General features: G+C 40.0%; 8 protein-coding genes and 1 long non-coding RNA gene across 14 annotated transcripts in view; 5 read left to right on the top strand and 4 right to left on the bottom strand.

The window, feature by feature from the left end:
• The window catches only part of LOC124276352 (neurofascin-like), a 12,351-nt gene extending 1,228 nt beyond the window's left edge, over positions 1-11,123 (top strand). Inside the window, exons 2-11 of the mRNA XM_046711994.1 lie at positions 2,242-2,350; positions 4,939-5,114; positions 5,804-5,992; positions 6,959-7,081; positions 7,397-7,493; positions 7,757-7,950; positions 8,169-8,324; positions 9,296-9,439; positions 9,697-9,831; positions 10,067-11,123. Coding sequence (XP_046567950.1) covers positions 2,242-2,350; positions 4,939-5,114; positions 5,804-5,992; positions 6,959-7,081; positions 7,397-7,493; positions 7,757-7,950; positions 8,169-8,324; positions 9,296-9,439; positions 9,697-9,831; positions 10,067-10,338 — 1,595 coding nt within the window. The 3' untranslated portion in view covers positions 10,339-11,123. The remainder of the gene's footprint in view (positions 1-2,241; positions 2,351-4,938; positions 5,115-5,803; positions 5,993-6,958; positions 7,082-7,396; positions 7,494-7,756; positions 7,951-8,168; positions 8,325-9,295; positions 9,440-9,696; positions 9,832-10,066) is intronic.
• A 10,228-nt stretch (positions 11,124-21,351) lies between these two features.
• On the top strand, positions 21,352-29,758 carry LOC124276321 (cytochrome P450 2C7-like). Its single transcript, XM_046711937.1, has 8 exons — positions 21,352-21,447; positions 24,511-25,091; positions 25,854-26,066; positions 26,341-26,455; positions 26,995-27,260; positions 28,547-28,674; positions 29,150-29,371; positions 29,643-29,758. Exons 2-8 carry the CDS (start codon positions 24,543-24,545, stop codon positions 29,647-29,649), a joined length of 1,500 nt encoding a protein of 499 aa, XP_046567893.1. The 5' UTR covers positions 21,352-21,447; positions 24,511-24,542; the 3' UTR covers positions 29,650-29,758.
• A 4,324-nt stretch (positions 29,759-34,082) lies between these two features.
• LOC124276326 (tyrosine-protein kinase FRK-like) lies at positions 34,083-37,381 on the bottom strand. The gene is made up of 5 exons (XM_046711942.1): positions 37,222-37,381; positions 36,592-36,842; positions 35,802-35,958; positions 35,266-35,397; positions 34,083-34,472 (listed from the first exon to the last, which is right to left on the bottom strand). The coding sequence occupies exons 1-5, from the start codon at positions 37,379-37,381 to the stop codon at positions 34,282-34,284; spliced, it is 891 nt and encodes a 296-aa protein (XP_046567898.1). The 3' UTR covers positions 34,083-34,281.
• Positions 37,382-37,440: 59 nt separating this feature from the next.
• On the bottom strand, positions 37,441-41,990 carry LOC124276325 (tyrosine-protein kinase Yes-like). Its single transcript, XM_046711941.1, has 5 exons — positions 41,823-41,990; positions 41,163-41,270; positions 38,964-39,061; positions 38,484-38,640; positions 37,441-37,450 (listed from the first exon to the last, which is right to left on the bottom strand). The coding sequence occupies exons 1-5, from the start codon at positions 41,879-41,881 to the stop codon at positions 37,441-37,443; spliced, it is 432 nt and encodes a 143-aa protein (XP_046567897.1). The 5' UTR covers positions 41,882-41,990.
• A 6,610-nt stretch (positions 41,991-48,600) lies between these two features.
• LOC124276351 lies at positions 48,601-54,106 on the bottom strand. Its single transcript, XM_046711993.1, has 3 exons — positions 54,009-54,106; positions 52,904-53,004; positions 48,601-51,718 (listed from the first exon to the last, which is right to left on the bottom strand). The coding sequence occupies exons 2-3, from the start codon at positions 53,002-53,004 to the stop codon at positions 50,512-50,514; spliced, it is 1,308 nt and encodes a 435-aa protein (XP_046567949.1). The 5' UTR covers positions 54,009-54,106; the 3' UTR covers positions 48,601-50,511.
• Positions 54,107-56,051: 1,945 nt separating this feature from the next.
• Positions 56,052-65,577, bottom strand: LOC124276320. 3 transcript variants are annotated; one of them, XM_046711934.1, is made up of 4 exons: positions 65,477-65,494; positions 62,022-62,116; positions 57,505-57,604; positions 56,052-57,117 (listed from the first exon to the last, which is right to left on the bottom strand). In XM_046711934.1, exon 4 carries the CDS (start codon positions 57,110-57,112, stop codon positions 56,300-56,302), a length of 813 nt encoding a protein of 270 aa, XP_046567890.1. In that variant the 5' UTR covers positions 57,113-57,117; positions 57,505-57,604; positions 62,022-62,116; positions 65,477-65,494; the 3' UTR covers positions 56,052-56,299. The 3 variants fall into 3 exon arrangements, with proteins under 3 accessions (XP_046567890.1, XP_046567892.1, XP_046567889.1); XM_046711936.1 differs by lacking the exon at positions 62,022-62,116 and having other exon boundaries at positions 57,479-57,604; positions 65,477-65,577; XM_046711933.1 differs by lacking the exon at positions 62,022-62,116 and having other exon boundaries at positions 65,477-65,577.
• A 1,890-nt stretch (positions 65,578-67,467) lies between these two features.
• LOC124276350 (peptidylprolyl isomerase domain and WD repeat-containing protein 1-like) lies at positions 67,468-88,252 on the top strand. Its single transcript, XM_046711991.1, has 17 exons — positions 67,468-67,583; positions 68,271-68,373; positions 68,914-69,017; positions 69,410-69,505; positions 69,832-69,919; positions 70,467-70,572; positions 71,693-71,836; positions 72,398-72,472; positions 73,055-73,135; positions 74,206-74,299; positions 75,446-75,499; positions 75,899-76,142; positions 76,700-76,766; positions 77,648-77,730; positions 85,868-85,980; positions 86,567-86,718; positions 87,300-88,252. Exons 1-17 carry the CDS (start codon positions 67,475-67,477, stop codon positions 87,441-87,443), a joined length of 1,857 nt encoding a protein of 618 aa, XP_046567947.1. The 5' UTR covers positions 67,468-67,474; the 3' UTR covers positions 87,444-88,252.
• Positions 88,253-98,598: 10,346 nt separating this feature from the next.
• Positions 98,599-103,533, top strand: LOC124276319 (transmembrane protein 234 homolog). 2 transcript variants are annotated; one of them, XM_046711931.1, is made up of 5 exons: positions 98,599-98,714; positions 101,629-101,780; positions 102,348-102,414; positions 102,716-102,808; positions 103,148-103,533. In XM_046711931.1, the coding sequence occupies exons 1-5, from the start codon at positions 98,651-98,653 to the stop codon at positions 103,210-103,212; spliced, it is 441 nt and encodes a 146-aa protein (XP_046567887.1). In that variant the 5' UTR covers positions 98,599-98,650; the 3' UTR covers positions 103,213-103,533. The 2 variants fall into 2 exon arrangements, with proteins under 2 accessions (XP_046567887.1, XP_046567888.1); XM_046711932.1 differs by lacking the exon at positions 98,599-98,714 and adding an exon at positions 98,732-98,914.
• Positions 103,534-123,374: 19,841 nt separating this feature from the next.
• On the top strand, positions 123,375-137,119 carry LOC124276349. 3 transcript variants are annotated; one of them, XR_006898524.1, is made up of 3 exons: positions 124,192-124,201; positions 133,956-133,961; positions 137,002-137,119. It is a non-coding gene; the product is annotated as an uncharacterized LOC124276349 (long non-coding RNA). The 3 variants fall into 3 exon arrangements; XR_006898523.1 differs by lacking the exons at positions 124,192-124,201; positions 133,956-133,961 and adding exons at positions 133,436-133,446; positions 134,881-134,884; XR_006898525.1 differs by lacking the exons at positions 124,192-124,201; positions 133,956-133,961 and adding an exon at positions 123,375-123,385.
• The last annotated feature ends 7,060 nt before the right edge of the window (positions 137,120-144,179 follow it).

Genomic DNA, 144,179 nt, shown 5'->3' with positions numbered 1-144,179 from the left:
TTTAGAACATCCTCGCTGTAGTAAGATTTATGCAGGTTGTGTTTGATGACTGGATCACCGATCCAATCACATAGTATTTTCATGCGGAGAAATCCTTCCTTGAGAGGCTAACCGACAGAAACCTTCGCGTACATGTGCATACCCACACTATAGTATCTGGTTCATCCTTCACGCTCCCCGATCTGTTTCACTCGGTCAGTCGGGGTTATGGGGAGAGGACTGAAAATCTGCAGCTGTTTTCAGCCATAGTCGTATTTATGTACCCAGTTGTGTCACCTTTACGTGATAATCATACTTCCAGTTGCATCCCTGACAATACCATCTCCGTCACTGGTCATTCATACTTAACGCCGGTATGATGACATGTAGTGATGACTTATGCCATGGATAGCTATTGTATGAAGAAATGTGACTGGTTGAGCAAATTTGGCTCATGGACGCATCGGTAGTCCTGCAAATATCCCGTCAACTTAGGTTTGAGACATATAGATCTATACTAGCCATGTCGATTCCTACACCCTTACGTGTGACTGAGTATGGTTTCAATCTGCTTTAGCCATATTCCAGCAATATCACCAGAAATTGGCTTCAGATATCGTAACCAGGGGAATCGAAACTGGACTTTTGGCCTTGTGAGCAAATTTTTAAAACTAAGGCTACCCCAACCCCCCCCCCCCTTATGAAATATGGTCAACGAATGATATTTATCAGTTTGCAATCGACGCGAATAGCAGCAAACTTACTGATGCGGCGTTAAAGGTCACATGCAACCAAAAAATCAAACATAATTAAAACACAATTATCACTTCTTCATGACATATAACATGCATTGCTGATTATGAAAAAACAAATAAACATAATTATAAGCGCATAATCGCAAATCAAAAGTGCAATATTTTGTACTTGGGTTTACCTCCCTCGAAACGAAGCAGCCGGGATACCGAACCCAGTCAGAGCGGGTGGGTGTGCACTCAAGTGTAACGGCTGGTTCATTTGCAGATGCCTTCACGGCTAATTGTGTGTATATATATAGAGACATGTTGGGTTTTGTAAATACATGCTCATTTTTTGTGTATAACATTTTGCAATCAACAGACATCATAACATGTCATGTGTTCAAGTATCACACCTGCCTGTCTGTGTAATTACATAATGTGACAGAGACCGAACTCGGGCCATAAATCAATGCGTTTTGTTTATGGTGTATAGCCTGATTGGTGTTAAGTTCAAATTGCATGTGGTCAGTGATCGCAGCTGTGTATTGAATATTGTCATTAGCAGACAGGCAGGCAGACACACAGGTGTCAATAAAACAAGACATTGAGTTTTGTCTGTGACAGCGACATATCTATATCACAGTTAGAAATTGTGTCAATGCTAAATAATGACATTGCTTTTAGTATCGAACTGAGAAAGTGACTCGGTAAGAAGAACGTGTGGTGAAATAGGCAAATGGAATTATATAAACAGTTTATTTACTGTCATAACATATAAAAAGCTCGCGCCTGTGAGATATCAACAAAACATTATGAAAATAGCTCAAACCAAAGCCTTCACCGAGTATTCACCAGACAGCCCGCTTCCAAGTTGCGCGAACCTATTTCACTGCGCACGTGCTATGAGCGCAGCCTAGCTGTTGAAACCTGTATTCCCCAGAAAAGTCTGGGAAAATTAGTGAAACGTTTGAACTCCGATTCGCGCGGGTTTTTCATCGCGTTATTTTTCAACTTTATAAGTTGAATTTGCATTTTTTAAGCCAAATCTGCTCACTCACCATATAGCTTGGTTTTGCTCAAGTAATGACCAAAACCGGTTCGTTCATGTTTAAACAGTTAAAGGACAGTTAAAGTAAGGCAAATGCTGTGTGACTTGTATTTAACCGTATCTCAATATTCGGCAGGGCGGTGGGTAGCCTAGTCGTTAAAGCGTTCGCTCGTCACGCCGAAGACCCAGGTTCGATTCCTACATGGGTACAATGTATGAAGCCCATTTCTGGTGTCCCCCACCGCGATATTGCTGGTATATTGCTAAAAGCGGCGTAAAACCATACTAACTCACTCACTCACTGTCATATGACCATACCGGTAGTCCTCAGCACTACAAAATGAGATAAACTACCAGTTGTATGATAATGACGTTTGTTGACCAAACAGGCTGGTTTCATAATTGTTTCTTAATGATGTAAACTGTTTGTGGTTTTTGTCAGGTTACTGACATGAGATATGTGTTTGTTCCTTACAGATGGTGCACCCCCGGCGTTCCTGGAACCTGTGGAAAGTAAAACACTTTCTGTGGCAGAAAACAGCGACGTGACGCTGAAGTGCCGAGCCACGGGGCATCCCACACCAGGGTAGGTGACAAGTGTTGTTTTGACAGAAAACGAACTGTATACCTTCAACAAACAGTAAATTCGCACACCAAGTATTGGGAATCGCCTTGACTGAAGTGGCTTGGAATCAAGACCTGTGAAGAATGTACACCTCTCGGGAACTATATAATAATATATGTGTGTACGAGTACATTGCATGTACTTTTCGCAATGAGACTCGGATGTCATTGCCCCGACCATGCAAGCCGCTGGTCATGCGATTAGCCACTTGCCCAGCAGGACCTGATTATTTAGAAGATGAAGTGGCATAGCTGGAATAAGGATCACTCACTGACTCACTCACTAACTCACTGACTCAACCTTTGTACACTGCCCCACTTAAATAAATAAATAAATATAATTTACTTACATCAACCGTGTTAAACAAATGGATATATCTGATCGAAAACCAAACATTTTGTCCAAAAGTATGCACTAAATCTTCAAACTTGAGGGGTGGTGGGGTAGCCTAGTGGTTAAAGCATCACGCCGAAGACCCGGGTTCGATTCCCCACATCGGCACAATGTGTGAAGCCCTTTTCTGGTGCCCCCCGCCGCGATATTGCTGGAATATTGCTAAAAGCGGCGTAAGACCATACTCACTCACTCAAAATTGGATTTGACCAAAACATTACAAACGTTATGCAAAAAAGTATTTGGCTAAAACAGTCTTCTAAACACTGTAGATTTCCGGCCCTATGACACCTGTATCTTATAATTCAACATCTAATAACCAAATCTTGTTTTGTTTCATTTTGGCCGCCATCAATCATATATGGATACCTTCTCTTGCCCGTCAGTCTTAAATGTATTAGATAGAGGAGGGTGGGATTCAGGGGGTTTTGTTGCACAAGGTAGGACGGCATTCACTCACCCGCACAGTTAAAACGGGCTGAGCTTTATATTCTGTCTCATTCTGTTTAACCAGAGGCCATATAATAGACCATATAATTATAGATAACCATGGCATTACCACTGATGAGCATAACCATGGCTACCGACATAAATAACCATGGCCTTCCGTGGATTACAAGTCTTCACGCGTATTCAGTTATTGCGTGTTTTGTAAAACCAAGAAGAATGGTTGTCAGTTGAGATGACCTCTACCAAGGTGAACACGGGAGTCTGAATAGGGAGGTTGCTGAATACAGCACCAAGCACTGTCAATACGTGGGTCAAGTCCCAGGCAGAATTGTACGTCTTTAAATTCGCTTTTTTGTAGTCGAAGAAAAACGTTTTTATTTCTATTTGCATGTTGTTTATGACAGGTTATTACTGAACGTTATTTCCGTTTTGGCATGATCCCTACTAGATCGTAGACATAACATTCTATATTTTATTTCTGTCTCGTCTTATCAACAGGGGCGGTGGGGTAGCCTAGTGGTTAAAGCGTTGGCTCGTCACGCCGAAGACCCGGGTTCGAATCCCCACAAGGGTACAATGTGTGAAGCCCATTTCTGGTGTTCCCCGCCGTGATGTTGCTGGAATATTGCTAAAAGCGGCGTAAAACCAAACTCAGTCAGTCAGTCAGTCTTATCAACACATCACCAAGAGGGTAATTTGCAGCTAAATGTAATGTTTGCGCTAAAAGGAAACCTCTTTAATATGTAACATAAATGTACTTAATAATGAGAGAGTAAACGGTGCGTTAGACTTCAGGGCACTTGACACATCAAGCGTTGTATAGTACCAAATACATGTGCATTAAAGTGAGAAGTGAGTGAGTGAGTTAAACGTTTACGTCGCATCAGTAATATTACAGTTATATAGCAATGAAAACAAGTTATTCATTGTAAAATATCAACCATCAAAGGATAGTAAAACACTGGCATAATATGAAACAAACCTGATTAAAATGAAGAACACATAGATCTACAACAGATTCAGTACTGTCAATTAAACCAGGTCATAGACCACCAGCGATAACCAAAGTGAAACTACCTGACTGAGGATCATAGGGACTTACAGTTCCTTTGCTTCCTGCAAGATTTACGCCATTACTTTGGTCACAAGTGCCCATACCTCTAGTTAGGGCAGCATTTTTATTTTTTGTGTTTCTCATCACCCGACCGACCCTCCTAATTTTATTGCCGAGCCCCTCCAAGAAACTTTTTTATTCATTCCATCCAACACTCGAACCTAAAACGTACCGCCTCGTCATATAAAATGTTTATCTTTTAATCAGTCGCTGCCACAAGTCCAAAGAACGCGAGAAATTGTAATAAGAATTACAATATATGGGAATCAAGAACATTATTCAGATAATTTTGTCTTTATTAAGGGTTTTTTTTCCGACCGACCGACCCATGTTCAGAATTTGGTGGCTAGGTGAAACACATAAACAAATTATGCCCTTATCCTAATAAGAGACTGCCTCCACAGAGGTAGTGCACAGTGCATCTACCAGCGGCTGGAGAACCATGTTTGGAAACCCAGGCCGCACTATACCAAAGTTAGTACTTGTACTGCCAGCCGCCCGACATTAATAGGATACAACAATGGCTAGTTTCAGTCAGTAGATCTGAGTGGGGTATCCGTGTTAAACTGCGACGCTTTCTGTTATGTCACAGTTACCGGTGGAAGCATAATGGAAGAAGAATACCCGAGTGTTCCAGTAGTGGCGACCTGACTCTGACCAACGTGTCAGCCCAACACAAGGGAGACTACCAGTGTATGGCTGAAAATGAAGATACCTATGGAGCTACTGCAGTTGCCGCATCCCAGCCCATCACCTTGAACATCTACAGTAAGTGGTAAGAGGCAGTGAGTGAGTGAGTAACTATATATATCCCAGTAATATGACTGCGGGGAACACCAGACAAAGGCATCACAAACTGTACCCATGTAGGGAACCGAACCCGGGTCGCAGGCGTGACGAGCGAACACTTTAACCACAAGGCTGCTCCTCTTAGCCTAAGTATAGACCTAGCCTATCGCATGTATTTGGTATCAGTTCTAAGGTAAACATTTGGTGTATTAGATCTAGACGTAACATGTCATGTCATGTCATAGTTTAGGCGAAACATGTTTTGTAATTTTTATTGGCAAAACACATCACCACTTAGGTGTATGTTTAACTTAACGTATGTTTCCGCATTAGCGCAAGGTATATAGCATTTTCTTTTCCTTTTTATACGTGTAATTGTCTACCGTCGCCGTGAATAGTATTGTATTTACATTACGTCGTATCACCTCGTTCTATGTAATGCAAATTGTACTCTCTCACGCACGAAACGGTATATTTATTTATGTTCTGCGATGTGCAAATTACTCGTTCCAATTTCAAGTGCACCCAGCTGATATGTCTGGAATAGTGTTAAAAGCGTCGTATAAACATACTCTCTCACTGCCTCTGTAAGCATGGATTTCTTTTTACTCTTTAATGTATAAACTTAAATTATTTAGACGGATTAATGACAAATCTTCCTTTTCCAGGCCAGTGCAAGACATGGAGGAAATCTAACAACTCTCGGTTTGTGCGTCAGGAATTCCAGTATCTGGCTTTAGAATGTGATTGTCCTCCAGAGTGCTTGAAGTCGAAGATAACCTGGTATAGAAGCGAACCTGCTCTCACACAGATAAACATTTCCAGATACGAAGGAAGACTGCATATTGACAAAAAAGGTGTTATTATATATAATTTCTCACAATTTGTAAAATTCATGTAATGGAGAAAGTATTATACGATCCTGTACTGTCAGATACACATTGTAAGTGTAGATTCTTTTCTGTGAACCAACTGGATATAATAAGCACCGCCTGAGATGGAGAACATCTGGCATCAACAACACAAACTCATGTATAGAAACAATAAGATCAATTTGATAAATTCATGTTAAATAGTACGGCATATCACAGTGGGGATCAGTTATATTACATACAGAACATTTGTGTATGGGACTTGCACAAACCATTGCACAATTTCAACTTTCGACAATCACACGCGTCAGGTCTCGAAGGCAAGTACATTTATCCAGTCTGAGATGTCTTTACCCAAGGAATCTCCCCTGCGTAAGAATATGTCACAATGTAGTACGTTCCAAACAATAGTCTACGTTTCTCCTCTATATTCTACCATTTTACCTAGAGGTCTACGTTCATAATTTGTGCAATGTTCCCAAATAGTCTTCGTTTCTTCACGTCTAACTGCATTTCTCTATTTGTTTCCTCTCAGCGTTTTCTGTTGCTATACCTCCAACGTTTCCTCTCTGTGTTACACATCTCCGTTTCCTCCACGTTCTACGTTTATCGCTAAATCGTTCAATATTTCTTCTCTGTGTTTCCAGTTCCTTGTGGTCAGTGTTATTTATGTAGATATACACATTTGAAGGAGGCTGTGACCAACAAGGGCATTTCTACTGATAGTTGGATATGAGACAGATAACTTTAAATTTGATCCACAAATTATTAAATGACAAAATCTGTTACTGAATTTGTTTCACAACAAGCAACATTGATCTTTCACCCCCATCTTTCAATAACAGATATCTTTAAATTTGATCTACAAATAAGTAAGGAACAAAATCTGTAACTGAATTATTCCATTACAAGCAACATGTATCTTTCAACTTCATCTTTCAATTACAAAAGGTACCTTGCACTTCATATACACAACCGCCTCGGATGGCGGCACGATCTACCAGTGCGGGGTGACCTCTCCAGACCACTTCCTGCTTGGGAGGAAGTATGAGGTAGCCATCACGAAAATCACCAGTAAGTGTACTAGCTGCTGTGTGTGTAATTAGATCGCCGACTTAAAAGAACACAAGGAAGCTTGTTACTATATTCTAAAACAAGTTTGGATCGGTTTTAGCTATATTATCAAACCATTCTTTTAGAGTGAACAAGGGAAAGTGTATTTACGCCGCCGTTAGCATTATTGCAGCCTTATTAAGATGATATCGGAAATAACTGCTCCGTTGACTGGGTAATAATGTACCACCATGGATATACAAGTTATTGTTGTTATTGTTAAATACCATTACTGCAGATTATATTTAAATGCTTTGTTCATGGTTTGATCCACAGGTCCACCAACACACCCTTCCCGTATCAGGTCCCAGACAGTACAGCCCAGGTTTCTCGTGCGCCAAACAGCAGATCTGGAGTGTGTATTCAGTGGACAGTACGTAAAAACGGAGCATCACATGGGCGCTCCAAGCATGCATTTGTGATGATTGGTGTGACAGATATATCTGTATCTTTGAGTGTGACAGATACCTATATGCTTTGTGTGTGACAGATATCACTTTAACAATAATGTAACAGATACAATTCTGGCAATGTATGTGGCAGATACCTTTGTTCAATACTATGTTAAGGGTGTAAAATAAATGTGTAGTGTGTTTTATGTTTTATATTAACCCGTTTAACTATTCTCGTTCCCAGTCCAACGCCAGTAACGACGTGGAAGTACATAAACGGTACAACTCTTCCCCACACTAGGAAGTTTGAACTCGTCCCTGGTTCCTTCGGCCGGAGACTCAGAATCCGGAACCTGGCCATAGACGACGGGGGACGCTACTCGTGTAGCGGTAGTAACGGCGTTACCGACGAGGCACACGTCGACGTCACGGTCACATGTAGGAGACATTTTCTATCTCTTCTTTATTCAATATTATTTTCACAAAAGGCTGTATAGTCACAACGTTTAGGACTGGGCCCAAAACACACCGTGAAACACATTCACTATCCAGGAAAACGCCATCATTTTGCTAGACTTAAGATTGAGAGGTTTAACTCCGTTTTTCAAGACATAGTGTTCTGGAAGTGGTCTAAGGTTATTTTATTTTGATTACAGCCAAACCTGTTTGGATGAAGCCGCTCACAGATATTACAGTTCCTGAAGGAAGAGTAGCTCACTTGAGTTGCAAAACAGGATCAGTTGGGAGAGAATCTCAGCCAGGGTTCCCTGTCTGGTACAACAATGGTAATGAAATCAACCCTGCAAGCACAGGTATGTAATTCACTTTGTCATACATATATTACTGGATGACTCTCTGTGAAGATCCCGTTTTAGAATTGGTCTTCTGGTTGTGAGGCGATAAACGGGATGGGAGGTTAGGCTCGCTGACTAGGCTGATACATGTCATTGTGTCGGTAATGCAAAGATCGATGTTCATCATTTCAATCACTTGTTTGTTCGGTCCTAACTATTATTTACATTTCATTGTCATAATTATTGGATGATATCGTGTGCGGTGTGATGCATCAAAGACTTGATCTGATGACTGATCCGTTCCCTTTGCCATTTCATATTCGGTGAACCGGAAACCTATTGTATATATAGTTATTATAGCTTTTTAGCTCACTGTCTAATCAAAATACAAGCTGTATGAGTGACTTCTTCCCCCATAATGCTGACACGCCTACGCCTGATTTACACGATTTGTTTGTTTGTTTTGTTGTTAAACGCCGCACTATATGGCGACGGTCTGTAAATATTCGAATCTGGACTAGACAATCCAGTGATCAACATGAGCATCGATCAACGCAATTGGGATCCGATGACATGCTTCAACCAGGTCAGAGAGCTTGACCACCCGATCCCGTTGGTCGCCTCTTACGACAAGCATGGGTTACTGAAGATCAATTCTAACCCGGATCTTCACGGGTATTGATATACATGAGCGCATAGTAGAACGCTGCTAGTGGTGGGGTCATTCAGAAACTTTGGTGATTGAACTACTTCCATTTTACAATCACATTTCCCAAGAAACCTGGACATGAACCTTTTTTCTTTACCTGTATTTTGAAATGTTTATGATTTTGGGTCCAGGAATCTTTTTTCGGATCTAATCTAGACTTGGACCCCCCATCTTGGACGACTCTGGGACGCAGCTCTCCAATGTGATTATGTCTGTGACTGGTCAGTCGTGTCTACACTGTGTGGTAAGCTTGTGATACATGTGTGTTGTTATGTTACAGGAGATAGACGGTTCCAGTTCAGCAAGGACAGGAGTGTATTGACCATCGTGAAGGTTAAACGAAGTGTCGATGCTGTTTGCTTTCAATGCAATGTTAGCAACGGTGCCGGATACGTTTTTGGAAATGGATGTCTAAAGGTTACAAGTACGTATAAGTATTACTTACTTTAATTACTCAAGACTTACTTTTTTTACACATAAACACATTCTTATGATATTGTTGGAATCGTGCAATGAACTCTGGTTCAGATGCCATATGGTTATGGAAAGAGCTTTTACCGCTTTAAATTTTAGATAAAATGAACGCAGGTCATTTGCATAGTGATTGCATAGATGATTTTAAAAAACCAGAATGAAATCAAGACTGTTAAAGGACAAGGCCTTGTGATTGTTTGTTTTCAGAAGGCAACAGAGGTCCAAGGACTGTATCCAAGACTACTATCCTGATCGCGGCAGTGTGTAGCGCATCTCTCGTTTTCCTGGCTGTCATCTTCACCACATTCATCCGCAGGATGTGGAAGAAATCTTGGAAATCAGGTAACTATGAAACTGCAACATCAGAGAGAGAGCAGGCTTGCCGTCAAGGTTGAACATTTCACAACACAGACGGCGTAAAACGATATTCATCACTGGATGGTCTGGCATGCTTTCGAATACATATATCGTCATATTGCTGGAAATATACTTGCTATTTTGCCGCAAGATTACTTGCGTTTTGTGTTCACTCAAATTATTCACTCTTTCTCTATCCTTTCTTTCTTTACCATTCCAGAACATCCTCCAAGAAGAAGCTCTCTCCCAGCCTACACGGACATCGAGTACAGACAAGGAACGCCTCCACCGCCATACGACCAAATACATCTTCAGTGCCTGCCAAGAGAAGGGGAAATGTTAGATGAAGACAGAGATAATACAAGTGTATATGACTATACTGAACCAGGAAGTGACGTCAGGAATCGCCCTTCTGTGGTGAGTCAGGGGGGCATGTATCTGACACCATCTGAAGGAGAGGATGACCCACCATCATACTTGTCCCTCATCTGAACCAGAAGGGAGTTCATACAAAATCTTTCATATTTCTCACCCATCTAAACTAAACGGGTCCCTGACGCCAAATGAACAATGGGATGGTCCAACATCATATCTGGCACTCTTCTGACACAGACAAGGAGTATATAAAATCATATTGGGGATAACCCACGTTCATAATTGCCATGACGCCAAAATCATCTCCCATCATATTTGCTACTCATCTGAACCAGATGGGTACTTGACATCAAATCATCTACCATCATATTTGCGGCTCTTCCTAACACCAGGACACCTAACACCAACCTATCCAGAGGATAACCCAACATCATAATTCTCACTGAACTAGACGGGAGGCTTGCAGCGAATCATTCAGGCGATAATCTGACACGTGTGTGAACCAGACGGGCACCTGAGACCAACGTACCCCTCGGAAAACCGCCCTGCGTATTCGTTACTCATTTGAACTGGACGGGAAGCTTTCATCATCGGATCACGCACCTTCACATTTGTTGTTTATCTGAACTTCGCGGGTGCCTGACTCTGAATCACGTTCCACACTTCACTCGTCAGAGCTGGCAGCCATGAAGTAGAATCAGCTATGTGGAACCTTTGTGCAGACATTCTGATATGCTCTAGCTCAGTATTAGAACCTTTAGATATGTGTGTGTATAACTGTATTGTACCTGTGAAGACCCCGGTTAGAATCGATCTTCAGTAACCCATGCTGGTCCTAAGAGGCGACTAACGGGATCGGGTGGTCATGCTCGCTGACTTGGTTGACTCAGGTCATCGTATCCCAATTGCGTAGATCGACGGTCATGCTGTTGATCACTGGATTGCCTGGACCAGACTCAATTATTTACAGACCTCTGCCATATAGCTGGAATATTGCTGAGTGCAATTATACTTGTGCATCTGTATGACAGCGGTGTGTATGTGTGTGGAGTTTATATGTGACAGGTGCCCGTGAGGTGCACTTTTCCACGAGGTATGTGATAGATGTGTCTTTCAGTGTATGTATGTGGCAGGTGCCCGTATTAGGTGTCTTAGAGGTGGACTGTTCCATGAGGTATGTGATAGATGAGTGTTTCAGTGTTTATAAGTGACAGGTGCCCGTATTAGGTGTCTTGGAGGTGGACTGTTCCATGAGGTATGTGATAGATGAGTGTTTCAGTGTTTATAAGTGACAGGTGCACGTATTAGGTGTCTGGGAGGTGCACTGTTCCATGAGGTATGTGATAGATGAGTGTTTCAGTGTTTATAAGTGACAGGTGCCCGTATTAGGTGTTTGGGACGTGCACGTTTCCATGAGGTATCTGATGAGTGTTACCCACGAGTAAAGTGGTTGATAGATGCATGTTTCAATGTGTAAAGTGCTTGACAAGTGCATGTCTCCAGTGGTTTTAGTTCAGATTTGAATTTTAGTAGACTGACCTAATAAAAAGAGGTTGACAGATTTGTTCTTCGACAATTTATTTCCAGAGAGGTGCAAGCTGTAACAAAAGAAACGTTACAAGATTAACAAAACGGATCACCATTTAACAACATAAACATTGATTACAAAACTGCTAGCTATTATTTCCATGTTATTGCTTATATATATTTTAGGCCCTCTAAACTATACACAATGAAAGTGTAGCTTGAGTTAACACCATGTGCTTTTGCACAAAAACAACTGCGATGGCTGACGAGGACTGACAGAAACATTACAACGAACATAAGAAGCACTCATAAAAGAACAAAAATGACATGCACATTTAACACAATGAGTTCAAGTAACAGTCATGACAAGAGTTAGCTTTCACTGTTCAACTTCATTTTTCTTCTTTTATCTTCGCACTATAGGCTTCTGCTTCGTTGCCTTAAGCACACAATTTGCTGTTTGGCCACATTAGCTATCACTTTCAGTGATGGGAGGGGACCATCGTTGCACAGACATACATTTCCTAGAAGCATCATACAGTCACGGATCATTCACAGTTGACGTTTGATGGAGCTGTAAGTCAGGCAATTATTCCTTATAGTCTGTTTGCGGTGAAAACGTACCGATGAATTTCACTTTAAACAGAAAAGTAAATCAGATAAAGTGAAATTAAGATTGCGAATCCTCATAATTTTACCTTTCAATTTGAAAATTTAAATCTCAGAATTTTATTCAACTTGGGATGAACAAAAAGTTTGATCATAGTTTCAAATCGGTATTATTGGTTTGTATTACACGGGGGTATGCACATAAATGAAACACCGAGATCAAGTTGGTCTAAGTTAACGCTCATCACGTACCGAACGTGCATTTGTTTCACTGTTCCAACTACTGCGCTTACCCCCTTGTAATACAAACCAATATAAGCGATTTGAAACTATGATCGTTTGTAAAAACAACTTTTTTCATAAGTTGAATAAAAATCTAAGATTTCAATGTTCAATTGGCAAGGTAGAATTATGAGGATTCGCAATCTTAATTTCACTACATTCGATTTATATTTTTGTTTAAAGTGCAATTCACCGGTACGTTTTCACTGCAAACAGACCATAGATTAATGTGGTATTTGGGTCAACATATCTCAACTGGCCCCGGATTTTTTCCACCTGCATCCAGTTTTTCCTTTACAAGGCGGTCATCTGTATTACATAGATTGAGAGATGAATCCAGCTATGTGTGGCGAAGATCCTCCATGATTCTTGTCCCTATGTCTTATATTCGCGAGTCACACGTCATCCTGTCCCCCTCATCATCATCACCATCATCACAAAATGAACATTTACCCACTGTCATTCACAGTTTCTTGAGCACTGTTTTACCATGTCTCAAGTCAACACCAGCAAGAATTCAAGTCTTGATACTGTAAATATAAAATTGGCCCTTATCTCTACTGGTCTCCCCGAGAAAGTACAATAGATTCTTAGACTAAGTATTTAATATCTTATTCTGACATACGATTCAACGTCAGCTGTCGGGAAATGATGCAAGTCAGAAGAGGAAGGTTTTACAAGCACGTATGCAGATAAACATTAAAGGAAGCTGACACCTGGTAACATCACGTCAACAAATTCTATCTGGTGTGAGTTCAAGGTTATTGTGCCATATCACATTCACCACTTCTGTGCCAGGTTGGAGGTGTGCGGGAGTGTTGGGATCTGCATAGGCAATGAGTCGAGACCTTAACACTGAGCCATGAAGGGCATCATGTGTGGTGGGAGCCGCGCCATTGGTTGTTTGGTCGGATGTATTTATGCCTGAATAAACCAGATTTTAGGTGAGGTGCTTGCAATATTGTCACGTTTTTAAAGACATCTGATCTGATTCTTGGCAATGGTGACCAGTAGGGTTGGATTCACCAGGTAACAGTCTGTTGGTCGGACATTGTAGACCTTGAATCTAAACTGTGATTGTGTGAATTGTTTTAATTTGGACACCTTGAATGGAAACCGATCTAACCTTGTACTTATCTCGTACACGAGTCTTGTCCTTGTCAACCTTAAGTGGACCAAATCTCCCAAGGACACACCACAAGAGTCGACAAGATGACTGCCATGAGCTTTTGATCTCCTGCTAAAAGAATGGTTATGTTGTCGATGAAGCAGCTGCAGGAGATTGCATACCGCAGATTTACACCTGTAACCTGATCGATTTGGGGTAAACCTTCTCTCTCAGAAAGTCCGCCTTTTCGGATCTTGAAATTCAAATTAGCTGTTGCAAGACTGAAGCTTACTGTAGAATCTGTATCTTCCTTTGGATTTAGACGAAACTCTTTCATTGCCTTTTAAGCAAAATGATTTTTGGCGAAGACTAGTTCCCATGGTACACCATGCTTCGATAAGACTCTGATAATACAGCAATTAGAGCCTAGCTGTTTGAGGTCAGCTGTACACATAAGAATGCCACTTCGTAAGTCCTCATATTTTTCACTGGATATGAGGCAGGACCGGGTGGAGGAAGTAACTGTCTCTCAGAGCACCGAGACTAACTGTCCTTAGGGTTTCATAACCTTTGCAGCAAGAATTACAGAGCATATGTTGTCTGTTGCACTGTTGGTTGACTGTGGGTACCATATCACTGTACGTCGCTTAACTTGTGTCCCCAGGGATACCAGGGGCGGTGGGGTAGCCTAGTTGTTAAAGCGCTCGCTCCTCGCACTGAAGTTCGATTCCCACATGGGTACAACGTCCCATGGGTGTCTCCCCCAACGTAATATTGCTGAAAATAGCTAAAACGGCGTAGAAAATTCTCTCATTCACCCTTCATCATCACCACAGGCCCCCACTGTGGGTCAGAAAATCGTTAAACTAGGCCCCGAGTTTAGTATCAACACCCCTACTATGGGTGTTGATACTAAACCGGGGCCTAGTTTATCGATTGTTGATACTAAACCGGGGCCTAGTTTATCGATTTTCTGACCCGCAGTGGGGGCCTGTGAAGTCAACGGCCCTTAACAACAAGCAATGTGGTGCGATAGATATTCTATTTTGCTAAGGAACCTTCAGATATTCATAAATCTGTGATGTAAGGCAACATATAAAAATAATCTTGTTTCTCATCACTTTTTCAAAAAATATTCTCTCGGATTATATTTTTACATTTTATTTTATTTTATGTCCGAAATCCCTTGATTTCTACCGAAATCTAGACCTTTTCTCCGAAAATCAAGAGTGAAAATGAAGACAAAGTTGCATTTTGTAAGTCAAAGCTCTCATGTAAATTTAAAAAATAAAAAATATCTTTGGGTCGGGTCGAATTTCAGGGTCGGGAAACAAGAATATTTGTATATATGGCCTAAGTAATCAGAACATTCTGACCATCTTCCTGTTGTTATTTGCCCTTTTTTCCATCTGAAACAAGACGATTACACAGAAATGACCACGCCTCAAGTACTGTTGTTGAGCGTGATTCAGTCCTTGCGTCACGCAGGACGGAAAGTTTAACAGATTCATTTGAATTTACCAAATCGTAATGTGTCTATTTTCCTTAATTCTTGCCACGGTAATCTTCCGAAGCATATTCTAAAAACAAAATTGAGCTAATATATGCAACGAATACACGGTAGGACGTTTCATTCTGAAGTTCTGTTTACACAAGACCAGTAAAGATAATGGTTATAATCGATCCGACTTACATAACACTGGGTAATATCAAGAGGCAGGGGATTTCACACAAAATTTTAAACTGTGAAGTGCATTTATGTGCTTTTATGCGACGTCAAATGTAGGATTGGCGAGGAGGGACATAACAAAAGTACAATGTAAAGTACATCAACCTGGCTACAGGTGGTCTCATCTGACACAATATCACGCGTCGACAGAGTAAAGTCAGTATTCCTTACATGCAGTAGGTTACATGTCTTATTCAAATATAACCCTTAAGATAAAAAGCGCTCGGTCATTTCAGGCTCACACGGGTGTCGGCACGTACAAACACAGTAAGGAATGCGAATTTAACAAGTGCTTGAGTTCGTCCGAGTTGTCACAGCACGAACAGTGAGTTGCAAAAAATAAATGATCGATATCTATGGTCTCTTTCAATAATATATACTGTTAAGAATCTTTGTAGTGAGGTTTTGGTTTCCAGATGTTGATGAAAGTACACCGAGTTATGCTCATGGTGACACTATAATCTTCTTCGCTTACAGGCTCCGTGGCAGTTACACTACATAGAACAAGTTACGATATCGAATTTGGACTCCATGCTCAAGGCCATTATGAAATATATCCTTGAGCGTTAACCACTTTTTTAAGATAGGTACGAAAACACATGCTGGGGTGGAAAAAGTGTTGAGTGCGAAATTCAAAAAGGCAAAGAATTTTCATTATAGTTAATTATAAGGATACGTACACATAGATTGCCACCGATATTCTAAGACACGTCACGCATAATGGTAAAGTGTAACAAAGTGCAACATATAACAGTGAACTAACTGCAACGCGTAATAGTATAGCAAACTGAACCCAAGGCAGTAAAGTATAACAGTCGGTCCAACATAGTAATGTGCAACAATTATAACACATGACCCTAATAGTGAAGGAAACGGTAGACTCCAATATAGTCCAGGAGGAGGCAGCTGAAAAATTTCAAATCGTAGCCTCCCCAGTACTGATTTTGTTTGATACTATTTTCAGTTAGTATGATGTCTTGGGTTATGAAAAGGCCTGTAATACTCTCAGATTGTGGTATCAGGTTTTTTTTACAGGTCATTATATGTGGTGGGGGTCTGCGAGCCATTTCGTCACATTTGGTTTGCTCCCCGACAACACCTCAAAGTTAATCATTAATAGTCTTACTACTATCAATCTGATCACTTTCATTTTGACTTTTGTGTACTGCTAAAGGATGTAGAAATTATTTGACATAATTTTGTTTTGAAAACAAAATCAAAATGGCCGCCTTTTTGGCCGCCATTTTGTTTTGTCGTGTTTTGCCTTCTCAGCACTTCAATCTACATAAAAATGAACACTGAATGTTTCCATTTACATCCAAAGTTGATATTTTTTATGTGTTTTGACACTTGTTTCTCCTAGAGTGATGGCTTGGGCACAAAACAAGTCATTTGGTTTGTCATATCGTGGTAATTTAATGTTTTACAGCTTATTCTTTGAGTCAGGGGTATTTTTGCAATTCTCCGACTTTTCATGGAAATGTGTGAGAGTGATTTATTTAATGGCAGTTAACATTATTTTTGTTACTAAAACAAGTTCTGTTTGTTTTCTCTTTCCTTTTAGAGTGACGGCATGTTATTAGGAATGTTTATATATTACCCAGAATTCAAAATGGCCGCTTTTGTAGTTTAACTACATATACTTATTGGAGGACTAAATTTGTACTGATATGAAATCCAAACAACTCATATGGTGTCTAATGTTTAATACATTATAGGAATAGAGCTAAATTTCAATGATGGGGTCAATCAAAGCTTCACACTCCTAAAATATTTGATGAAATAACATTATCCAAAAGTGTTTGAAAACTATGCTTCATGGCTGATAACTACGTCTAAGCTTTGGTTTTAGGTATTCAAATTGTTCTATCAGATAACTCCTCATCACTTTTGATACATCCATAAGCTTGCAATTAATCCTCCTTTTCACTTTCTTTCATTTCATATGTTACTTCATGTCAGAATTGGACCTGTAGAGATCCGGGTTAGAATTGACCTTCAGTAACCCATGCGTGTCGTAAGAGGTGACTAACGGGATCTAGTTTTCTGGCTCGCTGACTGGGTTGACACGTCATCGTATCCCAATTGCACAGATTGATGTTCATGCTGTTGATCCCCGGGTTGTCTGGTCCAGACACGATTATTTACAGAAGACCGCCATATAGCTGGAATATTGCTGAGTGCGGTGTAAAACTACTCTCACTCACTCATGTCAGAATCGGAGTCATCTACTTGCAACAAGTCAAAGGTGTTCAGGCAACAATCATCTGCCATACAAATAGACATGCCTATGTGCACACTATATCATTCTTTCTGCTGGCATGCTGACTTTTTGCTTTTACACGATGTCAGTTCAATTAATCCATGGGGAGCAGGATCTCTCGACATCAGAATAGGGATAAGCTGACCATCACATATGCTCCAACCATGGTCAACTGGTGAAAGAATGTTCATGATTGGTTGCAGAGACTGTTTCCAAACATGGACTTTGTAAATAGTAAATGAAACACATAACTGTAGACTCTAACAGTGAATGAAACGAATGACTGTAGACGCTAACAGTGACTGAAACAGGAGATTGTGTGCGTGTCTGGGGATTTAAGTCGACCATTTCAGATTAATGCATATAAACGTAGGAGATATATTAAGCCCTGCGTAAGAGATACTATGTCCTACGTAGGAGAAACCCACTTAGGAGATATTAAGTCCTACGTAGGAGATATATTAAGCCCTACGTAAGAGATACGATGTCCTATGTAGGAGATACCTACTTAGGAGATACTAAGTCCTACGTAGGAGATACCCACTACTACGTAGGAGATACTAAGTCCTACGTAGGAGATAGTAAGTCCTACGTAGGAGACAGTAAGTCCTACGTAGGAGTTATAAAGTACTACGTAGGAGAAAAGAATGGTATTACAGAAAAACGTGAACATCAACAATGCTGGAAAGTATGGTCACCATGACTACCAAACAAATCGGATTGTCGCACTTTAAACACTGGTTTGTTGTGATTGTATGAACCACTACAGCATCAGGTGTAGCAGCATCTTATAGCATCTGCCAGTCTGCCCCTCGTACTGGCAATCAAGCATCATGTTAATAGCAGCGGCGGTGGGGTAGTTTACGCCGAAGAGTGAGTGAGTGAGTGAGTATGGTTTTACGCCGCTTTTAGCAATATTCCAGCAATATCACGGCGGGAGACATCAGAAATGGGCTTGCACATTGCACCCATGTTGGGAATCGAACCCGGGTCTTCGGCGTGACGAGCCAACGCTTTAACCACTAGGCTACCCCACCGCCCCTTTACGGCGAAGACGCTGGTTTGATTCCCTCATGTCTGTGTTCCCCGCCGTGATATTGCTAAAGCGACGCAAAACTAAACCCACTCACTATTAATAGCATCTGATTCCTCTGCCATTCCTGATATAGTGTATGCCTCAATCCTTCACTTTGAACAGGGGTTTGCACCACACCAGATGTTTCTGCCGGTTCCACTCTGTGAGGAAGGGGCGTGTGATCGGACGGCGTACCCTCAGACGTCGCAGCCTTCTTCTGATGATAATGGTGGCGAGACCCCTACTCCCCATTGCAGTTCTTCGGCATGGTTTATCATACTGATGTCTTGCCAGACGAATTTGGACCATCATGGTCATTGATGTTCCTCAGTGGGTTAATGTACAAGTTAGCACCAATGTTGCTACAGGACATCACTGCATCATGCAAGCCATCGTGTATTTTCTGAACGTCAAAAAAGTTACTTTTTAGTACTGCCGTGGCTTAAATCATTGAAGCGTACATACTGCAATTTTGAAATTTATACTCCACATTGCCCGGGACCATAGCATCATGTGAAAATGAGACCGAGGAAAAGAACAGTTTGAGACCTTCACAAAGGAAAGAACAAAACGTATTGTCTTACACGTATTATTTCAACTTTGATTGATTAAAAAAGGGAAGAAGAGTATGTGTCTTTCACAAAGCACTAAGGTGATTATCACCAACTTAGTGCACTGTTAAAGAATGGGAGTTAAGGTTAACCTTAGTAAAGGTTGCTTCGTGAAAGGAGCCCCTGGAAACAATGAAGGGTGACGAAGAACTCTTTTCAGAGTGTACATTAGGCGTCAGTCACGTGGGGAAATGAAGATGATTCTGATCAGCATGAAAAGCAGATACCATCCCTATCAGAAAATGGATGCTTTCGCACTGGTACAAAACGTGACATGTTTGCACATATAGAAACATTTGTTACAGCAATATCAGAAGAGTCAACTGTTACCACTTTAATTATTGACGGAGCTGTCACTGTTCAAAAGTGGAAACCTGGTACTGTCAAAACATTTAATGAATATATCCTCACCTGTCCCTTGCAGTCATCAAGAAACCGATACTGACGCCATACTTCATGTTGCTCACGCTGCCAAACATTTCCATGAAAAGATTTTGTTTCGAGCAGTAGCTGCAGATGTTGCAGTGCTTGCAGTAACGCTCAAAACATGCCACCCATCCAGGCAGGACATTGATTAAGTCACTTCTTCCACAGCCTTAACTCTGGATACAGCAGGAAAGTGGTAAATATGTTCCCTAATGGACGACACTTCACCATGCATCAACGTCTTGTCAGGAGATGGTCCCTTGTGGCTGCAGAAAGGGGTGTAATAACATATGCAAATACAAACAGCCTATGTTCATAAAAGTGACTCTCCATTATTTTCAAGACATTTAACCTGAATATGTGGGTAATTATTATTTTGGTTAAAATTACCCCGTAATGCATTGATGGCCTTTCCAAAGCTAAAACAGTAGCGACAAAAGACAAAGTACTATTCACCTTCTGCAAACGCCTGTAAAGATGTGAGTTTGAATTGGCCTACTGTAATCCATGCTTGTCGTAAGAGGCGACTAATGGGATCGGGTGGTCATCCTCGCTGACATTCTTCAAGCACTACACAGCAATACACACTCTCTTACAGCACATTTCCTTATGTTGAGTCTAACATTCTACCTGTAGGCTTGCCATGGGTGTATGTGTGAAGGCTCGTTTGTGCAACTCGCGGGTGTTTGGGAGGCTGATATCAAATTTTAGACCCATGAAGAGGCAGGCCAGGGATCCGTATAAAGTCTCCCTTTTAGGTGTGTAAATCCTGAATTCTTTATAGCATTTTAGTTTAGGTTGTTTCGTTTTTGGTGTTTTAATGTATACTACCAATCAAAAGTTTAGACTCACTAGTGTAAATTTAGCCACTTACTTGAGTCAACTGTTCGAAACTTTATTTTTCAAAATATTCATTCAGTTTAAAGGTACTGTTTACACATGAACTACAGTATTGTAAAACAAATTCGTAACGTTGAAGGATTATTGTCATGAGTTCAGTAAATGATGAAAATCAGTAAAAATTGGCGAATTCTTAACAAAACATTACACCAAAACGCAGCTGTTCACATGAACTATATTTATAGATCCGGGTTAGAACTGGTCTTCAGTAACCAATACTTGTCGTAAGAGTCGAATAACGGGATTGGGTGGTCAGGCTCGCTGACTTGGTTGACACATGTCATCGTATCCAGATTGCTTAGATCGATGCTCATATTGTTGATCACTGGATTATCTGGTCCAGACTCGATTATTTACAGACAGCCGCCATATAGCTGGAATATTGCTCACTACACCATACCACACCACACCACACCACACCACACCACACCACACCACACCACACCCCTCCCCACTCCACTCCACTCCACTAACTCACTCACTCACCACTTCCACCGTGATTTGGGTAGGGCAGGGTTATATTACCGACATGTGACTAATAGTATGAAAACGTACACAACCAATGACCAAGCTCCTTACATCCCGGCATCTAACATAACAGCCGCCTACCGAGCATGCAAGAAGCCTGACATACTCACGTCTTTCCAACCACTACGCCCGAGAAGGCATAGGCTTCTACAATAAATGGCTGCAAAGGTAGGTGCTGGATCAGCCGCCCACCCAGATATCCTTAAATTAACCCACCCGTTACGTTTTAATCATGTTAAATTACCCGTAAATCCTGAGTCGATGCTATCTTCTTAATTAATATTAACACTGTTAAGTACCACTCCGTATGGGCTGCAGAATTCTCTTCATATTGTTTCAGAATATGCTTCCAGATGGCGCCTAACATACAATGCATCGAAAAGCACTGTTGTAGTTTTTCGGAAAGGGAAACAATCTTGTCCTGAGCTCTCATTCTCCTTTGCGACACCTCTATTAATATAAGTCCATCAGTAAATGTTTTCGCTAACTGTCAAAAGGCCAGGCAAACCATAAATTCTTTGCGCTCTTTGGGTCTTAACAGTACTGACTTACATCCAGTTACATGTGTTAATATATGGAAAGAATGGTTTTACCTACAGGTTTCTATGGTTGTGAAACCATGCCTACGCTATATGGTAAAAACCTTGATCTGGTGGAAAATACCCAACGATGTTTCGCTAAATGTATTCAAGGGTTCAACAGACGTATGCCAACAGATTCTGTATGTGCCAACCTAGGCCTCTGGACAATGGTTGGGTACATTGACAAGTGTAAATTATTATTCCTTGGAAGATTATGTAATAACGCTTGTAATTCATCAACGAAAACACTGTTCTGTGCATTTTTAGCACTCACTGTTCACTTAAATATTAGCTCACGCAGTATTTGCAACACTCTGTTATGTACAGCACGGAAGTATAATCTACTGGAATATGTATTAACTTACGTGCAAACTGGTATATTTCCGTCAAAGACAGTTTGGCGCAGAATAGTTATAAGTTGTATCTTCTCTTATGAAGAAGCTCAATGGAAATTGAGACTCTCCATTAGAGAGGATATGTCCAGATATGCTGTAATCCATCAAACACTGAGTCTACATAGACTTTACACTCTAATGTATCTGTACCCAGAATATAAAGACCATATACAACTTGCTGTACTAGTCGGTTCTAAAGCCAAATTCTCAAAAGAATGTATGCTTTGCAATAAGTACTGCTATGCCCACACCATTTTGCATTGTGAATCTGTAATGAGCCAAAGAAATAATTTCTATATGACGCTAATTGACCTACTGGACGTAGAATTATATGTAATAATTGAAATGCTTGATGATGAAGATGCCCTTGTACTGTTTTGTGGTGCAAAACTTCTCATCCCTGGCCTTCATGAAACAGCATGGCAAACCATCATACTACATTTTTCGAACTACATGTATATCTATTCTTTAAAGGATTCCTTGATGTATACTTTCTGAACTATCATTGTTGTAAATAGCCGTGCTTTGTACATATGATATGTGGATATATGTAACTAACTGATGTTTGTTTATGTAATCTTTGAATATATTTTTGGAGGAAATAAAGACATTCATTCATTCATTCATTCATTCATTCATTCATTCGTCCCTGGCCAATACTATGTACACCTGTACCTGAGTTATAGCCTGTGTATGTTATGCAAGTTTGCATGGATGACAAGACACCATGCCGTAACAGCTACAACCATGTCATACAGCTTTATGAATAAGCCACCCTCTATGAAAATATTTTGGTCACACTTTCATTTAAATGTATTCTTACTGGTAACACCTTACCTGCCAGATAAGATGGTATGCTTTAATGTTAAATAATGCCACTGAAAATTAAGGTTCCATGGCCAAATAATGATCTACAAGCACATTTGATGGGCTCGTTAGATAATAGGGCAACTTAGGCTGAGGGATGAACGCCATTTTTCAATGATTTAACAGTATGCCAAATCTACTGGGAGGTAAATGAAATGTGTCCGAATAAAAAAATGTAATCTTATTATTCATTTTACAATTTCAGTAACACCAGAAGCAAACGATTATCGACACAATCAGACATTACAGACGTAGCTAGAGTTTAAGAAAATACATGCAAAACACTGAGCACATACTCTCTGATGTGATAGAATTAACCGCATTAAATTCAATGAGGATCACTTGTCAACCATGCCTTGATAAGCGTTTAATTACCTTCACATGTCTGTTATTGCCTAATTGAGAAGCTTTCGATATTTACGGAGTTTATGGTCAAGGGAGCACTGTCTTGACTGAACTGTCATGGCACTCACGGTTAGTTTCTTTGTATAAACTCACTTAACTCACTTTCTTTGTACGTTATATAATAAGCATCATTCATATTGTGATATTCTCCAGGCTCACACTTAAGTTCAATATACTTTTAATGACGAGCGATATCTGAGGTGTTCACTATTGATGCCTTTTTTCACATATCTCAGAACTTCATGAACAATGTTCCTGGGAATACAACTTTTGATATAGTTGTACTGTAGGTAGATGTCAGTTGCATACAACCTTATGCCCGAAAGGATGCACGCATCTCGCAAACGTAGTTCTGGATTTATCACTAATTTTCCTTTCAATGCAATATCGTAGAGTGGAAATCTGATATCACTCACTTTATACGAGTTTTGTTCTCACATGATACACGTGTTCTCTGCATGAATATAATTGGGTATATAATAACCAGAGCAGCAATTCGTATTTCATTCCATCACTTCCAGTGTATTATGAATACATATTCTTAACTTTCGTTTATATTGTAATATGATTTTTACGTAATCATATAATTTGTATTCATGTAATAATTCAATGTACTCTCCGACATTATTGGAGGAAATATAGACAATTCGTCCATTGATTTATGAACAATCTAGCATCTGAATGACAGCCTCACTTAGAGTTGATCATAGGCGTTGATAATAGACGATCAAATGCGTGAAAACATTCTTGTTTCTTAAAATTTAACATGAGTACGAGACACATCATACAATGTTACCAGGTCAAGTTATGGTTAACATAACGAAGAGCACTCCGTTCATTTACATCTATGTGTGTTGCTCATATTGACTACTTCTACGAGTTGTAAACAATGCAACAAAAACAATATAACATCTCAAAATACAGAATTTCATTAAAGTATTACCCACTGAGTTTCAACTCCTTTCCTCTGCTTTCTGCTTCAGTAAATAAAGGTGTCCCTGTATCTGAAGCCACCATGATTACACTGGAATGGTTCCTAGGAGCAGTCGTTGCACTGCTTATCTTCTACCTATACAATATAAATCAAAAGTACAGAAAAATGCCACCAGGCCCAAGACCCCTACCGCTTGTTGGTAATTTCCTTGAGGTGAAGCATGAGACCCTTCTGTTCGATCTCACCAAACTTGGAGAACGATATGACGGTATCTTCACCATCCACCTGTTGAGGACACCAACTGTAGTTCTTGATGCTGCAGATATTATCAGAGATCTTGTGACTTCGACTGCCTTTTCTGACGTCTTCAGCGGAAGAAGGAAATCATACCTTGGTACCTATATATTGTCTGACGATATCAGTCTTCAATGCCTGAACACGAATGAAATATATATGAAGAAACTGGCCTTTGTGGGACTTAAGCAAAATGGAGCTGCTATCAATGACATCGCACAGCTAGTCAACGTGGAGCTGGTTAAACTAATCCAACGATTCAGAGAAACAAGAGGTGTTCCTTGCGACCCACTGCAAGATATTAACCAATATGTCAGCAATTTGATGTTGATGTCGGTAAGGAAGATTACTTGTACTATTGAGAGGCAAACACTACTGAAATGAATTTCGATCTAAGATACGCTTTGATTATATGGGGAAAGCACAGCAAATGTGAAAATGTTACTACAAAACTGCTAAATACGTTTACTTATCCCGTTCTACGACCTTATTTTTAAACATTTGGAGCATCTTTTTTATGTAAAAAAAACAGCCATACACTGTGCATGGACTCCGAAGTGTAGATAGGCTAACTGCCATGTTATAATGGCCATTGTCTACAGATTTATGTAAATTAGGACCTTCGGGTATGTCCGTATTTTGTATTTGTTCTGACCGCCTCCGTGGTGTAGTGGTTAGAGTGGAAGGTCGCGGGTTCGATCCCCGACCGATTCATACCAAAAGACGTTAAATTATGGTACTTGTTGGCCCCTGCCTGGCGCTCGGCATTAATGGGTGCAACAAGGACTGGTCGGCTCGGAGTCAGTATAATGTGTCTGAGTGGGGTATTCATGCTTCACTGCGGCATGGTATCTCTGTGGGCTAGCACTATAAAACCAGCTTAAGTCTGGGCTAGTACAAGCAGCTGCACATACACATACACACGCATGCACGTCGTCATATGAGCGAAATATTCTCAAGCACGACGTAAAACCCAATTTCACCTCACCTCACCTTGTATTTGTTCTGCCCTGTCCTTTTTTCAAAGAAACGAGTGGCGCATTTTTCTTCGCAGGTGTATTCTGTTTGTTGACGTAAAATACTATTATAATTTTTCAGATTTGTGGGCAAAGGTTTGACAGTGGCCACAAGGCATTGGAAACATGTCATCATCTGACTACGGAAGTTGACTTGCTTTTCAACTACAGGAACATGATCCTGATGGATAATATTCCTTTTATTACAAGCGTGTCATCGGGTCTCAAACGTTCCTGCCAGAGATTAGAAAATTGTATTCAATATTTCATGGACACTTTGGAAAGCATTAGACGGGTAGATGTTTTTTCAGAATCCAATAAGGTGGACGTGGACAGTCATACCCAAGGACGACACCTTCACAATCATACGTCATCGTCGATGATAATACGTTCGACCGTTACATTAAGATATATGTCTACATTATGGCATTTAATGGTATTTCCATTATTGTTTCTAATTATACGGCTGGGTGTGCCAACTTATGAAGATAAGTTATAAAAGAGAAACAATACATAGTGTTTTTTCAATTATTGCCTGACCACTTCTAACAGTGAATGTTTGCCCATAGGAAACGAATTGTGGACTGGCAGGGAACCTCTACACGCTGCTTGTGAGTGAATATGAAGATGGCAACCTATCCAAAGATAACATCAAAGGCGTGGTGCTTGACTGTCTGTTTGCAGGTCCAGCTGAACTGTTTTATTCCTTGGTTTCTTTCTGGTATTTAAATATGCTTCCATTCAAGAAGCCTGTCTTGTCGGGCTTACAGTTCAGGGCCCCGTTTTACAAAGCTCTCGTAAGCCTAATACTGTAACATAGGAGGTACGAATGCTACAAGCAAAGTTACGAGATCTTAGGCTTACGAGAGCTTTGAGAAACGGGGCCCAGGGTTATTGCATATTTTTTATTTGGATGTAAGTGATCGAAGCTCAATTGTTGTTGGAGGGTTATGACGTTCAATACACAAGTAAAGTTTGCAAAAGGTTTTATGGTTGACGTATGGAGGACAAGTCCAGATTTAATGCTACTCTGACAAAAATGATATCAGCTGCAATTCCCTATTTTGACTAGTAGCTATTGTTAAGGTGTATTTTCCTGTGAACAGCTGACTTGCCTGTACATCTCTTTGTGATGGGTGCCACTGGTTGGGTAGGACACGCTCGCAAACACATTTCATTACTATGAATTGAGTGTGATTAATTTAGACTCATTGCCTCAACAGGTATCCTATCACCCAAACCAACACTATATGCAGCCCTATTGGCCATGGTCCACTTCCCCAAGGTCCAGAGGAAGATCCAAGAGGAGATCCAGAGGGTTGTTCGAAAGGACCGACTACCGGGTCTGGAGGACATGGACAAAATGCCCTACACCAAGGCCGTGGAGATGGAAATATACCGCTACTTCACCCCTATTGGTCTCCCGGTTCCACGAATAACCACAGAGGATTGTTCCTACAAGCAATATTTTATACCCAAAGGAACAACGGTATGGTCAATATGGATACTCTATTTTACTTTCTTATATACTCATGCCAATAATGGTTGTCACCCCCTCCCACTTCACCTTACACCCCCTCTCCAATTAAAATATTTGAAGGGGGTGACAACCATTGTTGGCATGAGTATATGTTGCAATATGTTTCGACAACAACATATGTTTATTTCCTTGGTTTTATGATTCCATGTCGCATTTATGTTGATCGGGATGTCACCCTGGGGCAGGATACGCTCACCTGTTTGCAAACACCTCGTATCATCACTGTTCCAATCTTGATTCATAAACAGATGCTTATGATATAATCGAAACTGTACTGTTGACTCTTGAGATTTCATATGGATGTGGAAGGGGTTTGCTGCTTGTATTTATTGGTTTGGTGATGATTTGAACATTAGGTATTGTCTTGTTACGATAGTGTTGATCATTGATGACGCCTACAGTAACGTCACCTATCCAATCCAAATACAGTGAGTGAGTGAGTTTAGTTTTACGCCGCACTCAGCAATATTCCAGCTATATGGCGGCGGTCTGTAATTAATGGAGTCTGTACCAGACAATCCAGTGATCAACAGTATGAGCATCGATCTGCGCAACTGGGAACCGATGACGTGTGTCAACCAAGTCAGCGAGCCTGACCACCCGATCCCGTTAGTCGCCTCTTACGACAAGCATGCGTTATGCATGATCAATAACCCGGACCTTCACGGGTCTCCAAATACAGGATGTGTCGGGATATTGTCGGAATATTGGGGACAAACACTTACTTTATCAAAATTCACCCAGCCGCTATTGAATGTATCATAAAAAATTCCGTCAAACAAAATCCCGTATTATATTTTTCAGCCAAAACAATCATAAACTTAGTTTGATGTTTTAGAAATACACGCTTTAACTAAAATGTTATTAAACTTCATATTTTTTTGTTTTGCGTTTTAAATGTCTTAAATTAAATTAAACTGATATGTATTTTCCGGCTGCCGCCTACCAAAGTCCATAACATACTTTGTGAAGCATTACTTTAAAACTATCCTAACTTCAGACCTGTAAAACAAGAAGTAAAATGCACCCGAATATATAATCACGAATGGGATGGTCTATCATGTATCTTCAAGGGGAAAGATCCTTTTGTATGATACTATATTGTATGATTCTTAAATATATTAGATCCAACTATCGTCATTTCAAATCATGTTCTTTTGCTGCACAAATACGGATAGATCATTGGAGACCCAGGCGTAAAATACCACACTGATATAGTGTATTCCACATTGCAGGTGGTATATAACATTTGGCGAGTACATCATGAAGAGACATTTTGGGAGAAGCCCTTCACCTTTGACCCGAATCGGTTTTTGGACGAAAATGGCCAACTGTTGCCACCAGATGATGAAAAACGACAAAGGTAAACGTGACAGGACCAAATTATTTGTGCCATGAATATCATTAACTGGTTTCAGTCTAAATCTTGAAAATGGTAGCTTCCGGTATATCGGTTATCTTATGTCAATTATCTATTGATCATAGATTGAAATGATTTGATTAATTATCTGTACATTTAGGGAGGAGGGGAGACTAAAGACACGATGGTCTTTGTGGCTACATGGTTTAGTAAGGGTATACAATAGCTAGTTGACGTTCTAACAAGAACAATGTCCAATCCATTTCCCGATCTTTGCTTGTACCATACGTTCCCAATGTTTTACGTGAACAAATGATATACATGTAGTCAGAATTGTACAATAAAATCTCTTTCAGCAGAGATTTCTTATAGATGTATGGAAACATTATTGTCGCTCTTATTTACTGTTCTTGCAAATTCACAATGTAAATAGACATATATAAATAGACGGTTTGTGTTGAACTATTATATTTTGCAGACTTATACCGTTCGGTACAGGAAAGCGTTCTTGTCCTGGTCAGAAACTGGCTCGTGTTGGAATTGGTCTTGCTCTGTCGTCAATCTTACAGCAATTCAATCTCACCAAGGACCCATCCCAAGTTTTACCTTCATCAGATCCCCGGACGTACAAAATCAAGACAGTCCTGACACCACCTGCCTATCAAATCCAGTTCCAAGCAAGATGTCGAACTGAACAAAGGTATTTTCATTTCGAGATATTTATTTTGAGATATTCTTGGCAGTTTGCGCGTCTCTTAGCTACGTTATGTCCACAGCTGTTATATCTTGTCTGAAAACCAGGAGTCAGATAAGTCCATCATTTCAAACATCTGCAGGTGTTAAGCAAGGATCGATCTCACGACCCCGGTTGTCTATTTTCTTCAAATATGAATTAATTACGGTCATGTATACATCTTTCAATTTTATTTGACTAAGTATATAAGATTTTATGCGCCATTTATTTGCTGTAGATACTGATAAATGGTGAAGTCATCGTACCCCCATTGCGCAGATCGATCTTCAGGATGTCATATACCTGGCATATACCGGCCAACAGCGACATTTTGTTACGTACTCTTTTAAGAAGTGGGTGAATGGTGGTATATCGGCGATGACCTACCTCCTTACCATTATTCATTTTATAATGTATTATTATCTTACCTACCTAACCAAACCACCTTACCTATCTACCTACCTTACCTGTATACCTTACCTGAACCTACCAGGAGAAGGGAATAATGTACCAGTTGAACATTGCACGGAGTGCTTACATACCCACCTCACCCACCTACCTACCTACCTCACCTACCTACCTAAATTACCACCTTACCTTACCTACCTACCTGCAGAAGACCTATGACCTGGAACCTTACATATATACCAGCACCAACCTACCTACCTACACCTCCCCTGCCTACCTGTCTACCTACCTTACCTACCCTACCTATCTTACCTCCACCTACCTGCCTACCTACCTACCTTTACCTACCTACCTTACCAACCTACCTACCTACCTGCCTACCTGCCTACCTTACCTACCTACCTAACCTACCTTACCTGCCTACCCACCTGCCCATCCACCACCCATAACCTACCCTACTTCTGCCCACCTGCCTACCTGCCTACCTTACCTACCTACCTGCACCCTACTCACCTACCCTTACCTTACCTACCTACCTTACCCACCCATTGCTTACCCACCTTACCTACCTCCTTAACTATCTGCCTACCTACCTCTACCTTCTACCTATCTACCTTACCTACCTACCTACCCACCTACCTGCCTTCTTACCCTAGATTCGAGGCCTTTTCATAAACTTGACCATTTTTGCAGTGAGATGAAGTTCACCATCTCTGTCTGTATTTCTCTAATCTCTTTTTCTGTATTATATATTATTGGAATAATACTCCCACTGAAACACCTTTCTACTGACTGGCATTAATTTGTAAAGTTGGTTAATTTTAGAATACAATTGTCTATCATATCATATTACTCTGTTGTCTGTTGGTTGCTTTCCGTAACTCGGGAATTAACACGTAACATTGTTACTGGAATAGGAAACCACGCATCCAATGACATTAGCAGGTGACGGTTCGATGTGGTGTTTTAAGGGTTGACAGAAAAACGATCTTCCACGGAAGTCGTCGTAAAGTGAATATTTGAATCTGTACATCTCCTGCACTCCTGTTTTCGGTTGGAGTGAGTGAGTGAGTTTAGTTTTACGCCGCACTCAGCAGTATTCCAGCTATATGGCTGCGGTCTGTAAATGAGCATCGATGTGCGCAATTGGGAACCGATGACATGTGTCAACCAAGTCAGCGAGCCTGACCACCCGATCCCGTTAGTCGCCTCTTACGACAAGCATGGGTTACTGAAGATCAATATTCTAACCCGGACCTTCACGGGTCGTTTTCGGTTGGAGATCTGTCACCAGAGTAAATGTCGTCACAAACATTTACTTTTGGAACTTCTGTAGCCTGAAGATTACAGTCAATAACTCCCGTTCAATAGCTGCGTAATTACATTCACTTGTCGTCAAAGCCCTTGAAGCAAATGCAACTGAATGATGTGTTCCATCCTGCATCTCATGAAACAGATTCGCACCATCACCATCACTAGAAAATCATTGACAGCAGATCTGGTGAAGTTAGTGAGTGAGTGAGTGAGTGAGTGTTATACTCCTTTTTAGTGAGTGCGTGAGTGAGTGAGTGAGTTGGCTGTTATACTCCTTTTAGTAACATTCCAGCAATAGCACAGCAGGGGACACCGAAATGGGCTTCACACATTGTACCCATATGGAGAATGGAACCCGGGCGTTAGGCGTAACAAGCGAATGCTTTAACCAATGGGCTATCCCACCGCCCCTAGTTTACTAAGAGGACCTATCCATCTTTATAAGCTGAGACGTATGTTCAGTCATGTAAATCCTATCCTTGGAAACCCTGAATGTCCCGTGCATATGAGTTTCAAAAAGCGGTGAGAGTCTGAGTCTGCATGACCTCGGGCTTTCCTCCCACATTCAACGATAGAACGTCTTAGACAGCGATACAACGCCACCAACTGCACCGATGACCATCTACGTAGTGGTCGACCCCGTGCAACAACACGTCGCCAGGACCGTCATATCGTCCATCAACACCTCTCGTTAACCTAGCCATAGCTGCTGTATTCAGAAAACAAGTGAACGATTGCCATTCAAGCCGGCAATTTATGCCTGAATGCATGCGTGATGCACGTGCATCTCGATTTCAATATTGTGTTTGTGCGAACTCTTCCCTTGCCACGAACAAAAATATTTCTAACCTCATTCTCAAACAATACTTTTTTGGGCAAAACAGGCCATACGACCACGATTCATGTTTTCCACAAACTTGACTTCCGGTGTATATTTAAAAAAAAAGAAGTTCAAATACTCCATTGATACTCAATAGTCATTTCCAATATTACGACGTTTCTTTTGCCTTTCAGTATATATAGCAATTAAGATAAAGGTAAAGGTTAAAGCGTCTGTTGGTCAATTATTATTATTATTACTGTGGAAGTCAATTTGGACATACACCTGTGAACAACAGTTTACCTTCATTTTTTTCTCAAACGACAAAATTATATGTTGTCAAATTGAAATGCCGTATCACTGTTTAATGATTACGGTAAGGCGTTATCAAAACTAAGAACGTGAATTCTTAATCCCGTGAGTGCCACACGTTAACAATATTCAGTTAATGATAAAACTGTGCATTAAATGCCATTAGAGACTTTACCGCTTTGTCTATTTATTCTATGAAGTACTTTCATTAACACCCTATTCTCAGACATACAGACATGCCTATGTTATTCAGGCATATATTTGACAGAATTGATTCCGTGACGAATTTAGAAGATTCTATATCGAAACGTCGCACTCATGAGTGGGTGGAAGAGTTTGGTTAAGCAATATTCCAGTAATATCACGGCAGGGGACACCAGAAATGATCTGAATCGAACCCGGGCCTTCGGCGTGACGAGCGAACGCTTTAACCACTAGGCTACCCCTGGAATTTAAAGTCATAGTCTGCAAATACCTCTAACTACACTAAGCCAACGGGATCAAAACACAACACATGTTTAAGGTATCAAGGCATTACATACAAGGACACGTGTATTGGTGTCCCCTGTAATATGAACGCATTGCGCCCGACCAAGACTATTCACAAAGGGAAATTTTAAATCTTGGTGCAGATATTTGTAGATCTTTGAAACAAACATGTTTTTGGTCAAACTATTGAAGTCTCTTACCACATTTACAAGAAAACCAAAATTGCTAAGATGTAAACATCCCTAAACCATTAGACAATTATTATTCAGATTTGCGGTTTTCTCATGAGTGATTTAAGGTTGGGAAAACAATGGTGACAGAATATCGCGAGTTACAACGAGAGCAATCGAGGGATGTTTTTGTGCCGTCGGTTTCGCGAGGTAAGGGAAGAACATAAACGCCAGGAGGACAGTACAGTTTAATCTTACATTAAAACAATGTGCAGACAGTTGGAAAGGGGTGAGTCGCCGATCAGTGCTGTCCGCTATTTTTCAAGTCACGAAACATATGTGCAAAGACACATGCAGTTCTTAAGAAATCATGTTGGAGCATGTGATCAAGATCAGGTCAGGCTCGAACCATTTAAGCGGTAACACGAGTACAGTAGTGCGGCCTTTCAGTTGACAGAGGTGAGTGGCCGTCACTTATTGTAGAACTTGGAACGGTCATAATTAGTAGGTATCTGTAGCAGGGTCTACTGACGCCCGAGGGAGTTAATGAGTTTAATTTTACGCCGCACTCAGCAGTATTCCAGCTATATTGCGGTGGTCTGTGAATAATCGAGTATGGAACAGACAATACAGTGATCAACAGCATGAGCATTGATCTACTCAATTGGGATACGATGACATGTATCAACCAAGTAAGCAAACCTGAACACCCGATCCCGTTAGTCGCCTCTTATGACAAGCATGGAATACTGAAGATCAATCTTCCAACCCGGATCTTCGCGGGTCTACTGACACCCGAACGCAGTTACGACAACATTGTGTACAGATCATTGTTATTCTGGATACCTGGCGTATCTTGGAAACTTGACCATTGTTGCAGTGAGATGAACATTACAATCATTTTCTTTATTGCTTCAATCACTATTATACAAAGAGATCACCATTAACGCCCAAACTAAATGTGTTCGGGCAGTTAATCAAGACTTACTGTTGTAAGAACTGGACGTTTCATAAGATCAATAGAATGCCCTTAATACTTTAATCAAGCTACAGACCTCGATAACAGATGTAGATTGTGACCATCAGGAGCAAGGGCATTTTTCTGTTATTCGCCTGATGCCTGTTTTGTCGCTTAAGCATAAATGTAGCATAATTAAATCATTCGGTCCAACATTTATTAAAGAGTTTAATTTGAACAACAATATTTACATATTCAACACACATACATATTCACACATTCGGTACATTACATACAGAAATGAACTTTCCAACCTGCCATCGTGATGTCACTGATACCAGAACAGAAGCCATAATCTAAGCCCTGTTCATTTTTGGGCTTTATATTCACTGACATGATGTTTTTCTCAAGTTAACTGCTGACTGATGTTAAAGAGGTGCTGGTGCAACGCCACAAATGTCGGCCTCTTGTTGGGCGCCAGGTTCCAGCAAGCTTGCATGATTGGGTAGAAGGTATTTAGCACGTCTTCAGAGACGTTGGGCTTCGCCATCTGGTAGCCATTTCCCACTTCACTGACGATCTCCGGGCCAGTCATGCCTTAAATGTACAGGTAGAAACAGAAGGGTTATATGCACTGACACCAGGCAAAGCGAGTCTGTGGGCGGTCACTTTGTTTGTTTGTTGTTTAACGCCGCACTCAGCAATATTCCAGCTATATGACGGCAGCCTGTAAATGATCGAGTCTGGTTAGACAATCCAGTGATCAACCAACGTGAGCATCGATTTATGCAACTGGAAATAATATGGCATGTGTCAACCACGTCTGTGATCCTGACCACCCGATCCCGTTAGTCGTCTCTTACGACATACATGGGTTGCTGAAAGCAAATTCTAACCCAGTTCTAACGAACTGATCCTACTATGGATAGTGTTATAGGTGTATGAAACCCGACATATAAGCATGGTCTAATAAGCCGATTAGTATGAAAATAAGGTCACATACTTCCAATCTCCCTACATAGACACAATGCATGCTTGCACAATAATTACTAACGTTCCCATGAACTTCAGACAGCTGTTTCACGTCGTTTTTTCTGTGGCGAGATGCAACACTACATATCATTCGACACACCACATGTTACACTGGGTGAATCACTCACACTTTGTGCGTTGAACGATTTCATAGTGTCAAATAATAAAACCTCGAGTATATCATTAACCTCGAGTATATCATTAACCTCGAGTATTTCAATGTCTGTTATGGGGTAACGAAAACACGCATTGGATCCACATTGGCTCTGGTTGATCTCTTGGGAAGTATTTGATGTCAATAGACAATGGGAGACATCCTATATTTATCAATGCGACAAAACATCTAGCACCAGCTTACCTGGATAGGGATCCCTGCCATCAGTGATGATTTCATACAGGAGGACACCGTACGACCACACGTCTGACTTTGAGGAAAAGTTTTGAGACTTTAGGGCCTCAGGCGCGGTCCACTTTACAGGAAGTGGGGTGCCTGTGAAAAAAGAATATCAATTGCATCAATAAAAATTGTAAAGGTGCAATTGCGTCTATAATTAGCCACTTTAAACGGAAAGCAGTATCATATGATTCTCTCTATACTATACTGGACAAAATAATTTAGGGATATTGGAATTTTTATGATTGATATTTTATCAGTGTGTCAATGAATAAATAGATCATTATTCATAATTTCAAAATGTACATACATGTATATCCCTAACTAGTTTTGTTCAGTATTTCTTCTCAATGTACACCTTTAAAAAGTAAAGTCTATTTTCCGATTCCGACTGTACCCTAACCATGTGATGATGGTGTTGAAGATTTAAAGAGCGTTTCCTGAGGTACCAGGTGTGTACGAAAAGGAGAAATGGGTGACGGAACAACGAATGTATTTACTCTGCGACATTGTATAAATCTGCTCGTCAGTGAGAACTCTGGCCAGTCCAAAGTCTGCGACCTTGACGTCATCGTCTTCACCGACAAGGACGTTGGCAGCACGGAGGTCCCGGTGTATGTAGTTCTGTGTTTCAAGGAACGCCATCCCCTCAGCAATCTGCCAACATGGAGAAGACCGAGACATCAATGGACCTTCCGATACATGTGACCAAGCTATAACAAGGCACAGTAATTGTAACAGACTTCAGAGGGATAAATGTCCCTTAAAAGGTTTTACCATATATTTACAGACTGTCCGAGTCACTGCAATAAAATAAATAGGGAATACCCACATGGGTACAACGTGTGAAACCCATTTCCGGTGTCCCCCACCGTGTTCTTGCTAGGAAATTGCTAAGGGCGGCGTAAAACCTAATTCATTCACTATAGCCTAGAGCGTAAAATTAGATATTTGTCCTATTTTGTAACACCATATATCTACAGATGGGGTAGCCTTATTGGTAAAGTGTCCGCTCGTCACGCCGAAGACCCTGGTTCGATTCCCCACATGGGTACAATGTGTGAAGCCCATTTCTGGTGTCCCACGCCGTGTTCTTGCTAGGATATTGCTAAACGCGGCGTAAAACCTAATTCACTCACAACAGCTGACTGCAGCGTTCGATAAATGTTACTCTCTCCTGTTTTGTAGAAGCACATATATCTACAGACCCGAACATAGAAATTTCCACATATTATATTTTAACAATCTGGATTGTAAAACGTAAGCTTCAGAACAAATCACATATGTTACCTGAAGTGAAATGGTGGCATAATCCTGGAAGGAACAGGTGTTTCCCTTCAAGTATGACAGTAGAGGCCCTTTGGCCAGGAACTCCATCACAATCAAGGTTTGCTCCCTCTCTGTGCACACAGCCAGCAACTGCACCAGCCGACGGTGCCTCAGCTTGTTCATGATCCTTGCTTCGCTCATGAAGCTTTCTTTTGTCATGGATCCTTCTTTCAGGACCTTCACAGCGACAGGCATCTTGTCGTGAAGCTGGCCTTATAAACACCGACACAATACCAAATGAGTCTAGCAGTTGAGTTGGACCTCTGAACAGTATTGCAGTAATATCAGTGTTTATGCTTTTGGAAGAAAGTGATGAAGACCGTGAAGATGGTTAATATTGTGCTGGTACCAACACGCATGGCGTGGTGCTTACAAACTACAACGAGTTTGGACACTTCAGATCACTGGACAGCTCCTTTACATGTACAAAAATAAGCAATAAAACTTGAATTTATTTGGCAACCACATTAAGCAGCTACAATTCATAAACGTGAAGCAACGTGGTGTCTAAACGTGGTGTCTAAACGTGGTGTCTAAGGGAGGAAGATAAAACCATTCTACGCGAATCACGTTAAGATGAAACAGACCTACCTTCCCAAACCTCGCCGAAGTGACCCTCACCCAGCATCTTTCCTAAACGTATGTCGTTCCTCCTAACCTCGATGTCCCGGAGATGAGGAACAGGCTTCACTCTCGAATAGGGCTGAGTCAGCAGATGTCCCAATCCCAGGTCCTCTGTAAAGTTTAACATTGACTCATTTTGTTGTGGCGGTTAATTGAGGTCTTCAAACATATACACAGAGGTAAAAGTTATTGTGACCTAGAAAAATATCATTGGTACTCATGTGAATGAATTGGATTTGAACCAGAGAGTGTTGAAATGATCGCAGAAACGCAATCAAGCACTTAGAATTAACAGGCTAAGACCTTTACATAACTAGTGTGTTAAGCTTCAAAACCATATTCAATATTTAAGGATACATTAATTCAAAATTAATACAGGGTTGATTTCTGTTATGTCATAGGGGCTGGTATTATATTTTGTCCTTGTACAAAGAAACCTTTGTTTATGCTTCAACCTGCTTCACGCCATTATGTAATTACGAGACAGTTTGTCATATTAATGTTTTTCATACTCGCCAGTGGCCTCCCAAGTACCACTACGGTAACCATAAAGCTATAAGGATGTTTATAAGGGCTGCGCAATATAACCGGTTTACCGGTATTTACCGGTTCAGATATGAAAACGATACGTATTGCGATACGCTGATCGAAAAACCGGTATTTTGACTTGCATTCGGAAAACTTCGTAACTCTCGGAAATCTTTGGATATGTCCTTGTTTCATTTCTGCCAAATATTATTCACATTTTTAATTTGTCATGATTAAAAGTTGTTATAAAAGATTAATCAAGCATAGTGGTTTTGTTGTGTTTTTGCTCTATAAATCAAGCATTACCTCGATTATAAGTAGATTTTTGTTTAAAAAACTTCATGCAATATATTGCAATACATATCGCAATACATGCTTTCGCATCGCAATAAAATTATATCGCAATATGGAAATTCTCTGCAATACCCACCCCTAATATTTATACGATTGACCTCAAACACCGTGTTGGGTGCTCTCATTCTACTTCCTTAAATACCGCAGAACTCATTGCTACTAATTATACTTCAACAAAGTGGCTTCAACATTCTAATCTAAGTAAGGAGGTAAGGAAATATCGTAGTAGCTGCCTATCCTCATCTCTAGCCATCTTCTACCAGCATGTAGTGATTAACCTCTCTTCCTCGTTTTATGAATAGAAGTGCTTTTCAGAACCACAGAACGAAAAAGACGTCCAAACTAACGTGCCTTTGAAATGTTCAATGAGCTCTTGTATGGTAGGAAAGTAGTACTGTTTGTAGTTGAACCCATCCTGGGTGGAACCGTAGATCCGGTAGTGGTTGACAACGGCCTTGTTCCTGACGTCGACCGCCCGTACACAGAGAACATAGCCGGACTTGTCTGTAACCAGGGACTATACACACTACACAAATACACCGTACTCTGATCAACATGACAAATATGACGAATAAAGCAATACTGTTTAAATTGTTAAAACTGTGTCCCTTATTAGAGATATACATTCCGAGAATCTGCTTCACACATCCCTAAATGTATACACAATGTTATATATTTATAATATTCTATTTGCAGATTGGTTTTATTATTGTTGATGCCATAAACTCTTTTGCTTTGTTACATTTCGATGATATTGGTACTCCACTCGGACACTGATTGTTTGTCTAGTTAAAAGAAAAGTGTCATGTATTAAATATTTTGCCCACCTGAAGCTTCCCTGACCAGGAATATCCCAGTGGCCTTGCCATGGTGATAGTTCAAGAGCACCATCTCAGCGTCCTCCCTGCTGCCCACGAACCACCAGCTGTAAGCCAACACAGTACAGGTTATACTAGACCAAATCCGATTCCGTAGTTTAAGAAGAACTTTTCGTGCAGGAGGTACCATCTGACGGCTGTGATTGGATGATTTTGTGTAAGAGTTTTGTGTATTCTATGTACATCCATTCAGTAATTAATACTGACCATATTTTTAAATATTTATTGCTGTTCTTTTTAATTCAATTAATATTTTCAAGTAAGTGACCTTTGGTGTGGAATTGGGATGTTCAGCTTCCTGTTGTCGGCAACGGAACCTAACCAAAATTGGTGTTTTTATTATGGCCATACTGTGCATATATATACATTTAATGGCTGCTAACGATGTAGGTATTTTTGAACACAATATAATATGTTACTATTGAAGTATACAATGTACAGGGAAAGATTTGGTTTTGTTTAAAGGTCACATGCAACCAAAAAATCAAACATAATTAAAACACAATTATCACTTCCTCATGACATATAATATGCATTGTTGATTATGAAAAAACAAATAAACAATTATAAGCGTATAATCGCAAATCAAAAGTGCAATATTTTGTACTTGGGGTTACCTCCCTCGAAACGAAGCAGCCGGGATACCGAACCCAGTCAGAGCGGGTTGGTGTGCACTCAAGTGTAACGGCTGGTTCATTTGCAGATGCCGTCTTCACGGTTCATTGTGTGTGTATAAAGAGATGTTGGGTTTTGTAAATACATGCTCATTTTTTGTGTATAACATTTTGCAATCAACAGACATCATAACATGTCATGTGTTTAAGTATCACACCTGCCTGTCTGTGTAATTACATAATGTGACAGAGACCGAACTCGGGCCATAAATCAATGCGTTTTGTTTATGGTGTATAGCCTGATTGGTGTTAAGTTCAAATTGCATGTGGTCAGTGATCGCAGTTGTGTATTGAATATTGTCATTAGCAGACAGGCAGGCAGACACACAGGTGTCAATAAAACAAGACATTGAGTTTTGTCTGTGACAGCGACATATCTATATCACAGTTAGAAATTCTGTCAACGCTAAATAATGACAATGCTTTTAAGTATCGAACTGAGAAAGTGACACGTAAGAAGAACGTGTGGTGAAATAGACAAATGAAATTATATAAACAGTTTATTTACTGTCATAACATATAAAAAGCTCGCGCCTGTGAGATATCAACAAAACATTATGAAAATAGCTCACACCAAAGCCTTCACCGAGTATTCACCAGACAGCCCGCTTCCTAGTTGCGCGAACCTATTTCACTGCGCACGTGCTATGAGCGCAGCCAGCTGTTGAAAGAATTCCCCAGAAAAGTCTGGGGAAAATTAGTGAAACGTTTGAACTCCGATTTCGCGCGGTTTTTTTCATCGCGTTATTTTTCAACTTTATAAGTTGAATTTGCATTTTTGACGCTTTGTTTCGGTAAGACCATACCGAAAGGTATCAGAATCTGCAAAGTTGTGTTTTACGTTGCATGTGACCTTTAACCAATAGACAAACTACTTCCCTTTAGGTATGCTTATCTCACTTCACAAAATACTGTCCAGCGTACCATGTCTTCAGTTCTGTTGCAACAACTTTCAGGAAGAGGTGGGACGCCATAGATCGACGTGCACCCCGTATTTACTGAACAAGCCCGAATATGGGCACGGAGGCTAGATTCGCCCTGGTCCTGTGTTTCTGTGTATTTAAACATCTTATTACTCGAGTAGATTTCATGGAAACGCTTCTCATCCACGACTTTCTTCAACAGGACATTGCTCATTGAACCGATTGGCTGCGAAGTAACTGCTGAAAGTCTGTTCAAGGTCTGAGGGGTTACTTATCACTATCCTTTAGTGTGAAGTGTGTGTGTGTGTGTGTGTGTGTGTGTGTGTGTGTGTGTGTGTGTGTGTGTGTGTGTGTGTGTGTGTGTGTGTGTGTGTGTGTGTGTGTGTGTGTGTGTGTGTGTTGTTTCAGAATTCAGAATAACAGTATTCGGTATTGTTTAGACAGAACCATACATACATATAGATATGTGGTTTCCTGTTATAATTTCCATCGACAGATGATACTGCAGTGACTATTATCCAGAGATGTTGTAACTTGATGTATATACCCACTCGTTAACTTTTATAGACGAGTCTTCTGTCTGCCGTACCACGTGAGACAAGGGGACATAACCCTTTCTTCCTGACTTGTTGCAACACAGTATCCATTCCTCGTCATTCCTGGTGACAGAGTTTAAACAATATGGCATACAGATTACTTATTCCCTGCCAGGATCAGTGAGGTGAGGTGAAATTGGGTTTAACGTCGTGCTTGAGAATATTTCGCTCATATGACGACGTGCATGCGTGTATATTTGTATGTGCGGCTGCTTGTACTAGCCCAGACTTAAGCTGGTTTTATAGTGTTAGCTCACTGAGAGACCATGCCGCAGTGAAGCATGAATACCCCACTCAGACACATTATACTGACTCCGAGACCAGTCCTTGTTGTACCCATTATGAGCGCCAGACAGGGACCAACAAGTACCATATTTTAACGTCTTTTGGTATGACGCGGTCGAGGATCGAACCCGCGACCTTCCGCACTCCGGACGGACGCTCTAACCACTACACCACGGAGGCGGTCCTAGGATCAGTGAAAGGTCATTGCCTATCTTACCGTTATTGAACGATAAACTTTCACAGTAAACTTTAGATATTTGCTTGGTGTTTGAAGACAGAGATGTCACCACACATAACGTTCAGTAGCCAACTACGCTATGAACAACTCACCCTCTTTGAATATATTTGAGTTGTTCTCCTTCTTCAAATGATAATTCGTCGGCATTCATTCCTTCATATTTATACAGGGACGTGTAGAAATAGTCTTTGTTGGCTATTATTGAAAAAAAATAATAATAAATCTACACATGAATTTTGTATCAGTCGCAATATAAATTGTATGTATCCCGATTGTGGAAAGCATGACTAGGCTCAGTTATCAACATCCAGTGCACTCGGCACTGGAAGAGCAACACCAACATACGACCACAGGTCGGGGATGGTAAAACTAGCACTATTCAATCTACTGTTGACTAGTTTCATTTAATTGTTTGAAAGTTTTCGAAACTTGACATGACTAAGTACGAAAGTATGGCGTAATATTTTTTGAATATTTACGAACTTTATAAAACACTTCCGTAAAATACATGACTTCCGTCTAATTGTTTTTCTATAACCTATATCCCCCATCCCACCCCTCCCAATAAGTTTGTTTGAAAAGACATGTATATGTTCAAATGATGTGCAGGCCTCGGAAATGCAGTTAGCCTCGCCTCTTCGTGTACATGTAGTGTTACTATAAACATCACACCCCAGATTAATAAACTAAAAATCTATATGAACAAATCCAACATGTTTGCACGATTTCTCCTAGTATTAGTCTATATTTGTAGTGTTGACTGAAATGGCTCTTTACACTTGTAAATATGTACACTCTCGTTATAACTCCTCCTCCACATTCTTCCCAATTAGCTGCAAGACAACATGTAATGACGACGCTCTTCCTCACCCCCATTCTTCCTCCGGTTCCTGGCCAGTATGGCCTCAATCTGCTTCTTGGATTGATCCGCTTCCTTCACATGTTTCTTCTCTCGCTCGTCGAATTCTTTGGACTCAGAACATCCCATTATATCTTTGATTCAAATAACATAGAGAGTAAACTACTTATTTATGACGAATTATTTTTTGGACAGGGCAATATGTTGTATATTTCAGTGCGTTGATCGAACTACGGTTTTAACGAGCTTAAGTGCTCCCCTGGAGTTCGTCACAACCGTACGTTACTGTAGAAGTAACTACTGTGATACAACCGTACTTTACTGTACACGTAGCTACTGTGATACGACCGTACTTTACTGTACACGTAACTACTGTGATACGACCGTACTTTTCTGTACACGTACCTTCTGTGATACGACCGTAATTTACTATACACGTAACTGCTGTGATACGACCGTACTTTACTGTACACGTACCTTCTGTGATACGACCGTAATTTACTATACACGTAACTGCTGTGATACGACCGTACTTTACTGTACACGTAACTTCTGTGACACGACCATACTTTACTGTACACGTAACGACCGTACTTTACTGTACACGTAACTACTGTGATACGACCGTACTTTACTATACACGTAACTACTGTGGTACGACCGTACTTTACTGTACACGTAACGACCGTACTTTACTGTACACGTAACTACTGTGATACGACCGTACTTTACTATACACGTAACTACTGTGGTACGACCGTACTTTACTATACACGTATCTACTGTGACACTACTTCACTGTACACGTAACTAATGTGATACGACCGTACTCTACTGTACACGTAACGACCGTACTTCACTGTACACGTAACTAATGTGATACGACCGTACTCTACTGTACACGTAACGACCGTACTTCACTGTACACGTAACTACTGTGATACGACCGTACTTTACTGTACACGTAACGAACGTACTTTACTGTTGTTCTAATATTCTAACATCAGCCAAGTTATGACATTAGCTACATAGACTGAGAAACGCTGTTCCTTAATAGAAATCCCGAGACAGCCAAGTGTTCGATATTTTTTCGATCTAAGGTGGGTTTAGGAACAATGGGGTTCAACGTTCAATATGATTGCAGTTACATAGACGTATCTGCTATGCAAGCGACCAGGGTTCGAACCGTCGATCTTCGGGCAGGTGCTCTATCTACACCACCAATCATTACTTGACGCTAAAGGTGGGCACAGGAGACATTGCGTTTTCATGAACCACAACTTTTTAATTGTTCGCTTCATGTCCATTATCTATATTTGACACGTGTCCGACTTTTGACATAGATGCTGATATATCCCTTACTATTTACACATACGGAATGTTTTATTAAATTACCACTTTCAACCTATGTATATGCTGTGATCTACTAGTCACATTACACTAAACTTCGTTTATAACGAACATGCTTATAACGAACCGACGGATATAACGAACGGTGTGTTCGACTCTAGACACTAACAGTATATTTTTCAATATGCGTACAACGGACAATGGTTATAACGAACTTTGAGTCGTTACTGTATACTGTACGTTTACTGTATGTCTGTGTGAATCATTTAAATGTATATTATTGTATTGATATCATATTTATACAGGGACGTGTAGAAATAGTCTTTGTTGGCTATTGTTGAAAAAATAATAATAAATCTACACATGAATTTAGTATCAGTCGCAATATAAATTGTATGTATCCCGATTGTGGAAAGCATGACTAGGCTCAGCTCAACATCCAGTGCACTCGACACTGGAACAGCAACACCAACATACGACGACAGGTCGAGGAAGGTAAAACTAGCACTATTCAATCTACTGTTGACTAGTTTCATTTAATTGTTTGAAAGTTTTCGAAACTTGACATGACTAAGTACGAAAGTATGGCGTAATATTTTTTGAATATTTACGAACTTTATAAAACACTTCCGTAAAATACATGACTTCCATCTAATTGTTTTTCTATAACCTATGCCCCCCCACCACCCACCCTCCCAATAAGTTTGTTTGAAAAGAGACATGTATATGTTCAAATGATGTGCAGGCCTCTGAAATGCAGTTAGCCTCGCCTCTTCGTGTACATGTAGTGTTACTATAACCATCACACCCCAGATTAATAAACTAAAAATCTATATGAACAAACATGTTTGCACAATTTCTCCTAGTATTAGTCTATATTTGTAGTGTTGACTGAAATGGCTCTTTACACTTGTAAATATGTACACTCTCGTTATAACTCATTCTCCACATTCTTCCCAATTAGCTGCAAGACAACATGTAATGACGACGCTCTTCCTCACCCCCATTCTTCCTCCGGTTCCTGGCCAGTATGGCCTCAATCTGCTTCTTGGACTGATCCGTTTCCTCCACATGTTTCTTCTCTCGTTCGTCGAATTCTTTGGACTCAGAACATCCCATTATATCTTTGATTCAAATAACATAGAGAGTAAACTACTTGTTTATAACGAATTATTTTTGGACCGGGCTATATGTTGTATATTTCAGTGCGTTGATCGAACTACGGTTTTAACGAGCTAAAGTGCTCCCCTGGAGTTCGTCACAACCGTACGTTAATGTAGAAGTAACTACTGTGATACGACCGTACTTTACTGTACACGTAACTACTGTGATACGACCGTACTTTACTGTACACGTAACTACTGTGATACGACCGTACTTTACTGTACACGTAACTACTGTGATACGACCGTACTTTACTGTACACGTAACTACTGTGATACGACCGTACTTTACTGTACACGTAACTACTGTGATACGACCGTACTTTACTGTACACGTAACTACTGTGATACGACCGTACTTTACTGTACACGTAACTACTGTGATACGACCGTACTTTACTGTACACGTAACTACTGTGATACGACCGTACTTTACTGTACACGTAACTACTGTGATACGACCGTACTTTACTGTACACGTAACTACTGTGATACGACCGTACTTTACTGTACGTAACGTGATACGACCGTACTTTACTGTACACGTAACTACTGTGATACGACCGTACTTTACTGTACACGTAACTACTGTGATACGACCGTACTTTACTGTACACGTAACTACTGTGATACGACCGTACCTTACTGTACACGTAACTACTGTGATACGACCGTACTTTACTGTACACGTAACGACCGTACTTTACTGTACACGTAACGACCGTACTTTACTGTACACGCAACTACTGTGATACGATGCAATGTGATCGAGAACATTATTCACAAAAGGGTTAGTATCTACAGCAGGAGTTCCATCAACTGTTCAATAAATTCGTTATTACACTATTTAAGAGGAGGCGACTTAGCCAAGTTATGACATTAGCTACATAGACAGAGAAACGCTGTTTCTTAATAGAAATCCCGAGATAGCCAAGTGTTCGATATGTTTTCGATCTAAGGTGGGTTTAGGAACAATGGGGTTCAACGTTCAATATGATTGCACTTACATAGACGTATCTGCTATCAAGCGACCAGGGTTCGAACCACCGATCTTCGGGCAGGTCCTCTATCTACGCCACCAATCATTACTTGACGCTAAAGGTGGACACAGGAGACATTGCGTTTTCATGAACTACAACTTTTTCATTGTTCGTTTCATGTCCATAATCTATATTTGACACGTATCCGACTTTTGACATAGATACTGAAATATCCCTTACTATTTACACATACAGACTGACTGACTGACTGACTGAGTTTGGTTTTACGCCGCTTTTAGCAATATTCCAGCAATATCACGGCAGGGGACACCAGAAATGGGCTTCACACATTGTGCCCATGTGGGGATTCGAACCCGGGTCTTCGGCGTGACGAGCCAACGCTTTAACCATTAGGCTACCCCACCGACCCCACACATACAGAATGTTTTATTAAATTACCACACTTTCAACCTTAGTAAGATATGCATATGCTGTGATCTACTAGTCATATTACACTAAACTTCGTTTATAACGAACATGCGTATACGGTACCGATGGATATAACGAACTGTGTGTTCGACTCAGGACACTTACAGTATATTTTTCAATATGCGTACAACGGACTATGGTTATAACGAACTTTGAGTCGTTATAACCGTGTTTACTGTAATCTGTGTGAATGATTTCAATGTATATTATTGTATTCATACAATTTTAAGTTAACCTTTCACATTAACCATGAACGAAATATACAACCATTGACCAGATCAACGTCAACGTAGTTCGAGATGCTGGTGTATATCATCATGTATATCATCATGAATGTTATTCCATTAACCCCAGTCTGAAATTCAATAGTACTTCTCACCTGTGTTTGGGTGTTTAGTCCTTTCTGAGAAGAAACAGTTATCTGGTTTCAAGCGGTAGAAGGGCCATGCTGGCAAATGAACAAGAGGCTGTACTGCTGTATAAGAAATACACATATGCCAACACACTCCACTGACACGCGGTTTGAGGAAGTAACGATCAAACAAAGGGACATAGGTATAATATATATTGTACGTATACCTAGTGCCCTGGATAACTGAAGGCGTTAAAAGACGCCTTCCGAGAACGCTACAGCGCCTTGAATGATAGGTAAGTGAAAGGACGATCATCGAACAATAACGGTGTAGAGATTCCTATTGGTCAAATTGACGAGTGATCAAAGGCTTGGTCTCTATGTTCGAAATGACCCTTTTCAAATCTCAATTTAACTTGTGTTTGGTCCAATGGGTGTCGGTGCCCTCTCTGTCGTAATAATATCATTCCAAGCGCGTTCCTGTATTATATATGTAAACCTCATGGCCAGACATTGAGGAGTGTGACAGCTCGTATTCTTGTCGAGATTGCCGACCTAGTTACTATTAAACGACAGTATCAGCCGTACGACAACCTGTTTGTCACCAGGAAGGGGGTGATATGACACGTCTGTGTATGTTTATGTCTTGGTACAAAAAGGCAAAGCAAAATTAGTTTCACTAACCTGTGTGTGAGAGTGCGTGTGTGTGTTAAATGTGAGCGAGTTTGCTCAGTTTTACGCCGCACTCAGCAATAATCCAGCTGTATGGCGGCGTTGTGTGTTAAAAGAGATATGTTTACCTATTACAGTGAGATATTTTAAAGTAACATCGACAAACGACATCCGCTGAAGTATACTTGTGGTATTTGCGTTATCTGAAGTATAACAATTGCATAGATCGATGCTTATGCTGTTGATCACTGGATTGTCTGGTCCAGACTCGATTATTTACAAACCGCCGCCATGTAGCTGGAATATTGCTGAGTGCGGTGTAACAACAAACCAACAACTGAAGTACAACACAACAACAACTAATACAAATATTATACTCATGCCAATAATGGTTGTCCCCCCCTCCCCACCCCAACACACACACACACACCCCACACCAATTAAAAAAATTGAAGGGGGTGACAACCGTTATTGGCATGAGTATATTTTCGGAGGAATGAAGAGGATGTATGCATCAAGGGGCATAACTCTGTATCCCACAATTCGTACTGAGTATGTGCGCCATGAACTTGACAAAATATACTGAATCCGACTCAATAACTTGACATAACTTTTTGCTTTCGGTACCTACAACATATATCAGAAATCATTTTGTTCTTTTCCATACAACATGACAAAGTATCAAGCTCCACCCCTTCTCTCCATCCGTTTCTGCTGGACAAAACAGCTTGAAGGTTTGTACACATTAATTCATATGAGGATTATATGGACTGACTGACTGAGTTTGGCTTTACGCCGCTTTTAGCAATATTCCAGCAACATCACGGCGGGGGACACCAGAAATGGGCTTCACACATTGTACCCATGTGGGGATTCGAACCCGGGTCTTTGGCGTGACGAGCCAACGCTTTAACCACTAGGCTACCCCTGATTATATGGAACAACGCGGGGTTTGAGACACAAACACCACTGAACACATGATGCACATTAAAACACAAAACAAGCTTGTATTAAATGTACATGGAGACTTTACTCATTTCAAAATGTATTTCTCGAAACAGCCTCAAAGATTTACTCATGTTCCATACACGGTATACAATCTAAAATACAAGTCTATATCTAATGAATGTGAGTGATGGGTCTGTAAAGCTCTAAGTGATGCAGATGTCAAAGGCTTACCAAGTTAAGAAAGTCAATAAGGATGACTATTTGGTGATAAAAAGCTCGGTTGCTGCATCCTAGTATATCTAAGGGAAGCACCACTGCGCGCACCACTGACATAGGTGTGATCGTAAGTGTAGCTGACATGTAAAAACACAGCATATTGATTCAGTAATGCATCACGTCTCATACACAATAAACACAAGGCTCTTCACAGAATGGCTATGGTACAAAGGTCAAACACTTTGAAAACACAATGATGGTATTTATTGCTCGGACATTCGTTGTCTCTCCGTGTCCGATTAAGATGAGTCATGTACTTGTGATACCTGAGACGAGGAAGTATCCGGCAATTTGTTTATTATTTGCGTATTTTCATAATGCATGAATGATGAATGACGGACCGGTCGACAAACCCCCAGCCATATGATGGCGGCGTATACATACACAAGTGAAACAGCGATGTTCCGGCACATCATATCAAAATAGTCGTGTACTTTCAGTTCACCAGGCATTACGTCGGCTAGATGGCACGAGAGCAAGTGAGACAAGGAAATTATCCTTGGGTGTCGAATGTCCGTATAATTTCAACAATAGCTCTTGTCAACATGTCGATGTCCCCGATACATCTGACAGGGGATTGTACATATGGATTTCCATAGACCATGTGATGAGATTGTACACATGGGTCTCCATAAACTTTTCATACACAATCGCCACATGCTCCAAGAAATCCAACCGCAGCTGAACAGTAATTCTATAAAGCGTTAGGTTATGTCCACTGTAGGTGTAGACATTGTTTTCGTATCTTCTGGTAACAACTGCAGAATGTCAGTTGGTAATTACACTTCGGTGGGCTAGTCATCTTATTGGTTGAGACACTCTTCCCAAAATATGCTTCCCTTGGAGCGCAGTCTTCCAGTATCTGGATTGGTACAACAATGTCATGGATTAGCGGCGGATACTTACTTCAGCCCTAAACACACATAAACTCCATCCTTTCTTCTTCTGTGCAGGTCTGGCTGGAATTAAACAAGTGTTCCTAATCCTAAACTTTCGTATGCGTGTGCGTGTGCGTTTGCGGAAACGCGTGAATGGGTGTGTCTGTCTATCTGTGTCTGTGCTTAAAGCCACATCCAGCAATATTCCAGCTACATTACGGCGTATGTGTTTGGTGATCGTGAAAGATCCACTCCGTGTGGGTCCAAAAACACGCAATCAAACACGTCACCGAGCCAGATCATCCAATTAAATGACGGCAGGCACGGTTTGCTTGGGACTTACTCTGACCCAGACTCCCTACGGAAGCTTGTGTAGGTATTGAGAGAATCACTAAAGAGGGGTTGCACTTGGTTCAGTTTTCATGTACGTACAAGTTTGATTCAAGTCATTCAAATCCCACTGTCTGTCAACACAAACATATTTATGTGTAGCTCTCTACAAGTAAATATTACTAAAATGTTCAGTTTGAGATACTGTAATAAGTACGTATAAAGCTGAGCTGGAAATTGACAGACGAACGTTAAGCATAGTTCCTCTTTAGCATACGTTACCACAGACAATGGTATAACAAAGTTATCGTGAACGGAAAGCTGGAAATGTTAAGCATACAACATACAAGCATGCTTAAACTATTATAATTTCTATTAACAAACCCCTTAGGGCGTTCCTACCTCTTCAGACTACCCCTGAAGTTTACATACTGTACATCGTTTGAACAAGGCTTAGGGGGAGGGATATTACATGATCTGGGATCTACGGGGAGACTACAACGGTTGGGGGTTGTGCTCCTCGAGGAGATATACTGTGTGACAAATGCCTTGCAGGTTTCAGTGGGGGCTTTCTCTTGGCACCATCGACTCCAGGTTCCCTCAGCAGGATGTCTCGACAAGAACCTGATCTAGGAGGTGGCGATATACCAATACTTGAACTTGATCCCGATCTAACGAATATACCATCCCTTAGTACTAAGCTGCTAACAAAAGGGGTTGATGGGTCTTCCCTCTCTTGAAGACTCTCGGTCCCTGTGAGCGGTTCTGTTTCTTCGGGGTAATTTTCATAAGCATCTTGACGACGTGCTTCAGATATGATTCCGGAATAGTTTTTGTAGATGGGATCATAGTCAGCTGATGGTTCATGTTCAGTCTCACACGAGGCTTCCACTTCAAGATCATGAGAACTTCCAGACTTGTAACCTGCGGAGGAAGAACTACACGGAGCACCTTCTTGAATTTGTTTGCTAGTACCCCATGTGGCATTCTTCTTTGTCTTATCTCGCATGTTCTTATTGTGTGAACTGGCAAGATGTAACGATCTTGCTTTCCTAGACACTCGTCGTTTTTTCGGTGGCTTCTCATTAACAGGTCTCAAATCCCATTCCTCATCAGTCTCTTCAGACGTCTCGACGGCAGTGGTGAAGCTGTCTTCACTGCTGGCGTCATATGATTTCGCTATTTCTTTTCCTGCAGAACCTGCACTCATCTTCTGTATGTCGAGTATCCACTTGGCTAACGTTCCCAACTCACCTGAATTAGAAGACGCAGCATCGAAGAAGACATCAGACTTCAAGCTGTCACTTCCAATCCCTGCTTCAGCAGCTGCTGAGGAGGGCCTTACCCTCGGATAGGTGCAGATATATGCATAAGACTTTCTTAATTGGTCAAGTGATCCGCATACCGGTGGTAATAGTTCTACCCCATCAGAAATGACTGAATCTGTCCATTTGGAAACACCTACAGACCCATCCATCTGAGTTTTCAAAGGTTTAACTGAGTCGTTTATCGGGTCAGTTTGAATGTCAGTAGTTTCTTTATTTCCGTGTATTTCAGTCCGATCTACTGAGGCCGGAAGTTCGTTGATGACTTCTGCTTCTTCCTTGTAGTGCTGCTGTTCGTCGCCTGAATCTGCAGATGACCGGATACTGGCTTTTTCTGTATCGGAACTTTTGGCTTCCACACGTGCCCTAAAGGTAAACAATGTCATTGAAATAATTAGAGCGCTTTGTTGAGTTGTGTGCGTTGATTTCATTTTCGATGTCCTGATAATTATTGCGACTTACATTATAGTCTTTGTTACCATGAAAATTACTATAAAATAATTTTATGGTTAAGGTATGTGAAATTAATGTATCATAAAGCGTTCGGCCTCTGTGCCGGGGACCCAGGTTCAATTCCCAAATGGGTGACGTTCTTGAAGCATACTGTCTGTGTTCCCTGCCGTGAGATACATAGAGTGTTATAGAGTAAGAAGCGCACATAGGTAGCAGTGATATGTTGGTGTTGCACTACACTGGAAAGATATGTAAAGTACAAACACTGTTGTGTCGAAGTTAAAGGGATGTACGTAAATACTTTGTGTTGTCGATGTTCGACAAAACAGCAAAATGATGACAAAAAGAAGAGTGAGTGAGTGAGTTGGGTTTTACGCCGCTTTTAGCAATATTCCAGCAATATCACGGCGTTGACACCAGAAATGGGCTTTAGACATTGTGCCCACGTGGGGAATCGAACACGGGCCTTCATGTGATGAGCAAACCACTGCGACGACTAAAGAAGAAATAAGGAAGTAAGCTTTCACTTCGAGACAACCGAAGGTTTGACATAAGGGTTTGACGGAGAATGTTTCTGTCAAGGGTTTGCATGAAGGAGTGTTAATTCTAATATTCCCAGCAGATGATCCGTGCAGGTGCAGGAGGAAACAACGTGTCAAATAGAGTGAGTGAGTGAGTGACGTAATTTGACGCCGCTTTTAGCAATATTCCAGCAATATCAGGGCGGGGGGACACCAGATATGGGCTTCACATATTGTACCCATGTGATGAATCGAACCGAACCCGGGTCTTTGTGAAATAGAGCTTACAGTCTATCTGTAATGTATTGTGTTTTAGGTTTGTATGACGTAGAACATACAGGTGTGTCTACCTCAACGTATATATGTATTTTTGGTCTCACGTCGAGCATACATGTGTACCTACCCCCATTGTATGTCACATAGTCTATATATTGTTTATTTCATACAGCTGTGTCTACTTGTAACGTGTGTGTTTTGTTAAAGATATACAGGGAATACATGCGTGTTTAACCTGTAACATTGTTATATTGTGTCCTATGCAACATTCACGTGTATTTGTAGATAGGCTACACGTTACCTGGCGTTCCTCTGGCAGCGGATACAAATCACTGTAATCAAGGCTACCGCTGCACAGAAAGCAACAGCCAGCACGATTTCGGACCAGGTGTAGACAGACATCTAAAAACAATAAAAATAATGACAATAACTATGAGGCCAATAGAATTGGACATGCTCAACGCGATACACCATTATCACATCGTTCCTGGATCAGTATGCATTGTTTCATTCTCAGCTCCCAACAACCCAAGCTGCCTATTAAGCATTAGAAGTTGCCAGTGACATAACCATTGCCTCCTCCCGGGTACCCATTAATGTCCGAAGACGAATTTTGACATTTAGCCATCCTCCTACAGTTTCACAATGTCACAGGAGGTAGAGTTATTGTGCAACAAACAAATATGTCATAATATTAGTTAGTGGGTAAGTATAGATTTTAGAACATATATACATGTAGTAAAGAGACAACGGTATCATGTGTCGAGAGTTCCTGACTCAGTTAATGCACTTCATGGCATAAATTATATCCAAATAGTGACGAAAATATACGTCAATACATGGAACGATAGCTTCACACGCCACATGATAGTTAAAGCTAACACACGGAGTACCACTGTAAAAGTGACTCTGAACAGGTTGAATATAGAATATATAATTCAAAATGGTAAGTGTGTACGAAATGTTCGAGGGAAATTACCAGTGAAAGTAGTAAACTTCCTTAACTCATCCCGTCCCTCCCTAATAAGGGCTAGTAATTACCAATGCAACTAACCGCTTTAAATGCTTCATTTCATTAAGTCCGTTCCCAACAATGGTTATTAATGATATAATTGCAAACTAGACGTCCTAAGAAAATTTTCATCTCGCGAGCTTTGGTTCATGTATTTATGGTACATCATACTACGGTTATAACGAACTTAGAAGGGCCGCTAATTTAAGTTCGATATAACAGTAGCTTATTATAGGTACTTCGACTAACAAATACAAAACACAGTTTGTTATATCTATCAGTTCGTGTACAGTATTTTGAAATTGCAAACGTATTATAAGAGAGGAGAAGAATACACTAATCATAAAAACTATTGCTTTTAAAAAGTATATGGAAAGAAATTTTTTGTACTTACTGTTTTCAGAGCCAACTGATTCCCAACTCACCGGTGGTGACAAGTGATAACCAGAAGATATTAACCTAAATATTTCCTCGATTTGTTTCTGTCTCCTATACCAGCGGGTCAGGCGAAGCATGGGTTTCTTGTTCCGGCTTTGGGTTAAGTTTATCTTCCGTGATTGGGTCAAGTTTAATGTCACCAAGAATTTGGGAAACTCACCCACAAATTAGAATGAAGAAGGAAATGTTAAACACAGTGTCAAAATATTTTCACCACATTAGTGGAAGGATCTGAAGTCTGTATTATCATATCCAAAACCACGATCAATACCATGCAAATAATTATTTATCGGCGGAAAACTCTGTAACCTTGTAACGGAAAACAAACACACAGAAAATTAAATACCAGGGGCGGATACAGCTTTTTGAGAAATGGGGTGCACACTATTGAGAAAAGGAGGGGTGCACACTTCATTTTCACCCGAGTTTCAATGGTCATTTAACAAACTTTCAGCACAAAAGGGGAGGTGCGCACCCCTGCGCGCGCACACACACACACACACACACTGGATCCGCCTATGAATACACCTCTAACTTCTTTGAACGGCATTTAGAAGTTGGTATGATGAACAGCGGGGAGAGTTGTATGGATCTACAACGTCTTTATTATTAATATATGCGACGTTTCGGTGTAGCTGCTATCACTGAAATGTCGCCTATAACTCTGCCCGTTGTACATACACCTCACTGTTATGTGTTAGAAAGGTGACAATGATGCAGGTCTGTACAATGCACCAGTGGAAGAGATTAAGCAGTTCCACGTTTGGTACGGCTGTTTGGAACGTTTGGCAGGGCTGTTTTGATTTGTTTGTTTTGCTCCTATACGTGTGTTGTGGTTTGTTGCCATGCTTTTGTCCTGCCTTTCGTTGGTGGTTTGAGTGTTTGGGCTTCTGTGTTGTTTTGTTGTTGTTTTGAGTTTTTTGTGTTTTATTGCTGTTGTTTTAGGCGGTGTGTGTGTTCATTTGTTTGGTTTTGTAGTTGTGGTCATTGGTGGGGGAAGGGTATTTGTGTCTAGATTATCCTTTACTGGGTTTGTTTGGTTGGTTGGTTGGATTATTTATTTTTTTATGTTTTGTTATTCTATTTATTCTATTCATTCTATTCTATTCTATTCATTTATTCTATTTATTTATTTATTTATTTTTATATTAATTTATTATTATACATACACAAAACATATATATATATTGGGGAGACTTGAGGCTTCCTTAAGAATTCGAAATGGTAAAAGTAGAGGTGCTTACCAAATGTAATTGTTCAATAAACTGTCCAGCACTTGGAGCAAACTATTAGACTTTCATTTCAAACATTTTTTATGATCTGCGTGTTGTACATTGACATTTATTATTTTTATCCCATTCAGTAAACAAATGTTTGTAACAAAAAGGTTTCAAATAAATTACGTTTACCAGTGCAAAGTGGAGTTGTTAGCATTAACTGGTGGCTCCGCTTTTACAAGAAAATTAATGCATCCTTAGAAGTGTGGAACCATATTTGTCTATGTAGATTTGACTTGACTCTCTCATTCACTCAAGACTTTATGTTGACAATAGCTGTGCAAAACTGACTGACTGAGTTTGGTTTTACGAAAAGCAAAAAATGTACTATCCATAACAGAGTTTGTGTATCAGCCTTGATAGCTGATGAGTGTAAACAGTTCATTAAAACGTGAACACAAATTAAAAAAGTTTATTAGAAGACTGGTCAATGCAATTTTAATTAATCAGCCTTTTCTTGGTGAACTATTTACAAGAGAACGCAGTTCTGTACAAACGTGAATCCCTAATAAATGGGGAAAAACAGAGAAGAATAGTTATACATTGACAATACGTGTGAGATTCTACCTTGAAGGGTATACTGAAAACCAGAACACATTTGTTCATGAAACCAAACAACACTTAAACAGGCATAACGTTAAACATATACTGAGAGAAACAAATAAAGGATCACAGGAACATTCAAGCGTTCCTTTAATATTTTCCAGTTTTATCACCAGCTTTGAATAGGGCTGTGGTGATGTAAAGTGGAAAATAATAAAGGAACGCTGTGATCCTTTATTTGTTTCTCTCAGTATATATTTAAAAATAGCAGCATTAGACTTAGACAACTGTTACCTTGGTGCAGTCACCATCTGTACATTTTTTAACCTTGACAAAGAAAATGTTTTATAGTCGGGGATAGTTTTGTTCTTATTGGTCATCAGAAGGAGGCTTCGAGCTTCGCATACGTCCCTTAAAGTTGACGTACTCAGGTCCTGTACAGGGAGGCGGACCCTTTGTTGGCAACGTCTGACTCGCTGACACATTTCGAGGCGGCTTCGTAATTTTCTTCTTGGTTCCATTTTGACCTTTCACCTGTTCTTGCTTTTTCGACATTGGATAGCAAAGTTCCGTTTGCATATACATCTGAATCTGTATCAACAGCGCCCAGTTCTTGATAAACATTCTCATCCTTGACCTCATCGTTCAGTTCATCACCAATTGGTGAGATGGTGGAACTTGGACACTCTGTGTGTATTGTGGCGGATCTGTCTTTCTTCCAGGGCGTGGGTTCGGGATGGACAGTAACATCTACCATCTTCAAGGTAGGCTGGATTAACCTGCTACTGCAGCTGGCTCCGTTTGTTGATTTCTTTAAGAAACCAGGAATGTTATACAGTGGGTAGTCATAAGGGTCCTCATCAGAGCCATCCTCATCGCAGTCCACTAAGGAAGACGGAGGCGCATCTACAACCGAATCCCCCCCGCAGGAGTCCATTAGGAACTGGGTCGATGGATCAGGTCGACACAAAGGATACGATTCGACATACAGAGCACAGTCATTGTTGCTGGGATTTTGGTCGTCGTCGAAGTCGCTGTCGTTGAAGGTGGCGCCAGGTGATCGGCAGGCGGGAGGAGAAGCAGGACATGCTGTGATCTGGTCAGCTGTTGAGACTAACAAAGTGGATGCGGAGGATGTGGATGACTTGTTTCTCTCGTGGACTTGTAGGTGGGAGCACAATGTTAGGGACAATGTGCTCTGTTTCGTCTGAAACTGACGGCCTTTCAAAACTTCCAACATTTTCGCTGAAATTAAAATGTCAACAATGTATTTATGTGTTTGTTATTTAATTTAAAAGAAATCGCACGTGATTCCCTATCATTTGATTCGCTAACAAGCAATAGTTTTAGAGTATTTGTTTAAATATACCAAAATAAAATAGGCCACGCCCACTAACGTACACCTGTTTCCTGATTGGCTGATAACAGAATGTGATGGTCTCGTGATGCGTTATTGTGCTGAACTATGTCATTGATTTCATATTGTTGTCTATTTTATATCTGTCAGTTTAAGATTGAATAACCAATATGTGAAAAGAATTTATTGTTGACGTGTGTCTTTTGAAAAATAAACTTAAATATGTTTTGGGGCTTTGTGCTAGTTTACCTATTTGAAAACCAGAAGAAACTCACATGGACTTCCGGCGTTTTCGGCAATATAGACACATTGCGCTGACAAGTAGCCCAAGCAAGAGAGGAACACTTCCCAGCAGCAAATACTCCGCAATCATGACTGAAAAATAGTAGATTATGCAGATGATGTTTATTCTTTAATGGCAGTTAGAAGTTGGTTTAATGAACAAGGGAGATAATTATATTGACCTACAACATCTTTCTTACAACTAGAGACCATATAATTTATTAAGTCTCTAGTGCAGTGCTTGCGGCCCAGATGCTAACACCGTTATTAAACAAGTGAAACGTTATGTAGCAAGGCACAGACGTAAAAAATGATGGCCCTGGTTGGTGTGCGTATGTATATGCGGATACATAGGATCGGGAGAGTTTGGTTCAACCCTTCTTTGTATACTATGTAATTTACATCCAACATTATGCCATATGGGGAGGTAAGCTTAAAATCGAGTACGTAGTTGACATTGTCCTCTTTGGTGAAACTCTTTGGTGCTGACAGACCTACCGATCGGTCTCCACCTGATCCTTGCATTGCAAAGGGACGCAACTCTGTGCAACAGATTGAGGCGTGACATGCTTATTGGCCAAAATATGGAATCTTTATAAACTGCTATTAACACTGCAGCTTCTTCAACTGGCTAATGATTGCTCATGTTGTCAGTAATGGTTTGCAGAGAAGACAACCACCCAGATAGCATTCGGACGTTGGGCCAACGTCTGAATGCTATCTGGGCAAGACATATGCCTGTACATGCCTTGTTACGGCACTTATTAATTAAGTGAACCAATCAGATTAACTTGTTATCGCATAAATATGCAAATGAGTTTAATTATCAGGAATAAGCGATATGATGGCATCTCGCTTGAAAACTAGTCAATTAAAAATAATGGTTCGAGTCCTTCATAACTGTGACATGACGGATTTGTAGGGGTGGCATTTCCATTGTGCGTTTACAACGGGGACTTTCACAAATGATAGTTTGGTAAAAATCAGTTCCTCGAACGTTTATATATCTGGCCTTGCAAAATATGCTTATGGTATATGTACAACTGTCTCTCTTCATTGATCGTCACGATATGGCTGAGATATTGCCGATGTGACGTTAAATATTAACTCACTCACTCTCTTCATTGAAATATTTTCTTTCAAAAATATAAAGGAATTTATCGCCAGTATCACTGGTTTAATATAGTGTCCATTTCCTAAAGTAGCTTTCCATTTTCAACAGACGCGATGACGTAACATTCGGGATGCCTTATTGCCAAAGCAGATGGTATATGTTTTAAATAGGTTTTCAGTTTAAATTCATATTCCATAGAGGAGAAGGTTGTCCCTTTATCAAATTCAAGCTTAAAATATGAGCGTTCCAAATTGCTTAATTGCTTTTAGTTTTTGAGCCAGGAAAATGAAAAGAATGATGGCGATAAACTTAAGAAACTTCTGTTATTCACATCTTTTTCACGGGTGAACCATTTGCCAAAATTGACAGAAGTATCTATCTTCACTAGAGGCTAGAATCGATGATCGTTTTGAGAATTCCCTTGATAACTGAGTGAATATGGTTTTACGCCGCTTTTAGCAATATTCCAATACCATGGCGGGGGACACCAAATGGGCTTCACACATTTTACTTATGTGGGGAATCGAACCCAGGACTTCAGTGTGACGAACGGACGCTTGAACCATGAGGCTAATCCATCACCCCTCGTTGGTAATAGTTTCGGAATATTATCATACGTGCTTTAGCGCAGAGATGAGATACACGCAGTTATCCATAAGCCTTAACAGGAAATATTTTCTTGATAAAATTGATATGGAAAGTGTCAATTTGTTTTATATTTATAAAGCCCAAGATGCTCCATCCATATTCTCCGAAATTATCTATAACTTTATATTTTTTATTTTATTTATAACATTGTCTCCAGCATACGACAGAATAAAATAGTTTCATGAAAAGCTTAACTTTCAGTGTTATGTGCCTGAAACAAATTAGGGAATCTCAAGTATGCAGGCAGTTGAAGAAAATTCAAATAGTACAAGGAAGATATATTCTCTTTGGCGAACACCGAGAAGGCAGCAGCCGAATTATGGGTCAGTTATGTTCCGCAGTGAAATGCATTAACTTAGGACATGTAATTCCGGGAGAGAATTTTTGATGTCATTGTTTTCATGGAACGGAATACGGTTATAAAAACGCAACGGGACCACCAATTTCATTTCGTTGTGACAATATTTCTTTTTTACGGATTTTTACGGATAAAACAAGAGGCTCGGACCGAAATAAAACAGTTGGTTATACAGCCAGTTTGATATTGGCGTATTGGTTATAAAAGTACTTTACTGTATGCTCTTAATCTTGTATCACCTAATATGAAAATATCCAAAACGTAGTTTTCTTCATTAACAAGGAATCTGGCATCAATAAATTCTCTCCCATATACATATATGGTTATCTCCCATTTGACAGACACCCATTTGACAGACACCCAATTGACAGACACTGAACTAGAAGGTTAATTAGGGTAACACCTATGGGTATAATGGAACAGTCCACTGTCTAGTGAGTAGAGCAGGGTGAGCCTGAAACAGGTTCGTTACTGAGAAGTTTGTAGGTAAATAGAACTTTGTTGTCATTAAATGATAAATGATTTCTCTTCTCAGAATTGATTTTACTATCAATTACTATCGAATGTTAAAACAGGTTTGTCACTGAGAGTCTTGATTGTGTTTATTGACAGAATATACCCATCCCAATAATAGCATATGTACAACAGAAGTTAACTGAGAAAACGTTTTGTTGGAGAGATACAGATATGTACATATTTGAAAACATTCTGATTTGCAGTAAATGAGACACCTGCATTGCCATGTAAGATACGATTAATACCAATCAGTGTTCTAATTTCAACAATCCTTTCCAAAGATTGTAACAGTTTATGTCCTTGAGAAATATACAACGGACATTCAAGGAAGTAATGAAAAACATTCTCACACCCATGGCCACATTGACATGATGCGTCATATTTTAAATATTTATTCTAAATAAATTGTTCTTAAGTGCACTCATCATATAATCTTCATATTGTGTGCAAAACATATAACTTCTATATTCCATATGAATAATATTTAGGTTCACAATTGTCTTTATTTGATTTATAAGATACAACACTCAACAGTGTCGCAATTTCTAATAGCTAAGCTAACGTTTTCAATATGATGATGCCGACTCCCGTTAGACTAGAAGGTTAAACCGAAATGTTTATGAAAATAAACTGTTTTTATATTGCCGCAATAAAAAAATTCAAATTACTGTCTTTTCGTCCATGTAGCTTCAGTTTGTTCCTGTGTTTTTATTTGGACTATTCCATTATAATGTGTAGGTAACAGGTAGTAGATAATCTGTTCACTGAACCGTAAATGTTGTTGTTTTAAGGTGTCTGCGAACTGGCTGTCTGCGTAATGGGAAGACACCACATATATCCGTCACTTCCACATGTCATCCAAACACTTGATGTGGCAATGAGGAAACATTCAACCCATCTATTTCTCCATTTCAGTAATTTAGTCCACAATCTCGCCCTCCAGACACTACCAAAAGCGTTTCACGATAAATAACATAACAACATAATCGATTTTAAATTAATCGATTAAATACAGAGTGATGAATAAAATGTCGTTTGTAGAATGATGTTTTACGAAAACCAGTTTACGCTTATATCAAATATTTTCCATCTTCAAAAATGTCGAGATTCTTGAGAGGCATTTAGAAGTTGGTGAATACATAAGACGAGTATATGGATGGCAACTTTTTGTATATTGTATAACACAGCATTTCTGGGCTACTTCTTGTCCCTCCTTCAGGTGATTTGTAAGAAGTAGCCCAGAAACGTTTTTTTTACAATAAACAAGAAGTTGCCATCCATATACTCGACTTATTCAAAAATGCCTGAAATTCTCTGACTCAATACAAGGACATTTGTATTTAATCTTGGAGTCAGCAATTTACCAAAACACAAACACTGTGAAAAATATGTCTAGACACACGTAGGGCATGTCTTATGTGTTTAAACATGTTCAGGAATTTGTAAAAAATATTATGGGAATACAAATCCTAATAATCTGAATATGTTAAGAATTTAACATGTTTGCGAAATAAATATCATTGTGGGGTATCATAACAGTCCAAACATTTTTACATAAAGAGTACATCATTTGGCGTCAAGTCAAATCTGGATAAGATGTAATAATAAATTATATACTGAAAGTAGTGCAAATATGATTTACTCCATCCGAATACGACATATATACCACCCGAATTTACAGCAAACTCGGTATTAATTTTATTGGTTCATGGAACCTCAAATCATTTGGATACAAGTCTTACCAGAACACTGCATCGGTCATTGCATGGGAATTCCCTCCCTGATGAACTTAAGCTGTCTCTAACCCTTGAAAACTTTAAGCGTCATCTTAAAACCGTTCTCTACAAAAACCATTGTTATCGCTATGAGCATACCTGGAGGTAGGCGCTATATTAATGGTCACATGATCATTTTCTGTGCAAGTGGGATACGATGACAGGCACCAAGCAGGCGTGGGTTGTTCACGGGTCTACCACGAACTGGTACAATATTATCATAATGGCGTATCAATGGAAAAGCTAAAATAATGATAACGAGTAAACATTTGTGAAAACAACGATCTCAGCCAAACAGGAAGTGGCGTGATGGACTCTAAATCAAAGGGGGTACAGGCCCCGATTTCTCGAAACAAACTTAAGCTTTACTCAAATTTCAAACTGAGTTTGACAATTTGAAACAGCTGAATATTTAACTCAACTGCATTTTTTAAATAAAAAAGCCCAAACAACTTAAAGGTCACATGCAACGTAAAACACAACTTTGCAGATTCTGATACCTTTCGGTATGGACATACCGAAACAAATCGTCAAAAATGCAAATTCAACTTATAAAGTTGAAAAATAACGCGTTGAAAAAAAACGCGCGAAATCGGAGTTCAAACGTTTCACTAATTTTCCCCAGACTTTTCTGGGGAAAACAGGTTTCAACAGCTGGGCTGCGCTCATAGCACGTGCGCAAGTAAATAGGTTCGCGCAGCTTGGAAGCGGGTTGTCGGGTGAATACTCGGTGAAGGCTTTGGTGTGAGCTGTTTTTCTAATGTTTTGTTGATATCTCACAGGCGCGAACTTTTTATATGTTATGACAGTAAATGAACTGTTTATATAATTTCATTTGTCTATTTCACCACACGTTCTTTTTACCGAGACACTTTCTCAGTTCGATACTTAAAAGCAATGCCATTATTTAGAGTTGACACAATTTCTAACTGTGATATAGATATGTCGTTGTCACAGACAAAACTCAATGTCTTGTTTTATTGACACCTGTGTGTCTGCCTGTCTGTCTGCTAATGGCAATATTCAATACACAACTGCAATCACTGACCACATGCAATTCGAACTTAACACCAATCAGGCTATACACCATAAACAAAACGCATTGATTTATGGCCCGAGTTCGGTCTCTGTCACATTATGTAATTACACAGACAGGCAGGTGTGATACTTGAACACATGACATGATATGATGTCTGTTGATTGCAAAATGTTATACACAAAAAATGAGCATGTATTTAAAAAAACCAACATCTCTATATATACACACACAATTAGCCGTGAAGGCGGCATCTGCTAATGAACCAGCCGTTACACTTGAGTGCACACCCACCCGCTCTGACTGGGTTCGGTATCCCGGCTGCTTCGTTTCGAGGGAGGTAAACCCAAGTACAAAATATTGCACTTTTGATTTGCGATTATACGCTTATAATTTTGTTTATTGTTTTTTTCATAATCAGCAATGCATATAATATGTCATGAAGAAGTGATAATTGTGTTTTAATTATGTTTGATTTTTTGGTTGCATGTGACCTTTAAGTAATCTATCTACCGAACTCTAATTGTCTTGAGTTTGATATCGATTTCAGTTCATTCTGGGGAATGCATTTCCCTGCGTTTTCTCAAATTTGAGTCAAAACTAACTTAGGTCAAAACTCAGACTTAAGTTTGTTTCGAACAGGAAGTGGTCTTCAAATCAAAAGGGGTACAGGTTCTTAGATGTTTAGGATCGAAACACTTTATTTACAGTGTAATCCAACGTATTGGGCTATATGTCTCTGGATTGTTTGTGTCTCCTTATAGATATACTCATTTCGACCAGTGTGAGCTCTTGTGAAATCATTAACACTTAGAAGAGTTTCGTGATGCAAATATATGGAAGAAACCGTCCATATGTGTAAGAACGTGCACGGTCGATGTAGAAAGGGTTATAGCAAATGCGTTATACTAATGTTTGTCTGATATAGGAACGTTCTTAGATCAGAGTCCTGCATTATATATCCAACTTGAACTTGTGCAATACATTTTAAAACATCAAACCATTTAAGCATGTTTCGATTTCCTAATGACGAATGTAGCATCCTTCTTTTATTAAAATGTTTATGCTCTGAACTCTATTTGTTTGTTTGCCTGTTTGTTTGTAGTAGTCATCACTATCCCAGATTTATCAGAGTGCAGATAAAACAGTAGCTAATAGTATGGCGCCAACGTGGCCGGATATGGTGGCAGCGACATCCGAGTCTAACTACCTGATATGTTTTCGAAATATGATATTTTGTTTATATACTAGGGCAGTGGGGTAGCTTAGTGGTTAAAGCGGTAATGCGCCGAAGACCCGGATGCATGCGATTCCCCACATGGGTACAATGTGTGAAGCCCATTCCCGGTGTACCCCGCCGTGATTTTGTTGCAATATTGCTAAAAGCGGCGTAAGGCCATACTCACTCGTATATATACTGTTTGTACTGGATAAGGGATAACATGAAAGCATTAGTGTTCCTATATCCATTTCCTGGTTTCTTTAAATGTTTTGTATTACCCTTTGCAGGAGATCTGGGAATAAAATATACATAGAACGTCAGTGAAAAGGAATACCTTGACTATCCACAGAAACCGATTCCGTTTGATGTCAAGGGGAAAACTGCTGTGGAAATTACATGAATGGGTCACTGCACATCAGTGATGACACCAGGTGTTCGCGAAAAGGGTAACTTAGCCTGCCCTGCCCTATATGTAACACCCACCGTTCACCAGTCTAAGTAAACTTAGCCTCAGTATTATTCGTTACCCTACTATACTGTATACTAGGGTAACGAATAATACTGAGGCTAAGTTTACTTAGACTGACCGTTCACACACTTTGCATTTAACTTTACACTCGTGCTTGTGTTTCTTAATCCGTTTCCCTCAGTGCTCTGGGGTTGTATAGGTTCCTGTTAGATAGCACGTTAAGTGTTAACTTCACCACTATATTCTTAAAGGGTTCACGTATAAGGAACTCATATATTTATATACTCTTTCAAAAAGTAGGGGAACCTGAACTTTCGATTCATTATTTTAATTTCAACTTTGACTGACTCCGATATATGTATCTACCAATTTTTTCAATCGTAAATTAACAATGAAGTTCCCCTTAATTTTTTAAGAGTATATATACTATATCAATAATGCGTTAACAATAATCGAAACGAACTACGGAGTGGTTTAGTACAGCTTATCTTTTGGATAGTAATTTGCTAACTTAATCTGTTCAATTCATAACAGATGATAAATTGAAGATTCTGCCCAACTGTAAACACATTCACAGCTTATAACCTAACCACAGGCGAATTATACTCATGCCAATAATGGTTGTCACCCCCTTTCATTTTTTTTATTGGAGAGGGTGTGTGTGGTGTGTGTGGTGTGTGTGGGGTTGGGGTGGGGAGGGGGGTGACAACCATTATTGGCATGAGTATATTTAAGAGAAACGAAACGTAAACTCACGATGCAAATAATGATATTGAACAATTTTCAAATGTGCAGCTAAACAAAACAAGAAATATACGCTACTTCACTGCATGGCGTTCTTGAAGTGGGCTGTTGCAATATGACAGCCACGTCAATACACCATTTTCTATTTCCTTATACAGCTGGCTCGCGTTGAAAATAAAATTCTAAACATTCCAGAATACAGCCACTTGTCCATTCATCTGTGATACACTTCCTCGTATGGTTTCGGAGGAATAGGTTAGGGTTAAACAAAATAGCAATACTCTACTGACTGGGAATGGGCGAACGAGTTTACTTTTACGCCGCTTTTAACAATATTCCAACAATATCACGGCGGGCGACACCAGAAATGGGCTTGAAACTTTGTACCCATGTGGGGAATCGAACCCGTGTTTTCGGCAAATGTTTTAACCACTAGGCTACCCCAATGCCCCTTTTGGGAATGGGAACTCCCTTCCATGTATTTGAATGAGAAACGGGTTCATCTTGGATATATGAGGTTTCGGAGTTGCGCCCCTTGTTCATGCTGGTAATAGGTTCGAATCCCTGCATGTGAAATGTCTATTAACCTTTGAGAGTCTGGGCCTTACAGCTATGTTCGTATTATCACTAAAGATGAGATGTCTTCGGACTTACTTGACTGTGGAACAATTGGTATACCAATTCCTTCCACATAAAAGGGGCGGTGGGGTAGTCTAGTGGTTAAAGCGTTGGCTCGTCACGCCGAAGACCCGGGTTCGAATCCCCACATGGGTACAATGAGTGAAGCCCATTTCTGGTGTCCCCCGCCGTGATATTGCTGGAATATTGCTAAAAGCGGCGTAAAACCAAACTCAGTCAGTCCACATAAAGATATCGAGCATGTCGGAAGTCATAGTATCCCGTCACGCTGTTTGATGTAACTGGAATGCCGTTAAACTCACATGTTCAGTCGCATATACCTACAATCCCCCGTGAAGATCCAGGTTAGAATTGTTCATACCCATGCTTGTCATATAAGAGGCACTGGATCGGGGGTCAGGCTCGCTGACTTGGTTGACACATGTCATCGTATCCCAATTGCGTAGTTGTTCATACTGTTGATCACTGGATTATCTCGTCCAGACTCGAGTATTTACTGACCGCTGCGATATAGCTGGAATATTGCTGAGTGCAGCGTTAAACAACAAATAAACCAAACAAACACAAACGTTTTGAAGTCATGTGAAAGATGGTACTTGTTGTTTCCCTGTCTAGCGCTAGGCATTATTGGGATAAAACAAAAACAACTTGGCTCAGTATGTTAGTGCTGGCACTGTGAAACCAACATCAGTCTGGACTAATGTAAGCAGTCACGCGCACATGTCCAATCATAGTCCCCTAATCATGTGCTGGTGCTTACACTGACCTACTTGGCTTTAATTGTTGATGGGTTTTGCGACTATAGGAGTGCAAATTAATTATGCGGACGTTGTCCCTTACGAGACGACCGGGCGATACAATTAGCCCAATGTTATTCTAAAAAGCGGGGCGGAAGTGCAGATATCATCATTGCATCCTGTTGGTCTTGTGTGAAACGCAGCTCTATAAATATTTATTATTTATGTTTGTCTCTTGTGTTGTGAGTTTGATTCCCAGCAATATGTATTTACACCAGATACAGATGTGAACTTCACATTGTGAAATAGGTCTTAACATTTTTGTTCTTTTAGTTTCGCTATACCCCCGGGACAAGGATATCCGAAAAATACGACCCAAGTCTTTGATAATTTGGAAAATCTATAAATTACAATGGTTTCACTTTCTGAAAATTGATGAAATTCTCTTGATACTCTATATTGGAAGATTACAATTGCTACAAACATTACATTTTCAAGTAAATTAACGCCGAATAGGATTTCTAGCAATGCATCAATTAGCCCGGAAATTAAGAAAATTATATATATAACCTGACAAACTACTTAAACCCAACTCATCCACTCACTCACCCAATACAAAATGACAACGATTCGTCCTGTCCTCGTTTTTAGTGTGGGTCGTAAAATATTCATTGTAAGAGTTACCTCCCTCGATTTACTCAGAAAATGGCGGCGTCCACAAAACGTGAGATTGATGATGTTGAAAAGAACGATGACGATGATGGCTGGATCGGTCCTATGCCCGAAGAGGCGACAAAGCCAAAGAAACAGAAAGGTTGGATTAGGAATAAATCATACTATTACAACCAGAAACAAGAGTTTGTATTCAAGAAGTGTATGAGTCGGTGTGGTCTAGTTTTGAAATGAAACTATTGAAAGTTAACATTTAGTTGAAAGATCCTATCGTTGGTTTCACCATTTTTTCAAAATTTGTAAAGATGTCCGGAACCCAAATCCTGCTTCTTCCATCCGCAACTTTGTAATTTAACTGACAAAGCCATCTGGCTCAGACTGAGGATTCTGACTTCACCTCGACGTCCTCGTGTGCCTCTGATCAAAATGATTTAGCCTTTCGGAGAGATTTGGTAGGTTACCCCAACTTTATCCAGCTTTGCCGATCAAGCACCCTTTGTGATCCTTAAGGTTACGTTTGAGTTGGTTATGGATTAGTTATCTCTCAATTTCAATTTAAGAAAATTACAGTTACTATCAAGGAAGTCAAGTTAAAGAAGATTTGTTTATGAATGTCATTTCCTTATCATGCTTATTATCAGGAATAATTATGAAGAATACAACGTTAACCTGGTTAAGGAGTATATTCTTACTCTATCATCAGGTTAGTGAAAGCTAGGATACAGAGAGCTTCTATATGTACATGTTATACTTGTAGGGGCTATTGGGTGTGAAGGATCTTTGTGCATTTTTCCTTTTAGCCTCATCATGAACCTGTTCCTGGTTTCAGTTCTTGAGTTTGAGCAGGTATACATGGACAACATCCCCAGTGCAGAATACTATGAAAAGAGTTACATGCACAGAGATGTCATAACTCATATAGCAGTGACAAGGTTTGTATTATTTAAAACAACCGAAAATTAGTACCAGAATATTTAGGGATACAGTTTTGTGCATGAACTAGCACCTTTATGAAGCATATGGTAGCTGAATTCATAGTGGGGTGTTTGGAAATATAAAATACTGAAAAGTTCCACAATAGTTGTCACGCTTTAGCTTAAAGGTGTAAAGAATTAAATCATTTATGGAATCATGATCAACTTTCAGTAAGTGAGTGAGTGAGTTTAGTTTTACGCCTGACCCATCAATATTCCAGCTACATGGCGGCAGTCTGTAAATAACGGATTCTGGACCAGACAGTATAGTGATCAACAGCATGAGCATCGATCTATGCAATTGGGAACCGATGACATGTGTCAACCAAGTCAGCAAGCCTGACCACCCGATCCTGTTAGTCACCTCTTACGACAAGCATGGGTTACTGAAGATCAATTCTAACCCAGATCTTCACGAGTCAATAACTGATTGAAGGATAAATCCCAATTTCTTTTTACAGAAAACAACATTGTATCGTTGAGCTTTGTTGGTTGCAGGACTGACTTCCTCATAACAGGAAGTTGCGACGGACATGTTAAGTTTTGGAAGAAGTCAGAAGAGACTGGCATTGAGTTTGTCAAGCACTTCCGAAGTCACCTTGGTAACCAGTCCTAAATATGCTAAAGATCTCACAAGATCGTGTCAGGGATTGAACTAGGTGTTCTTTTTTTTATCAGTGCCCTGATCTGGGTTTTTTATTTTAGAAGATATATAGTTATAGCCATGGGAGAGGAACATTAGCATTGATTAGTATGGTCCAACATCGATGACTTTCAAGCTTTAATAGTTATCTAGTTTACCATGGATACAAGCAAACAGGCCAGTTTATCCATTTCAGCCTGGTTCTTTTTGTATCATCATTGTCAAAGGCTGTGTTTTCTTGCTTACACAATCAAACACACATGCATTGTCATGATATAGATAGTATAATCTTGAATGCAACGTTAAACACCCTTTTAGCACCCTCCTTCTATTGTTAATGTCTTTGTTCAGGGAACATCCAGGACATGTCTGTGAGCAGTAACGGGGAACTCTGTTGCACTGTGTCTGACGACAAAACTGCCAAAGTCTTTGACGTTGTAAACTTTGGTGAGTTGCTCGAAAATATTCTGAAACATTTGCCTCCTGTGTCAGGCCTCATTCTACAGCTGACTTGGCTTTGTTATACTTATAATGTGTAAGCTCTAAGATCTGCAGATACTTCACTACTGTGATGTAACTGTACTCTTGCTTAATATGTCAGTGGTTCATGTGTGATGTTTTACTGAACATGTATTTTACAAAATAAGAAGCCTTATGTATGACAAACTGTTCCTTCAACAGTACAGTTTTCGTAACTAAAGCCTGTTTGGAATATGTACTTTGGAGTGATGATGGCAGGTGTTAATTCATGATAATACTTTATGTGATTCCAGACATGATCAACATGATAAAGCTGGGTTATGTTCCTCTGTGTAGTGGCTGGGTGTACAAGCCAGGGGATGCCATCTCAGCTCTAGCCGTGTGAGTAGATACAGCGGACGGGGATCAGCTTCAATGCTTGCTATTTCTATCTCTAAAGGACAGAAGCTTTACAATGTAATCATTCACTGATTAATTTGCATAACTTTAATACACATGAAATGACGAAAAGAGTCAACATAGGCAATAATCATGACGTTTATTTGCAGTTGTGGTTTAATCTCTAAACGTGAAAAATTGATGACATCACAGGGAAAGCTCCAAGCTATTTTACTTCCACAACAAAAGCGATGTCTTAGCTAATGTTCTAATCATACGATATCACTGGAATCAGTTTAAAACAACTCCAATAGTAGCTCTTATGGCAGTCAGCTTAAGTTATGTCTTTTGTCGTCAAATAAAACCCCCAAATTTAGTGACAGTAACACCTTCATTCTGCAGTCCTGGCAAGACAGTCATCGACAAAGAACATAATCTCAGCAGAGTTGTCTTCCCTTGTTAGTTGCAGCCATTGTGTAAATTATCTTAATGGTCCCTTACAAACTTCCCATGTTGTCCATGAAACAGAGTTTGGCTGGGTCTCTTTCAGGTCAGAGAAAGAAAGCAACACAATCCATATATACGATGGAAAGGGTAATGGTGAGCCTCTCCACTCGATTGAAAAACTTCACTTCAAACCTGTCACTATCATACGGGTAAGTTCAGGAAACAGCTTAGTACAGTAAAAGTTCGAAGCCTGATATACAGATGCTCTTTGCGCCATCATTTGAATCATGTATGGAGCAAAAATTAACAACAAGTTAACTGTTGTACAAGTATTTATGTACAACCCAGTGTTGGAGATGGACACAAATTCACTGTTGTACATTGTATTGCAGTACAACCTTTTGTTGCAGATGGATACAAGTTGCAAGCACACTATGGAACTCACTTCCACTTAAACTGCGTACAGCTACATCCCTTCAAGTGTTCAAGCCTAACCTCAAAACACACGTTTTCAGTCGATACAAACAGTAACTCTCTCCAAGCTCATATTTACGACTATCTTCTACAATCCTAATTCATGTGACTTTTGATGTGTTTGTTTTTAAACTGTTGAACATTGTATTGTAGTACAACCTTGTGTTGGAGATGGACACAAGTTAACTGTTGTACATTGTATTGTAGTACAAGCTATTTTGGAGGTGGACACAAGTTAACTGTTGTACATTGCATTGCAGTACAACCTTGTGTTGGATAAGGACACAAGTTAACTGTTGTACATTGTATTGTAGTACAACCTTGTTTTGGAGATGGACACAAGTTAACTGTTGTACATTGTATTGTAGTACAAACCATGTTTTGGAGATGGACACAAGTTAACTGTTGTACATCGCATTGCAGGACAACCCAGTGTTGGAGATGGACACAAGTTAACTGTTGTACATTGTATTGCAGTACAACCCAGAGTTTGAGATGGATACAAGTTAATTGCTGTACATTGTATTGCAGTTCAACCGAGTGTTGGAGATGGACACAAGTTAACTGTTGTACATTGTATTGCAGTTCAACCCAGTGTTGGAGATGGACACAAGTTAACTTTTGTACTTTGTATTGTAATACAACCCAGTGTAGGAGATGGACACAAGTTAACTGTTGTACAATGTATTGCAGTACAACCCAGAGTTTGAGATGGATACAAGTTAATTGCTGTACATTGTATTGCAGTTCAACCGAGTGTTGGGGGTGGACACAAGTTAACTGTTGTACATTGTATTGCAATTCAACCGAGTGTTGGAGGTGGACACAAGTTAACTGTTGTACATTGTATTGCAGTACAACCCAGTGTTGGAGGTGGCTGTGTCGGTTGACCGGAGTGGCATGGTGGAATGTTGGGGCGGTGCCAGGCAGGACTACAAGTTCCCTAAAGTGTTGCAGTGGGAGTTTAAAACTGACACTGATCTCTACGACTTCATGATGGTATTTATTAATATATATATCAGCCAGACAGTAGATGACACTCATGTCATTACCAATATTCTCCCCAAATGTTTTAGGGTTAATTCATCTCTGAATCCTTCCTTTTGAAATGAATACCGACATCTGAAATATCATTCAGTAAAATCTGAATCTTTCAATTTGTTCCTGTGAAGATCCGGGTTAGAATTGGTCTTTAGTAACCCATGCTTGTCGTAAGAGGCGACTAACAGGGTCGGATGGTCAGGCTCGCTGTCTTGGTTGACACATGTCATCGTGATCCTAAATGCGTAGATCGATGCTCATGTTGTTGATCACTGGATTGTCTGGTCCAGACTTGATTATTTACAGACCACCGCCATATAGCTGGAATATTGCTGAGTGTGACATTAAACAACAATCAATCAGTCAGTCAGTTTGAATTAAATATTTATTGGAATATTAGCCATGTCATGAACATTTAGAATAACTGCCAATGATTTTTTCTAAGAATGTCCCTTCATATTGTTTCAAGATAATGTTGTAATGTTTCAACTTCAAGGAAAGCGTCTTATCCATTCACAGAAAAAAGCTGTTCCAACAAGTATAGCATTCTCACCCAATGGACATCTCATGGCTACTCTAGCTACGGATCGGAAGGTGAGTTTCCCTTCACAGCAGGTGCGAGTTAGTTCTGATAGGTTTATGTTGCTCTAAGTTCATGACAGTATATCTGGCCTGAGAGAGAGATCATGCTGAGTTCCTTCAAAGGACGGTGGATCTTTAGTTTTAGTGATGTTGTATATATTATCAGGCCAGACCATTATATCTTGTATCACAGATCACCCTTAAGTCATTGTCAAGAAATATCTTAAATGGGAAATAGTCCAAGTCATTATTATTGTGTCTCCACAAGCACAGAATTCACAAGAAGCAAAACTATAGCCTCCATTCTCTCCCACCTCCAGGAACGGTGGGTGTGCATGATATGTACAAAACATTATGTAATTGGCAGTTTCTTTAACACATGGATTACACATTTACTTTTTTCGGGTTGAGTCCTTGAAATCACTACCTACGTGGGATGCCTTGCCAGTGCAGCTTATGCATGCACCACGCATACCACCGATGTTCTGACGGTATGCTACACAGGCAATCTCCACTTTGTCTAATTAAATTAGTCTGCCCTAAGCATGCTAAGCACTACTTAATGCTCACTTGTGATAGTTGTATTGATTTCAGGTTAGGATATTTAAGTTCCTGACTGGCAAGCTGTTCAAAGTCCTGGATGAAAGCTTAAAACAGTTTACTGAACTTCAGCAGGTACTGTTTCACCTTCAGTTTCTTTTCTGTTCTGGTGGGGCTAGGGTGGGGGTTAATGAGTTTGGACGTCAAGCAAAGACCCATGTTGGATTCATGGGTACGATGTGTGAAGCCCATTTCCAGTGCCCCTTGGTATGATATTTTGGAAATATTGCTAAAAGTGACATAAAACCATACTTACTCACTCATTCTTTTATGTTCTGGTGGCACAGAGGCAATGGGGTAGCCTAGTGGTTAAGGCATTCGCTCGTCACGCTGAAGACACTGGTTCAATTCCCCACATGGGCACAATATTGTGAAGTCCATTTCTGGTGTCCCCAGACATTACTGGAATATATCTAAAAGCAACTTTAAACCGTACTCGCTCTTTTTTTCATGTTCTGGTGGTCTTGTTGTCTAAGGTGTTGCCATTCACTGTGCAGAGTTGCTTCCCTTTAGCACATCTACGTTCATATGTTCAATCTGAGGCGTGTTCAGAACCACGAGCGCCCGCACTATTGGCTCCCGTGAGCGCTCGCATCGGCCCTGAACAGCCGCGAGCGCTTGGTTACTTTAAGCCATTTGTAATCATCTCGTGTTATTCCGGGACAAGCCGAATAGCTTCTTGTCTTCTTGTTGGAGGTTACGGAAAGGGGCGAGTGGTGACAAATGACATTAAACATGGTCGCCATCTTGGTTTGCTTGGCGAGGCAGCTGTGAGGATGGTTCGCGGGCGCGAGCAGGCGCTCGAATGGGCACAGGCGTTCAGGATCGAGTGCTCGCTAGTGTTCGCGGGCTCTCGCGGTTCTGAACACGCCTCTGGATAGGCTTTGTGTATGTTTCTAGGTTTGTCAGTACCATATACATGCTTATAGGTTTTATCAATGTGGGAAACATCTGGAGACATACATCACTTCTGGTATTCCTCTTCCCTATATCTGACAAAGTCTGTCTAACTATTCTCCTCCTGTATGTCTAGATGGTTAAGGCTAAAGGAGGGTGTACACATTTAGCATCTACTTTTCCATGCTAAACCAAACCTTCCAAGGAATTAGAGGTTTGGATCATACTTGTGTCAATTTTCATTTTAGATGAAGCAACAAATACCTAACATGGAGTTCGGACGTCGTCTGGCCGTTGAGAGAGATCTGGAGAAATCTGAATCATTTTCCCTCGCCAATGTTGGTAAGTTTTTATTGAACTATTTCATGATTGTACTTATCTGAAAGTGGTGTTAAATCTGAGACCACCACTGGTCAGTCAATCAGCAACCGTTGAGGGTGCAATGATCCAATGATCAGTAGTGTCCATACTTGATCTAATCAGTTGTGGAGAGAAATATTGTATCAAACTTAAGTGTTAATTTATTCCAAATCGTGTTGATCTATATATCGATATAATATGAGGGACTGTTCATAATTTATGGCTAGGGGGATGATGATTTTTGTGGGGATGATGATGATTTTGAATGGACCCCCAAAAAGCATGTACAAATAATGGACCACACACACACACACACAAAAATAAAGTGTATGTACAAAATAAGTGACCCCCTGCATGTCATTTACAAAATCAATGACCCCACCTCCCTTCCCATAATTTCTTAGCATAAGACACACCCCACCACCCCAACCCCACCACCCCCAGTACATGTGTACAAAATTGATGACACCCCCTAGCTCCCAAGAACATAATGGGTGATCCCCCCCTTAAAATCATCATCACCCCCAAGCCATAAATTATGAAGGGTCCCTAAAGATATGGTTGAATATTTCACCTAAGATTTTCAAAATATCAGATCAGATCTTCAGCCATAAGTTTTCCTGAAAATACAGATAACAGTGGACAACCCATTTTAGTCAGTAATCTAAAAGTTGCAACAAAGCAGTAATTACCAAAGACTTATTTTAAATTATCAACAGATGACCAAAGACTAGTGATAGGGCCTTTGATCTGTCTCCTGGCAGGAATTCCATGTTAGAACATGTCCACAGCTACCTATGCTGGCCATAAGCTTCGACCAAATGGATGGCTATGTCAGACATGGTTGACTGTACATCCTTGTGTCTTGGTGATGTGAATCTGTGCTTACAATATTGATCACTATATTGTCAACAGACGAAGCAGTTTATAATCTGTTGAAGCTGAGTGGTGTAAGGCATCATGAAAAGACCCTTCATTACAGAAGGTCATGTAGAAGACCCAGGTTTGATTGCTCACATGAGGTACAAAGTGTGAAGCCATTTCTGGTGTCCCCCACTGTAATATTGCTGAAAGCAGCTTAAAACTACACTCACTCACTCACTCACTCATGTCTGTGTTTTGTTTCAGTGTTTGATGAGAGTGGCTACTTCATATTATACAGTACAATGCTGGGTGTTAAAGGTATGTCTGTTCGGAAAAATAATCAACTCTCAGAAAAGCAAAAGAAATAAATGTTTGTGTTGATATGAGGTTAAACTCCCTCATCTCTTTTGAAATAATAGTTCAGAAAGGCTGACATGAAAGATGTCACAAACAAATGTTCATTTCATTAATATAGTATTATTGAGTCCATTGACTGTCTACCTGTTAGTTTTGTCACAGTATTTGAAGTACAGTTTGTCATGTGACAACTCATGCACTTCGAGTTTCGATACCAAGAGTCTGAAATATTTTGCAAATAAACAATGTTTTGTTCTCTCACTAGCATGATTTGGTGCAGGAGTTCACATCCTTCCTTGACCTTGACCATGACCCATTAATGACACATGGAACTCATGGCATGATTCATCTTTGTCACAGTGATTAACCTACACACAAATCGGTGTACCAGAATCCTGGGAAAACCAGAGAATGCCAGGTTTATCCAGCTGGCACTCTTCCAGGGTTCCGGGAAGAAGAAGAAGGCGGCTGTTGATGCGGACATGGTGGCGTCTGACAACCCCATCCTCCAGAACGTCCAGTTGGATCCCACTCTCCTGTGTACAGCGTTCAAGAAGAACAGGTTCTATCTCTTCACCAAGAGAGCCCCCGAGGATACAAAGAGGTGATGGGCCATTAATTTGTATACAATGTACACAGTGCAAGAAAAAATCATTAGCTTATTCAAAATTTGGATACATTAATAGTCATTTTCATCGAGGCAAGAGAACAGAATTAGTCAGTTTGATCCCCAGCTGTGGTATACTAAATGGCTCTTGAAGAAAGTATATATTGTAACCCATGCCTGATGTTGTGGGTAGAATGGAGACTAGTCAGATTAAAGTCGGTATACAGTGAAAGCTGTCAAAACCGGCAGCTGTCCAGTCTGGCAAGTTGTCAACACCGGCATAAAATCTCAGTCCCGTCCATGGCTAGTACATTAACATCATTTAAAAGCTCTGCAAACCAGCAGCTGTCAATTCCAGATCTTGGCATGAAATGAGACGCCTGAATATGTGTTTATACAGTAATCAGCGCTGTCTAATCTGGCGCATGGCGAGGAGTTGACAGATGCGTACGTGTCACCAATTAATCCTGACATCCTTGACTTTATGACCCTGGTCATGTTGACCATAACCTGCGTATTGCTGAAGTTGTATTAAAGAACTGTGTGTTTTTCAGTGCTGAGACTGAGCGTGATGTGTTCAACGAGAAGCCGTCCAAGGAGGAGGTGGTCGCAGCAACGCAGGTGAGAGCAGACAGCAGCATGCACACTAGTAATCTAGTCACCTAAAATGGATCTACGTGTACTATGATCCTTCAATCTGATCGTTTGCTGGCAGCTTCTGTTCTGTTAGCAAGTTATTTTAACACTGTGAATGAAATAATAATTTGAAAAGTAAAACAGGTCATCGCTGATAGTGATTAATGCCTGAATTTGAAATTCAGCTAACTGATTATACTCAACAGAAGTCCCATCATGCCTGCGTTGTTGGTTGAGTGGATAGAGCACGTGCCTGGAGAATTGGAGGTCGATAGTTTGATCCCACAATCACCTCATACAGAATTCTAAAATATGGCTTGATCTTCAGTAACCCATGCTTGTCATAAGAGGCGACTAACGGGATCGGGTGGTCATGCTTGCTGACGTGGTTGACAAATGTCATTGTATCCCAATTGTGTAGATCGATGCTCATGCTGTTATAACTGGATTGTCTGGTCCAGGCTCGATTATTTACAGACCGCCACCATATAAATGGAATATTGCTGAGTGCGGCGTTAAACAACCAACCAAGCAACCAACCAGAATATGGCACCTGTTGTTACCCTGCCTTTTGTCTGGTATTAAGGCAATAAAACACCAATATAACAAAGACTGGTAAGCTGAATGCGGTGTTGATATTAAACTGAGATACGGTATCTCAGCGGTTGAGGCAGCGTTGAACCTATATTGGTCCCAGCAGGAACCAACAGCCACAAACAGTTGCATGTGACTTGTTGTATAGGTGCAATGATCATGGACACGATATTTAACCATGGTTCACTTGTTGTCATGGATGAACAAGATAATGGAATGTAGAAACTGGAAGAGGAGATATCACTAAGTTTAACCTTCTCCTCACCTTGCAGGATCTGTCATATACCCGTGTGTCAGAGAATGTGGTCATCCACACAACAATGGGAGATGTGCACTGCAAGCTGTTCTCTAAAGAGTGAGTACTTACTTCACACAGCAGTTGGGTCACACCTCATTTAGGGCTGGAACAGCAAGATAAATTTTATGGCGAGGCCTAGAAAGCACAGGGAGTGAGGGTAATTGTGCTCTATGTTTCTCTTTGACTTGCAAAGGCTCTTTTTCATAATGTGATCACAACACTTCCATTGTCGTAAATCCTGTAGTTTAGCATTGACTTGTTAGAATTGTAACACTAAACTTGCTTTGTGACAAGTTGCAGTGAGAGCACCTGTGTCTCCCGACACACTATATCCTTTGAATTATATTTAGTTAGTTACCTGCGTATAGACATCTATAGAGGTTTAGCTAGTATCCTTCAACGATTATATATTGATATTTAGTCGTTTTTTCTACAGTTTATTCACGGAACTGATGTTTATTTCAGGGGATTACGTTGATGAAAATTCTGTACTATTGCAGATTCGTTTTTTATGCTGCTGCTCATCCGCTTTTAATATGCCATGGGTTATGCGGGCCATGTTCATTATATTCACGTTGCAGTTGCGGTACTAATTTATCCAATTCTACCTTTTATTAATATTTACTTTGCGTTTAAGACAGCGCGCAGCAGATAGGTCAGCATTATGCAGAGTCTAGTATGACTGATCGCCTGAACCCCTGCGCCAGTCTACTGCTGTTGGTGACTCTCCTCGTGTGGTGTTCCGCTAGAGTGGTGGAGAGGTGTGGGACGTCAGTCCATGCATCTCAAGAAGCATCCTGCTTCCCCAGATCCCATCGTCGCGAGCAGAAGACTAGAGGGGTTTCTACTACATCTCAACAGCGAGATTGTTCCATCGCAGATTTGGTACCAATATGATGATCAAGCTTCGATCATCATACCTGATGATACATCAAAGAATGGCCGATGTCGGCGCAGATCAGCATGCAGCCTGATGTACCAACAGCTTGATATTACGATGATCGTCCTGAGGTCCCCATCGTTACCAACACTCAACGCAGGCGTCGCCGCCAGTGCAGCGTCGAACCTCTGAGGGGGAAATCAACGAAGTCTACTAGGACTTTCTCAACCCGAGATTGTTCCAGCCGATGACCTGGACTCTCTTATGATCAGCTGATCATCATCCGGCGCATCGCCACAAGAAAGCTCGACTGGTGACAGCTACAACGACATCAGCAGAGAGATCACCATGCACGGCCTGATGCCTCTACACTGATGTCAGACGATTTTTCCTGTGGACCCCTCCATTAACACCTTGAGATAAGGCACCCGGCGACCTCGTCGCCGCAGACCATCCCTGAGGACCTGATCGCGGCAAATTATGACCATGATGGAGGACGCTACAGACTGCTAAAAGCAGGGACCCGGAGCCTTAGCCGAAGGCTCCAGCGTGACATTCTTTAGAGGCACCCCGTCAACGTAGCAGCCAGGACGATGTCACCTTCGCGAAGGAAGTCACGGACCACCTTGGCGAAGAACCTAGAAGAACCTGCAGCCTTCGCGAAGGACCTCGCCATGGCGGAAAGGACCGATGTACAACCTTCGCCGAAGGCAGGATAGATCATCACCTTCTTCGGTTTCATCCCTAGAAGTTGGACTTCGGACCATCATCCAGACATCTGAAGCCTTCGCTGAAGGTCATATCGTGTTCCCGGACGGACGCAGAGGAAGCTTCAGCGAAGGCATGGCGGCACAGCGACACCTGAATCCAGATCATCATCATCTAGAAGGACATCGGTGGGGACTATACAAGAGCTTGGCAAAACTATCAACGTTCCCCTCACAAGTCTCGAGAAGATCAACCCATAGACAAGTTGATCATCGATATCCAAGAATAAGAACTACAATCGTATATTGGTTCATTTGAATCCATGACGAGACGTATGTTCGCTGGCCTAAATAGATCTAGAACGATCTTGAATAAGACACTTATCACCAGACTTCGTACTACGACTACTTGCAAGATGATAAGATGATCCATCTTGACCCTACTTATGCACAACCAGCAAGTCCCAGTCACGCCTCCGGAAGGAGAACTAGAGCCTCACCGACTACAAGGGACATCGCTTGGAGGAGTAGCCGCCGCCGACCCACATCCTGTTTAACACAGAGGCTTTGGTGAACAAGCACTCATATATATATATATATATATACTAATCGGGCTTTGATTCGATACCTTCAAGGTCGAAGGCGTGGCTAAGTATAACTGCAAGTCTACTTCACCCAGAAAATCTAGAAAGGATACTTCGAGAGCTTCTCGAAGTCTCCGGCGTTCACCGAGGAAGTCTCCTCCAAGGTCTCCATATACTAGCCACTCGTCATATATAGCTACTCGTCAGTCCGTTCAAGACATCGCATAAGTTGTCTATCAACTGTATGCCAGATGCCGTCTATAAGCCTACGCGAAGACAATTGCACAGGCTATTTACAACACAGAACGTCGCTGTATTACTTAGTCAACAACGTTTCATAGATCTTCACAGAAATCAACTGTTCCGTTTAGATTGATAGAATATGCAATCCCGGACGACGATACGATTATCTACATGCGTGACCATTACGCATTTATACAGACAATTCAATATCGAAATTGAACAGCAGCCTTGTTATAGCGAGTATAACTCATAATCGTCAACTTTTCTGAGAAGATATATGTACAACAAGTGCAGCCTTAATTCTACAATTATGACGATACATTCATGTATAGTCTACAAGCTGACAACTTGCAAGTTTATTGTACCTTTATATAAGGAAGTCGGAATTATATTCAAAACTGAAGTTACTTTCACGACAGCCAGGAAAATAACCTACCCAGCATTAATACTACAGGCGAGGTATTTGCGCGAAGGTTCAGCGGCGTTTACCATTAACCCCAGACACGTGGTCACTCGGGTAACTTCGAGAAGCTACGGTGAAGACCGACGATTATGCTAATATCAACGTGACGGCAAGATTTTATACAAGGTTCTTTTCCTGCTACACCGGTGACATCACAGCGCGGGTATTCTACAGAATCAAAATGCCTTGTTCTGATTGGACGCGATGGGCAGCGACTTCATTGCAGAGGCTGATCTGAGTTCACAGTTCAAGACTTACGTCACAAGTGACAACTATATATCAGTGAACGAGCAAGCCTCCTTACAGTCCAGTTAACCTGAACCTTCATAATTAGGCTGCTTTCTTCAGGTTAGAGACCTCCCCTGTCAAGTTAGGATGAGGGCACGGCAGTCAGGCTTAATTTATATAAAGTTCAACGAGGACAGACACACATGGTTGTGCACCTACATCGTCAAGAACTTCGCGGCGAATTACCTAGACGACGGGATACAAGTAGATCTAAATCCACAGCGTCTCAGACTACAGTTGAATTTCATCATCAAACTACTAACACAACTAGATGGTTAGTAAACCTACTTAAGCTTTCTGATTGGAGAATTTAAACGGAAGTTTCACGCTCCAACTTGGTGATCTGAATATAGTATTCCAACACCTCACAAGTGAGGTTTATGAACACGCCTGGATGACATACTTGGGCTCCATGATACGATGATTCTATCACGATGGCCAGCAAGAGCACTGTAAATTTATCTCCACCGAACCAAACAGGAAGGGAAAATGCAACAGATTATTTCCTCTATCATCAACTTAGGCTGAATGAAGTACTATATCTCCGTTTGGATCAGAACTGTCATACTATGTGCATACAAGACGGATGGACCCAATCCGACCCTCTATGAGCCTTAATACTCATGATATTAGAGCATTAACTGCTACATTGGATCTACACAAATGTTATTTGGAATAATGGAGGGTTTATTGCTGGAGATCCGATATGGTGGTTGCCATGGTCCTCGCACAACAATTGACAGTTCCGTGGAGAAGATAAGTCAATCTTACAGTTTTCTACTTATCTTATAACAATACTAAATAGCTACGTGCTATATATAATTTGCTTAAGTTCCTTTTATCATCACAGTACTATGATTATTACATCATACAATATATAAGTTAACAACTCTACAGAGTTTGTTATTTGAATTTACTTTAAGTTAATCATATCTTAAGAGTAATACTATGGTAACATGATAAATGCATTAGCTAACAAACTCTACAGAGTTTTTGGCTATTATATATGTAGCTTAAGTTAATTATACCTTAAGCATAGTACTATACTCATATTATAAAAATATATTAGCTAACAAACTCTACGGAGTTTTGCTATTATATAGGTAGCTTAAGTTAATTATACCTTAAGCATAGTACTATACTCATATTATAAAAATATATTAGCTAACAAACTCTAAGGAGTTTTGCTATTATATAGGTAGCTTAAGTTAATTATACCTTAAGCATAGTACTATACTCATATTATAAAATATATTAGCTAACAAACTCTAAGGAGTTTGCTATTATTATATAGGTAGCTTAAGCTTATTCATATCTTAAGTTTAGTACTATGTTTATATCATATAAGTAGATTAGCTAACAAACTCTAAAGAGTTTTTGCTATTTGGCTAAAGTGTCATCATATTTCTAAGCAATATGGTTATATTATAACATGTATTAGCTAACAAACTCTACAGAGTTTTTGCTATTATATATGTAACTTAAGCTTATTCATATCTTAAGCACAGTACTATGTTTATATCATATAGGTATATTAGCTATCAAAACTCTAAAAGAGGTTTTTGCTATTATATATTTGGCTTAAGTTTCATCATATTTTAAGCTTTATGGTTACATTATAACGTATTAGCAAACAAACTCTACCGAGTTCTTGCTATTATATATGTAGCTTAAGTTTTCCTTCATAAGCTCAATACTAGGTTTATATCATATAAGTATTTTAGCTAACAAACTCTAAAGGTTTTTTTTCGCTATTATACAATTAGCTTAAGTTTCATCATATCTTAAGCAGTATGTTTACATTATAAAGGTATTAGCTAACAAAACTCGACGGAGTTTTGCTATTATATATATATAGCTTAAGTTTAATCATATCTTAAGCTCAGTACTATGTTTTTAACATAAAAAGTATATTAGTTAATAAACTCTAAGGAGGTTTTTTTTGCTATATACATTTAGCTTAAGTCTAATCTTATCTTAAGCTTAGTACTATGGTTACATTATAAACATATTAGCTAAATAAACTCTACAGAGTTTTTTGGCTATTGTATATGTAGCTTAAGTTAATTATATCTTAAGCACAATACTTTACTCATATTGTAAAATATATTAGCTAACAAACTCTACAGAGTTTTGCTATTATATATGTAGCTTAAGTTAAAGGTCACATGCAACGTAAAACACAACTTTGCAGATTCTAATACCTTTCGGTATGGACATACCGAAACAAATAGTCAAAAATGCAAATTCAACTTATAAAGTTGAAAAATAACGCGATGAAAAACCGCGCGAAATCGGAGTTCAAACGTTTCACTAATTTTCCCAGAGATTTCTGGGGAAACGGGTTTTCAACAGCTGGGCTGCTCTATAGCACGCGTCATGCAAGTAAATAGGTCTCAGCGGCAGCTTGGAAGCGGGTTGTCGGTGAATACTCGGTGAAGGCCTTGGTGTGAGCTATTTTTCTAATGTTTTGTTGATATCTCACAGGCGAACTTTTTATATGTTATGACAGTAAATTAACTGTTTATATAATTTCATTTGTCTATTTCACCACACGTTCTTCTTACCGAGACGCTTTCTCAGTTCGATACTTAAAAGCAATGTCATTATTTAGCGCTGACTCAGTTTCTAACTGTGATATAGATATGTCGTTGTCACAGACAAAACTCAATGTCTTGTTTTATTGACACCTATGTGTCTGCCTGCCTGTCTGCTAATGAAAATATTCAATACACAACTGCAATCACTGACCACATGCAATTCGAACTTAACACCAATCAGGCTATACACCATAAACAAAACGCATTGATTTATGGCCGAAGTTCGGTCTCTGTCACATTATGTAATTACACAGACAGGCAGGTGTGATACTTGAACACATGACATGTTATGATGTCTGTTGATTGCAAAATGTTATACACAAAAATGAGCATGTATTTACAAAACCCATCATCTCTATATACACACACAATATGAGGCCTGAAGGCGGCATCTGCTAATGAACCAGCCGTTACACTTGAGTGCACACCCACCCGCTCTGACTGGGTTCGGTATCCCGGCTGCTTCGTTTCGAGGGAGGTAAACCCAAGTACAAAATATTGCACTTTTGATTTGCGATTATACGCTTATAATTTTGTTTATTTGTTTTTTCATAATCAGCTATGCATATTATATGTCATGAAGAAGTGATAATTGTGTTTTAATTATGTTTGATTTTTTGGTTGCATGTGACCTTTAATTATATCTTAAGCACAGTACTATACTCATATTATAAAAATATATTAGCTAACAAACTCTACAGAGTTCGGCTATTATATATGTAGCTAAAGCTTATTCATATCTTAAGCTCAGCATTATATCTATATCATATAAGTATATTAACTAACAAACTCTAAAGAGTTTGCTATTATATAATTAGCTTAAGTTTAATCATATCTTAAGCTTAGTACTATGTTTATATCTTAAAGTATTTTAGCTAACAAACTCTAAGGAGTTTATACTAAAGATATTAACAAGCTTAAGTCTATTAGTCTTAAGCTTTGTATTAATGTTATATATACTTTATCATAATAAGTACAGGGTAATAACCTTTATATGGCAGCTGATAAGTTAGCAGCAGGAATTCATCCCAGTTCAGTGCCTTTATGAAGTTCCCATAGGGTTATTACAATCATCACAGTTCAAATCACTAATTATTAAAAATCCAAAGTATTAGATATTCCCACCTCCGTTCAGAAAGCATTCTACAAGCAAAAGAGCATGAGTCAGGATAAGGAAAAATATGTAATTTTGGAGTAAAATTGATATTTTATACTTATCCTGACTCATGAGGTCAGCCTCCCATCCATCCTCCCACATAACACTTTGGATTTCCTGTAAATTCAAATGTTGGGCTCAGTATATGAGGAGAGAGTGAGGCACATGTGTAGAGGTGGCGCCCTCGTTCCCGCGCTTGTGGAAAGGAGGTAACTCGTGGTGAGTACTAATTAGTGATTTTACATTGAAAGGAGCTTCAATTAGGGAGATACAAGTGTTCCACTATGTTCGCAAGAAGAAGAAGACAAGCAAAAAGAGCATGAGTCAGGATAAGTATAAAATATCAATTTTACTCCAAAAATTACATTATTATTGTCAAAAACACAGATTTGATGATTTATTCAACAAACTAACAGATTGAAACAATTTTGGAGAGAATTTTTTAGAAATGTTCTAATGAGTTTGTCAGTTATTCTAACACGTTTCTAGCAGTCCTGTGCCAGAAGCTTTGTGACAGCCCATAAGAGCAATAAAATACCCGTCTGTTTGTTGCTAGCTTCTGCTCATGCCCTACCTTTCACTAACGAGAACCCACGAAGATCCGGGTTAGAATGAACCTTCAGTTACCCATGCTTGTCGTAAGAGCGACTAACGGATTCGGGTGGTTAGGCTCACTGGCTTGGTTGACACATGTCATCGGTTTCCCAATTGCGCATATCTATGCTTATGCTATTGATCACTGGATTGTCTGGTCTAGATTCGATTATTTACAGACCGCCGCCATATAGCTGGAATATTGCTGAGTGCGGCGTAAAACGAGAGTGGGGTTCGATTCCCCACATGGATGTCCCCTGCCATGATTTTGCTTGAATTTTGCTAAAAGCACAGTAAAGCCTCACTCACTCACTAACAAGAAAGGACACTCGTCATTGTTTAATTAGAGCAGCCATTGTACAAACTGGGAAGAGAAAGAAGTTGACAGTCAGAAAGAATGTCAAATAAACTGCATTTGTCAGATAAGCTAGGAGACAGGAACATAAGATTACACACACATGATTAGGGGAGAAAGGTTTGGCTGCTGGTTGGAACACATGGGCATGTCATTTAATGTTCAAAATGTTTGTTACTCAGATATAGCGCTTGATTTCTGTCAAACTGATTGTGAAGCCAGGCATTGTGGATAGTGTTTTTTTAGAATCAGTAAAGTATATCAGTGCCACTCATAAGGGACATTATCCTTGAATTTCTTTACATTTTTTTTTTTCATTTTTAGATGTCCAAAAACTGTGGAAAACTTCTGTGTTCATGCAAAGAATGGCTACTTCAATGGTCATGTCTTCCATCGAGTCATCAAAGGATTTATGGTTCAAACTGGAGATCCTCAAGGTAGGTTGAAAGATTATGCTTTGAGACGACAGATTACAAATATGTTTTGAGCCAACTGTGTTAGTGGGATGTTTGGGGGCAGGACATGGCTTTCACTTTTTTGCAAACACATGGTGTCATTACAGTTTAATTTGTACCTCTATTTTGTTGGAGTTTTGTTGTTGTTTTTCCCAAAGGAATATTTACAAACTGATGTATCTGGAGATACTCCTCTATGTACAAATGATATGACAGAACATATCTGTTGTATAGTACTGGCAGGGGTGCATCAGGATCTATTCTGGCACACTACTTTCTATTCAACCGTTATATAATGAAGAGTCACTAGCAGGTGATGCCTTCTGTACAACTTATTATATATTACAGATAATGTACATAGGGACCTACACTGGAACTATATTATTCTGTACAACTGTTACATGCTGAAGAGTCACAAGGAGATGATGCCTGCTGTACAACTTATTGTATATTACATGCAGTGGTATAGGTGGATCTATACTGGCACACTGCTTTCTGTATAACTGTAATATACTGAAGAGTCACAAGGAGATGATGCCTGCTGTACAGCTTGTTATATATATTACAGGCAATGGAACAGGTGGAGAGTCTATCTGGGGAGGAGAGTTTGAAGATGAGTTCCATCCAAAGCTACGACATGACAGACCCTACACATTGAGCATGGCCAATGCTGGACCCAACACTAACGGCTCTCAATTCTTCATCACACTAGTTCCAACGGTAATAGTAATTTAACTAAAACCCCTTGAGATTCAGTACATGCCAATCTAACTGAGCAGCATGTTTTGCAGGATTGTGCGGCATTACCAATATCCTGCAGTTTTTCTATATTGGAATCTTTTTTTTCTGTGTTCTGGTAAATTCTTTAAAAATTTCATCAGCAGTTTTGTTATTATTTGTATAGTTTAAACTAAAACGAAAACAAAAATTCATTCAATGTGATGGTACCCTGTGAAATTTACAAAATGCCTGAAATGTGGAAGTGGTTTTGTTTCCCATTGTTAATGTTATCTCCCTTGCCATTACAACAAAATGGCTGACTTCAACACCGTACTGTTCAATGTTGTATTCACAACTTGTACAAACTACTTCTTCAATCAGTGTCGATCACTGTCATTTCAGTTCCCAATATATAATACCAATTCCTGTATTTCATTTTTTTTCAGTGCCATTACACATCAATAATCTTTGCTCCATGGAATGAGGATGATGCAATAATATTTAGACTCAACGCAACAAGATTATTTTAAATTGTTTGAATATATTATCATTTCATGTTTCGTCTTTGGGTCATCTTTCAGCCTTGGCTGGACAACAAGCATACTGTGTTCGGGCGAGTGTTCAAGGGTATCGAGGTGGTGGAGAACCTGGGCAACGTCAAGACCAATCCCAAGACAGACAAACCTTACGATGATGTCCGGATTATCAGCATGACAGTCAAGTGAAACCAAGAGTAGACTCAAACAATCTTTTACTATTCAGTCTTATCCGAATGGAAAATAGAACACACATAAATGGATGGCGAGAATGGCAGAGGTCAAGGTTCATGGTCAGGTCATGGGTGGTCGTGTCTATCTGTATTTGTTATATTAGGTAGGGCAGTAATCTATGACCATAGGTTTGAATCCAAGCTTTGCCGTTTTAGCACCATAACTCAGGTGTATTGTTTTACCTAATGAGTGAGTGAGTGAGTATGGTTTTACGCCGCTTTTTTAGCAATATTCCAGCAATATTCCAGCAATATCCCGGTGGGGACACCAGAAATGGGCTTCACAACATTGGGAATCATGTGGGGTCTTTGGCGTGTGACGAGCGAACACTTTAACCACTAGACTACCCCGTTTTACCTAATGTCTAAGACGGGCATCACTTCGGGATTTCCGCACATATTAAGCTGGCGTACTGTGATATCTGACAGAAAGGCTGTTCCCAGTAGCATAAAACCAAGTGTGGTGATGGACTAGTGCTGACCTATACTCTCAAGGAAAACTGGTGTCAGTATGTTCAACTATTTGAAGGTCAGACAAGAAACTGAAAAGGTCATTTTGTTTTAAGGATGTTCATCAGAAGAAGACACCATGGTCTTTGGAAGATGATTGAAACCATTGTGATAATATTGTCTCCAAAGTATGTAGTCTTATGTCATGGCCACTCATATCATGGTATCATTTCATGTCAGTACATGTCTACATTCGTTGTTGGTTAAGAAGCAATGACATTTGTATGTATTTGTAAATAAACATGTGAATAGTAATTGGTTTGTATACCTTTGCATTATCTTTGTATCGTTCCAAGAATTGAAGCACACATGTATAGTTCGTTTGGCTCAAAAGCGGACCGATGAATTGCAATCTAACTCGAAAACTAATAAACATAAAATACTCAACGAAACACTGATCATAATCAAAACCTCAGACCAACTCTGTGAGGTTTTTGCAGAATTTATGTCCTAAAAATAAAAAAGTTGTTTACCAAACTATCATTAAAATATCGACACAGTTCACTATTTGTTATGAGGGAGGAGTGCAGAGAAAGGGACAGCCAGGTGTGCGAGAAAGGATGGAGACGGCACATCACAGGTTAATGAATCAATAACGTCGGCACTTGCTTCTCTAACACCTGGCTGTCCCTTTCTCTGCACTCCTCCCTCGTAACAAATAGTGAACTGTGTCAAATTTTTAATGATAGTTTGTTAAACAACTTTTTTTATTTTAGAACATAAATTCTGCAAACAAATCACAGAGTTGGTCTGATGTTTTGATTATGATCAGCGTTTCATTGAGTATTTTATGTTTATTAGTTTTCGAGTTAGATTGCAATTCATCGGTCCGCTTTTGAGCCAAACGGAATATACTATACATTCACAGTGAAAGATGATGTTACAAGTATGTATTGATGTGTTGAAGAGAACATAATTGTGGATTTTTGAAATTTTGACAATCGAGTGAACAGATGAAGTTTCATTTTGAAGGTCACAGTGCGATGTGAAACACTTACTATGATGGGTTTAACAGCATCCATCTGCTGGGGCTGTAGACCTGTTGAATCTTGGCACATAATTTGTCCCAGGCATTTAGTTGTGTCAATTAGTGTTCACTTGTGGATTCAACTTATTTATTCTTTCAAAACCAGTTTCAATACAGATGCTAGTACCGTTTAATTATCATTCGGTAGGGTACGTTACCTGGGGTACACATCTGTACTACCAGTACACACAACTTCCCCTTCAGCGACAGCAACTGAGGAGGTTCAACAGCTGCAATGACCTTGACCTTATGTGTAGGAGACCACAACGTTTCTGGCGGCGGCGTGGCTCCACGAAGAAGCCAAGTTTCATTCACCCGATTTATTGCTTCTCGTCTCAGGACCGGAGACTAAGAACGTCTAGTGTCGCCAGGAAAGCTGTTGGACTTGTGCACAGTACACAGCTTTGCGAACATGTGCCGATCTAGGTACAACCGATCACAACACACAGTTTTGTGATTCATTCGTAGCTTAATAATATATGATTTCAAACTCCGAGGCTTGATATAAATCATATCGAGGAAGAGATTCTAATTATCATCCAAGTCATTATTCAAAACAGTAATAACCAGTGTCATGAATGGGAACATAACAGCTAATCAGTTTCTGGGCTTGGCGATGTCATTTCATTGTGACGTCATGGTAACCCTTAAACTTCAAAGCATTGTGAAGATGTAGCATTGTCTTCTAAAAGGTGAGGTTTATTATTACCAGCACAATAATTCCCATGGAAGCAGATCCTTGATGATAATCAATTTACCAATATAGTCCGGCAGAATATTGACATGACCTTGCAATTTAGGTCACACAATAGTTTTAGCATGGGGGGCGGTGGGATAGCCTAATGGTTAAAGCGTTGACTCGTCACGCCGAAGAACCGGATCGAATCCCCACATGGGTACAATGTGTGAAGATTTCTGGTGTCCCCGCCATGACACTCAGCCAGTCAGTCAGTTTTGATGATTTCATTCCCTCAGACACTAAAGATGAATTTTAGACAAAGACCAAAGTACCAAAGGATGGATGGATGATGCTGTCTCAGTCATGATATACAGCAACTTAAAACTTATTTCCATTGAACAAACAAAAGCAAAAGTGTCATAGACGATTTAATAATATTCAAAACATTTCACAGACAATTCTTTTGGATTGTCAAAATGTAATAGCAGCATTGAATCTATTCGTTTCCGAACAAAAGTATCTGGATCGGATCTTTGGTTATTCTATCACTTTAAAAAAGAACCGTTCCTATCTCCCAGAAAGGATTTGGAGAAACTGGTCCACTTTCGGCTCTCCTCCGTCCCCAAAATCACCTCAGTCTGCAGGGACAATTCGGTGCTCAGTACGAATTTTGTAGAACTCGCTCAAATTCTGAAAACTGGTCCTCTCATTCCGATAGGACGGTTCATCCTTCTCGGGTGCTTTCCGTCGATGGTGTATATATAGATATCACACATGATATTAAACCGTGGACAACTATTCCCCGGGCAGAAAACGAATAGTGTCTTTTCTGTGGCCATGCCGGCATGGCATTGAATTCCCTGACCTTGTGGCAGTTTTATCATGCGCTGGGCTTTAGATACCTTTTTCATAATCATCAGCCTACCTTTACTGAACAAATAAAAGTTTCCTCCAAAAATGTCAAAATAAGGCCAAAATATACCAAAAGGGATTTTTTCAATGCCATCACTTTCTCTCTCGCCGGCTGCTGTGAATTTTACCTTTTTTAAATTATACCTTCCTGTTGAATGTACAAGAGAGGCAAAATACACAACTTTCTCTTTAGAGCTGACAATAATATTACCGTCTGTATAGCTTCTCTCCACAAGCCAAGGAACAACCTTCCTGCTGTTGTAATTGTAGGTCAGTAGTTTACCTCCAGGACGTGTTGATGACATTATAACCAGAAACTGATAATCAGCAACAACCTGAAAATTTATCATTTTTCCTTTTACAGGGAGTTTCTGGTGATTTTCAGGCAATCTATGTTGAAACAAATGCTCTGAATAACGCCTCGTGCGGGTGTAAAAGGTAATCGACCTTCTAATATCAAATGCTATTCTCTGTATTTCCCCTAATTTCTTGAGTTGAAATCCAGTTCGGACAAAACGTTTTTTTCTTGAATCGAACATGAAAAGATCATTCCTTTGGGTTAAAGTAAAAAGTTTTTTTTAATGTGAGTAATTTCACGCAGTTTATGAAATAAGGATGGACCGTTATTTTTCTGCATGTTTGGAACAATTTTTTCAGTTTCTTTCTTGACAGACAATGAACTTCGGGTTTCTGTTTTTTTGTCATTGGCGTTAAGGTAGACGCTCCACCAAACAGGACCTGCTTACTCACGGTTAATCCAGTGACATTACTATAAGTTATAATGTCCTTTTTATGTATGGCCACGTCTTTCTGTAAAGGAATAACCTTCTCTTGAACAACCTGTTCCTCCCTATCGCTGCAACGAGAGACTTTAGTTTCTTGCAAAGACTGTTCTTCATGAACCCAGCACAACCTTCTGATGGTTGACAAGCCACTAAAGCATTGGAGTAACGTTTTGGACACATCAGACACACGTTCTTGTCCACCAAGTGTCCACTTGACGGAAGATTGAACTATCCATTCCACATCACGGCAACTTCGCACAATCCCGAAACACCCGACAATTAGAACAAGAGGTAATTCCATCGCAGTCTCCTCCACTCTCAGCGGGATATAAGTAACTTTTAGTTTCAAGTTGAGAATAGTATATCTACATCCGATAGTAGTGTTTAAACTGTTTATTTCATTTGTGAAACGAGCGTATCTGACTTAATGAGAGTCTTTAGTGCCCAGCGTTTTCGTTTGAATGAATCGGCAATGAAAATGAAGATATGCTTCGGATATTAAATTAATTATGGATATGTTAAAAGACAGTCACTCAACATCGGTAGGCAGTAACTGTTTGTAGTCATGGGACGGGACCATTAGGCACTGACGTGAAACTCCGGGTTCCTTCATACCGTCCGATAGTATCAGTAGGCCAGGAGCATTAGACATGACATTGGAAAAAAATAGTAGAAAGCTGAATTTTTCAGGAAAGCTTCAGAACATCATTGCCATGTACAAGATACAAAGTTCTGCAAATTCTACCTTGTGGCATTTTCAAAATGGCCGCCAATTTCAAGATGGCCGCCAAAATCATTAAAATGATTATGCAAACAGATATTTTGTAAATAATTATGCCATGTGTTATATCAAATGAAAGCTCATCTCACAGGGATTCCAAATATATTGATATAATGCCTTGTGTCATTTTCAAAATGGCCGCCAATTTCAAAATGGCCACCATTGTCCTTAAAATAATCAAAATAATCTCACGAAAATATTTCTTTTTAATTAACCATACCTTGTTATATATTAAAAGAAAGCCCTCTCACAAGGAGTCTAAATATATTACTTTTAACACCGCACATACACCTGATAACCTTATATGCTTGTGCTTTTGGTACCAGACGTCAAAATGGCTACTCATGGTTGGTTAATCAAGACAGCTGTGGTCACCATATTGATGGTAAATCACTTGTACAATTATCAATGTCATCATTTTTAGTTAGTAAATTTTGAAACTCACTGTAATCTTCTACTCTTTGATTGATGTATCAGAAGGTCTTTTTGTCAATCACAACATCTCATTCTCCAATACAGTACATTTTGGCAATTCCTGCTCTTCAACAACTGCATGGTCTCCTGCACTCAAACTTGCATCCACAAGATATCATCTTCAACACTTTCTCTGGAGCAATTGCTCTATCTGTCTCAATAGGAACAAGGGCCCCATGCTTGAATTGCCATCCCCACTCTGTTGGTGAAAGCTTTTTCCCTTGCCATCGCTGAACCGTATGGTACACACGGTAGCTGTGGAATTTGGCTGCTGCTGAAGTCGGGGGAAGTGATTCCAGTTTGAAACCTGAAGAGGACACAGAGGCTCGATGAATGGACTTGAAGTACATGTTGTTCGTCCAGTGATGTTGAGTCCACAGCTCCATAGAGTTTAAGCATGAACATCTCTCCAACTTGTGCAATGCCATCATTTGAACTACCAAATTGAAGGAAAACATCCAAGCAATCCCAATTGGACCTCTCCTGGAATAGAGCAAGAGCTTTCTTTTTCCCCTGATTGTAGATGGCTGATGCTGTACCACAGCCTGTCATTGCATGAACAAACATCAGATGCTGTCATATATTGGGCATGGTTTTCTGTAAAGATCCATGTCATTTGTGGCTTGTGCAATCAACATTACCAACAGGTCCGTGTCGTTCCCCACAACAACAACAGGTGATTGGTTGTCTCTGGCCTTGTTAATTGCAGTTGAAGCAATCAAGCAGTCAGCATCAGCAGGACTCTGTTGCACAGCTAAATCTTCTCTGGCAAGTCTTCCCTTCAATAATGTTGTGAATCGACCTTTGTTCTTCTTGTTGCTCAGAAAAGGTTTTGATGAAGTTGTTACTTTCATGTCTGGCTCAAAAATGATTTAAGATGATATGTTCGGCTGAGCAGATTTTGTGGAACAGGCACTGCCATATCCATCACACACCTGAACCATAATGTTAAAGCACATATGACACATAGCTATCACATATCTGTCTGTATGTAGCATCCGTGGGCTAAGGCAAACTTTGTAGCAGGTGGCCACCGTCAATGACATAATGCGCTCCCTTTGGATGGTCATTGTGGACTTGGACTTGTGATTTCAGTTGATTAGCCAGAGCACTCTTCATATTCTTTCACATCATATTTCGTCAAACAAGGCAGGTGGTTGCTTTTGCAAATTCATGAAGTAGGTACAACTTCATCTCTGACTTATCCTCCATCACACAGGTGACTCACATGAATAGCATCACACAGTTTACTTGGACTGGCTCTCCTCTGATTTTGATTTGATTCTTTTCCTCACTGATACTTATCACCTTATCTTTGGGCTTCAACTTTATGTCAGCAAACATCTGACCTGTCACTGCTGAAGCTGCCTTCATTCCTATAGGAACTGCTTTGCTATGCAGATGAGCGACTCATGCTCTTCATAGGAGAAAGGAGAATGATTTTTCAGCCAATGGAAGAATGTTCCATAGTCCTTGTTGTCTCTCATGATGTTACATAAATGAAGGTCAACATGTTGCTCAGATGTTTGGCCGTGCACTCCTGTGAACCTCTCTAAAGCATCACATATTGGTATGCACTGAGGCATTGCATGGACCCATTTGGCGAGATATGCTGTCAGTTATACCACGAGCCATGCCACCACAGATCTTCAGCAGTAGCATCAGATCTTGCTCGATTACTTGTTCAGTGAAGTTGCCACTCAAGAATTTGGCAGTTGGATGGTGGATGGTGAAGTGACCTTATTCTGTGTAGGCCTTGAACTGATCTGGTGACATAATGTCCTTCAGGTTTTTCATTTCTTCCAGATACAGACGTGCAGATTTGGCAAGATGACAACCAACATGGAATAAGGGAATCATCTTGCTGACAGACAGCAGACGTAGATTCCAGTCTCCTGTGCGCTCAGCGCGAATGAACTGCTAAATCAATGACACTTGTTCCTAATAGTCTATCCAAAGTCTACCTGTCCTGCTTTTTTATGAGACTTTGATGTTAGTTTTCAAATCATCAACGGTTTCAGCTAGCCGTAGGATATTGTCCAGGTTTTGAGAGTCAAGGGAGCCAATATCGCATCTGCCACCTAACAAACTGCCATGTACGGTACAAAGCTTTTCCACATTCAAAGAATCAAGAACATCTTTTGATTGCATTAGGATGGACGTGATAGCCGCAGATGACAGCAGATGACTTCGAAGTGCACAGGCATAAGCATGGCTTGTCAGCATGTGGATTACAGAATTAGGTGCGTAAACAGTTGCCCAAAGATCTTTCAAGCCGCTTCCACCCATCACATATATAATTGAACCCATGTATGACATGTATTCATGTAAATGAAATCGTCCTAATTTAAGGACAACCCTTTTGAGCTGTGGATGTGCCGATTCCACAATTTCTGCTGCTTTAATGTAGAGGGGCTGGTCAAATGTTACTGGACAAATCCCAAGATGTTGGTTTTCAGCCAACAACTGTACAAATGCTAGAGCAGAGTAGATGGTGTCGGGCCTTCATCGGTCCTGGTTGACAAATGGCAAAATCTGAATTTTGCTTCTTTCGTTGTTGTCTCCAGTTACAGTTGACTGCATAAATCTGCTCCATGATGGACGTTGTGAGAGTGGAATATCAAGTGAAAAACTTGCTAGCCATAGATTGTCAAAAGATTTTGTCAAGCGAAGAACTGACACAGTTCGTTTGGGTAGTTTAGTTGGTCCAATCTTGACAGACTGTACGCCCGATGTAGAAGGTTTGTAGTATACCTTGACAGGGATCTTTGCGCCCTCAGCTGCTACGTCAGTTGATGTCATGATTTGAGTGGAGCGAGGTCTAGATATCTGGATGGGCTCTTTCCTGACTGGCTTCACACATGCATTTCGACCTAAAACATGCTACGTACCAAAGCCAGTGGTAGTGCTAACATTGATATCAGCATTGTCAAATATGAAATTGACAAGCTCACCCTCAATATAAAAAAAATTGTCGCCTGAAAGAATTGCATAATACAAACGTCGGACCTCTCTATATTCATCAGCAAAGGAAACAGGATATCAATCAACTCTCTGCTTTCATACTTGCGGTTAATGTAAGTGGATATATATTTGACGTCTGGTACCATAAGCATAAACATAAAATGTGTGGTTATCGTGCCATAATTAATTGTCTTATGTATGTGCGGTGTTAAAAGTAATATGTTTAGATTCCTTGTGAGAAGGGCTTTCTTTTAATATATAACAAGGTATGGTTAATTAAAAAGAAATATTTTCGTGAGATTATTTTGATTATTTTAGGGACAATGGTGGCCATTTTGAAATTGGCGGCCATTTTGAAAATGACACAAGGCATTATATCAATATATTTGGAATCCCTGTGAGATGAGCTTTCATTTGATATATCACATGGCATAATTATTTACAAAATATCTGTTTGCATAATCATTTTAATGATTTTGGCGGCCATCTTGAAATTGGCGGCCATTTTGAAAATGCCACAAAGTAGAATTTGCAGAACTTTATATCTTGTACATGGCAATGATGTTCTGAAGCTTTCCTGAAAAATTCAGCTTTCTACTATTTTTTTCCAATGTTACCTATTGTTTGTGTCTAATGCTCCTGGCCTACAGGGGTATAATATATCTAGTACTTGAGTGCTGTGGTGTAGCCTAGTGGTTATTTAAATAACGCTTTAAAGCGCTTTCTAAGATGCCTAACGGTTAGAACAATCGAAAAAAACAAACATTATCAGACAATAAAGGTATAGTTTTTTGATGACGTAACAATTGAATGACGTTATCCCGTCACTGCGCCATTCTAGTGTGCCCCTCGTAATCGAACCAGTTTACATTACGTCACAATGTAAGTGACGTCACGATGCATGTCAGTTGTCATCGCCTCGTACGGCCTCCTACAGTAAACTACACCGTTGCATCCAGTTTTCTGGTTTGCTGTTGCTTCACGCAGCTAACATCACTGGTGGAAACATTACGTTTATGTTTCAAATGTGTCATTTCGACTCACAAGTTTTCAGCGACACGGTAACGTTCGTAATGTTTACATTCCCACAATGCAATTGTGGAATGTCGCTTGACTACTCAACTTCCTCTGGATGTACTGATCTAAACTTACGCTGGTAGTAGAAATGCAACGTTCATATTGCCCCATATGGTTTACGTTAATGACAGATGTAATTAAAATAATTCAGAGAAGATATTTAATCCGAACGTAAACCGTCATCAAACTGTTATCATTTGTTTTTTTCTGGTAACGTTCGTCTTAACGTAGGGGGCAGACACACCAATAGAACAGCGCGCCAGTTAGCCCTGTGCGAGGATTCTTAATTTAGGTCACCGACACCGTCGTTTGTTTTCTGCCTTAAATTAATCGTAATTATCTTTAATAGAAAGTATTAAATTTGGCATCTTAGTCTAAGGTCAGAGGCTCGTGAGATAACTGTTTACTTTCATAGTCTACAAATATGAAGTATTTTTGTTACTTTATACATGTACATTAGTGCTGAAGCGGGTAATTATCTAGACCTTATTTACTCGTCAGTTTGTTTAATTATTAAAATGATGATCAAACGCATTTACGAATTTGCAAAATCAGTATACTAGTACTAACGGAAACTGTTTTGACAACAATAATAGCACAATAGGTTAAAAAAAAACGTTACCTCTTGAAAAGCCTGTTCTAATGGGTTAAACAAAATCAGTTATCATATTTCATTAATCTCATGATCAGTCTTCAGGAGAGTAGATATCTTCTAATGGTTTTCACCCATTAAGGGACACTGATACCTATCTAGAGCAATTACCCGGGACTTGTTGTTTCTTTTCTGCTAATAAATAAGCTAAAAGCTTTTAAAAAAGAAGAGAAGAGAAAAGGGTCGATCTTCTTGAATTTTGAATGTGATTCATTAATAGAATGACTTACCGAATGAGCTAGAACTTCAGTGACTTTCGTTCCATTATGCCTAAATTATCCTTCAGTAAAAGTGAACAAGATAAGTTTTATAAAAAGTGGATGTTATATCATGATTTTGCAAATTTTAAGTGACTTTCTGAATTCTTTCTTCTTGTTCCCTAATGAAAAAATATATAGGCTGAATGAACTTGAACTTAAACTTACTGTAAATATTTGAAACTTGTAAGTGTGATTGGTGAGTGAATGTGTTGTGGTGTCTGGTGTTGTTGTTTTGTGCTTTGTTAGAAAAAAATCCAGTTTTTCCTGTTATCAATGAAGTTTTCTTGCAAAGGACCTTAGAGTCCCCTGGCTCTAATGCCTTTTCTGTAACAGGGGAAGCAGGAAATAAAAATTATCAATTATAAAAAAATATAATAGTAAAATAAAAACAAACAAAAACAAACTTTGTTTTGCACTAACAATATGATGGTGGTCCACATGACCCAGTCATGGCCAGTGTACAGTGCACCATGAACGTCTACTACTGGGATACATGGCATACATCAACCGAGTCAGCAAGACTGACCACCCGATTCCGTTTGTTTCTTCTTGGTAAAATCATGGGTTGCTGAAGACTGGTTTTAACACGGATTTTTACGGGGTCGTTTGTTTAACTAAGTGGAAAACGCCTGATCTCATAAACTCTATAGTTTAGTTCGTTTTAAGTTCACACGTCAGTGCATGGCTAACATGACTGGTAAGAGGCATACGTCCCCATACTCACTCATCGAATAAATAACTTTGTGTTCAGATAATCATCCTCGATAATCTCTAGGGTATAAGTTATGATAAATCTCCACTAGAACCTATACCCTGGAGATTAACGAGGGTGTCAGATAACGAGAAAGGTGATTATTTTTAAAAAAATGATGATGGGTTAATGCCATCCGATTTTATTTCCGAGAGGGAGGTAAGCTTTACAGAAGATGTAAATAGCCTTTTTGACTTCTGATATTTGATCGTCATTTGCTGTGAGGAAAATAGTTGCAGAAGTTAGAGAGGAATTTCTTGTTATGTAGGTAATGTCATTGTTTTGGAAACAATGAACGATTATGTTGAATCATATAACTTGAAAAGAAGAACAACTATCGTCTCATCGTCGGTTGGTAAAGGCGTGGGATATATATTTTATGTACCGTAAGGTTCTTTCAGAAAATCCCTAAGCTCTTCGCAGTGATACCTTGTTCCATCAACTATCACGTACTGCATCGGAGCTTACATACACGCAGACGACTTCCGGGTGTCTGCTAGGGAGCGCTCGTGTATTTTTGATGATCCTAGATGATGACAGAACATTCTAATGTTGGTAAGGTCGAATACAGTGATATAAATACACAAATGATGTTTACACGATTAACTTTTTAATTAGTCTTCTATTCCTGTCAAGATTCTCAATATCTTTCTTAAAGTACGTTTGACTTGTCCTGTTTTCGATCAAATGTACACGGTCATTGATTGAATTTATCAATATTGAAAATAACCTTACTTAAAGTATTTAAGAAGACTAATAGAAAATACGTCGTCTAAATACATTGTTCGTGATACTGTTTTGTTGTGTTTGAAACATGTGTTGCTGTTAGGCAGCAGTGCCGTAGAAAATGTGAATTTACTAGATAATGTGTACCAAATCTATACGTTGTATCAGGGGTATGTTTCTTTCCCTGTGAAAATGGAACCGGTTCTCATCCTTCAAACAATCAGATCTACAAAGAAAAACATTTAAGTGTGAAATAATCGTACAATTGTTTCATTACCAACAAAATTTCAACATGGTAAACATGTCACTAACTTATTAAAGACAACGTTATCTTTTACAAAAACATCACCCATGTATTTACAATGTCTGTGTGATGCAGCTCACCACGCTATGGCAAGAGTAGACTCTTCAAAAACTTACAATCTGATGATACTTTAAGATTGGTCATGTAAGTCATAAACTAGAAATTAAGTGATATACTGTTTTTTCTTAGTTCTCATTTAAGAAAGCAGCAACAATTTGTCTATCTATAAAACAGCAGTGTGTAAATACATATGGAACATATTATGAGCATCTTGTCGACTGTTGTCAACATTAGACTCACACATACAACAAACCTTATGAATTTTGTGATGTTCATTAAGAAGTAAAGCAACTGAAAAATTGTTATTCTTCTTAAAGAATTGAAATCTATTCAAGGCCTTGAAGTACTAAAATAAGTGAATATAGGTGAGAAGATGTATGTAATTAATGCTTTATCTTCATGTAATATGGATCTCTTTTCTAATGCATGGAAACTTCTCATAGTCAGTTTCAGATCTTACAATCTACATTGCCAAACTTTTCATTTGTATTACCTTCAACTACTATTATCCATGCTTGGGTATAGGCAGATCTGATCAAAAATGATTACCTGTTCCATAAAGCCTTGTACGACAAAGCAAAGGTTGCTTAGGGCCAATTCTATCAGGAAATCCACACACGTTAATAATTTATAAGTAAGGTATTTTAAAATGTTTTCAAGAACATTGCTTTTTAAGACCCAAAATATGACTGAAAAAGCTTTATTCAGTTCTCTGTTGAATGTCAGAGCTGAAATTGTCAGTTTTTTGTTGGCTAATCATTTATGACAAAATACGAAAAGGCAAACCTGTAGTTATCACATTTTGTTACTGAAATTCAACTAATATAGAATTTGAAATGAAGAGTTTTACATAGAGCACTCTGAACTGGAAAAAAATCAAAACAGTTGTATTTGTTTTACGCACTCCTGTTTGTTTGAAATCTCCCAAGTTATCTCTTGAGTATAAAGAATGTATTCCTGATGCCTGTTTGTTACCATGAGTGAGGAAAACAGTTTATGTGTTTTCACTACCTGTGTCCAACTCCTTTCTTTGAGTGGCATTTTAGAAGTTGGGAAGTACAATATAGAACAAACTTTATGGATAACAACTTCTTTTTATTCGTGAGTGCGACGTTTCGATACAGATTCTTGTACCGTCGTCAAGCATAATGGGACATAAAGAGGGGGAAAAGTGTATATATACTGGGTGTGACAATGTGACAAAGAAAACAACATAATTAACATAATTGGCTAGGCAAAAGGCTGATGAAGCCAGAGAGTGGACAAAGGACAGGTGTAGAAGCCAATGATGTACAAATGATAATGACATGTTTATACAGCAGTGAGTTTATACAGTGGATTGGGCTTGGTGGATGAGTGCATCATAAGCGGATGGAATGAAGTATCCTTGGTCTCGGTTGATGGTGGGCTTTTGACGTTTGATGTGGATGGCTTCGGTGAGCTTGCGTTTAGTGAAGTCTGTTTGTTTGTTAGAGAGAATGGTGATGTCAGACCACTCTATTTGATGATTGGGGCTTGCTTTGATGTGGTCGGAAATGGCTGATTTGCTGTCGGAATTGGTAACAGAGGTAACATCTGTTCAACTAAACTACAAGATGAAATTGAACACCTCAAGAAAGTCTTCGTAGAACGCAACCACTTTCCATCCCAAATAGTCAACAGAACCATCGCTGCCACCCTGTCACCCCCTACCAAAAGACCCAAACAAGATTTAGCCCCCATCAAGATATCCATCCCCTACATTGGCAAACCGTCACATCAAATCAGCCGCCTCCTGAAAGATCAAGCTGGCATAGATACCACCTTTTCTCCGCCCTCCAACCTTAACAACATTCTCCATGCCAATGGAAGAAAACCCACCACCATAAAGAACAACAACCCAAAATGTGTCATCTACAAAATAAACTGTGATTGTGGGCAGAGCTACATAGGCTAAACTTCCGGACTCCATCAACCCGAAGTGAAAGAACATCAGACCTGTGTCCAACTCTTCTTGAAAGAGGATGGTGAGGTAGCCTAGTAGTTAAAGTGTTTGATCATCATGCTGAAGATACAGGTTCAATTCTGTAAAATGTGTACAATGTCAGAAGCCCATTTCTGGTGTCCCCTGCTGTGATATTGCTGGAATGTTGCTAAAAGCGATATAAAGCTCACTCACCCAATTCTTGTATGTTTGTAGAGAATGCCTTCTGGTTGATAGCTGTGGCAGCACTATGGGGATCCACTAATCCTTTCATCAAGAAGGGCAGTCAAGGCATTGAAAATATTAAGCATGACAGCAGGATAAGGCAGTTCCTTGCTGAACTTGGATTTCTTTTCTTTAACTGGAAGGTAACTATGGACAAGAATAGTATGGTCAAACTGTAACTGTGTGTGAATCTTACATCCCAAAATATGCAGTTGTGAAAAAATGGTCCTGGTGAAATAATATTTTAGTATTCAATAATGACAAAACTTCTATTTATTTATTGTACTGATTTCACAAAACCAACTTTTAAAATTTGGATACAAATTATTTCCATGTGATATTATGGAGTGTAATGGTTGACTGAATGCTTGCTCCATACGTTATAATACTCTGTGCCATAATCTGTATGATGTATCCATACAAACTACAAAGCAGTATGACTTACAAATGTATGGATGACATTTGTAATGATATAAACCATTACTTTATGTACAGGAGGTCCCAACTGACTGCTTTATTAGTTGATGCAAATCTACTGAAAATGGTTCAATTAGGTGACTATTCATTTCTGTAACTGATGGGAATGTTTCTGTAACATAGCACTGGCCAAGTTTTGTGCCAGATATTGCATCCATATTTATGGCATCTTATTGTACTTAAACAGTGCATTGTTAGAGCTTTATTCTATACTGTTATATTTCATTTTACAGTACCTTATCCCCTTTCTTGTGAACCAGTCTGGGTCCGTCTTGTTTTACATAACACTAGCATCAGCAGGTACGTGACATTTTTAGCTGGTCTGAAGACAGGGACCATTAGATCATCTAACCTTGTTGGCTATTTTACCATTTGATGTGACTATGGTCACATCAATCTAAATCTTGATAAGATTAATGAATAGTCATTTTGTACCAAAACAAATGTAGTCATTGATAGTTGATTATATAAATAATTGGAAGGGTGCAGATGAGGCCATTACTCAGTATATTTCTTTTACTTACAATATAGCTATTTTCAATTAATATAATGTTTAGATTGTTAGACATGCTTCTTCAACAACTTACATTCATGTTTCCAGAACTAAGCCTTGCAGTTCCTCTCACAAACTCACTGACATTCATTTTCACCAGCCTGTCAGGGAGGCTTCTTGGAGAGAAGATCCATCACTGGGGTAAGTAAGCTTCAAAATTCAATTAATTCCAATGGTTCAACATATCTCCTTATGCCATTTACCAGCAGGGTTTTTGGGATCCGACATAATCTCAGACAGAGCTAAATTCAAATTTTAGTTAAAATCATTGCATTAACCTTGCATTAAGGTTCAGATTTAAGAGGATTAAGTAAGTAAGTAAGGTACAGATTTCTGAGTTTATTTAAAGCAGGTTATATGTTAAGATATCATACAGGAACTGAAACTATGTAAGCATTAATTTTAAGCATGTACAAGTACAAAGAAAAATCATAAAATATTTAGTTTCCATTAATGCTTTTGCAAACATTTGTGTTTCAGAGACATATGCAGGCATGGTCTGTGTGGTGTTGGGTGTGGCACTTTGTGTGTACAGCAAAACATGACACTACCTCACTCAGTCTGTACTCCACTGAGATACAACAAAGTGACTTTTCAGATCATTTGAAAGATTTGCTCAATTCTTTTTATAAGGAATCATCATGCAGAGAAAATCTGACTATATTCAAGATATAAGGAATCATGCCCTGTACAAAGGTTCTGCGGGCCATGGATCAAGTTGGCCATGGATCAAGTTACTTTAACTACAACTATTTAGAAGAGTTCTTGAATTTATACCTGGTCAGATTAAACTACTTTACTTTAACTACATTGTATATTTCATTTTTAGATGACGAGGTCAGGTTCATTAAATGTATTTTATGTTATTGTACTTTATTGTTGTTGTTTTGGTGTCAAGAACACGGATCCACAACAGTACAGTGAGATATTGTTCAACCAGCTTTATAATTTGGAAAACAACCAGCAGCAATGCAGTTAGTATTTTGCTCACCATGGGCAGCAATGCAGCAATGGGGGAGCATACTACTGATCAAAGAAGTTAGAAAGTCATGGTCCATGCTGTCCCAATATCGGACCACCTCTTCTTTCATTTCAGCAATATTTGTCAGATTTTTCTTATTGACACTTTCCTTCATAAGTCCCCAAACATTTTCTATTGGATTTTGGTCAGGGCTATAGCTTGGCCAATCTAATAATGTCATATTTTGGGTCTGAAACCAGGCCTGTGAATGCTTTGAAAGATGTTTGGGCCGTTGTCCTGCTGGAAAATCCAAAAATTTCCATAGAACATGTTTGCAGATGGAAGTAAATGTCCCTCGAGAATATCTGTGTACCCCTCACTGTTCATATTCCCTTCTAATACACAGAGGGGCGTTGCCCCTAACACAGATATGCCACCCCACACATTAAATTTCGGACTGTACTTTTGAAGCTGATACAAAAGTTTTTTCAGTTTGTTTGGTCCAGAATTTCAGTGTATTAGGAAACAGCCACACAGAACTTTCATCTGAGAAAATCACATTGTCCCAGTTAAAATTTCTATGCTGTAAGCACCAGTTCAACCTTCACCTCCTTTGTTCAGGTTTCATGATCGGTGATGGAATTCCTCGACTTTTCTGCCAACCCATTGCATGCAGCTCAGTTCTAATTGTCTCCTTACAGACAGCCACAGTTCCTCTATCAATCATATCCAGCCTTAAGTTTTCTAAACTCCCTTGTTTGTTTTAGAAACAAGAATACCATGCCGCCTCCTGTCACTGACAGTCAATTTTCTGGGCCTACCCCAAGCTTCCCTGGTGCTCAATGCCATATCCATTTGCAATATGTTTCAAAACACAATAAACAGTGGACAAACAGTGGATGCCTGTTCTACTTGAAACCACTTTAGCTGATCTGATGTCCTTGTTATAATACTCTAAAATCAACATCCTCTTCTCTAAATCATCCATACTGAGGATCACTGAAAATGTCGTCTGCTAGCAAGTAAACAAATGGGGATAACTCTTCACAAACTAATGAAAAAGGATTAACGGAGTTGTCTCTCTTGAATGAAACCAAGCACTTGATAGCTGGTCAAGGTTGTTTATACTAGAAATCCAATTAAACATATTCCTAAAATTCTCAATAATTTCTGGTCATACTATACATACACCAGCTGTCAGTGTGTAAGCTTTAGGAGTAAGTTGAGTTTGAATGTTTTTATCAAGATGTGTCACTGATGGTTTGAAGAAAGCTTTATGTGCTGCAAGCTAAAAATCTATAAAACATAAATGAGGTTGTGTTATGCTTTTGAGGATCCTAACATGATTCTGAGTACTTATCATTGCCAGATCCGGAATTGTATGCAGTTCTTACTATATACTCCTATAAATATTTCAGCCTTGTTTCAGGTAGAAAAGCTGCATTAACATGGCGGTATGATGCTATGCATTAGAATGAATGAGTGCATCAATACAAAGTATATGTGGATTGACTGCGAAACCTCATTCGTAAAATATTTCATTTGTAGATCAGCAAAGAATAATGTGCAAGAAATTATGTGCGCCCACATGATGCTTGCAGTATAACCCATTTAAACACCTATATCAATGCAGGTGGTGTACATGTAGTCAATTGACAAATGCATTTTGTTTATAACAGTGTTGCAAACTGACAATACACAATTGCAGTACGCATGTTGTATTCTGAGTCAATTACATAATGGGATGATGTCATTTGATTGGGCATCATCTTATTGTTGACATTGTCAGAGCTGTGTCTACATTATTCTTGGCATATTTCCACTCCTTCCTTAATTTAATACTTGTTTTTAGACATATTTTCTCAGAGATTCGGAAAATAAGCTTTCCCTAAAATTCCCACGACAAGTATTCATATGGTACTGCCATTAGACTTGCAGTGCAGCGATGTCATAGCATTGTGACGTCATCAAGTACATGACGTCATAGCATTGTCAGGGCATTGTACAAAATCTACTGTCAAAACGATATCTCCTAGGAGATATCGTTTGATCTCACACAAGCGATATCTCCTGTGGAACACAGTTTTGGATGATAAAGGATGATCAATACACTGATACAATTTCGTGGAGGAAATGCTCAAAACTGAGAGGCAAAAGAGTATAGCCAGCTTTTTATGCAGCTGAAAGTTGAAAGAATAATTGCAAAATGTTAATATGTTTCTTTACCGTTGTCCATTCCTGTAATAATCAGTAAAAATGATTTTTTTGTGTATTTGTTTCAATTTGCTATTCTACCAACCACAACTATATATGCCCGTTATTTTTAAAGTATATTTCGTACCTTGACCCGATTTATGTTTTCTGAACGATCTCGAAATGATATAATAAAGGTATTTAACAACAGTTTTTTGTATATGTATGTATCATATGTATGTATTTATGTATACATGTAGAAGGTATTTTATTCAGAAATATTGTGTACCATTTCCTTCGTTTCTTCTGGGCAAAACACAGTTGGGGTTTATATTAAATAATTATGTCGTTTTACATTATTTTGAAAGTGAAAATATCGTGAAATAACGCGTGGTTTAACAGTAGTAAAACACAACATTTTATCATCCAAAACTGTGTTCCACAGGAGATATCGCTTGTGTGAGATCAAACGATATCTCCTAGGAGATATCGTTTTGACAGTAGATTTTGTACAATGCCCTGACAATGCTATGACGTCATGTACTTGATGACGTCACAATGCTATGACATCACTGCACTGCAAGTGTAATGGCAGTACCGTGTTGAGAGATGTACATATTTCATTGAAAATTAATGAAAAGTGATTTTGGATGATAAATAGAATCTCACCCTCGTGTCTTCTGATATCAAATATATCAACACTCGTTGATTAAAGTTAAAATATCCTCGGCAAGCCTCGGATATTTGTAACTTTATCAACTCGTGTTGATATAATTGATATCAGAAGACACTTGGGTGAGATTCTCTATATATCAATCCTTTATATACTCGCACTGACCATATACAGAGAGAGAACGTGTGTATCCCAGGCTCCTTGCTGTGTCCATAAAACACTGTTGGTTGTTCGTTGGGCCACACTGAGCAATGATCCAGATATATGACGGCGGTCTGTAAACAATCGGGTCTGGACCAGAGTATCTAGTGTCTGACATTATACACATCGGTCAACGTATCAGCAGACATAATGGCATGCATCAATCAAAATACCGACCCTGACCAGCATAGTGGTCAGAGACCAGGAATAGTCTGGTGGTGTACACGGGTTGTAATCTTCACCAAAGAGTGACTGATCATGGCTTTCCGTCGCTTTTAGCAAAATTCTAGCAATATCAAGACAGGGGACACTAGAAATAGGCTTCAGACATTGTACCCATGTGGGAAACGTCTTCGACCTCACAAGCGAACGCTTCAACCACTCAGCTACTCTACCGCCCCTCAACACTTAAGAGCATTGTAGGTTTAAGGGCAGCACAAACGTGTACCCCACCGCTCCCTTCAAGAAAGAAATAAACATTTGAGAAAAAATGCTAATGTCCACTCCCTCCACTAGTTTTGCCGATGATACTGTTACATGGGGGAGACCGTGTTTTCGTAGGCTGAACCAGTTCGTAGACGCGGTGGATTCGTAGCCCAGACTTACATGTATTAGCTAAGATACATAGCGTGCACTGATGTACATGTATGCACATGTATGTGACACCCACTCATGAAATGTCTACACTTAGAGTGAGTGAGTTTATTTTAACACCGCTTTTAGCAATGTTCCAGCAATATCACAGGGAGGGAAACAAAAAAATGGGCATCACTCATTGTACCCATGTGGGGAATCGAACCCGGGTCCTCGCCGTCACGAGCGAACGCTTTAACCACTCGGCTACCCTCTCCATTTAAGCCTCTACGTTTAAGAGCAGCACAAACGTGTTCAAGAACACGTTGAACTTTCACACTGCTTTCATCAAATGCTTTGGCTGTAACTGAAAATTAAACTTATTAAATAAACAGTCACATGAACAACACAAGTGGGGTTTTCGTCTCAGCTGCTATGATTCCAAGCGTTTATCTATATGGAAATATATAACCGACCATTTATATATCATCTGCAGCAATTATAGTTTGATCATCAATGTTGTCCCTTACTGAAAATACCGCCGTATTATTTCAGTAATGGAAATACCAATTAAATATGTCGTGCAAATTCGACACCATGCACAGTTTAAAGTTTATATTTCAGATAATACATGACATGTGGGAAGATAAACATGTTAACGTGCGGCGTCTGCTGTCCTTGTCCGTGAGTTCGTACCGATGACAGAAGGTAAAATGTTGTATGAATTAAATTCAGTGTCGCCCAGTGACTTGTTGTGAACAATATGACACAGCACATCTTACATCTATCTATCTAATGAAAGGCAAGTTAACAATGTATAGTGAGTCAAAAAAGAAACTTCACAAAATGTAATTTGAAAATTAATGAATAATTTATCTCTGATGATACATCTATGTATCCGAAATTGGATCCCTATCATTCGACTCTAGAAAAATGTTAGCAAAACCCACTCAAACCCATCCATTCCTCGTGCAAATGACGTTAGTGCCAAATCAGGTTTTGCACGTGCAGTCGGTCACGTGATCTTCGCATCGAAGATTTCTTCATATGCACGTGTTTACATTGGCCTCAAGAATTGAAAAAACACTTTTAAACCACAGTTCTAACGGTACTTCAAATGCCATGATTGTTAAATGTGCAACGTGAACGTGCCGTTGGCAAGCGGGAAGATCAGTTATTGACGTCGCAAGAGCAATGGGATGCAGCCCTCGTACTGTGTATGACTTGCGAGGTCGTCTACAACAAACTGGCACCACTTCTGATCGCCCAAGATCGGGTCGTCCACGTGTGACGTCACGAGCAGAAGACCGTCTAATCGTCCTACGTGACAGATTTCTGCCGGCTACACGAACCAGGGCTGAAATGTTTAGAGGTCGACTGTCCTCACAGACCATTCGAAATCGGTTGCGGGCTGCCAATCTCCATTCTCGACGTCCATATCGTGGGCCAATATTGACGCCGTTTCATCAACGTCAACGTCTGCTGTGGGCCAAACGTCACCTCCGATGGACCCAGAGAGACTGGAATCGAGTCGTCTTTAGCGATGAATCCAGGTTTACCCTCAGATTCGCGGTAAAGGCAGGCATAGAGTCTGGAGACGACGTCGTGAACGGTATGCCCAATGTTGTGTACAGGAAGTCGACAGATTCGGGGGCGGAAGTGGCATGGTGTGGGGTGCTTTCTGTGGGAACAACCGTTCCCGACTTCTGGTCATCCGTGGAAACCTCACAGCTGCTGCTTACCACGACCAGGTGCTCACCCCTGAACTCGTTCCTTTCATGGCGGCTCATGGCCCAGGTCTACAGTTCCAGCATGATAATGCTGGACCGCATACTGCGATGTTGACACGAAATTTCCTTCAAAACGCTGGAATCAACGTCATGGACTGGCCATCGAGGTCCCCTGACCTTAATCCAATAGAGCACGTTTGGGATGCACTTGGGAGAAGGCTTCGTGGTCTTAGGAACCAACCACAGAATTTGCAGGAACTTGGCGCTGCCTTGAAAGAGCAATGGCGCAGAATCCCCAACCACGTGTTCACAAGCATCAGGCAGTCGATGAGGAGACGGTGTTTGGCAGTGGTGAATGCGCGGGGCGGCCATACACGATATTGAACTGAGAAATTTCGCATTTTTATTCTTGTGACTTGACATTCTGTATAGCCATGTTTTGGAACGGCGGTGTAGCCTAATGGAACTGATTATGGCACTGTCAGTGTCTCGAGTACATCACACAGATCTCAGCAATGAAATAATACCAATTTAACCATCTTACCATCTCTTGTTCTTTTATAGTGCCCTGATGAAAGAATGTGAAGTTTCTTTTTTGACTCAGTATATCAGTATGAGAGGATAGACTGTATATGCATATATATGTATACTAATAGCCGTTTATGTAACATTGAAATACACCATACTACAAACACATGGACTAAAAGTGTTATACACCATGTCGTTGTACGTTTATCCACACATCTTATACTGTTTGATTATGGTACAGCCATTGGAAGCCATGGTTTATCCGAATACGACGACGAATTGTAAACAATCCAGTCTTGACCAGGCAACCAATGGCTGATATCATTAGCAACGCCCTATGACGTCATGTGACATGCAATCAACCAAGTGACACAGCGTGATCACCTAATCCACATCGCCTCGCGCGACCTGAGCACAGACAATAGGTGACCCATTTTGATAATTCCCACAATGCACCAACAACAAATCTTTAGAATTAATTAAATATTCGTCACCGAAATTACGACAGACCACGTGGATTCGCTGTACAGGAAAATATCCATACGCCACTTTCATAAGCGTTCTATTACCTAACAAATAATTACAAGTGCATGTTGTATTTTCACATTTCATTTGTGAATGTTCCTGCTCGTTCAGCTTTCTTTCGACATATTGATGTTTTTACTCCTCATGAATACAGGAACTGACTATTTTCAGACAGTTTTTGCACGGAATTAGCCGACAGACTGCCGGTGTTTTACTGTTTGGAGTAGCCAAAGGAAAATACTATAACAAAGGAATGTGTATTTACTTCCTTTGGGGCGCGCATGCGCTGTGCATTACGTCCGAGATAAACATCGAGTGCGCGTAATAGTAAAAGTTTTGTCCTCCAGATTTTCGTAAGTTTGCCAAGTATTTTAGTCGTCCTGAAAACGAGAACAGTAACCAGTAAATGCCATTTCCATGGGAGTGAATTTAAATTTTAAAGGTTTTAGATCTATAGCTGGGATTAGTGACAGGTGTCCTCTGTGCACGGATGAAATTGACACACCTTCGGCCTCATTCCTTTGAAGTCGAAATTATTTTTTTTGTTCACATTCCATGCTGTCAATGAATTTTGTCACTGAATCAGCACCTTTCTGATATTCTCCTGCTTCAAATGATGATGAAAAAACTTGTTTGTATAACTGCAGCGATTGGGTTTGGGGGGGAAATGCTGAAACAGGCATCAAACAGGTTGTCCTACCTGTTACATCCTTCCTGCCAGTGCGCTCAGGTAGATTGTGCCGGTAATTGCTACAGGGGTGACAGTGTAGTTTGTGAGAAAAAGGGGGCTTTTGGGCAGCTATCAGAACAACCCGAACAGATGATATAACACAAACGTTGCTATTTTCTTAATTTTATCATTATTCGAAACGAAACGTACTGATAGTCAGACAGGTCCATTTGAGAAGGCCCGGTTTGATTTGGATAATAATTCGAACGGGTTGAAGTGGGATTGTTCATTATTGATTTTTTCTGGTATTTACTGACCCTCAAGGGAAACCAGACACCTTATACACCATGAAGAGATGCAAATATTCAGTTGATGAAAGAGTTGTGTTTGGGTGGGATTGTCTCAAATGTTTAGATACAGTGCAGTCATTCATGAATGATAGTGGAGGTTGTTTAAAAAACAACAGGTATCTTACAGATTGTTTTATTCTATATCTACTTTGAATGCATACCTGTCAATATGAACCATGCACTTTCATCAACATACCTAAATTTCAGCTAATATCAGAGACCATATAATCGCCTCTATTATATGGTCTCTGCTAATATACACCATCCAAATCACATATTACAGTGTATACTTGCAATATAAGGTTAGTGTGACCCACATTCAAATCAAAAGGGAGATGAGGCTTCAGTATAACCTGTATCTGGTTGAGAGGCAGATGTAATTATTGTCAGTAAAATAGTTTTTGTGGAATAAGACAAATAAATATCTGTTGGATTATTTAATGAAATAACATCCTGGTTTGCAGAGAAACAGTTAATTGTTTGAATGGCACCATTGTGAGAATGGTAGGAGTGAGATCATCTGTAATCTGTTGTATTGGAGATTGGGTAGTCATGTTCTGTGACATGGCTGTTTATGTGTCATTTTACCCTCATCATAACATGGAAAGTTGTTCATGCTATCAGCCCCTTGTTTGTCTGGCAAATCTGGATTGTGATTGGTTAATTAAAGTCATTCAGAGGTATTTAATCAGGTTATACTGGTCTCTGATTTTCCATGCGTAATTATACATTCGGTTTTAATTTAGATTTAGAGATAATATTATTTCGTTTTACTACCTCTAATTTCAAAACACAGTAGGTTTATCTCCTAATGCATCAACAGTTAAAACATTTTTCTTGCATGATTCTGGCTGTTATGCTATATATTACTGTAAATTGTTGTCACAAATTATTATTGCTTTTCTTGGTTTGCAAACTAATTACTAAATCAACACTGACGACTGACACATATTTCAGAATTGTCAAATTTCACGAGTAACAAATTATAGATGTAAACAACAAATTTCAACAAACTGTTATGGATTAGCAGTACCCAAGTGGTCCAGACCAGGTCTCTTAATATTGAAAGTATCCATTGGTCTGGCCAAAAAACACATTATGGTCGCATTCTTGGTTAATTTTTTTATCTGACATGTCAGAATTGTCAACAAAAACTATAACTAGCAGCTACAAAAATGATTCTACAGCTAGCTTTTCCTTTTGAAGCTGCTTCAAAATATTTAAGTCAAGACATTTCCACAAGATAATACATACTGTATGCATACATATCTCAACAAGTATTGTATCATGACATATGTATCGTGATGTGTATCGTATATTGAGCTTACATTTAAACCCTAGTCTCAGATGCTTATCCCTATTGTGAAACCAACCAGAACAGGCTTACAAGCCTTGAAAGGTAATTGGGGCGAAAAGGCATTCAAATCCACAATCATAGGTTCCTGTCATGCTCAAGGGACACAACTCTGCACAGTTGATTGTGGCCATTCCACCATGCCTCTTGGTTGAGTCATTGCTGGATACATGTTAATCGGTAGGCTTCCATGGTCAGACCAGTCAAGTATTATCAAGCTGATTAATCAGAGCATTTTGATACCGTTCTTTAGGGAATCTCATTCTTGTTATCAGGCTAGCTATTCTTGAAATGTTCGTAGCCCTAAGAATTCTTAACTTTGATCTTAGCCAATGTGTTAAGAAAGGGCTTAAGAAGTTCGTAGGGCGGTTTCGAGAATAGCTAGCCAGGCTTTGAATGGGTACGTGATAAGATGAGAAGGTTAAACGATGTGAACCTGAAGTAATAATGTAGAACATTCAGTTGGTGATCAGAATGGCACATTATGAATGGGCTTTGTCTTCCTGTTATTACTTGCTTTGGTATTTAGTAAATGCTTAAGACTTGTATTTTTTGTTGCAGGATACTGTGTAATGTTCAATTGATACAAGAGCCAGCCATGTCTCTTGTAGCAGGTAGGTAATAGATAAAGTGGTTGCTATTAAAAGAAACGAAAAAGGCTTGTGATATAAGTTATGTCTCCTGTGTGGAAAATGTCCTGGCTGGGACAGAACCTTGGTTGTATTGGCCTTGTGCAGCATTGTATTCCTAAATCATGAAAAGTGTGTGTTACCAGATTATTTGTACCCCCAGCCTTAAATGCATCATGAATTAATGAGAGTAGCCTTAACTATGAAATTTGATTCAATGTATTTTCTCCCCAAACTTCTCTTGTCCTGTGGGCAGTGGGGTAGCCTAGTGGTTAAAGCATTGGCTCGTCATGCCAAAGACCCGGGTTCGATTCCCCACATGGGTACAATGTGTGAAGCCCATTTCTGGTGTCCCCAGGTGATATTGCTGGAATATTGCTAAAAGCGGCGTAAAACCCAACTCACTCACTCACTTGTCCTGTTCTATTTAGTGTGTCTGTGGGAGGTAGAAGAATACCAATGTTTTTGCTGTTGAATTCTAATCATGAACTCTGGCCTCTCTCTGTTTGTAGACAGTGAACATGCTGTTGATTGCCTGGACCGGCTCCAGGCCAGGTTGTGGGAAAAGGGAGATCACTCCCAAGACCAGGACTTGGCGTCCATCATGGTAATGTTGGACACTCCCCTGTTCAAGCAGCTCCTCACCCTACAAGACTCACTGCAGGTATGTTTATTGGATGTCATTTGTCAACTATTTCTGCTATTTGCCAAGTGTGACAGATTGCACATTGGGGAATTCCTGCCTGCTTGGCCTGTTGTGCAAGTTGTTTCAGTGTCTGTGGTTCAGGATGCTAGTTTCATGGCATTTGATGGATGCCCCAAATAATAGGTCACGTTACGTGCTATAGGACAGAACAAAATATTGCTGTTCTGAACAGTCATTGGAATGACCCCTTTAATATCAGAAATGTCATGGTGAGTTCTGAATGCATTCAGAATTTGGTGAGCTGATCATTGTTGAACAGGTCAAGGGTTGTACATTAATCCTAATCATAACTCATTATATTATCTAGTCGTTAATGTGAAATTGACCTAATTACATCACATCATGATTTTTATAATTTTTACCACTATTTTGCCTTTTACTCATAATGGATTTTGTTTCGACAAACTATTGAAACCATTTCTTCTCTTGCATTGTTATACAGTCAATCATTTGAAGTGCCAACTGCCCTAATGAACGTACAGATTGAGAAGGCAGTCATTTGATAGATCAGACTGAGGGTTTCTGCAGTAAGTAAAGATTAGGCTTCATCCATCTGATCATGTTTGTGTTTCAGGAACTGAAGCAGGTGTCTGAGATCCACCCTCTGACAGAGGATAACTTCATGTTTGGGCCGTCTGGGGAGTTGGTTCTGCCCACCGGGGAGGAGAATGGCTACCCAAGCCAGGAACTCAGCGAGAGTGGAACTCTTAACCTCCGGCAGGTCAGATACCATTGTTTATTTCACACTCCTCTACCCCTGTGAAGATCTTGGTTAGCATTTGTCTTCAGCAACCCATTTTTGTTGTAAGAGGTGATTAACATGATTGATTAGCAAGATACACTGACTTGGCTGACGCATGTCATCGTATCCGTATTGCATAGGTCGATGCTCATGATATCATTCACTGGATTGGGTGGCCCAGACTCTTAGGTCACACAGCTGGAATGTCTCTGAATGGCTTTCAGCAGAACATGACATGTCTTTTAACACAGCTTCTGTCAGTGGTGATCTGTCCAACCGTTGCAAAGATGCATTCCTTTGGCATGAGACTGGGCAGATATTGTGTCATTGTATCCAGATAGAGGCCCATTCATCAATTTGCCATGCAGAGTTGCAGCCCTTTGCTCCCCCAGAACCCTGTGATTGTGGGTTCAACATGTTCAAATCACGATTAACCTCGATTTTGTTTCTACGTTATATCTGCACGGTATCTGTGCTCAGTGTTTTCATGAAAGTGGCAAAGAGACCTGCATCACTTTGGTCTGTCCTCCAACATTATGCTGACTCACTGTGACATAACTGGAATTTTAGCGACATGAAACCCTTCTCTCACTCACTCAAAAATATTGTGGATGGTTGTTCACAATGATATGGTAGACATGATAACACTAGAATATTGTTGACAGAAGTGAGCATCTGTTGTACTTGGATGGGGGTTAGGAATACAGGAATTACCTCCCTTAGTTTAGTGAGGTTATATGGCCATGCGAACAAGCTGATACAGCTGGGTTTTATCTGGACATGTTATCAAACCAATATTCAGTCAAGTTATTCCGGAGGTGTAAACTGGTCCCACTGTTTATGCTGGTGTACAGTGATCCCCATTGTTCTTCAGGTGTTCACTGGTACTTTGTTAGACCCAGATGTACACTGGTCCTGTTATTCCCCAGGTGAATACTGAAACCCTGTTATTCTCCAGGTGTTCACTGGTAACTTGTTAGGCCCAGATGTACACTGGTCCTGTTATTCCCCTGGTGTATACTGAAACCCTGTATTTTTCCTTATCCTGACTCATGCTCTTTTGCTTGTCTTCTTCTTCTTGCGAACATAGTGGAACACTTGTATCTCCCTAATTGAAGCTCCCTTTAATGTAAAATCACTAATTAGTACTCACCAAGAGTTGCTCCCCTTTCCGATTGCGCGGGAAAGACGGCGCCACCTCTTCCCACATGCTTCACTCTCTCCTTCTTCGCCCAGTGAGCAAGATGTGAGAGCGCCTGTGTCTCCCTACGGCACTATATCCTTTGATTATTTTTATTTAATTACCTCTACAAATCCCTTATAGAGGTTTACCTAGTATCCTTCAACAATATGTTTTGATAATTATTCGTATTTACTGCTGTTTATTCACGGGACGCCGTGATTGTTCAGTAGTTTACGTTGATGAAAATCTTTACTGTTTGCAGGTTACGTTTTTCTGCTGCTGATCCGCATTTAATATGCCCTAGCTGTACTGTATCATGTTCATTTATTTCACGTTGCAGTTGCTGTAATAATTTATCTAATTCTGCTTTTAACAAATATTTACTTTGCGTTTTGAGACGCGCAGCAGATAGGTCACGTAAGCTATATCCAGGCATGGATATACGGCTGAATCCCTCTTAAGTCAACTGCTGTCGGATGATCCCCTCCCGTCTGGTGTTCAGCTGGAGTTCTCTTGGAGGAGAGGCGTGGGATGCAGTCCGCTGTCTCCAAGAAGCGATCTGCATCACCAGACATCCCGTTGTTGCAGTCTAGACTAAGAGGGCATCTACATTTCAGCGCAGAATCCGCACCCCCAGGGCAGCGTCTACCACCTAGGGGAAGCCAGCGCAGACCGCACGAACTTTCTCAGCCGAGATTGTTCCCGTCGTAGAACAGGGCCTGTATGATGAGCAGCCGCTCATCATTCCCGAGACGACCGGTATCAGCTACATTGATGTCAGCGCAGATCCACAATCAGCCCGATGTATCAACGCTGATGACTGATGATCTTCCCATGGGTCCCGTCACCACCAACGCAGATAGGGCAGCGTCTACAACTTCGCAGACGATGTATAGACACCATCCTCTACCCAGAGAAGGCTACCCACCCCTTAGATGACAACAACTCTACGGGGACGTCTGCGCAGACTACAAGAACTTTCTCTGCCGAGATTGTTCCGTTGACGGTACAGGGACTCTCCGATGATCAACCGATCATCTTCCCAGAGGTTCATCACAAGTAACGACCAGTCACCTTTGGTGACTTCAGCGCAGATCTCCACGGTACCTGAGGTATCTACGATGACAACAGATGAGCGGCCTGTGGACCACATCGCTATCAACGCAGAAAAGGCAGCGCTACTACCACCGCAGACCTTCAAACCAGGGGACGTTATGCAGAAGATGATCAACGTTACGGCCTGGAGAAGAAGTCACAGCCCTCAACGAGGTCCCGAGCCTTCGCGAAGGTTCCAACGCAGACGTCGTCTCTGAGGGACCCTTCATCAACGTGACATCTGGCAGCAGATCTACACTACAGACCAGCCTTCGCGAAGGTCGACTCAACCATCCCCTGCGGCGGACACGGATGATCAGCATTTGTGAAGGAGGAATCGCCATCCATGGATACAGAATCGGAACACCAGCGGTCGCGAAGGCGTTCGCGAAGAAGAAAGAATCAGACGACTAGGGTTGGCGAAGGCGTTCGCGAAGGACCAGTCGCCATCCCCCAGATGCGGAATCAGCGTTTGCGAAGGAGAATTCTTCCATCCCCGGATACAGAATCAGACGACCAGCGTTCGCGAAGGTGTTCGCGAAGGACCAGTCGCCACTCCCCGAGTACGGACTCAGATGAGCCTTCGCGAACGCCTTCGCGAAGGACGTCAGCTACAGTTTACAAGACATCTTCGTCCTATAGATCGTCGAGGGATTCACTAGGACCTTCGCGAAGCTACAGGTCACCCTACAAGCACAGTTCATCGGGCTATTCACCATGTCGATCTCCTCGCTGATTTACACACAGGTCTCCAGCGAAGCAGAGACATCGCAGTACTTGTCTATCAACTGTATGCCACATGCCATCTACAAGCCTGCGCGAAGGCATTCGCACAGGCCATCTACAACGCAGAAATGCCGCAGTATTTACATTATCAACAGAACGCTACATGTCATCACCGAGCCTGCGCGAAGGCATTCGCACAGACATCCACAAGGCAGAGACGTCGCAGTACTTAACTTCTTAACAGAACGCTACTTATAGTCTACAAGTTACGCGAAGGACAGCGCTATCTTCAGAGACTGTCAACAGATGAAGAGCCTAATAAAGGATCTTCATGCCGACTACCTACATCAAGGGCATCAACGACGCTTCGCAGATCATCACGGGAATCACCTTTTCTGTATATATTGCCAGGTAGGCAATTCCGGACTACGAAACGATTATCGATTCGAGGCCTTATAGAGATCTTCACCTTCGGAGAGATCTGCAGACATTTTCAATGGCGGAATTGAACAGCAGCCTTGCTACAGCGAGAAAAATACATACTCGTCAAAGATTCCCTGAGAAAAAATTTACAAGTTCAGCATTAATTCTACAATTACGACGTTTCATTGATGTATGCAGTCTACAAGCTGACAACGTAAAAGCTTAATTGAGCCTATATATAAGGACGACGGCATTATCTTCAAGACTGAAGTTACAGTCACAGCAACCGGGAAAATAACCTACCCAGCATCGATATTACGCGGCGAAATATTCGCGCGTTTACCATTTAACCCTCGACACACGTGGTCGCTCGTGTAACTTCGGAAAGTTACGGACAAGACCGACGACTGATCAAATATCAACGACGGCACTAGATTCTACAAGGATCTTTTTCCTGCTACAACGGTGACATCACAGCGCGGCTAGCCTACAGAATCAAAATGCTTTGTTTTGATTGGACCACGAGGGACAACGCCCTGCGCAGAGGTCGGACGTTGTTCATAGTTCAAGACATGGGTTGCAAGTGACAACAACATGTCAGTGAGCAAGCAACGCCTCCATTACAGTCCAGTTAGACTGGACCTTCGTGATTTGGCTGCCTTCATGGGGTTAGAGACCTCCCCTGTCAAATTAAAGACGAGGGCACGGCAGCCAGGCGATTTTTACATAAAGTTTCAACGATGGCAGTCATAGAGTCGGCCATCGCTTCATTTCCTTACAGACACGGTAAGGGTGTCAAGATCGTAGGATATAGATACAAGTTCTTACATCTCAAGCACTACTCTCTCCGTTTTTACTACGAAGTGGCAGAATCTGTTGGGGTTTCGCACGTCAGCACAAGACATGAAATGCAAAGAGAATTATAATTACGCCCACTACTGGTCTTCATAAATGTACAACCGGACGATCTGGACAGATTATAACCCATATCAATATATGGTGAACTCCGTGCGAGGAGGGTTGCAGACGCACCTAATTAGTGGAGTCGCAGTACAAGGCGCATCTCTATGGGGACGCATCTCTCCAAGAGTGGGAGCACACCTTGACAACAATGTGTCAGCTGGGATATGCACCATAGCAGAGACGATCTGCACTTCCACAGGCTGGAAATGAAAGCAGCAATAAACGCCATACTCCACCAGATCAGCTTTTTTATAAAATGCTCATCTAACGGTATACACAGTCACCTCCACAGTGACAGTCTACATTCACAGAAGGATCAACAAAGTTGGCGAACCTTCTGGACCTCTGCTTTCAGTTGATCAGCATAACAGTCAAACTGACTGTCCATAGCAGAATACGCCACATTCCAAGAACCAAGAATGTGTTAGCAGTACACTATCGTGTCCAACGCAGCCATTCTCAACAGACTGGATGCTACATTCAGAGATCTTCAAACAGATCATATAAGAGATGGTTGAACCTTGAAGAGATCTCTTCCCCACAAGGGTCAACTGATAACACAGGGGCAACGGACATGCGAAGCATCTCCTGCCTAGGTCTAAAACACTTACGTGTTCTCCACCAGCTCTAATACCTAGGGTATTGCAGAAATCAGTCAGGTGAGAGACCCACAACTATTTGGGGCGCGCCTTTTGACCAGCGAGAATAGGAATTCTTATTCTCATACAAGACCTAGGACTGCTTCTACTGCAACTGACAGAGTGTACGAATCTACTAGTACATCCTCACACAAAATAAGTGCACAAAAACCCAGAAGCATTCCAACTTCACGTATGGACTGTATTAAAGCGTGTTTAAACAAAAGAGGTTACTCAGCCAGAGCGGCTAAAGCAGTCACTCTTACTTTACGCAATGCTACACGCAACTTGTATCATGACAAGTGACACAATTTTGAGATATACGCTGCTAAAAAGGGATTTACAGCTAGAAATGCTACACATCCTCAAGTGGCAGACTACCTTTGTCACCTACGACAAACTAAACGTCTAAAAGGCTCGACACTGTCAACATATCTCGCAGCACTAAGTTCAGTGATAACTATGAGGACGGGTGCCAAGCTAACGAAAACATCAGAGTTACTGGATTTGCTTCGTTCATTCCGATTGGAGGATCAGAAACAGAAGTTTCGTGCTCCAGCATGGGATCTAAATATAGTGTTCCAACACCTCACAAGTGAGGCTTATGAACCACTGGAATCAACATCGTTCGAATTTCTGACGCAGAAAACACTGTTCCTGCTATCCCTAGCAACGGCAGCCAGGATGTCAGAAATCCACGCTCTAGATTACGAGAGAACACGTTTCGATGACAATCAAAACACAGTGCATATGGGCCTGAGATGGGACTTTATCGCCAAGAATCAACTGCCAGGTCAACCAGACAGATTATTCCACGTCCCTGCACTTTCCTCGATACTCGGACCTCATGATACGCTTGACCTATCATTATGCCCAGTGAGAGCACTCAAAGTATATCTACAATGATCCAAAACGAGGCGATGAAAACTCAAGCGGTTATTCATCCCTCTTTCGACAGCGACTCAGACCGAAGTCTCTCGTACCACGATATCAATATGGATCAGAACTGTCATACTTCGAGCCTACAAAGCTGCAGGACTCGACCCTCCAAGAGCATCTAATCCCCATGAAATTAGAGCACTGGCTTCGACACTCGCTCTACACGGAAATTGCTCGTTGAATACCATTATGGAGGGCTGCTTTTGGAAATCCGACATGGTGTTTGCTAACCACTATCTGAGAGATATCGCCACCGAGGACGTCTCAGGTATTCACCATTTCGGTCCCTTAGTCCTCACACAGCAGTTGACAGTTCCTCGCAGACGATGAGACATAGTCTCATGAGATTATTTCTGTATATACTATATCAGTATTATCTAGCTTACAACTCTACGGAGTTTTTGCTATTTATGTATATCTTAAGCCTACATTAGTCTTAAGCCCAGTACTTGTGTTACATGTACATTTGGGTCGCTTCTCCACTTTGGAGTCGCCTTATTATTATTATTATTATTATTATCATATTATCTTAATATTGTAGTACCCCCATCTATGGCAGCTGGTACAACTTATGTATTATAGCAGCAGGAATTATCTTAATTACAGTGCCATTATGAAGTTCCCGTAGGGGGTTATTACATATAAAAATCACTAATTAAAATCCAAAGTATCTGTTCCCACCTCCGTTCCTCGTGAGGATTCTACAAACAAAAAAGAGCATGAGTCAGGATAAGGGAAAAATATGTAATTTTCTGAATAAAATTCATATTTTATACTTATCCTGACTCATGAGGTAAGTTCTCCCATCCATCCCCACATGACACTTTGGATTTCCTGTAAATTCAAGTGTGGGGCTAAACAGGAGAGAGTAAACAGGAAGAGTAAAGCATGTGGGAAGTGGTGGCCGTCTTTCAGCCTTGTCGGAAGGGAGCAACTCTTGGTGAGTACTAATTAGTGATTTTACATTGAAGGGAGCTTCAATTAGGGAGATACAAGTGTTCCACTATGTTCGCAAGAAGAAGAAGACAAGCAAAAGAGCATGAGTCAGGATAAGTATAAAATATAAATTTTATTCAGAAAATTACATTTTTCTCCAGGTGTTCACTGGTACCTTGTTAGGCCCAGATGTACACTGGTCCTGTCATTCCCCAGGTATATACTGAAACCCTGTTATTCTCCAGGTGTTCACTGGTACCTTGTTAGACCCAGATGCACACTGATCCCGTTATTCCCCAGGTGTATACTGAAACCCTGTTATTCTCCAGGTGTTCACTGGTACCTTGTTAGGCCCAGATGTACACTGGTCCTGTTATTCCCCAGGTGAATACTGAAACCCTGTTATTCTCCAGGTGTTCACTGGTACCTTGTTAGGCCCAGATGTACACTGGTCCTGTTATTCCCCAGGTGAATACTGAAACCCTGTTATTCTCCAGGTGTTCACTGGTACCTTGTTAGGCCCAGATGTACACTGGTCCTGTTATTCCCCAGGTGAATACTGAAACCCTGTTATTCTCCAGGTGTTCACTGGTACCTTGTTAGACCCAGATGCACACTGATCCCGTTATTCCCCAGGTGTATACTGAAACCCTGTTATTCTCCAGTTGCAGATTGGTCCACTGTTATTCTTCAGGTGTATTTTGGTCCCCTGTTATTTTCCCGATGTACAGTGATCAGTGTTAATCCCCGACTGTACAGTGGTCCCGAGGAATGCACTGGCCCTCTGTTATTCCCCCTGTTGTTCCCAGGTGTGCAGTGATCCCTGTTGTTCCCCAATTGTACAGTGGTCCCCAGGTGTTATTCCCTACACACTGATTCTCTCTTGTTCCCAGGTGTACACTGGTCCCACTGATTCTCTCTTGTTCCCAGGTGTACACTGGTCCCCGACTGTACAGTGGTCCCGAGGAATGCACTGGCCCTCAGTTATTCCCCCTGTTGTTCCCAGGTGTGCAGTGATCCCTGTTGTTCCCCAATTGTACAATGGTCCCCAGGTGTTATTCCCTACACACTGATTCTCTCTTGTTCCCAGGTGTACACTGGTCCCGGAAGTGCTATTTCCACGTACAGCTACAACATAGAGTTCCAGCGAGCCATCGACAAGGCTGCAACAGGTCGTGAGGTGGAGACGATCAAGCTGTTTAAGCCAGAGAACAGCTCCCTTGGGTTCAGTGTGGTGGGGCTGAAGAGGGAGGAGCAGGGAGAGCTCGGCATCTACGTCCAGGACATCAACCCTGGGGGCATCGCGGCAAAGTAAGTGGACATGTATTTCATTGGCTGGAGCAGCATTTCTGCGATGTTTTGAAAAGTTTGATCTGAGAACTGATTGTTTTTCATACAAGTATCCTAACCCAGCATCTCAATCACGTCACAGGTTAATTTATGATGCTATTTTACGGTATCATGACAACTGTTTGTGCTGACCCCAGGATTAGCAGTGGTATTTTTACCTGAACTATGGTATACCTTTCTTAGTTTATTTTTGACAAAAAGAATGATGACAATTTTTATGGATATACAACTTCTTTTATTCTGTGAAGGGCGAGTTCAACATAGATTCTAATGTCATTTTCAAGCAAGTGATAACGACATAAGATTAAGAATCTTTGTCGAAAAATCGCCCTTCACAGAATAAGAGAAGTTGTATATCCATAAAAATTGTCTTCATTCTTCATCAACTTAACTTCTAAAATGCCCATCAAAGCAATATTTTTGACATACCTTATTCTTGTGAAAACACAAGTTATCACAACTCAGAACACCCTCTCCCATAGATTTACATCAATGCTTCTTTACAAATAATACAGCTTCATCGGTCCTGATGATCTGTGATGCTGAGAAGTACAGTGTCAGAACACAAGGACCCTTGGTTCTTTACTGTAACTCTCCATTAATCAGTTTTATTCAAGTCTTGTCTTGCTGGTCCAGCCCACTCTCAGTCCTTTAGTTAAGTGACTTTGACTGCAAGGTTTAGTCTCGGTTCAAATGCTAGTGCCAAGTATAGGTTTCTGATTCAAAGATAGTTACAACAGGACAAGAGCGGGCAAACACTACGCTGCCTAAGTTTAGGTGTACTCTTAAAAACTCTGGATTCGAAAATTAGATTGCTCAAGATTTAGATAAGATGCATGTTTAATGATGTTTACATTTTGAGGACATATTTGATGTATGTTCATTGTCTACAGGTTGTTTTCTACTATGTTTACTATGCCAACCATCTGTCATTATTGTTACCTCGTTACAAAAATGCATGGAATGCTAAAACATGTTGAAGAGCAGATTGCATTGCATTGTCAACTGTTATGGGGGAATCATGTGACTTCAGTGATCAGTTGACGTCAACAGAATGACATATTCTCATTCTGTGAAAGTACATGACTGTACCTCATCATGTTTAGCAGATGAATTCATTGAACAGGTAGTACCCTTTGTCACCATGTGAATCATCGATTGATCAACAAGATTATGGTCTCTGTCATGGTGAAGCAGATGACTTCAACAAGATAGTACTCTCTGTCGCCATGTGAAGCAGATGTGATCAACAAATTAGCAGAACAGAACTTGATCCCATTCCTGTGAAGCAGATCGTTCAACATTCCTATGTCAAAATTCTGTCACTGCTGTCACATGAAGCAGAAGCAGATGCCTGTCATAGTCTGATGCCTTCATCAACAAGATAGTACTCTCTGTCACAGTGAAGCAGATGACTTCATCAACAAGATAGTACTCTCTGTCATAGTGAAGCAGGTGACTTCATTGACAAGATAGTACTCTCTGTCATAGTTTGCATCAACAAGATGTACTCTCTGTCAAAGCAGATGACTTCATTGACAAGATACCCTCTGTCATAGTGAAGCAGATGAGCACAAGATGACTGCTGACTTCATCAACACTCTCTGTCAGTGAGACAGATGACTTCATCAACAAGATAGTACTCTCTGTCATGGTGAAGCAGATGACTTCATCAACAAGATAGTACTCTCTGTCATGGTGAAGCAGGTGACTTCATCAACAAGATAGTACTCTCTGTCACAGTGATAGTACTCTCTGTCATAGTGAAGCAGTGACTTCATCAACAAGATAGTACTCTCTGTCAGTGAAAGTGACTTTCATGAAGAACAAGAGCAGGTGACTTCATCATCACAAGATAGTACTCTCTGTCATAGTGAAGCAGGTGACTTCATCAACAAGATAGTACTCTGTCTGTCAAGTGAAGCAGGTGACTTCAACAAGATAGTATCATAGTGAAGCAGGTGACTTCATCAACAAGATAGTACTCTCTGTCATAGTGAAGCAGGTGACTTGATCAACAAGATAGTACTCTCTGTCATGGTGAAGCAGGTGACTTCATCAACAAGATAGTACTCTCTGTCATGGTGAAGCAGATGACTTGATCAACAAGACTATGGTCTCTGTCATGGTGAAGCAGGTGACTTCATCAACAAGATAGTACTCTCTGTCATAGTGAAGCAGGTGACTTCATCATCAAGATAGTACTCTCTGTCTCTGTCAGTGAAGCAGATGACTTGATCAACAAGATAGATAGTGAACAGATGACTTCATCAACAAGATAGTACTCTCTATGGTCTCTGTCATGAAGCAGGTGAAGCAGATGACTTCATCAACAAGATAGTACTCTCTGTCATGGTGAAGCAGATGACTTCATCAACAAGATAGTACTCTCTGTCATGGTGAAGCAGGTGACTTCATCAACAAGATAGTACTCTCTGTCATGGTGAAGCAGGTGACTTCATCAACAAGATAGTGGTCTCTGTCATAGTGAAGCAGATGACTTCATCAACAAGATAGTACTCTCTGTCATGGTGAAGCAGATGACTTCATCATGACAAGACTTATGGTACTCTGTCATGGTGAAGCAGATGACTTGATCAACAAGATAGTACTCTCTGTCATGGTGAAGCAGGTGACTTCATCAACAAGATAGTACTCTCTCTGTCATGGTGAAGCTGACTTCATCAACAAGATAGATAGTACTCTCATCATAGTGAAGCAGATGACTTCATCAACAAGATAGTACTCTCTGTCATGGTGAAGCAGATGACTTCATCAACAAGATAGTACTCTCTGTCATAGTGAAGCAGGTGACTTCATCAACAAGATAGTACTCTCTGTCATGGTGAAGCAGGTGACTTCATCAACAAGATAGTACTCTCTGTCATAGTGAAGCAGGTGACTTCATCAACAAGATAGTACTCTCTGTCATGGTGAAGCAGGTGACTTCATCAACAAGATAGTACTCTCTGTCATGGTGAAGCAGGTGACTTCATCGACAAGATAGTACTCTCTGTCATAGTGAAGCAGATGACTTGATCAACAAGATAGTACTCTCAGTCATAGTGAAGCAGATGACTTCATCAACAAGATAGTACTCTCTGTCATAGTGAAGCAGGTGACTTCATCAACAAGATAGTACTCTCTGTCATAGTGAAGCAGATGACTTCATCAACAAGATAGTACTCTCTGTCATAGTGAAGCAGGTGACTTCATCAACAAGATAGTACTCTCTGTCATGGTGAAGCAGGTGACTTCATCAACAAGATAGTACTCTCTGTCATCGGTGAAGCAGATGACTTCATCAACAAGATAGTACTCTGTCATGGTGAAGCAGGTGACTTCATCAACAAGATAGTACTCTCTGTCATGGTGAAGCAGGTGACTTCATCAACAAGATAGTACTCTCTGTCATGGTGAAGCAGGTGACTTCATCGACAAGATAGTACTCTCTGTCATAGTGAAGCAGATGACTTCATCAACAAGATAGTACTCTCTGTCATGGTGAAGCAGATGACTTGATCAACAAGATTATGGTCTCAGTCATGGTGAAGCAGATGACTTGATCAACAAGATTATGGTCTCTGTCATAGTGAAGCAGATGACTTCATCAACAAGATAGTACTCTCTGTCATGGTGAAGCAGGTGACTTCATCAACAAGATAGTACTCTCTGTCATAGTGAAGCAGATGACTTCATCATCAAGATAGTACTCTCTGTCATGGTGAAGCAGATGCCTTCTTCAACAAGATAGTACTCTCTGTCATAGTGAAGCAGGTGACTTCATCAACAAGATAGTACTCTCTGTCATAGTGAAGCAGATGACTTCATCAACAAGATAGTACTCTCTGTCATGGTGAAGCAGATGACTTCATCAACAAGATAGTACTCTCTGTCATGGTGAAGCAGATGACTTCATCAACAAGATAGTACTCTCTGTCATAGTGAAGCAGATGACTTCATCAACAAGATAGTACTCTCTGTCATGGTGAAGCAGATGACTTCATCAACAAGATTATGGTCTCTGTCATGGTGAAGCAGATGACTTCATCAACAAGATAGTACTCTCTGTCGCCATGTGTCAGTAGCAGACAAATCCCCATTCCTTCGTTCCCATTCCTGTGAATTGTTCCAGTAAACACTGCTATTTGCTACAAGCTGATCCAAACAACTACTGAGCATTGACTGCTGTCACATCTGGACCATGTTTAACCTTGGTGCTAGCTTCGTAATTACATAACAGACATACACCTTTTTATTTACATATATTTGGTTTCATGTTGATTGCAGCATAAGCTTAGATGACAAATAAATATATAAACAGTTGAAATGTGGAAAGATTTATTGAGAATTTTGACAGCTGTGAAGTAAGTTTCTTCCAGAGTCATTCAGAACTGGAGATATTCCAGAATTTAGTAGATTATTTGGAATTTATTATGATGCATCCACTGGCATCAATAACACCAATACCTCACTGTATTTCTTTCACTGGGTATCGTCATAATTAACCTCTTTCTGTAAGACGCAAGATGCAGAATGAGGAATAACATGGCATCCTGGGGAAAAAAAAAATCGTAAAATAGGCATGTACTCTTCTTACTCAAAAAATGAATGAGGCTTTAATTGTTAATTTATTGTAACCTTTCAAAGCTGACTGTGTTTCAGGGATTTGAAATTTCACACCAAAACTGTTTTTAGTGGAGAATTGCAGTGTACTCTAAGCTGAAATTGATACTGTCAAATGTTTCAAATCCATTATGGTCTGAAATGAGTTCTTGCATGTTAGGATCAATCATCTCAGGCACATGGTGGAGAGGGATTCATAAAGGGAGATAACCATGCTTGTCTTGGTAATGTGTGCCTTGGACATACTGGAGGGTATTGATCGGTTGGAGCTAGTTTGTGCAGAGGATGTGATGTGCTGTTTTCTGTACAACTTATTTCGATTGATTGAAATGTTTTGTGTTGCGTGCTGGAGATGTGTATTTAGATTCGACACTATGCAACCGTGGTGTTTGGGGCCATGTCTGATTGCCGCACTTTCCTTCAGCGAGCTTTCAGGATGATTTCTGGGCATTTAGCACTTTATGGTGACACAGTTTGTTTTTTATCAAGTCAAATATATAAAAACTCAGCATTCAAAATTGGAAAGCAACATATTCCTTTATCAAAGGAGATGACTAGATGCGTAAGATGCGTAATTTTGAGTCAGTAAAGTTTGTTAACTTTTCACTTATAGATCCACCTGTATGAATTTCTTCAGTGTGGACCAGACAATCCAGTGAGTGATAGTGTAATCCACACACACTTACACTCATCGCATACAGACACACACTTTTAAATTGCCATGAAATTGCAGTAATTTTGAAGATGATGTTATGCCCTGTCTCGCCTCTCATCACCTAGTTTGTTTGAAGATCTTTTGAAGACATTTTATTTGAGTGTGTACTTTATCTGTAAGGATATTTCCATGTTGAAATACAAGCGCGTAGGTGAGTCATGTATGATACAGCTGAACAACGTTTCATCATCGACATCATCTATTGCCCAATATCATCAAATGCCATTTGTAAGTGTCAGTAGACTTTTAGAGCTACAAGCTGGCATTCTATTTAGATCAGGACATTTTATTGTCATATTGAATTAATTTGTATGGGTTCACATACAAATTAAATCTGTAAATCTTGTATATATAGTTTGTTTTCTACATCTGTCTTTAGACACCTGAAGAAGGGGCAAGAAGTAGCCCAGAAACGTGGTATACAATAAACAAGAAATTGCCATCCATATACTCGTCTTATATGGGTTCACATAGATATTTAGTTTAAATATAACTCAAATTTCAAAACTCTTACTGCCCTTCCTCGACAACACAATGTGTTAATATTGAAGGCTGAAAGGGAAATCTGGATTGTAGTAGGCTGTAGAAAGAACAGTTCCTTTTATGTTTCCACTCATGAAAGATTAATTTCAGATATATTTTTGTAAGTGGTTTGAGTTAACTTGTGGTTGTCAGATATCAGTAATCTTTGAGAGCAACACATATTACACAAGACAACAGACCTAACTCATACACCTTGTTAGCAGGGATAGGTGTCTAGCAAGGGCATGATGCTGTACCCTGATACCATAACCTGGTGCAGCATTGTACTGTAACCTGATGCAGCACCTTGGTACTGTAACCTGATGCAGCACCTTGGTACCGTAACCTGATGCAGCACCTTGGTACCGTAACCTGGTGCAGCACCTTTATACTGTAACCTGGTGCAGCACCTTGGTACCGTAACCTGGTGCAGCACCTTCATACTGTAACCTGATGCAGCACCTTTGTACTGTAACCTGGTGCAGCACCTTTGTACTGTAACCTGATGCAGCACCTTGGTACCGTAACCTGGTACAGCGTAACCTGGTGCAGCACGTAACCTTGCAGCACCTTGGTACTGTAACCTGATGCAGCACCTTGGTACCGTAACCTGGTGCAGCACCTTGGTACCGTAACCTGATGCAGCACCTTGGTACCGTAACCTGGTGCAGCCCTGGTACCGTAACCTGGTGCAGCGCCTTGGTACCATAACCTGGTGCAGCACCTTGGTACTGTAACCTGGTGCAGCACATTGATACCGTAACCTGGTGCAGCACCTTGGTACTGTAACCTGGTGTAGCACCTTGATACTCTAACCTGGTGCAGCACCTTGGTACTATAACCTGGTGCAGCACCTTGGTACTGTAACCTGATGCAGTAACTGCATTCTGTAACCTGATGCAGCACCTTGATACTGTAACCTGATGCAGCACATTGGTAACAGTAGCTGCATACTGTAACATGATGCAGTAGCTGCATACTGTAAAATGATGCAGCTCTTTGGTACTGTAACCTGATACAGTACCATCATACTGTAACATGATGCAGTACCTTGATACTCCATCTTAGTACAGCATGAAGGAGATTGGGCTAAAGAATAAATCATTTAATCTCTAATTCAAGTCTCTGAAGCTCAGAATTTATCACTTTCCTTACCATTAAACATGTACATGTCCATTAAACTGGTACCGTGTTATATCGACACATCTACACCAAGCCCCAACATAATATACAGCACTTTGCACTGCTGAAGCCATTGAGCATGTTGAGCCCATAAACTTCATGAGATGATTATTTGATATTTCTTTTCACCCTCTTCAACATCTTCAGTCATGAATTACCTTCCAGTTAAAAAATTCAACACAAGGTATTTCTATCAAGCAAGTTGTTGCCTGAATATATATTATCTGCTTTGGAAGAAACTACACTGTGATACACCAGAGGAGCTTGGTAGATTTATTGCATGTCAAACCCAAGACATTGAAGCAACTTTTACAATCTATTGTTTTTCATCTTTAAAACCTCTAAACATGGATGCAGTTACTAATGTATTACAAATATTGAACAAGAATGATGCAGTGGTTTGTGAATCATGCACTTGGAAAAACACACAAATTAGCTGCTTAGAATCATCAGCATTGAGGAAGTGGTCTTCGGTTTGGTGATATCAATATGATATCAGTGATCAAATATCAAGGTTTTAGGAAGACTAACTGTGTCTTGTACAAGTGCTGGATGGTTTTAGGACAAATAAGGTGTGTTTTGAGAAACAATAAAAAACCTGTTGATAATACCAGCCTCTTCCTGCTTCAAGAAACAATATAAAAGCTGCTGATATTACCAGTACCTTCCATCTTCAAGAAACAATATAAAAGCTGCTGATATTACCAGTATCTTCCTGCTTCAAAGAACAAAACCATATAAAAGCTGTTTATATTACCAGTATCTTCCTGCTTCAAGAAACAATATAAAACTGTTGATATTACCAGTATCTTCCTGCTTCAAGAAACAATATAAAAGCTGTTGATAATACCAGTATCTTCCTGCTTCAAGAAACAATATAAAACTGTTGATATTACCAGTATCTTCCTGCTTCAAGAAACAATATAAAAGCTGTTGATAATACCAGTATCTTCCTGCTTCAAGAATCAATATAAAAGCTGTTGATAATACCAGTATTGTCTTGCTTCAAGAAACAATATAAAAGCTGTTGATAATAGCAGTATCTTCCTGCTTCAAGAAACAATATAAAAGCTGTTGATAATACCAGTCTCTTCCTGCTTCAACTGACAATATAAAAGCTATTGATAATACCAGTCTCTTCCTGCTTCAAGAAACAATATAAAAGCTGTTGATAATACCAGTATCTTCCATTTTCAAGAAACAACATAAAAGCTGTTGATGGTACCAGTATCTTCCTGCTTCAAATTGTTTTATAAAAGCTGTTGATAATACCAGTCTCTTCCTGCTTCAAGAAACAATATAAAAGCTGTTGATAATACCAGTATTGTCCTGCTTCAAGAAACAATACAAAAGCTGTTGATAATACCAGTATCTTCCTGCTTCAAGAAACAATATAAAAGCTGTTGATAATACCAGTATCTTCCTGCTTCAAGAAACAATATAAAAGCTGTTGATAATACCAGTATCTTCCTGCTTTAAAAAACAATATAAAAGCTGTTGATAATACCAGTATCTTCCTGCTTGAAGAAACAATATAAAAGCTGTTGATAATACCAGTATCTTCCTACTTCAAGAAACAATATAAAAGCTGTTGATAATACCAGTATCTTCCTACTTCAAGAAACAATATAAAAGCTGTTGATAATACCAGTATCTTCCTACTTCAAGAAACAATATAAAAGCTGTTGATAATACCAGTATCTTCCTACTTCAAGAAACAATATACAAGCTGTTGATAATACCAGTATCTTCCTACTTCAAGAAACAATATAAAAGCTGTTGATAATACCAGTATCTTCCTACTTCAAGAAACAATATAAAAGCTGTTGATAATACCAGTATCTTCCTACTTCAAGAAACAATATAAAAGCTGTTGATAATACCAGTATCTCCCTGCTTCAACAGACAATATATAGCTGCTGATAATACCAGTCCCATAAAGCTTCATGAGATCACAATATAAAAGCTTTTGATAATACCAGTATCTCCCTGCTTCAACAGACAATATATAGCTGCTGATAATACCAGTATCTCCCTGCTTCAACAGACAATATATAGCTGCTGATAATACCAGTATCTCCCTGCTTCAACAGACAATATATAGCTGCTGATAATACTCTTCTTGCTTGAGGCAACTATCTTAGTGTTTGTGACCATTACCAGTCTTGGTATCTGATGTATCAGTCCATACCAGTTTGTACAATGAGTTGATTTGTCGACAAATTATTTTTGTTCAGTTTCTGAATTGTTTGAGATTATATATTTCCTAAACCCAGACATTCAAAGCGTAACCTCATGTCATACAAGAAACCATTTGTATTGCACAGTCATAAACAAAGATACTTTTTCCGGCTGGAACGCTTTCAAACTTTTTCAAACTGGAGTTGAGAGCAACAAATGCAGAGATTAAAACATTGTGTACTGTGGTTCCTTTGAGTATATTTTGGCACTTGTCTTATAAATATCTGTCTTGCATTTCCCATGATAATGTTGTGATGTATAATTGTTGTTTAGCAAGGATGCTGTGTCGTCTATTCCTCCTGATACTGTATCTTGTTGTGTCCATGTTAATGTCTTGTTAACTAAGACACTTCCCATGAGGCCTTTCAGAGAAATAGGTTTGAAAGAAGTGACAACATTGTGTCTGTTTGCCAACACCAGCTGGAGATTGTTTTTTAGAAGATGTTCCCGGATAATCTATTGCCTTGCCGTTTGCCAAGGATGGCCATGCTCCCCTAGGCATCATCCAAAAAGTTATTTGAGGAGATTGTTTACTGGAAGAAAATGTTTCTCAATGTGGTCTCAGTGCCACTCTTTATCAAATTTCAATTGTTGTGTCTGAGCATATGCATGTAATATCAGCCTGTTATTGTATATATTCCATCTGCATGGTCTGCTTGGTCTTCAGCGTTCTAACATACAGTCTGGGCGAAATGGCAAATTTGCCAAGATGCTGGTATGCCCAGTTGTTGGTACAGACTGGTATGTACTGATTGAGAGTCTAACCTTCCTCACATTTGCCACAACTATGTTTGTCGGGAATCTATTTGAGTGTTACTCTTGCCCCAAATTTGACATTGAATGCTTTTCAAAATGAAAACATATAGGAGCATTACTCAAGATTATGTGTGCATCATTTAAGATAAAGTGTAGATTATTCAAGATTAAGTGTGCATTATTCAAGATTTAAGTGTGCATTATTCAAGATTAAGTGTGTATCATTCAAGATTTATTGCACATTATTCATGATTTAAATGTGCATCATTCAAGATTAAGTGTGCATTGTTCCAAATTAAGTGAGCATGTTCATTTTGTGCTTATTCTGACACTCAACTTTTGATCATTAGATTGAGAATGATTCTTCTATATGGACTATTGCAGTATTCAACATTTGGATATGTAAGGACTTACTTTGACATTTATGGCGATGTTCAACTCTTTCTCCCTCCCACACTCTCACTCAACTACCCAACCACCTAAACACCCAAACATAATCACTAAACCACCGACCAAACCACTCACTCAACTTACACACTCAAGATTCAAGCTCCTTAGCAGCCAGGATTTGCATCTCAGCCAGGATTTGCATCTCATATGTTTAAGCTTTATGTTCATTCCTTACACTTACTTTGCCAGAACATGATGCGTGATGGTTCCTCAGAGTGGGAAACATGGGTCCATTTGTTCACTTTCTATCCTGGTGAGGAGAGTTTGAACACACTCACTCGCTTGCGCGCTAGCTCACGCGCTCGCTCACTCACTCACTCACTCACTCACTCACTCATTCATCAAGTTGACTTTCTGTGACACAACTGGAACAAGTGGCATTTAAAAAACAACTCCAAAATGTGTTTGTTTGCATCTGATTCTGAACTGGATCGAAACCTTGACAATGCGTCCATGTTTACCATGGATGTCGTTCAAGTACAAAACCTTTCAAAGGTCTTCAGTTAGTGCCTCTTCAAGTTTAATCCAGTGGGAATAAATCCTCGGGTCTTGTCGATCTCGGATTATAATTTGATTGTGCGCTGCTGGAAATGACACATTTTAGTTTAAGTGTTCATATATGACCTGTTCTTTGACAACTGGATATATTTCTTGCCCTGTAATATATGCCCTGAAGTAGAAAACCCCTAGCTGTATGCAAGATGTCAGCTTCAGGTCCATCAGGGAATGTCCAGTTTTTCTCTCAGTTTGAAACTTTCAACTGCTATACCCAAACAGTCTTTTTCCCATCCTCAGGGGCGGTGGGGTAGCATAAGGGTTAAAGCGTTCGCTTGTCATGCCAAAGACCCGGGTTTGATACCAACGTGGGTACAGTAGGTGAAGTCCATTTCTTGTGTCCCCCCCCCGTGATATTGCTGGAATATTGCTAAAAGCGGCGTAAAACCATTCTCTCTCGAAGTATGCAGTAGGATGGCTTGGAATATATGGAATTCAGTTCAGATCACATTTTCAAAAGTTTTGACATTGTAACTATCTCCAGCTGGGCATATGAAGAGTTTTTGGCCACAATTAGGAGACTGAAAGGACTTTGGCAAGGTCGATGAATCTGAAGAACACCTCAAACTTCATTGTTGAAATTCAATTTCAGCGAATTGGTGTCAAGGCAGTTTTTACAACTTTGATGTAATCAATATATATTAGATTTTAGGAGACCTATGTGAGTGTCTTTGTCTCAGAAAGGTGGTATTGTTGCTTTGTGTTGGATGATTTAGACCAAGCTGCTGTCCTCGTGATGTGTAAATCTACTAATGTCCGGAATTTAATTGACTGTGAAGATATTGACTTTGCGTCCATGACAGGTTGTGCACCTGGGATCTTGTTCTTAATGAAATTTTCACTTTTGATGTTTTCCATTTTAGCTTTTTGCGAATCCACTCACTTCAGTCTTAGGGATGTTGAGGGGTGGTGGGGTAGCCTAGTGGTTAAAGCATTCACTCATCACAGGTTTTATTCTCCACATGGGTACAATGTGTGAAGCGCATTTCTGATGTCCCCAGCTATGATATTGCTGGAATATTGCTTAAAACGACGTAAAGCTTAACTCACTCACTCACTTTGGGGGGCGGTGGGGTAGCCTGGTGGTTAAAGCGTTCGCTCGTCACGTCGAAGGCCCGGGTTCGATTCCCCACATGGGTACAATGTATGAAGCTCATTTCTGGTGTCCCCCGCTGGGATATTGCTGGAATATTGCTAAAAGCGGTGTGGAACCATACTCACTCACTCACTCACTCACTCACTCACTCACTCACTCACTCACTTAGGGATGTTGAAGTTAGACATTATCGTTTAACTGTCTACTTACTTCAAGCATGAAACATGGTTTGGATTGACTAACGGGATCTGGTGGTGAGGTCCGCTGACCTCGTTGAGATATTAATACATATCCCAAATTCATGGGTCAATGCTACATCATGTTAATCACTGGATTCTCTGTTCTAGACTTGATTTTTACATATCACTATCATGTTAGCTGAAATGCTGCTTTTTGTGATGGTAAAAACAAACAAAAGCTCTGGACAGTTATTGAAGTAGGATAGGGTTGGTGCCACTGTCTACTTAGTTCCGTCTAGAGTGGTGTTGAAGTAGGATAGTTAATTATGGTGTCACTGTCACCACTAACTTCAGCGAGGAGAGGTGCTGAAGTAGAATAGACCGTTATGGTGCCACTATTTACTTACTTCAGTCTTTTGGGGTGTTGAAGTAGGATAGACCGTTATGGTGCCACTATCAACTTAGTTCAGTCTTTTGGGGTGTTGAAGTAGGATGACCTTATCGTATCTATCTACTTACTTCAGTCTTTTGGGGTGTTGAAGTAGGATAGACCGTGCCACTATATGGTGCCACTATCAACTTAGTTCAGTCTTTTGGGGTGTTGAAGTAGGATAGACCGTTATGGTGCCACTATCTACTTAGTTCAGTCTTTTGGGGTGTTGAAGTAGGATAGATAGACCGTTATGGTGCCACTATCTACTTACTTCAGTCTTTTGGGGTGTTGAAGTAGGATAGATGGTGCTTATGGTGCCACTATCTACTTAGTTCAGTCTATTTGGGGTGTTGAAGTAGTAGGGATATGGTGACTTAGTTCAGTTATGGTGCCACTATCTACTTACTTCAGTCTTTTGGGGTGTTGAAGTAGGATAGACCGTTATGGTGCCACTATCTACTTAGTTCAGTCTTTAGGTGTATTGAAGTAAGATAGACCGTTATGGTGCCACTATCTACTTAGTTCAGTCTTTAGGTGTATTGAAGTAGGATAGACCGTTATGATGCCACTATCAACTTAGTTCAGTCTTTAGGTGTATTGAAGTAGGATAGACTGTTATGGTGCCACTATGTACTTACTTCAGTCTTTAGGTGTATTGAAGCAGGATAGACCAGTTCAGTTATGGTGCCACTATCTACTTAGTTCAGTCTTTAGGTGTATTGAAGCAGGATAGACCGTTATGGTGCCACTATCTACTTAGTTCAGTCTTTAGGTGTATTGAAGCAGGATAGACCGTTATGGTGCCACTATCTACTTAGTTCAGTCTTTAGGTGTATTGAAGCAGGATAGACCGTTATGGTGCCACTATCTACTTAGTTCAGTCTTAGGGGTGTTGAAGTAGGATAGACCGTTATGGTGCCACTATCAACTTAGTTCAGTCTTTTGGGGTGTTGAAGTAGGATAGACCTTATGGTGCCACTATCTACTTAGTTCAGTCTTTAGGTGTATTGAGGCAGGAAGGACCGTTATGGTGCCACTATCTACTTAGTTCAGTCTTTAGGTGTATTGAAGCAGGATAGACCGTTATGGTGCCACTATCTACTTAGTTCAGTCTTTAGGGGTGTTGAAGCAGGATAGACCGTTATGGTGCCACTATCTACTTAGTTCAGTCTTTAGGTGTATTGAAGCAGGATAGACCGTTATGGTGCCACTATCTACTTAGTTCAGTCTTTAGGGGTGCTGGTCTACTTTTTCACAATTGCAATTCACAGTATACTGGATCATATTTTGTCAGTACAGTTAAGAAAAATTGTAAACCTTGTCCAAAAAAACATTCCCTGTAATCTGATATAGTGTCATGGACAGTGATAAGATCACAATGGGCTGCAAGCCATTGTGATACAATTTGTTTGGGATATTATACTTGATTTGACCTAAGTGATGTATCCTGTGGAAGCCAGTGGTTGGTTGTGAAGGATTTATCTGGACCAGGGGCTCCTTTCACGAAGCAACCTATACTAAGGTTAACCTTAACTCCCATTCTGTCACATTGCACTAAGGTTTCCTTAGTGACGTACCATAACCTTTGTCCTTTGTGAAAGGAGGCCCTGGAATATTGCTGAGTGCAACGTGTAACATCAAACAAACAAACAAACAAACAAACAAACATAGAAACTATAACTGCAACCTCTGATGTGGGAAACTGAGCAGAATTAGAGTTTTAAAACCATATTTCTCCTCTGTCACTATGCGTTTGTTTCTTAATTTCAAACAGGTAGAGTACAATGAAAACAAAATTGCTCCTTTCACGAAGCAACCTTTACTAAGGTTAACCTTAACTCCCATTCTATAACATTGCACTAAGGTTACTTTAGTGACTTACGATCACCTTCGTGCTTTGTGAAAGGAAGCCCTGATCTGAGGCAGATATTCAAGCCAAAGTGAATTGGAATAGAATTTGTCTCAACTGATGTTAACATGATTAATATATTGTATGTATTTGGGACTTTGAGTTGACTTATTTTACAGTGATAACTGAAAATAATGAACAAGTTTTAATGCTTAGTTCTGTGTTAAGTTGTTATCATACCTGGCTAGTCTGTCATACAGACCCAGAAGCAAATATATCCAAGAAAGCCCACGCAAATCTAGAAAATGTGGCAAGTCTAGATTTCCACAGCTACATTTCTGAACATGAAGAAAGTCTCAGGGCTCCTTTTCATTATATATTTTTTTTTTCACTCTGAGCTTTTTTTCCTGTAAAATATGATCATTTCAGAGACTAGTTGTTAGTCTAATACCTGGCTATCATATCTCTGAATTTAAGAATTTAATAATCTAATTTTTAAACTTAATGATAGTTTTTCCCTGGTATACCTGATGTAGCAGTTAGTCCTGAGCTGATGTTTCTAATTGCCTTAATTTGGGCTTAGCATCCCAGAGGCGGGAGTCCTGTGTCTTAGTGACACTGCTTATACCAACCACCAGGTACATAACCCCATTTTCTGTGCGAAGTACACATTATGTTTGGAATCGTATGGTAAATCTCCAAATCATCATCATCAACTCCATTTTGAGTGAGTGAGTATGGTTTTATGCCGTTTTTAACAGTATTCCAGCAATATCTCGCCAGGGGACACCAGAAATGGGATTCTCACATTATATCCATGTGGGCAATCAAACCTGGGTCTTCGTAGACGAGCCATTGCTTAAACACTAGGCTACCCAACCACCCCAATTCCATGTTGAAATAGACATGACAGTCTCATAATATAACCGTTAAACCCACCATGGCAAGAGTACATGGTTGTGAACGCCAGTATGTATATTTATCAGTCCTTAAAAGCCGATACATATTGAAGTCATTTCTTGCAAATAATATGTTAACAACAAAAGTAACAGAGAGGGGAAATTTATACATGTAATATGAGGTACAGATTGCTTCTGAGAATCATTTACTCGCGAGAAAACCCTGAAGGCAACAGATTGAAGTCGCTAACATTGTTCAGTATAATTCTGGTACACAAGCACTCCATCCTATTAACAGCCAATTAGAAAACAGTGGTCTGTTAGTGGGTGTGGCTCAAACTCATCCAGATCTATAACACATCAATGTACAAAAATGCTCTATGAACCAATCAAATGTCACAGAATAAATTAGATGTATTTATTGTTAAATACTTTTTGGTACCAGTGGTCAATGGCTTGATTAATTGTGATGTTTGTTTGTTAGTATATCTTCATGAGGACAGAATTGACTGATGTATTTCAGCCTATGTGATTCTTCTCAGTGAGAGGAGTCTGTATCGATATGTCAGTCCTATCACTAAAACATGGTTATACAACTGCAGGATGTGATATATCATATATATATTTCTAAAAACTTGCATAAAACCGTACTCGCTCACACAATTCTTGTATTATTGTTGTGTCAAGTGGTTGTTACAGTTCTTTCTGGAAAACGGAACATATCTCGTCAACCACTTCATCAAATGCTAAAATAACATAATGGATCAGTTTTCCTGTATCTAAGTATCGATTGCTGGTTAATAAATTTTGAAGTTTTAAGTTCTTCACTACCTTCGTGTCTGAACACATTAGAAAATGAAACTAGTATATTTTGTTAAAACCGTAAAGTTTTTTCATTACTGGCAAGCTGACTTTTTAATCCATGCCTACACTGTTATGTGTAAATCTCATGAACATCTCATTAGCAAAACAAAGTGAGTAAATGGCTTAATGGATAAAGTTCATGTTGCTAGAACCCTCCACATACACGGTCTGATTTGTGCTATGAGTATGACTGTCATGTAAGCCTCTTACTTGAACATAGATTAATGTACAACATATTACTGAAACTTTCGGTACTGTGAATGTTCCATTTTTCAAATAAATTTGCATGTTAATATTGGTCAAATGCATGTTTAAATTTAACGTTTTAATTGGGATTAAGAAAACAAGATGAAATTGAATAATTGAAAGATTACATCAGTGTTCAGAATGGAAATTAATACCTAATTCTCCAGTTACAAATTAAATATTAACATACATGTAATTCAATTTGGCAATCTCTTAGTGTGATGATGCGTTAGTTTGTGTATCTGATTCATTGTGGTCATAATATTGTCTTCATGCAAAAGGTTGTAGAAACAGTTTTTTTAATTTCATGTATATTAAGACAAAATGCTATAACATATTTAAAACGTATTTTCCTATGTTTGTCAATGGGGTGCAATGACTGATAATATCCAGTCATTTGTTATACATGTTTTATGGCAGGCACGTCTCAATGTAAATGTATGTGCACTGTTTTGCTTGTGCTACAAGTAATCAATGTGGGGTTATCGCTCATAATGAAGGCAGGCTGATAGATGTCGCTAGCAGTGCCGATGTCAAGTGACAGCTCTGCTACATCGCAGCGATAGCGTTACCCAATATCTGTTCTACCACAAGTTTTCTCCGGAAAAGACCCCAAATTTTAATACAAACTACCTACCAAAAGGGTGATTCCCAATCGACATTAAATCATTAGAGCAAGGGGTAAAGATAATGTTAGGAGCTGAGACCGATGGCGTAGAATTGATATAATTGTTGCCACGCTCGGCCAGGAGAGTGAAAAGAGAATGAGCATGCATTGTGGAGGTTATTGATTGCGAGAGGACACACAGCGATATGGTAAAGAACTACAGTGACTGCAGTATCATACTACACAGCTACCGGTGGTGAAGGAAGTCTGGATGTGCTTCCAGATCTCTCTCAGCTTGGATCATAACCAGCTAAGAGACCAACATCTCGCTAGAGCTGCCTTTCTGCTTCTCATCCTTACCGGCAGTTGGTATTATGGGATGTGCTGATGCTGGGATAATTAATAATAATAGCAGATTCGCAGAGAATGCTTTGCCCAGTGTTGCTTGTAAGTGTATGTTCAAAGGTTAGGTTCTGTGACAGTTCGGCCACAGTCACTGCAGCAAGGCTCTGAGCCCATCTTTCGGTCCACATGTGTGCATGTACCATCTAACAGGCGGGTATCCATTTAATTAGTGAATACAACAGCATCGGGAGTATATTGTGTTGGATCCTTTTGAACATGGAGCCAGGTGCATGCTCCGGTGAAGGTGTACTCGTGTGGAACCTGTGAGTGGCGGAACACAGAACGAGCTGAGGGTGATGACTGTAGCTCCCGGCTTCCACACAGGTAGGTCTCCCTTGTTCTTCACTGACCTCCCTCTGCTTGCCTCTCACCACTGATGTATATGCACAGGCACTGACTTGATAGCTTATTACATGTGTTAGATAGGTGGTAGATTACCGGTGGTAGATGGGGATGAGGGGGCGGGGGTGTTTACACTTCCTGCACTGAGAGTTGAGGTTGTGGGGGACCTGTGCGTGGATGGTGTACACATGCCTTGTATTTGTGAAGTATTTCCTCAAAGCTCACCGCATACTTATGTTCTGCTTGTGTTAACATGGGGAAGTCAGATCTATTTTTGAACATTTCCATGTGGATTTGTTATGGCTAATAGTTTTGTTGGTGTTTACGCGTGGATTTGTTATGGGAAAATGTATTTTTGTGCCTCTTTGACATTTTTGGGTTGATTGATTTTAAATTTATTTTGTACATAATGCTGTTGGGTAAATATTTGTGAATATTGTCAACAGATGAGCCCCGATACTGCATTAATACAGTAAGAAGATTTTGTTGAAAGGTTGTACTATATATAATACAAGTGGTATTTTTATGTCATTGCAAACAAACTAAAGTTAATTAAATGTGTATTGAAATATTTATAACAATTTAATTGAAAATTTGGAAACACAGACTATCATGCTATTGTCAGTGGAGCACATGGTTATGACATGTTGTCATCGATTAGTCATCCTTGACCTTTCATATTGGATACAGATACACCTTGATGTTCATGTTCAGAAACAATATATTTTGAATTTAAAAAGTTGTATTATTGTATAAACATGACTAATTTTGTAACATGATCGGACAATAAATATTAAACACTGACTCAAAATTACTAATCCATACCTTGATGAGGATATATATACATAACTGACAATTGTATGACGCAAATACATACATAAACCTTATAGTGCATTTGGTTTTTTCCTGTATAGAGTATGTCTTGTTGAAATATTTATAATAATGAATAAACAGTTCATTGAGGTGGTAACTGAAACTCTGCTCTTCATGAATTAAAACATGTTTTAGTATTTCCTTAGAAGACAGTGGAACAAGTATACAAACACAGAATCTGCAATTTTGGACATTTTTCTTATTTTTTTTTCACTTTGTCAATGCTGATTCATGTGGGTTTTTTCATCCTCTACTGCAAATAGTAATGTTGACCCAATACATAAAGCATTGAATGAGAGTGGCCAGGTTCCTGTTTCACAAAGCTATCTTAGTGCTAAGATGGTTACAACTCCTTTACTTTACCATAGGCTTATGACAGTCACAGTGCTAAGATGGTTACAACTCCTTTACTTTACCATAGGCTTATGACAGACAGTGCTAAGATGGTTACAACTCCTTTACTTTACCCTAGGCTTATGACAGTCACAGTGCTAAGATGGTTACAACTCCTTTACTTTACCCTAGGCTTATGACAGTCACTAGTGCTAAGATGGTTACAACTCCTTTACTTTTACCATGACAGTCGTCATGCTTATGTCATGCCCTCCTATGGTACAGTGCATTACGTCATGTCCTCCTAACTGCATGATGTCATGGTTACAACTCCTTGACTTTATTACACTGCATGGTCATTATGTTAAGCAACTCCTTTACTTTACCCTAGGCCTCCTAGTTACAACTCCTTTACTTTTACCTGCATGATCACAGTCATGTTACAACTCCCTACCCTAGTACACTGCATGGTTACAACTCCACTTTCATGTCCTCCCTAGTACACTGCATGATGTCATGTCCTCCCTAGTACACTGCATGACGTCATGTCCTCCCTAGTACACTGCATGACGTCATGTCCTCCTTAGTACACTGCATGATGTCATGTCCTCCCTAGTACACTGCATGACGTCATGCCCTGTTTATGTAACTACTGCAAGTATACACAATTACTAAATTTTCTAAATATTCCAAATTTAAACAGTTTTTAGTTATATATGTGTAACATTTGGTAAGGCCAATGAATTTTCTATTTGTGACTTTCAACTCGGAGCTTATATCGACTGATATGACATTGATTTGTAAATTGACTGTAATTAGTTGTCAATTAGTTGTTAATTTGCTTGCATGGTAAAATGTCAATACCAAATATCAAAGGCATATTTAGGGATAAGCAGTTCACATTGTTGTGTGGCCTAAACATCATTAATGAGAGGTGGAGGTTAATTTGTATATTCAGTAACACTGAAGGGCTGCAGAGTTCCCATCTGACCTCCGAATCTGCTGTGCAGAGTTGTGTCCCTTGGGCGTATCAGGAACTTCAAGCCAATCTACCCTGACTGTGTTGTTAGGGTTCTAGCACTATAGGCATGCCTGCTGGTTCCATCAAAGTGGTAAATGTCTGAGACTTGCATCACATTGGACTTTCCTCCCCCTTCAGACTGATACTCCTTTATATCAATGGATCCATGTAGATTTGGGTTAGAATCGATCTTCAGTAATCCATGCATGTCATAAAGAGGCGACTAACGGGGTCGGGTGGTCAGGCTTGCTGACTTGGTTTACACATGTCATCATATCCCAATTGTGTAGATCAATGCTTATGCTGTTGATCACTGGGTTGTCTGGCCCATACTTGATTATTTACAGACTGCTGCCATATAGCTGGAATATTGCTGAGTATGGTGTTAAACAAACAAACCAATTATACCAATGGACTGCGGTTAAAAGCATCATTTAACCCAACTCACTCACTCACTCAGGCACCCCCATTGGTGAACATGGTAAAGGTGGCAGTCCACAAGGAAATGCCAAAGTCCTTTCTGAATTGTACCAGTTTTTGAAAAGCAGAATTTAAGCAGAAAAGTTAAGTTTGAACCATGCTTGAGAATACTGATTGCGGACTATATTATACCTGTATTATTGTGTATTATTAATTGACAGTTTGGTGTTATTAATTACAAGTTTGTCAGGCTAACTCTTCAGATGATGATGTTATGTGATGTAGTTTTACACATGTTTGTTATGATCATTGTGTCTGTGTGCAACATCCCAGCTGTTGAGGGAGTACGATAGCTCAGTGGTGTAAGTGTCGGCAGGTTACACTGAACACCTGGGTTTGATTCCCAAGCGGGGATAATGTGTGAAGCTCATTCCTGTAGTACACATGTTGTGGACAGATGTCGGGATATAACCTCAATACTATTCACAACTCATTCATGATATGCAGGGAATAATTTTAGAAGTGGTGCATACTGTAATTTTGTAAAGAAACATTTTTATTGTCTTATTTAATTTTTACATGCTTCTTTAACAAATAATTATCTTTACACAACTTACTTAAATTCTCCCCAAAGCCATAAAAGTCAAAGTTGAAATCAAGTGTGATAATTTCACTGTTGGTTTGACAACTAGTTACTCAAATGTCTTCTCATATTTTGAAAGTGATAGTAAAGAAATGTCGGTTTGTGTGAACACATTTCATTTTCCACTTGCCTAGCGCAGTGTAATAGACAGAGAGGTCTCTGGCTCC

The sequence above is a fragment of the Haliotis rubra genome, unplaced genomic scaffold (genome assembly GCF_003918875.1).
Source record: "Haliotis rubra isolate DU_JTF1 unplaced genomic scaffold, ASM391887v1 Scf208, whole genome shotgun sequence".
Taxonomy (NCBI): domain Eukaryota; kingdom Metazoa; phylum Mollusca; class Gastropoda; order Lepetellida; family Haliotidae; genus Haliotis; species Haliotis rubra.
This window is presented reverse-complemented; position numbering and strand designations above follow the sequence as displayed.

Bases quoted from the DNA above. Each gene is read 5' to 3' on its own strand.
- LOC124276320 (XM_046711936.1), bottom strand. From the start codon at position 57,112: ATGTTGGAAGTTTTGAAAGGCCGTCAGTTTCAGACGAAACAGAGCACA.
- LOC124276325 (XM_046711941.1), bottom strand. From the start codon at position 41,881: ATGAATGCCGACGAATTATCATTTGAAGAAGGAGAACAACTCAAATAT. The intron at 41,271-41,822 runs GTGAGTTGTTCA...CTCTGTCACCAG, and splicing joins CTCAAATATATTCAAAGAGG to GAATGACGAGGAATGGATAC. The intron at 38,641-38,963 runs GTGGGCAAAATA...CCCTGGTTACAG, and splicing joins CCTGGTCAGGGAAGCTTCAG to ACAAGTCCGGCTATGTTCTC.
- LOC124276319 (XM_046711931.1), top strand. From the start codon at position 98,651: ATGAACGATTATGTTGAATCATATAACTTGAAAAGAAGAACAACTATC. The intron at 98,715-101,628 runs GTAAAGGCGTGG...GTATGTTTGTAG, and splicing joins TATCGTCTCATCGTCGGTTG to AGAATGCCTTCTGGTTGATA. The intron at 102,809-103,147 runs GTAAGTAAGCTT...TTTGTGTTTCAG, and splicing joins AGAGAAGATCCATCACTGGG to AGACATATGCAGGCATGGTC.
- LOC124276351 (XM_046711993.1), bottom strand. From the start codon at position 53,004: ATGTCTGTCTACACCTGGTCCGAAATCGTGCTGGCTGTTGCTTTCTGT. The intron at 51,719-52,903 runs GTAACGTGTAGC...GTTTACCTTTAG, and splicing joins CGCTGCCAGAGGAACGCCAG to GGCACGTGTGGAAGCCAAAA.
- LOC124276321 (XM_046711937.1), top strand. From the start codon at position 24,543: ATGATTACACTGGAATGGTTCCTAGGAGCAGTCGTTGCACTGCTTATC. The intron at 25,092-25,853 runs GTAAGGAAGATT...ATAATTTTTCAG, and splicing joins GCAATTTGATGTTGATGTCG to ATTTGTGGGCAAAGGTTTGA. The intron at 26,067-26,340 runs GTAGATGTTTTT...GTTTGCCCATAG, and splicing joins CTTTGGAAAGCATTAGACGG to GAAACGAATTGTGGACTGGC.
- LOC124276350 (XM_046711991.1), top strand. From the start codon at position 67,475: ATGGCGGCGTCCACAAAACGTGAGATTGATGATGTTGAAAAGAACGAT. The intron at 70,573-71,692 runs GTAAGTTCAGGA...ATTGTATTGCAG, and splicing joins AACCTGTCACTATCATACGG to TACAACCCAGTGTTGGAGGT. The intron at 73,136-74,205 runs GTACTGTTTCAC...TTTTCATTTTAG, and splicing joins AGTTTACTGAACTTCAGCAG to ATGAAGCAACAAATACCTAA.
- LOC124276326 (XM_046711942.1), bottom strand. From the start codon at position 37,381: ATGTTAAACTTTACAGAGGACCTGGGATTGGGACATCTGCTGACTCAG. The intron at 35,959-36,591 runs GTAACATATGTG...CCATGTTGGCAG, and splicing joins ATGCCACCATTTCACTTCAG to ATTGCTGAGGGGATGGCGTT. The intron at 34,473-35,265 runs GTAAGCTGGTGC...TGTACATTTAAG, and splicing joins TGGCAGGGATCCCTATCCAG to GCATGACTGGCCCGGAGATC.